The sequence below is a fragment of the Dermacentor albipictus genome, chromosome 2, assembly GCF_038994185.2.
Source record: "Dermacentor albipictus isolate Rhodes 1998 colony chromosome 2, USDA_Dalb.pri_finalv2, whole genome shotgun sequence".
In the NCBI taxonomy this organism is placed as follows: domain Eukaryota; kingdom Metazoa; phylum Arthropoda; class Arachnida; order Ixodida; family Ixodidae; genus Dermacentor; species Dermacentor albipictus.
Window position 1 is genome coordinate 133233902 of NC_091822.1, and position 138974 is coordinate 133372875.

Here is a 138974-nt window from a genome sequence, read left to right on the forward strand (position 1 = left end):
GGGAGCAAGAAATGAAATTTCGTATGCCTCACAAGTTCAAAAGAAGCCAAACGAGCATGGTGCACCGGATTCGCCTTGGTGTCGCATTCACCAACCGTTATAGACATCGTATAGGTGCCAGTGATACTAGTCCAAACTGTGAATGCGGTGAGGTGCCAGAAACACTTGAACATATATTTTGCGTGTGTCCCGCGTACGCGCAAGAACGACAGAAACTTGTCTCTTCCATTGCAACGATCCATAAGAGACCGCTATCAGACGAGTTTCCTTTAGGTCCTTGGCCTAATGCAAACAGCGCAGCCCTTGTAACAAGTGCCGCTTTCTCCGAGCCACCGGGCTGGACGCACGGCTTTAGAAATGCCACACCTCTGTGAATTTGTATATAAGCCATCTCTTCCTTATACCATCATCATTCATCAGCCCTATCCCTCCCCGTCCCTTTTCCCCAGTGTAGAGTAGCAGGCCAGAGCAAGTTATAGCTAAGGCCGACCCCTCTGCATTTCTGTAAATAAATTTCTCTCTCGCTCTCGCGGCCGGCAATTGAACTGGCCTCTGCTAGCTCAGCAACAGGACGCTAAGGAAAATGAGGCCACGACAATAAGTCGAAACACAAAAGAAAGACTTCCAGAGCCAACAACTTCAGCAATTAGATAACAGCGCAGTGTCTCGGATGTAGATACCGCAACCTACACGATACGTTGGCAATCTACTACAGTCGCGCCCACTCGCGTCCATATCCACGACTATATACTCCCGTTCACAGGTCCTCAGTCACGCTTACAACGGCTAAGTAGGCGAACCAAAGCCCTTCCTCACCCAGGCCTAGACAGGAGGCAAGCACGGGACTGGCGCCGCCTGCAAACAAACACTTTCCCACATTTATACAGGCTACACAAAATGTACCCAGACAAATACAGCAACACTTGCCCGTGGTGCGAAGGAACACCGACATTGGAACACATAACATTCCAGTGCGTGTCACGTCCGGCGGCTGCCACCTCGCCGCTGCTAGACAACACTCTACATAACTGGTCGTGGGAGGCGCGACTCGCGGAAGTGGAATTGGGAAGCCAACTGGCGACCCTTGACCAGGCCCGGCGAGCCGCTGTAACCAGTGGGGCCCTGGAGGAGGGGCTCCACCCACCATAACCAAACAGTCTCTGTTACAATAAACGTTTACTCTCTCTCTCTCTCTCTCTCTCAGTCACGCTTATAATCGCGCGTACTCGTGCTCACATATAAGTACTCACTGGCGTTCACATTCACGCCTTCTCGCACTCACGGGCACTCACTTAGGTTCCTTAAGCTATACGTCCACCCGCAACCTACGTAACTCGCTCACACTCAGGCTCACGGCTTTGAAATGAGTATTGGGTGAGTGTATACGCATGAGAGAATACGCAGACCTATGCAGCCTAAAGACAAGCAAACAGTAGAACAAACACAAAAACAAACAAACAAACATCTTTTCTCTTGCTCTCTCTCGTTCTCTCGGTCGTTTTGTCGGGGGCACATATGAATATGCAGATAACGTCAAAGGCGTGAGTTTGTCGTTCAGTGGACTCTTTACTTAAGGAGCGTCTATATAATTCTACATTGGAAAGGATAAATAGTTTTTGTTGGCTTACACATCACCGAATTTGAAGAGATCTGTTGCATTTAAAAGCTGCAGTAAAAATTTAAAGGCAAGGAGGACTTTTCTTATTTAGGTTCTCAATGTTCTATAAACACCCCTACAATAGCATACATTTACGAACACTGAAGCGCGAAGTTTATTATTGTGTAATTCAGCAATAATAAATCATATCAAAGTTATGAAAACTCGATCTACTGAGGCATCAACTGCGGACAAAATTGATGTACTATGCACTCCTCTTATGTAACCCATTAATTTATGAGTAAGACTTAGCAGCACTACAATTTCGTGTAAACTGTAGACTTATATGTGCTATATGCTCAAACAGACGCAGCTGACAGAACTGCGACATCTGTGTGTGTGTGTGTGTGTGTGTGTGTGTGTGTGTGTGTGTGTGTGTGTGTGCGTGTGTGTGTGTGTGTGTGTGTGTGTGTGTGTGTGTGTGTGTGTGTGTGTGTGTGTGTGTGTGTGTGTGTGTGTGTGTGTGTGTGTGTGTGTGTGTGCGCGCGCGCGCGCGCGCGCGCGCGTGTGTGTCTTCACATAGATTTGAACATTCGAGCTTCCTGTTCCATAGTTGGCGGCGGAGGCATTCACACTCCCCTTCAAAGGCACAGACACATGATTCGTGCTATATACGACTAGACGCACATCAGCTGAGTATGGCTTCCTCAGCAGGGCAGGTATGCTCATGACAAGGATATCAGCGCGTTTTGATGTCCGACAACGGCCCTGCGATTGGAAGTAAGTGCCAAGTTGTCGCTATGCGCTCGAAGAACAATAGCTGCATAGTGTGGCGCGATCTTCCGAAGACTTCGCAGAGAAGAGCAAATAAGCGTGGTCGACCAAGTCGAACTATTGTATGACGCAATGCATTGTTCGGAGCCGGCGAGGTGAATCGTGTTAGAAAAATTAGGAAGGAACGACAAACTACTTTCGCAGCAGCTCTGAACTATTCGAGGCAGCCAGAAATACCAGTGCTATGAAACTGCATAAGAAAGCTGCAATCTTTCTGCGGGTACACTTGCAAAAGTGCCGGAATAAGAATTAGCCAGGTTTTCGGCATTAAATTGGCACTTAGGCTATGGGACAGCTGAAGTATCGGTCAGTGAACAAAACATATCACTGTAAAAATTCACTTTACAAAAGCTTACCAGCACTTTTGCGATGACCGTATACACAAAAACAAAGGAAATGTGGAGGACTTATCACAATGCTTATCCTCTCCGTGCTTTCTAAGACACCGGGGAAAAAAATTACAATTTTCAACCAGGCAGGAAGCTTACCAGCTTCAACGCAGAAAGACAGTTTACCGAAGAAGTGTGCTTTTACGCAGAGTTTAACAAAAGGAGGCAGAACGCAGCAAGCCATTGCCTTGGTTCTTCGCATGCAGCCTCCAGTAATCCCAGCCACTGAGTAAACTTGCTAAAAATAGAGCATTCGAAAAAGCTCAATATTCGTCCTCTATGGCAGCGATGCCTCAAACAGCGAAATTCATTCGGTACCTACTTAACATATTTAGTACTGGCACCCCTCTACCTTTCATCAGATACGAAAGATTGTGCAATTTCTAATGAAAGAAGAGGTGTAAGTATTTAACTTGTAGTTATTTCAAAACCGATTGCCATTTTCTTTTTGTTTTAGTTTTATCTGTGCACCTAAATCAAAGTGCGCAGGCATTGATCTCCCATCGGGATGCCTTCGCCACGCGGCTGGGAATGGATCTGACAACCTTGTGCTGAGTTCGACGCTACGTCCACTGAGCCACGGCGACAGGTGATAAATACCATTGTTTCTGCTGACAATTATAAGCGAGGGTATCAGCAGTCTGGCCGCGCATTTCAGTTTGCCTGTCTGACAAGCGACGTCAAAGATGTCATTTTGACATTTCTGGCACCTTTACAACTTCGTCACTTGGGCAGGCATCCAACAGCTGCATAAATAACCTGCGATCTGTCCGAAACATTTTGCTACATCATCAATTGTGGCTTTGTCCGGGAAAGAGGGTTACAAGAGAGAGAGTACTCAGAGCTGACACGCTACCGACTAAGAAGACAAAGAGTTACACATGCGTTGGCTCATGATCATTATGGTCTGTAAGTCGCCATACAGGTCCTTTCTTACATGATGGGAGAGGGGGGTAGAGTCTGCACACTTTCGTTTAACTGCCCCATTATGCCTCAAGGCAAGGTCATTCAAATCAGAAAAAAAGAAAAAAAATATTCACGATGCAAATTTCCCGAGCTCAGTTGTGTTCTCTGTGTCATACTGTGTTTAGTGGCATCTAAGGCTTCAAGCGACAAGCCCTGTGTGGCCCCGCGACAGGCCAAAATTCTTAACGGTTGAATGAACACCATTACCTTGGAAATTTTACTCCAGGTTACTCCGGTTACTCCGCGTTATCCCGGTTTATCCGGGTAAAGATAAAGATCTCAGTACCTTACTTCTTTATGTGTATAATCCTGGACAGTGAAAAATAAAAGAAAGAAAAGGAAAAGAACACTCAACGCAGAAAGCAGTGAAGCGGCTAGTTTGAAAATTAGCCCTAGAGCATCTCGTAGAAAACACGGTTCGCAAGTTAACATGCTTTTCGCTCGGGACAAATAATGCGTCGAGACAGTCAGCGTGGCCTTATCTTCTGAACAGTTTGATATCGAAAAAAAAAAACATGTCCGAAGTCTTCATGTCGAAGTAATCCTTAGTGAAACATTGGCACAATGACACTTGGAGCCACAATTCGTTGCAGGCAAACGCCAGAGACTAGGTTTTCCGCATAGCCACTTCAGGCCTGCTTTCTCGTCTTTCTTTCTTTTTTTTTACATGACGAAAAAATTCCTGGACCATGGTCCCAGACGACGTCAGCTGGAGGTGCTCTACAAACACTAGTGTATGTGCATGTGCTCTTTGAAGTATGAGGACTGACCGAAAAACTGTTGTCAGTTGTTTTCCTCGTGCCTGTGCAAACGGACTGTCCTCATTTCTTGTTTTTTCATCATACTCTGTGACAATGGTCCGTCGCTCACACCCGTCTTACCCAACTCCCACCTCATTCTCTTCCCAATTCAACTCCAGGTGACTGACCGAGGGCAGCACATGGTAAAATCAAGGGTATATCTGGTGCAATTCATTCAGTTGGCTTTGGCGAAATTCGCCAGTGAGGCTGTGGACTAAGTTTCCATGAAAACCGTGCAACATTATTAAATACATTTTTCTCTCCTTCTCCTCAATATTTTCTACCCCTTCTCTTTCTCTTAGTTCAGAGTAGCCTACCGGATGGTTACCCTGGTTAACCGCACTGCCTTTAATCTCATATTTTCTGTCCTTCTCTCTGGCGTGCAACCCAGGCTGTCACAAAAGATATATGTCTGCTAATCAGACATGAAGTAACCATGGCGCGGCTTCATGTTCGCATTTGTAACTTGTTACTTCAAGTCGGCATATAAAAGCTGAGTTAGAGACTATTCTTAATTATCGACTTGGACATTGACAACAGCCGCGCAAGTTTAATGTCTGCATTTTCAGTTGAGCCACCTGAGCAGATCAAATTGAGTCATATACTTCATGTGATTTATAAAAAGAATCCGTGCGAACTATAGAAAAGAGCAAAAAACAAACACACGTTAGGTACTGTGTGCGGGGTGGCGGTGGGGGCGGAGGGGTTCTAAGCACATCACGCAGCTTCTGGTAGCCTCATCTAATGCAAAGCCGTGGAGTGTATAGTACCGATAGGTCAGACCTGCACACTAACGTATATGACATCAAAAGTATAAAAAAAGTAATGCCACTAGTTTAGGCTTATTTTGGTGTTTCTTCTAAGAAATCAATTCTTGGTCTCCTACATTCACGCCAGCAATGATGTTGCTTATCATTTTTTCTCCACAAATAACCGTACTAATTCGCCACTGAAAGAAGAGGTCTTTCTACGTCTTACGTATATAAGTTTATTTCCGCAGCCCGCCCCAAAGTATCGGCTTTGACAGGCCGCACCAAATCTTCATTCTGTTCAGTTTGTTTCACAACACAACTCCCCTACCATTTGCAAGGGCTGGAATCACCATCCTCCATTTCATCGCTACAATGACAAATGCTGCCATATTGACAAAAGCCATACGAGAAAAAACAACAACATTAAAATACAAGTCATAAGCACCGTTGTATATATGCAATGCCTTGAGGTACTAAAATATTCCAACACACGCAACACGCTATTGAAGATGTCTGTGAGCTCTACACGATGTGCGCCTAGTAGGTGCCACAAGTCAGAAAGGGACGGAGAAGCATTCTACACTTCTCACTTCGTAACACTACAACACATTAGTGCAAGTGGAAAAGTCTTGGCTCTGGATCGAAAGACCTCCCAGATCGCGGAGCGCCACTTTCGTTGTTTTTCCCTACATTGACCACGCGGAACGATTAAATGTTAGAAGTTGTGGCTTTGGCGTGTCCGGGTCGTCACAGCAGGTCACCAGCACCGCAAAATTTTGTAACGCCGCTTTGGTCGCGCGTGCTAGTAAGACTTGCTGCGTTCCAAGACATTGTGGCACTTTGGATATTTCGTAGGTCGTGTGCCACGCCAAACTCATGATGCCAACAATGCGTGGTAAATGGTCTTTCAAATAAAGTCATGCGCATTGCCAGTAGTACCTGTCAAGTGGGATTCGTTAATTTTCACCGGAAAACCACGCTTCCGAGAGAAATCACGTCATAGAGGTGTTTTGTTTCAAACATGAAGTAATTTCATGTTATTACACGTTATAGCTAGCTTCTAGAGAAAGAGAAAGGGGAACGAAAGGCACTGAAGTCAAGCAATCACGTTTGGTTTGCTGCCCTTTCAAGAATTAAGGAGTGTATTTAACCTTGATCGACGACTCAACGCAAACCTGGTCAATTTACTCCACCCTTCGTAGAAAAGGGAAGGGAATCGTTCGGAATTGTACGTCAAACTGCCTGGTCTAGAATGTCTGCTGAAAACAGCTATCCCTCATTTTATTGCACTTCCACCCTACTTGTTCAAGATGTAGTTCTCTTTCGCACAAGCCCGCAGTTCGCTTGTAGCAATAATGCGCTGCGCGCCAAGGCATTTTATTACGGCGGACGTTCTAAGTAATGCAGCTACAGCTTTTGGGAGCTTTGTGCATAGCGGAGGATGTAGAAGAAGAAAAATGGTGTGCGCAAGTTTGGCCGAGGGAGCCCGTAGCGGTGGAAATTTACTTTTGCTTTTTTTCGCCCTCGGATAACAGCAGCTTCACATAGGGGGCGAGGGCGCTCGTTGTCCTATACTCGAAACAGTTTAGTACTCCGCCTTTACGACTTGCTTCCGCTAATGGACGGGCGCTGCTGAAAAGCGACGATAAATAGAGAGAGGAGAGGCTAATCGGCTTGCGCTTCTGGCATTTTCCGCAAGATTAAAAGCGGCCGAGACCTCGTTACGACTTTTTCGCTCTTTACACGCGCGCACGCTAACGGCCGCGACGAACTCGGCGCGGCGACCTTTGTGAAGTCGAAAAAGAAGGACCCGGAGATGTAAGCCGGAAAACGGAAAAATAAAAGGCGGCCGACCCCCTCCAGAGGAGACGAACGGCCAGTTCATCACAAAGAAGCCGCGAAGCAGTGGTACAGCCGACGACACCGGGCTCCTGGCAGCCGACGACATCGATGCTTCAAGGCGCCCGACATTGCCTGGGGCACCAGCGGCGGCGAAACTGCGTGCTGCTCGCTTGACGACACTTCTCCCCAACTCCCTTCCCCCTCCCTCCCTACCCCATTCACCCTTGGTTCTGTCTAGGCTCCCCATGACTCGTTTACGAATGAAAGACCGGCACTGTCCTCCTAACCTAACCCCGGGAGCGACGATGATGGGCCGTTCCTTTTTTTTTTCGGTCCATAAACTGGGAAGGACCAAACGTGGGAAACAGACGGCGGCGGCCGTTTGGAAACAGAAGCCGCCGCCTTCGTTGTTAGTTGGCTCTGGTCCCATGACTATGGTTTCTTTTCCCATATGTATTTTATTCCTTTTCCTTCATTTAGAGGATTCGAGCACCTTCGCTCTTTGAAAAACGGGAATAACAGTGCCCCAGCGCTCGCGCCCGAAGCAACACCCAGGACTAATCAGAGGCGCCGTGCAAAGGAACGTCTTGTGCTGCCGCTCCGCACGATAGAGTGAGCGTTGCCTTCGGGCTTACTGGTGTTGTTAGGCGCTCCGTTCTTTCAGCCTTCCTCCTTACTCCTGTGTTTATGCTTTTTTAGGTTTCGCCGCGAAGCCGCTTGTTTGGGAGCATTTCGACTCGCTAATCTCTCCCCCTCGTTTCACTGCAGGCCCTCGTGAAAGGAGCCGTATGTGTGGACGCCGCGTACGCTGCGCGCACGTGTGCTCCCCGTGATTTTTCTCACCGTCGCCGCTCCGCCCACCCGCCTGCAGAAATTTACGGCGCATGCCGACTCCGCCGTCGGTCCCCTTCTGCTGCTGTAACATTAGCCATCACGCCTGCTGCTGCTGCTGCTGCTGCTGCTGCTGCTTTACCGTACACTGCTGCTGCCGCCGCCTTCGCGTAGCACACCCCCTTAAAGTCGCCGGCACGTTTTCACTAGTTTGCACCCGAGGCACGCGGTGAGGGGAGAAAAGGCTGGTTGCCGGCGCCACACCGGCAAGGTCTGGTGCGGCGCGTGCGAGCAGTGATGACGCGCTCGGAGGGCAAGGTCAAAGCATCACGGTGCGGAGGCTCCCACCATTAGTGCGCGAGGGCCAGACACCGTGGGCGGAGTCCCGACTAGCGGCGCGCTTTCTTTCGGGCAGCGCCTCGCGCGCGTGACGCGGCTTGGTTCGTGACGCGTGCTGGCATGGCGACAGGAGTGAGCGGCCGGCGTGTTTTCCTCTCGGAAAAGAAGCGAGCTCGGTAGCTCAGGGGCGTGGGGTTCCCTCGTGAGCGGTCCGTGAGGTCGAAGCATGCCTTGACGTTATCTCCTCCGTTCTCCTCCTCTCCGTCGCTTCTTTCTTTCGGTTCCGAGAAACCCGTACGGTCCTGCCGGCACCACGGTCGAGGAGATCCCGTTTTGCGGCACTCTGCCGAGGCGGAGGACAGTAATGAGTGCCGACGGACGCCCGCCCGCTGAACATCTGAAGGCCGCGCCGCCACCGTATCGATGTCCTTTTTCTCCCTTTTCAATGCGTTTATTTCTTCGGGTACCTTTAGGGTGGCCAAGCTCCCGACCATTGCGTCTGCGCCTCAGAAACGTGTTCTTCCACGCGGACATGTTTCGACACCACGCGTGTTACGAAACCCCTTTTGCATCATGCGCTTATTTGCATTTTCTTGTGTGGTCAGTTGCAATCGAAGACCCGCGAAGAGTCAGCAGCACTTCGTCAATGGTGCGGCAACAGCAGTAAAGCCTTGACCATTTTTCTTGATTATCTATCGGAATGACCGACAGCTACCTCTATGATTCCTGTTCGTAGGGTAGCTCGAAAACCTGCTCGGGACAAAATGAAAATACAGAACGACCCGACGAAGCGTGGCATATTTCTGTCCTCTTGTGCATGTTTGCGTGCTGCCTTTCACGCGTAAATGAGTACATATTTACTCAGTTTGCTACTCTATGGCATTTTAGGCACCAGTGAAACCATAGTATCCATGCTTAGGAGGTGCTCGCGTTAGTGTAAAAGCAACGCTCTGCACCCCACCGGACGAGCACGTCAACCCTTGATTCTCAGAAGTCCGAATTGGACACGGGTGTAGACCGACGACTGCGGGAACAACTTTACAGGTTCAGCTGGCTTCATACTCTAATACAACCTGAACAGATACGACACATTGATGGCCTTCACTCACCCTTCACCGCCATACTACGATAGTTACATCACTCCACTCTTTCTCTTTCCTGATCTATTCTTCTTTCCCTTGTACATTTCACACTTCGGTTTCACATTGTAGGCCTACACTGTAAGCCACGTACAAAGGAGTCCTGACTCGCAGATTTACCTCAAATCCACCTTGTGCATCGAAGCGCAATAGAGTGTCTTGCACTGCCGTCTATATGAAGTTAACGTAACGGTACAAAACACGCCGCAAGAAGGGATGCAAGATAGTTTTGAACTTGTTGCTAACTTGAAGAACTTAAAAAAAAATCGGGTTCAATGTTCTATTTGACCTTTATAAAAATCTTTGTGGCGTCATGCAATGATATGTGGAAGGTCCGGCTTGCCTTCAATATGGCCCGGCTTTGAACAAGTTTTGACTGTTGTGTTCTTTGGCCAATGAAATTCAGTTGGTAGTCAGCGCCTCCCTTATGAAAATGGATTTAGAGTTCCTTTAGAACTCCTAATGAGTTCCTATGGAGTCAAAAGGGACTCTATAGGAACTCGCGATCTATAGAGTCGTCTGCATAGAATCTCTATAAGAAGTCTATAGAAACCTTTCTATAGAAACAAGTCATTTCACACACAATAGATGTTCTATAGAGGGTGTATTGACGTCCTATGTACTGAATTCTATAAAGTAAGTTTTATAGAATGTCTTTAAAACTTCTAACGCGACCTGTCTATAGAATGGCTCTCCATTCGTTCTCTATAAATGTTCTATAGAGATTGTATTGATATCATATGTACTAAATTCTATAAAATAATGTCTATAGAAAGTTTTTAACACTTCTAATGCGGCTTGTCTATAGACTGACTCTCCATTCACGCTCTATAAGCAGTCTATAGAGGGTTTATTGTCATCATATGTACAATATTCTATAAAATAATGTCTATAGAAAGTTTTTAACACTTCTAATGCGACTTGTCTATAGACTGACTCTCCATTCACCCTCCATAAATGTTCTATAGAGGTCGTATTGACATTTTATGTACCAAATTCTATAGAAAAAATTTTATAGAACGTTTTCGGAAACGTTCTATAGAGGTCGTATTAACTAACATCTTATGTGCCAAATCCTACAGAAAAATGTTAATAGAACCTTTTCAGAACTTCTAATGCGGCCTGTCTATAGAATGGCTCTACATCCTCCATAAAAGTTCTATAGAGGTCGTGTTGACATCTTATGTACCAAATTCTATAGAAAAATTTATAGAACGTTTTCAGAACTTCTAATGCGGCCTGTCTCTGGACTGGCTCTCCATTCCCGTTCTAAAAGTGTGCCATCATATGGCATACGTACTGAGTTCTGTGAAGGAACGTTTATAGGAAATTAAACAAGCTAAAGTGCGGCCTGTCTAAGAACGGCTCTATATTTTCACTCTATAAACAGTACCCAGTATCCAGTGCATCGCCGGATTATGGGTCCAGTGCCGCGCGCTGGATGCATGGGGCGCTGGGCAAGCGCGGCGTACTGGGAGGCGCTGGTTACTGGTGCGAAAAACAGCTCTAGCGCGTTAAATACGCGGTGCCTGGACACCGTATGTATTTTTTTTTAATACAGAAAGCAACAGATAACATTTTAGTACAATATAAATCGAAAAAATGAACATGCAAAAACAGAAGTGCTCTGACCAGGATTCGATCGTCGTACTTGCAGATCCCCAGCGCGACTCATTACCGCTACGCCACGCCAGCATAGGAACATGGGCGGATAATTTAGCTTATCAAAATCGAGAAGCAGTTTTAGTTTCACAGAGAGAAGTCTTGCACAGACGTGGTAGATGCGCTATCGGCCAGCAACTACAACTCACGCCTGTACCACAAAGAAAAATTTGCTCTCCGTATTCAATAGTGTGCTCGGAAGTGCCATAACATCGACTGCGATTGGTATTTTAGTTTCGAAAAAAGTCCTAAATGAACCACCGACCCGGGACGCTGCATGAATGGGCTGTTACTGCCGATTTCGATAGCCGTTTCTTGTTCTTCACGCGAGGGGTATGCAATGTTTTCTTAGTTCAGTGATGCCTTTCAGTCTACACGTCTGTCTAGCCATGTATATTCGTCAGGGAAACGCGAGCTAGTGCTGGGAGCCTTCGGCGACAGCACATATACCGGCGTTTATGATGCGTCACATCGGCGCTCCTCACTTCTTGTGCTGGCACTGTAGACATGAAAAAATTGTTTATTTAAAAGCACCGATGCGAAATCTGAAATATAAAGTAATTTATCCTTTTTAGACTTCTTGATTCTTGAGGTTAGACGCGCCGATAGCGTGCAGACGGACTCGGCGGATACGCTATGCCTATGCTTCGATGGGGACTGATCTCGGCGCGGGTAGCTGGCGAAAGCTAAAATGTGTGTATTTGAGCCTCAGAACTCTTTTTAGTACAATAGGGAAAGTGGAAGCGCACGAATCGCCTCAGCCTTGTTATCGGTGCGATAATATCAAGCAGCGGTAGGCTTCGAACTCGGGGTCCGTTCGAGCGCGTCTGAACGACTTCTGGTTTTCATGTCCACTCCACAACACTGCGACAATGGCGATAACTCCCAGTCATACGTTACGTGCGAACTACTAAAAAAGCGGCGTCCTCTGCGTTTGCGTGGTTTCGTTAAAGAATTTAGCTGTCCGCCCTGTCAAAAGGCAAAATGCAAAAAACGAAAGTGATTTTCAGTGTCACATGTGCAGGAATAAACATAAGGCAGCTCACGCACCTTTATTCCATGCTGCGACACGATATAGTTCTATGACCCTAAGATATAGCGTTATTTAGGACAAGAGACTAGTATCAAGCCATGAAATTGTATAAAGCATTTAATATTCAGCAGCGCTCGTCCTTGCGTGCTGGAGCCAGCGCGGCACAAACACAACCAGCGCCGTTTCCAATGCGAGCGTCTCTTCCAGTGTGACTCAGCTCTTATCCAGCGTTCTCACTGGTCTCGAGTGAGTCCCAGCGAGCGCCAGCGTACCCAGTGCGATCCAGTGCTTAAAAAAAAAAAGAAAGAAAAAGAAGAAAGAAAAACGCGCTGGTTTCACACTGGAAGGCACTGGAAGACCCAGCAATCGGCATTTCAGAGGTTTTTTACTATCAAGAGCATCGTTAAAAAGACACTCATTGACCAAGGCAAACATCACACTAATCGAAATTAGGAAAACCAAATATAACGGAAGCGCGCATTGTGGTTTATATCGCATACGCAGGTAAATCACAAAGATGTATACCAAGAAACACTAAGCAAAACTGCGCCTTAGCAATCGCGTCATATCTATTTGCTGGCATGCAGTGACTGCAGCACTTGGGGCGGAAACAGATCGAACGCCGCCGCACATTTCTGGCACATACCACTCAAATGCGACAAATGCACGCTGCAGAAACGATTTTTTTTTCAAGAAATCTTTCAAGTCACAGACCACATGAGCGCTATCCGCGCATGATAAGCGCATCGCCACGAAAGCAAGATAGGGAACACATAAGCGTAACCTGTGCCTCACGGGTAAAATTAAACATCATCGTATATACGTTGTTGTGCGACGGACACAAGCGCACGGAAACATCACACACTGCACACGTGTACCTCCGAGGTTGTGTCGACAATTTCTGGTCTACATTTAAACGACAGCAGGAAGTTACTTCAATGAGAAACGAAGTGAGGGCGCAGGCACTGCAGGTAACGGCTGCGCATAAAGTCAGTTAGGGTTTTAAGGCCAGTGACCGAGGTTGAAATCGTTAAAATCACACCGCAGCGATAGCTTACACAGGGTAAATTGTCGAGATCTTGAAGGCCATGCTTTTTGCTGACTACATGTGGCATAAGCGATTCAAAAGCAAGAATACTGCATGTAATTTATTTCTGCCCTAAACTATAGCACACAATATGAGCATGTTAATGTTTCTTCTTGTCTAGCAACATATGTATGTAGTTCGGCTCAAAGGCCGGCTCAAAACGACACAAAACCTGCTGTAGTGGGTATTATTGTAGGAATCACGGAGGCCACGGCAGCCGCACTATTATACAGACGGCGCTGGCGGCGCCGGTATTTTCGTATTCAACGCGACAGGTAGAATACGAAGGTACGGCGTGTTGCTATTGCTCCGTCTTCAACGGTTGTAGTGCGGGCTGCGTCGATGTGATTGTTTGATCGTGTGTTATTAGGTTTGCTGTAATGAAATGAGACGTAGTTCGCGAGCACGAAAGTGCCAGAAGATGGCTTGAGTCTCGCTGTAAGCACGCCGTATGCGTGGCGCGCCAGCTAAATGTGGACCAACGATTTTCATGCCATGGAGTGCGTTCCCTTTGTCTCCGCTTGTGTTCGTGGAAAGTTTGGTGGACGGCGCAAAGAAGTAATGCGTATTATTAGCGCGCCTCAGCTCGTCCACTACCCAGCGGCTTGTATGCTGCAAGTAACATCGCAGACGCATCACTGGAAACTTGGAGAGTGCCTTTCGACCTCGTCGTACTGTTGAAACGGTAAGCAATCGTGCTCGCCAACTACACGTGCGTTCATCCGTGTTGTGTGTGCTTCCCGTGTGTGTATAGAGTGCCTTGCGAACGTAGTAAGTGGAACACCCACGACAACAGTGAACCCTGCGCTGATACTTGCTACGCGCTGGTTGTAAGAATTGTGTACGCAACGCTATTGCCACAGTGCGGAATTGATAATCCTGATAAGCGTTTGCTTCCCCTGAGAAAAGTTTCGGAAATCGTGTTCGCCTTGTGCAGTTGTGCGTGAGCTCCCGCTTGTCTGCTAAAGTTGCATAGTAACGACCCGTCTACCTCTTCATCGATTCTTTCTTCAATGACGTTTCCTCACTTATAAATGCTTCGACGTTGTGCACAATCTCTGCTTACGAGGTTTTTGGCTAACGAACAGGTCTAAGAAAAAAATGTAAGCCAATCACAGCTTGGTACTAGTACAGCTTTATTTCCAAGGCAAGATGTGTTGACATAACTGACTTAACTAAGCATGACAGGGGAACGTTGCCTATACTAAGTAATGGGAAAAAAAAACATTAAGTTTAGATTGTAATCTTTTGCTGCGGTGCGTCCAAAACTTTATTTGATGTAGAGGTCCGCATTGTCATGACATTCGATGATTTCAAGCATTTGCTCTCTTTTTACATTAGTGCAGACATTGTTTTCGTGACTCTTTTAGGTGCTGATTGCATGTTTTCACGATATCACAGCTTTATTGTGTCACTGCTATAAGCTAACATAGAATTGATTTTGTAGTGGCGAGGCCGTGACCCACAACTAAACTACAAGATCGAGGAGCCCCAAGAAATGCAGACCCTGTGGATATATGGCTGCAGCAGCATGGCGTGTGATCTGGATGGTCATGACAGGTGTGTATGAAATGTACGTGTTCCAAAAAGGGGGCTTGGTGTCATTCATGGTGAAGTTTGTCAACACATTACTTAATGCAGCATACTAAAGAGACTAAATATTTATGCAACCTTATTGAACTTGCTACCTATTAGTGTGCATAGCCATTATGCCCACATGATTGTGTTCTGTATAAAACTATACCCAACCATTCCTGATGTTTAGTATTTCTTTTGCGTAAGTTGCTTACCTGCAAGTTACATATATTTTTTGCTTTGTACATAGTGTATTTATGACTTTTTATTGGGGTTTTATTCTTTGAAAACAATTTCCTATGCTGTACCCCTATTTGCATAATTTTTTTCTGTTTGTGCTACAATCTCGTGCAGTTTTCTGTGCATGTAGGAATTCGAAGGGTAGTGGACTAGATATGTCACAGGTCTAAGCACGTAGTGTGCACATCTTTGTTTATCAATGATATCTTTACAGTTACTTCTCTGTTCCCATAGTAACAGCCACTGCAAAATACGCATTTGGTGAGCTTTAATTTCTTGAAAATTAATATGAAGGTCAGTATTTACTAAGCTGCATTTACTTCTGTAGTACATAGGCACAGACTGATATGGATACCTTGTGACCTACACAGGATGCCTTTTTTGTTTGTTGCATTAAATATGGGGGCTCACCCACATCTCTTACTATACATGTGGTATGCCTCATCGATTTCACTTGTCAGTTTTTACGGTGGATGAAAACAGATGAACGATTGTAATCCAACATGAAGCCCCGTTGTAGAAATGTACGGCCAAGTTGGATGACCATACTGGTCTTTTAAATGAAATATGGTGACCTCTTATACACATGAGAAGATACCAGCCAGTTTGCCCTATGTACGCTTGACCACATGTGAAAGGGATACAGTGCACTCACTGCCTGTGACACACAACAAATTTGGTGGTATCTTTCACCGAGCAAGCGTCCCTTGCCTGCTTGCCTTTCTCAATTTCTCAATTCTCTTGCACACTGCTGTGCATATGGCACCCTGACAAGAAAGGCTTGCTTAGATACCACTAAATTTGTCTTGTCTGTCAGGGGTAGTGTAGTCTATTCTTGTGATCATGTGTATATTTGGTCAAATGTACATGCAACAGATTGGCCGGTGCCTCAACACGTACCTAAGACAGTACCATAATTCACTCCCCGGATCAGTATGTTCGTCCCACTTGACCATGCACCGATGGGACTGGGGCTGCGCGCCAGATTTAGACTGTTCAGCTGCGGCAACCAATTGACCAACAACATCACTGAGGAATGCCACATAAAAAGACTGGGTCACAATCTGTTTACTGAATTGTCTGCACCCTTCGTAGTAACAAATTTGTTTGTTGCAACTAGTTTTAGGCACGTTATTTCTTGTTAAATTTTCTGCTTGACCTATAGAGCAGTTATGCAATCAGTTTTCAAAGTTACTTGATTAGTATAATTTTTGTTTTCTGTTTTTCACGTGCCAGGTTGCAAGAAGGACACTTTTTAATTAAAACTGAATTAACTTTTCAATTGCAATTGGGCAGTCTTATCATTGCGTTTAGGATACATATCAGTGTACATACCCGTACTAGATTAGAAACTAATTGTTACAATAACTCAAAAAGCACGAATATACTGTGTCCATTGTATCTGACAGTGACACCGCAACTGTGTTCCAAATACCACAAATTGGCAGTTATCCATCATAGTTTGCGAAAACAACTTAAAACATTATTGTTCCCCATACAATGCATACTTAGATGCATCGTCATGATTGCCCAAGCTCCATGCGAGAAATTTATTATTCGCATATTAAGCATAGTACATACCAGCTATGGCTAATAGCGGATGGAATATTAATTTTGTCTACCGCTCAGCAATAGAAGCCAGTAGGTCATTCCCTTCTTTTCAAAAAAAATTTTTTTCTATGCATAGTGTGACATCTGTATAGGACTCTTAGCTCATGGGTTTTCCTGCTTGCTTATGTTATAAATGGGAATGTGTTGTCATTGCAAGATGAGATTAATGTGTGACTAGGCTGTTGTCGTTCGGAGATGCTTTTTGTCATCAGCAATGGTATTCTACTGCCAGGCACATTGGCCCAGTGCTGATGTCACCGAATCTTGGGAAAGTAAAAATATTCTCAAAAGTGATTCTCAAAAGCACTGCCACTGTTTGGCAGAGTGGTGGGGAGGTGGGGCGTTCTGCCACCTTTCTGTTATAATTTTTTTCTGAAATACTGAAAGGAAACTTAGCATAATGCTACAACTATATAGATATTTGTGGCATGTTTGTGCCTGCTAATACATTATGACTGAATGTTCATTACACCTTTTGAAAATTAATTTCAATTTTATTTTCCAGGCTCCACCGTCGCCGTTACTAGACGGACCAAATGAGGCCAAAAACTAGCCTTTCCTCGCTCCATTCCTGGGAAGTGAAATAGCAGGTGATCATGTAAGAATGAACTTGCAACCGTGTGGGCAGTAGCCAAAGCTCCCTACAGTTCATGCTGGTGGTGGAATGATAAGACAAACCGCAATATTTATTTGTTTACTTATTCACTTAATATTTATTTATTCATATCTCATGAATACTGTGCAGTTTTTTTTAGCAAGGAGTCAGGTAAAATAAATATTGTTGCATCAAAGTAAACGTTATTTGAAAAAGCATAATTCACGTAGCACGAATTCATGTAAACTGTAAATTTTGAAGAAACAGAGCAGTAAGGTTAACAAATCTTATATAACAAAAAATGAGATCACATTTCTGTTGGACCCAGTACCATAATTTAATCTGTCAAATTAGAGATACCATATGCTGCTCTAATATACAATCACTAATTTATGAGTAGATGCGTGAAACTCTCAAACGTTGCAACAATTTCATGTAAGCTGTAAATTCATATATACAGTTTGTTGACTTTAGACATAGCAGATGGAGTCTGCAGAACTATGATATCTCTTTCTGGCACAGAGACGGGGATTAGCAAGCTTCGTGGTGTTATTTTTCTTAAACCTGCCAAATAGTTCTTCCTGCAACAGGTAGAATTCTCAAATGCCGCAAACTTAATTCAAATGAGTGCTGTGGTTGTCTTAAAAGTATTTCTGTATTTTGGATGTATTTGAGTAGGAAAATTTACAGAATTAACGAACTTGTGCTAGCTCTTTTTTTTATTTACAGTTGCAAACTAGGTCCTTTTCCTTCAAGTTTTGCTATTTTCAGCAAATTTTAATAAAAATTGATGGTGTTAATGTAAAAACTATAATTTAAACATTTTGAAATGTATCAAACCTCATCAAATTTGGTTGCACAGTTGCCGAGAAAAACGATTTTACTGTTCATGTGCATTACATAGGAGCTCCTGAGCTAAATCTCTTTAGTCATTGCGTGTGTCGGTCTGGTTTGTATTTCTCACCCTAATTAGAATATTGGCTCTGATCTCAAAATTGTTTCCCTTACAACGAAATACAAGCTTTTAAACTTTTTACGATATATGCTGTACTGCTCTATGATAACCCCTGTTTGCCACATTTTTGCAAGGCCTACCAGTGCTAATTTTACACATAAACATAGACTAAAATGCTGTGTGGTTTCGGTATATGGTGTACTTATCTGTGAAAGCCATTATTTGCCACATTTTTGCAGCGACTGCCAGTGTTATTTTTGCTCAGACTAAAATGCTGTGTCGTTTCGTCAGGCTGACACAACATTGCAGTGCACATTCATATCAGTCTATTTTCAGGCTTTAGTATCCAAACATTTAATGTGCACTGCTGGAACAGGCACTCCTTTTGCAGTTTTAATGGTATGGTTTCTTGTTCTAGTCAAGCCTGTTATTGTGAGGTGTCAACTGTAATCAAGTCTGCCACTGATTCTTTTACCTCATGTTTCGTGTGTTTGCACCACCAGCTTGACCTGAGAAGCATGTTGGCAGCTACAGTTTGTGTGTTGCAAGTTCTAGTCTGAAGTGTGTATGTCACATATATGAAGCATGTATCTAGTCTGAAGTGCAATAAACATTTCAAACTGAATACTTTGTGGTTGTAGCACCAATTATTTTGCCACTGCATTTACTGTAGTCCTTATTGCCTACAGTAGAACTTTGGTAAATTGCAAGTACTTTACACACATCGGCCTAGCTTTTATAGGCATTTGCTTGTAGGAACTCGAAAGCAACTGCATAGAAATATTCTGTAGAATTTTTGTCTTTAGCATCTCTAAAGCAACGCGATAGAAATATTCTATAGAAATTTGCCTTTAGCATATCTAAAGCAACTCGACAGAAATATTCTATAGAAATTTGCCTTTAGCATCTCTAAAGAAACTCGACAGAAATATTCTATAGAAATTTGTCTTTAGCATCTCTAAAGGAACTCGATAGAAATATTCTATAGAAATTTGTCTTTAGCATCTCTAAACCAACTCGATAGAAATATTCTATAGAAATTTGTCTTTAGCATCTCTAAAGCAACTCGATAGAAATGTTCTATAGAAATGTGTCTTTAGCATCTCTAAAGGAACTCGATAGAAATATTCTATAGAAATTTGTCTTTAGCATCTCTAAAGCAACTCGATAGAAATATTCTATAGAAATTTGTCTTTAGCATCTCTAAAGCAACTCGATAGAAATGTTCTATAGAAATGTGTCTTTAGAGTTCCTATAAGAATGCGGTGGCCAAATAACTTTTGAAACTCTATAGGAAAATTCTATAGGCAATCAAAATAAACACAATAGAGTTCTATAGAGAGAGTTCAAAAGACTTTCTAAAAAAACACATTAAAAATTTTTGTAAGGGCTGCTTCATGTAGTTACTTCCTTTACCTGCACTTCTATCTATTTTCCTTCTACTTCGGCGATTTGCTCTGGTTTGGCGTCATGAAACATGTCCGAGCCTGCGCAAATACAGATTTCTTCGAAGTAAGTTTTCATAACATGTGTAGGTTCATGTAGTCGTCTTGGCTGATTTATAACTAGCAAATTAAAAAAAAAAGACAAAGGAAACGTACAACTGAAACCGACGCACACTGACTTCATACCTCATCTCCTTTCCAACAATTCATATAGCGACCCACCGGTGATATGGACTCTTATAAGACTTTTGCGTGCAAAAAGACATGACGTCGAACGAAGAAGGGACACAAAACATGAGCAAACTTTTATGGACTTTTATTTTTTCTTTTATATATGGACTCTCTTATTCACTCACCCCCTACTATCTAGAAACGCGAAGAATGCTGGCCGGGTAGCAAATCGTCCTTTACCTTTGAATGGTTAATGTGACATGCTAACACAACATTGTGAGTTATATCTGCGAGATTTCCACACTCTCCACATGAATAGTCCTAATCAGCGAAATTTCGCATTTCGATGGGGACGAAATGCAAAAGTGCCCTTGTGCCGTTCGTTGGGGGCACGCTAAAGATCTCCTGGTAGAGAAAATTATTTCACAATTTCCCACTACGGCATGCCTCATAATCAAATCATGGCTTTGGCACCCGAAATCCCAGAATTTATTACTCATCAGTAAGAATTGAAGCTGGTGAGCTTTCCTTCAACTATGCCAGAAATGGTCAACTTTTCTCTGATGCACTTTTCTTAGGATTTTTGAACAAAAAGTCCAGCGTTTTTTTTTTTTACCTCGTCCGTTCCCCAGAAAGTGAGCTTCTTGCCGATGAGCAACCATCTGGACACAGCAGCACTTTTTCTTTTAGTCGTATATAAGCACCGTTTTCTATTACAAATCACTTGTCCCTTCGTGTGCATGTCTGGCTAGGTTTGGCGCATTACGTAACTCGTTTTTTTTCCAGCATTTGTGAGCCACTTGTGGCTGCGTGTGACGTTCATGCGCAGCCACAAGACTAGGCCTTTGTGACGTTCACAAAGGCCTACTAATCCCCCACTAATATAGGTGGAACATTGGGATTCGCAGCATAGTTGGCGAAGTTTCTGCCTTTCCACACTTTTTCTCCCGGCTCTGGGTATGCTAGCTCCGCTTGTTGATTCATGCTTGAAACTATTCTGGAGTAAATGCTGGCAGAAGAAATGCGAGGCTAATGCTGCCAGGAGCCTTAGCAACGCAGCGTCCAGCATTGTCAGTTGCTGGATCAAGAGCGTCACCGAGCTCTCCTCGAGATATGCCCCAAGGCGAAACACTTTCGTGGCTGTTTACAATTCGCAAGTACAAGAGTTCAATGCGAGCTCAATTTGCATAGCCAATCACGGCAAACAGGGATAAATACAGTGGTGCGCGGAGGTAGGAGCGCACGGTAAGCGACATGCATATCTGCAGGGCCAGCAGCAGGCCATTGCTCTGGGGCGCGCGGGCGACAGAAAAAGACAAAGGAAAAGTAAAACTGTGTTTCTAAGCCGCTTATCAGCAACGAAACGAACAGTGGAACAGCAGTGCGAAACACGCGTTTTCGCGTTATCGTGCGGTGCACGAGCTCTGCAGGATAGCTGCACACGGGCCCCAGCTGAGCAGGCACAGCGACTTCGTTATCGGGTGAACTGATAAATTTCTCCTCAGTTATTCGCGCGCCTGTCAGTAGACCGGGACCGCAGCCGACGGAATTTTTTAGATGACGCTTCCTTTGCCGAGCGTGCAATGGCGTCGAATTCTCGACACGTGCTCGTAAGTCGCACCACACCACGATAAGGCAGATAAACTATCCGACTATGCTGTTATTCCTCTTTAAATGTTAACACTCCTGAGTGTTGGCAAATGGCGCTAAATAAGTGAGCCCTGCAGCAGCTCTATATATGCAGAACTTGTAGGTATGCATCGACGGTAGCGTAAGCTGATAAAATGCGAAGTGATGAAGGCCAGCAGGGATTTTTGTATCTTTAGCTGCCGTCGTAGCATTCAGAAAAATACCTCGTCAGCGCAAATGCACATACTAACGAAGACGCAGATGGGAAGTTTGGTATAATTTGTAATGAATTATCGCTAAGTCACGCTGGGGTAGATTTTACAAAAGAAGTGTATACGACGCGGCACGCGAATAAACACGCATGGTTTAGCATAAATTTAAAACTTTTAAAACATTAAAGGAAGTTATAAACTGTGTGTTGTACAAGGTGTCCAAACTATCATGCACCAAGATTAAATAATATGCAAATGTCCCAAAGCTGTACAGAACCAAGGCAATCTTGTTTTTCGTCGCTTGGAGATACTCATTATTTTTTGCATTCCAGCTAGATAGATAATTAGTCCTAATTAGATAACAAATTTCTAGGACATTATAGTTAGACGAAAAGTGTCAATGAGAGAATCGTAGAGCAACATGAAAAACTCCCGATACAGCTTTCTGTTGTTTAATACATGCTACATAACAGTGTTTTTCCGAGCGTGAAAGGAGGCCAAGATACACACAAAATTGCCGCGCTACAGGCCGCTAGAGACACATTGCCTTTATTCGCGGGCTTCTCTCTTGCTCGGAAAAACGATTTTACGTAGCACGTATTGAGCCACAGAAAGCTCTATCAGGAATTTTTCGTGTTTGTCTACAATTTTTTCATTTACACTTTTCATCTAGTATAGAAGATTGATTGATTAAGACTAATTATGTAATTAGGCAAATGCAAAAAATGATCTGTGCATCTCCAAGCGACGCCAAACAACATTTGCCTTGGTTCTGTCCAACTGCGTGTCATTTGCATATTTTTAAATTTTGGTGCACGATACTTCGGACACCTTGCATATATCAACGCGAAAGTAATGCACTGGAATGGGGGTTCCTAGTGATTATATAACACATTCAGTTTTTTTTGGTAGGAGTGTTGCAGAAGCAAACTGCTGATTTCCGACAGGTTGACTGTGGAAACCGAACTTCTGGTTGCGGATGTTTAACTCATTTTCCAACTTCGTTTCCATACAGCGTCAGCTATTACGTGTCCGTTCAGTTTGGGCTCATTCCGTCTCGTTTTTGCGCAGATTACCTTAAGATGCACGTGGAACGTGCACGATTCCACCTACCTCCAGGACCGTTCGTTTAAATTATCTCCTTCGTGCCTGCTTTGTCACGTGTTTTAGAGAGAGGGGGGGGGACATTCCGCAAATGATCACCGCAGGTGTACGAGAAAAACGCGCCGATATCACACGTTGCCAGAACTCAAATATTTGGAGGAGACCTTATGTAACTACTGTGGTTACAGGCCCAGAGAGTGGTGTCCTAAAATCCTACAGCCAATAGGTAGTTATCTAACATGCAATGAGACTTTGCGGAGCGGGCGAGAACCATGGCACCTGGTGAAGACCCTTCCTTCTCAAATTTGTAAATCCATCTAAACATTTGCATTCTTCAGTATAGTAGCATAGAAAGACAGCTTATGACTGCATTAGCAAATTGTTGCTGTCGTCCCGGGCTTCTCTCAGCCGACGCTGTTATTGATGTGTGCCTAGCAAGAACTCGAATATTACTGATAATTTTCTTTATTTTGTTTGCAGGTGGGAAACGCCTGCGCATCCAAAAAACGATGAAGCGAAGGCGACAGAGGAGAGTCGCGCCGACAGAGCGAGCACGCAGGCGCCAGCGCGGACGCCATTCCACCCGCATCCCCGCGCTTGCACGCTCGTGGAAAAAGCATTAACGGCATCCTCCTCCACCAGGGGAGCGCGCGCTCTCACGACCACTTTGTGCGTCTCGCTCTCCCTCATTAGGATCCTCATCATGGAACCCGAAGATGGAGAGGCAAGATGAGACACCGTCCTGGTGGCGCTCTTCGCCCCAGTGCCACGGCACCGCGCCGCTCTGCTGAACGGCTTCGTTCGGTGCGCGGCTTCGACACGCGTTGCCCACACTGCTGCCGCTGCGCACGGGCTGTTACCGGCATCTGTGGGCACCCACGGTAGTGCGCGTAATAATCGCAAAAAGGATGTGTCGGTATTGTAGAGAAGAAGAGCCGGGATAGTTGCTTTGCGTATCTGGAAAGGAAATCTCTGGCGCCCGGGATAAGTGCAACGTATTGATGGCTGCCGATGTGCAAGTGTGCGGGGCGTAGGTATACCGCGTTTGCAGTTTTACTACACGCATTATTCCTAACGCGAACGGAAGCTTCTGGTGGAGTCGGTCAGCGTGTTGAGGGTTTCGCTTTCAGATATTCGCATGAAACCTGGTGCATCGTCACCCATGACAGAGTACACGCAAGTCCCAGGACATCTTGGGGCGCGTGGCGTCTTCAAATGGTCGTTTCCGGGTGCTCTGACGGGTGGCAACTATAGCCTCTATTTCGTTACGATGCTGCCATCAATAAGAACTATCACCATCACCATCATCATCATCATCATCATCATCATCATCGTCGTCATCGTCGTCGTCGTCGCTATCAGCCTATCATCAGCACTGCTAGCACCATCATAACTATAAACGGTAGTCGGGAAGGAGACTTCGAATTAATTCGGACCATCTGAGGTTCCTTAAAGTGCACCCAATGCACGGTACCACGAGCGTTCTTGCATTTCACCCCCGCCGAAATGCGCGCCGTGCCGGGAATCGAAACCGCGAACTCGTGTTTGGAAGCGCAACGCCATAGCCACTGAGCCACCACGGCGGGTTACAGACAAACTCCACGTCATTGGCGCTATACCGCGCCTCGACGATCTTATCGGGTTGCACAATATCCGGAAGTATAGCTTTCGCACGCGTGCAACAGCGTGCGGGCGTGTTCCTCCTAGAGTACTTCCGCAGCGCATACAAAAACAGCTAAATAAGGTACGTCGCCGGCTCTCATGACTTCTTGCTGCGCCAGCGCGGAAAGGACAAACACTCGTAGACGCAGCGGATTACATCTCGAAGCCTATTACGCAAGCACGTCCCGTGTCCAGGAAAACATTCAGCGTCCCGCCTGCGGCGTTTCTCGTTGGATTGACTCGCTTAAATAGCTTTACAAGGGGAAATGCCTTCGAGAAAATTGTGCAACGCGATCCTTATCGGACGGCACGCGAAAGCGCAATGCACGCGCAGGACAAAGACTAATGCTAAGGGGAGGTAAATAAGGTAAGAAAGGCAAAGCCGATAAGGCGATGTTTATCGGAGCGAGACATGTTTGCCGTAAGCGATTCACCGGCCCCGCGGGAACGGCGCTGAGAGCCTAAATATGGAACGGAGATGTAATCGGCGCCGCGCTGCACTTCTCGGCACTTTGCGTATTGTGGAGTGAGCGGTGCCGTGCAGAGGGACGGATCGTAGTAAACGAGTCCTTACGGACGTGAGGTAAGGCGCTATATCGCGTGGTGGCGATCGTTCTGAGCCTTTAAGTTTTCTCTTTTGGCGCAGATATCGCAGCAAAGGTGCACGCTTGATGAGTGCCGGGTAGGTAACTATTTTTGCACGACCGCCTACTCATACGCTGGCCTTTTACAACGACGTAGAGGAAAGGAGTTGGCGGACTTTCCCAATTGGACCACACGTGTGCGCTTGGTGTACCCGTATGTGGGACTTAAGAGGTGACTGATCTCTTTTATAGCAGCTTTACTGTTTTAGAAAAAATGGCAGGCAAGGACCAAAAAAAAACAAAGAAAACAAAACAATGAATTTTTAAATCTGCGTTTCTTTTCTTTTCTTGACTTTAGAGGCAGGAACTTCCTCACCGTAGTTGGCGAATGAAACAAATTATTACCCGTGTCACACGGGCAAATTTAGGTGTCACTACCGGTGTCACTTCGAGCAAGTGCACTTCAGCGCACTGTGTGTCGATCACTTCGGCGGCGCGCTGCAACACGGGAAAGAAAAGCGTGCCTTGGAATTGATGAGACTAGCAACGGGTGAAACAGTAGGCATAACGTACATTGTTGTATTTGTTACGTTAAGCATGCTTTTCAAAAGAACAGTGTGTTGTAGTTAACAAAGACCATTTAAAATAAAGTTTAGTGCGAATGAAGCTGTTCATTGTAACCGCAATAATATTATCGATCATCAGGATCCAGGACAAGAGAGCGTCGCATCCAATGCGAGCAGAGGAAAAAAGCCAGATTACGTTGCAGATGGCACAAAAACGGATCGCGAGCATTAGGAGCATGTTATTACAATGCTTAGTTGCCGCTTACAGATCACTCCGAAACTCCGATCACTTTTCGCGCGCTCGGACAATGCCGAGACTTGCGTCAATTTTGCTCATTCACCGCGTCTGCTAAAGCCGCAAGTGACGCACAGTCATCTTGGCTGTAAAACGACTAAGAAATTATGTGGACACAATGTCATGCTCCGCTCCATTTATTATTCCGATAGAAATATGGACGCTCCAAGCGAATTGTTGCCGTCGGCGTCACCCTAAGGTTATGTATATAGGTAGGTACATGTAGAACATCTGGGGCGGGACAACGACGACGAAGTGTCTTCTTGGTAGAACGCTTCTATCTGTGTTCTCTGGTTGCTGGTGAAATCTTCGGAATTTCCTGGTGCCTTGGCTCCCGGTCTTGTGGCCATGGACGCGGTGCCCTCCAGAGGCCCTCCTGGCCAGAGCTAATCAAGGCCGTCCTTTACGAGGAAGAGAGGAAGCCTGCTCAGTGACACCGATGACACTGAGCTGTAACCTGTGCCGGGTGAAGACTTATCGGATGATAGCTTCATCTCTGTTAGCAGAAAGAGGGCCAAAAGGAGGACGCGAATACATCAACGCAAGCGAGCACGGCGACGCTGAAGTCAAGGCCTCAACGCTGGCCTCACGCCATCGTGTTCGTACCCGAGGAACACTCAAGCAACCTCCGATTGCTGAACAGGCAATCGTACAAGAGGCCTTTGTACGGCCCTTCGTACGTACAAAAGCATCTTCAATGTCATCAGTGCTTTAGGCTTGGACATGTCAAGGGGGTCTGTCCAAACTCGTTACTGTTTCCCCGGTATGCTGAACCTCACGCGGAGGACACTTGCCGGGCTACTGGCCTCAAGTGTGGCAACTGTAATGGTTGCCATGCTGTCTGGTCTAGGGACTGCCCTCGCATCAAGAAAGAGGTCGCTGTTCTCAATCAAAAGGTTCGGGACAATTCGACACAAAGGGAGGCTGCTGAAACGATCCGGCGTCGGCGTCGGCGTCACCGAACCTCCTCAAAAAAGGCAGATACACTAAATAAGAGGGGCCCTTCCACTGTAGCGCCCACATTCTCCAATCAGGCCAAAAATGGGCTGAACAGCACAAGAAAATTGGCTGAAAGGAATCTTTCTCAGGAAGAATGGCCTGCGCTTCCAAGCTAGCAACTTCCCACATAGGGGGACGCTAGATGGCGGCGTGACGTGCGGACGTGTCTGCATCAGCTCCGCCAACCGAAGTTGTCCTACTTGTTCCAATGTACTTTTTCCTCACGATTTCTGCTGCAACGACTCCGGGAAGTTGCAAGGAGCAATTGGATGGCGCATCTAACACGGTAGGTCCACTGAAACCTTTTTTGTGTGTCCTTTCTCCGACACCAAGGGTTAAGCCTATTTTGGCTTGGCACGACATCGGCTCCGCCGTAGCGCGGGAAGGTGCGGCCGCTCGCTGAGCCGACGCCCAAGAGCGTTCTAAAACATTCCGCCATGCCTTACGAGGCAATGGTACAGGGAGAGCAAATCTCCAAAGAAGACGCCGAGTCCAACGGCTGGATTACCACTCACAGAAAGCGGAACGCGGACAAAACCTGCGTCGAGAACGAGACGCGCAAGGCAACGCAAAAAGGCACCCGCGTTGGCGCCAAACAAGCCAGCCAGCTAAGAAAGGTTGCCGCAGCCTCCAGGCTACCGCGCCTGCCTAAATCCCACTTTCGAGTTGTCGTCCGCCCGGGGGGAGGGCTGGACGTGCGAAAATGCAGTCAGATCAAAGTCACGAACGCCATTTTAATGGCGGCCAAACTGCCCCCGGTGGCAGCCGAGGAGGATATCGTGTGTGCGAATGCAATGCAGAATATCTTTGTTATAAGCACACCCTCCGAACTGAACGCCACTGCATACTCCCAGGTCCGAGAGATTATCTTGGCGGACAAACGGCACCCTATCGCGGCATACATTACGCCTCCGGGTAATACCTGCAGAGGCGTGGTCAGAGGCGTCGATGCCGATCTGCCCGAAGCTGCACTGCAAAGCCTTTTTGTCACACCCAGAAACCCGATGGTGCTCGGAGTCAGGCGCATAAAAGAGTCGACCACCGTGATCATACTGTTCAATGGCATGAAAGTGCCCAACTATGTGCGCTGCGGCCCCAACATGGTGCGCTGCACGCTGTACAAGAGGCAAATAGACACTTGCCGCAACTGCGGACGGGTCGGTCACAGGCACGACGTTTGCCCCAGACCGACCGAAAAAGTGTGTGAAAAGTGCGGAACTTTGCAAACCACAAACGGACATGAATGTGTGCAACCCAAGTGCGCGCTTTGTGGAGACGCTCACCTCACCGGCGACCGAACTTGCAAAAACAGGTATCAAGTTCCTTATGTCGTGAGGAGACGACGCAGAAGAGGAAGGAAACGCGGCAACAAGAACAACGCAACGAGCAACGCTGGGGGTCGAGGAACCCCAGTTCCAGCCACAACGCCAACTACGAACGCTCCCAGGAACGCCACCGCGGAACGTTCTAGATCGAGATCCAGGAGCAGATCCCGGGTCCGGATCAACTCACAACCCACCTGGGCGGAAAAGGCAGCTAAAACAGGTGAGACCCGTGCTCCCGCACAACAAGGGCAACTCCAAGAGCAAACGCTAGGCAAAATTCAATCACTCGAGCGCGAAAACGCGTCTCTTAAAAAGGAACTTTCTGAAATTAAGTCATTATTGCAGGAAATGCAGCAGAGAGAACGCGCGATCGGCGGCCAAGCTGTCGCAGCAGCCGCCTCTCTTAACAGAGGCGCTAAACGCAGGGCGAGCCCCGAGCCCATGGACGACGAGGAGACGCTTAACGTCTCGGGGATTAAGCAACTGCTTGACCAGCTAAGATCGGACATAGTTTCCGAAATTAGCCCCATCAAGCTCCAACTGAACGAGCACACAGCGAGGCTCCAAATTTTAGAATCCGACAGACAGCTTGCGCTGCTCGGTACGCCCCCACTACGTAAGTAAAATGGCTAACTCAAGCAATCTAGTTATCTGGCAATGGAATTGCGCCAGCTTCCGCAAAAGGAAGGCAGTCTTGCAACAACTACTTAGCTCTGCTAACGAAAGGCCGTCAGTAATCCTCCTCCAGGAAACACTCACCGATGTGATCGCTCTTCGCGACTACCATGCAGAAGCGCACTTTTCGGAGGGCAAAAGAGGAATAGCGACACTCGTCTCAAAGAGCCTCGCCTATTTACGTCACGACGTTAGGCCGAACTTAAAAGTCGAACACATCATGATCGAGCTCATCCAAAACGCTAAACTCAACCAATCCGTTTTCATTCTGAACGTGTACAGCTCGTCAGCCGACAGAAGGGAGACGTTTAACGCTCTCTTCCAGAAGGCATGTCAAATTGCAGGCGATCATCCGCTTATCATAGCAGGGGACTTTAACGCACAACACCAAGATTGGGGTTACATCAAAGATACGGCCAAGGGCAAGGCCCTCGCGGCACAGATAGCAGCCTGCGGTCTCACCTTGGTCACCGATCCAAAATACCCCACCAGAATTGGCAACTCAGTCAGCAGGGATACCACGCCAGACCTGACCATGGTTAGGAATGCGGAGGAACCGGTATGGACCAATTTACAAGAGAACCTCAGCAGTGATCACTACATCAGCAGCCTCGCGATAAGAGTGTCATCACCACCTCTCAGAAAATTCAGAGTAACGGATTGGGATCTCTTTAGAGCTATCAGAAAGAAGGACGAGACTAAATACAGCTCGTTAGAGGAATTATTCGGCCGCCTCCGAGAAGACGTTGCTGCTTCCACAAAGGAAATAGAGACGGACAAAGAGGTAGAGTGCATGGACAGTAGATTAGCACACCTGCTAGAAGCCAAAAACGCGCTACAGGCACAATGGAAAACACAAAAGTTAAATAGACGCCTACGCAAAAAGATTGCAGAACCTAATAAGCAAATAGATGAACATAGCCAAACCCTCGCTCGGCAGCAATGGGACGAAGTATGCAACGCCGTCGACGGGCAAATGAGGAGCGGAGCAAAATGGAACATCCTCAAGCATCTGCTTGGGGACAAACAATCCAAAGCCAATCAGAGGCTCACTATTGATAGGCTCATCCACAACTTAAAAAACTCTGGTATGACCGAGAAACAAATTACGGACGACTTGGCCTCGAGGTACCTCTGTATCGAACCCGGCTCAAACAATGACTACCTCTCTGTGACGCACGAGAACGAAACGGACCCTCTGGGCTCCCCCTTCACGTACGCGGAGGTGAGAGAGGTATTATACGAACTCAATTGCAGATCAGCACCGGGTCCCGATGGGATCACAAATAAACTCTTAAAGAATTTGGATGATGGGGCGATCGAGCTCCTCACAAATAAAATCAACGAGGTTTGGGAGACAGGCGAGGTACCACTGGAGTGGCGTAACGCGACCGTAATCCTCATCCCGAAGCCAGGGAAACCCTTAGAGCTTGGCTCGCTACGGCCGATTTCACTCACTTCCTGTGTGGGAAAGGTCGCCGAGCACGTCATTCTCAATAGGGCCGCTAAATTCACAGAGGAAAGAAATCTATTTCCGTTTAACCAAATTGGATTCAGACCATCCATGTCCACACAGGACGTAATGCTGCTTCTAAAACATCAGATTATTGACAAGGCCTCCAGAGACACCAGGGCCGTCCTGGCACTCGACCTAGAAAAGGCCTTCGACAAGGTAACACACTCTCACATCCTCGAATCGATTACAGAAGCAGGTCTAGGAAAAAAATTCTACAAGTACGTCAGCTCCTTCCTAAAGGATAGAAAAGCCACTATTTGCCTAGGAGCTCTGGGCTCGAGAACATTCGATCTCGGACCCAGAGGCACCCCGCAAGGGGCAGTCCTCTCCCCTTTTTTATTCAACTTATCCATGAGAGCTCTTTCCCAAAAGCTGGCCGAGATTGAGGGTATCGGTCACGCCTTCTACGCCGACGACATCACAGTCTGGTGCGAGGGAGGTAGCGACGGGTACATCGAAGAGAAATTACAAACAGCGATCACAGTCGTTCAGGAGTTTCTCGCGAAGGCAGGACCATGCCTGTCGGCTAAGAAATTGGAACTGCTACTATACCGACCCACAATCGGTGCAAAGAAAGGGACACCTCCCGATATCTCTATCACCACCGCGACCGGATCCGTCATTCCGGTAGTACACAGAATCAGAATCCTGGGCATGTTCCTGGATGAGGACGGCAGTAATGACTACACATTAGAGCGCATCGCAACCAAAGCCGATTCCATGACAAAGTTAATCACGAGGGTGGCCAACAAAAAAGGGGGGCTATCGGAGGGTAATCTAAGGCGACTCTTCCACGCCTTCCTAATCAGCCACATTAACTATATAGCCCTGGCCCACAAATGGAGCAGAAGGGACGCAGCTAGAGTAGAAACAATCATTCGCAAGAGCATAAAAAAGGCACTGGGTCTCCCACAGAGCACCAGTACTGAAAGGCTGTTGGAGCTAGGTGTCCACAACACCTTTGAAGAGATAGTCGAGGCGCAGCAGATGTCACAAGTTACAAGACTGGCTTCCACGGAAGCCGGCAGGCAGCTACTAGCGCATATCGGTCAAGGTTCGTGCATCACCAAACAGAGGGAGTGCGCGCTCCCCGTCAAAGTCAGAGAAATGTATTCGGTATCCCAGATACCTAGAAATATGCACCCTCAGCACAATTACGGCAGACGTAAAGCGAGGGCCAGGGCCCTCCTTAGCCTGGCGGCTAAGATTGAGGACACCGTCGCCTTCGTCGACGCTGCGCAATACGCTGCTTCCAATCATTTTGTTTCAGTGGCTACATCGCTGCGGGGGGAGCTGCTGACGTCGCTTACGCATCAAAATGTGAACGCCGACAAAGCCGAACAGGTGGCTGTAGCCATAGCCATGGCCACCACGAACCGTTCCACTATTTTCACAGACTCGCGGGCTGCCGTTAGAGCATTCATGAAAGGCTCGGTATGCAAGGAAGCCGCTCGCGTTCTCTCTGCAGCATCTTGGACAGGCAAAAAACACTTAATCTGGTTCCCCGGTCACATGGGCAGCGATGCTCATGAAGCCGTCCCCAACGCCAACGAACTTGCTCACTCCCAGGCGCGAGATCTCACCCGCCGCGCCGGAAGTGGGCAATCGGAGGCTGGGGGATGGCAATGGCACAGGGACCCTCTCCTTACTTTTAACGAGGTCTGCAGGCACTATCAACTAGGGCGTCGGAAGTTTCCACTTCCACACCCACACCTAAACAGACCACAGGCAATCACCCTGCGGATGCTGCAGACGGAGACGTATCCGTCTCCATTTATTTGCTCAAAGTTCCTAGGTGGCATCAACCCGGGCTGTCCGCGCTGTGGACATCCCAGATGCACTCTTAAGCACATGCTCTGGCAGTGCCCCGACTTGTGCGGGGGCTCAGGGTCTCCCTCTTCGGAGGAAGACTGGCTTCGGCTCGTCACCAGCTCCGCCAAGGAAGAGCAACTCAGGGCTGTCCAGAGAGCCCGCGATATCGCCGAGAGTCTCAACCTCCCGGCTCCGTCGTGGGTGCGGCCCGCAGACGCTGCCCCCTAACGGGGACACTCATCGTCTTCTCAGGACCAAAATAAAAGTTCTTTGTCTGTCTGTCTGTCTGTCTGTCCCACATAACCACAAATTGTCAAGCCTGCTAGGGAGCCTACTCCTGCCGCTGATGACACGCCCGAAGCAGATCGTCAAGTCATTTCAATGCTGCGTCCCCTCATAGATGCCATTCGAGTGATTCCTGTCGAACCTTGGAACCACGTCTGCTCGAAGTGCACTGAAAGTACTGGACGCCTTAGGGCCAGTGCCTGGGTCTATAGAATAAAGACATTGCCAACCATCGTCCATCCTTTCGAGAAGAAGTCAAGGCAACGTCAATCATCCAGTGGAACGCAAGAGGACTAAAGTCAGGCCTTTTAGACATTCGTCAGTATATATATACTAATTTGTTTCCAATCATTCTCATATGTGAGCCTAACGTGTCAAAACCAGCCAGATTATCGGGATTCGAAGCTGTTATATCCGTAACAACTGATGTATGCAGCAAAGTCATCGTTTTTATTCGTCGAGAGCTGACCTATGTTCGCCAGCCGATTCCGTGTCGTGATGGCAACCAATATGTTTGCCTCACAAATAAAAAGGGCAAACTCATGTTTACATTTGTAGGCGTTATTATATCGCCTTCAAGTAATTTTGATCCCAAAATATTAACGAACATCTTGTCGGTCTGCCCTGCTCCATATGTCTCATCGGAGATTTTAATGCGCACCATATGGCATGGGGAAGCACAAGGACAAATGCAAGAGGGCAAAGACTTGCAAACTTCGCCTGCAACCAAGGCCTTTCACTCCTGTATGACGGCAGCCCAACGTTCATACGAGGCGTGAATTATGGCAGCTGTCTTGACCTAGCTTTCGTCTCCAGCTCTTTCACAAGATGTGTTCGATGGCTTTCGGATATCGAGACACACGGGAGTGATCACATTCCCACGAACCGTGTCATGAAGCGGATGTCCAGGTCCTTCCCACCATACCACAATCGATTAATTCACTGAACTAACTTTACTTCCGTCATTGAAGATGCTTGTCGAGAGGGCTTGTTCTCTGGATTAGAGGACACAAGTACGCAATGCGAGACGCCACGCGCAGGGTCATGGTTTCGTCGAAGCACAGGGATTTGGATACAGATTTGGAGCGACTTCCGGCACTCCGTCGTCGTGCGGAGCGGCGTTACCGGCGTACAAAATCCATTGAAGACATTAGGACAGCCAGACGACTACAGCAGAAAATTCAACGTCGCATGGATAGATTGGCATCTCGACGTTGGACAAAGTTTTGCCAGTAACTAGACCCCGAAAACCACTTTCCCACATCTGAAGAACCATACGTGGTCTGCGTTCCCTCCCTGAACAACGCTTGCCATTCAAAGCGCTGGCGCTCTTCCAAAGGCGACTGGATGCTGAAGTTGCAGAAGACTTTTGTGCAAGGGTCACTGGCCTAGCAACCGGTCCAGGTTCTCGATCCCCCTGTGACATCCCTGTTTCAGGTGACTACTGCATGGATCTTCCTTTCACAATGGAGGAACTAGAAGCGGCTCTTGCTCTATGCAGGCGTTCTTCATCCCCGGGACCAGATGGAATATCCTACCACGCCTTGAACAACCTGAGTGAAGGCGCACGGAGAGAACTGTTACGTCTATAGAACGTATCTTGGCAAGATGGCATGGTTCCCGAAGAATGGAAGACAAGCCGCTTGATCCCTCTCCTGAAGCAAGGCAAGTCCCCACTTGAACTCACGTCATATCGCCCAACAGCGTTGGCCAGCTGTGTGGGAAAGATAACGGAAAAGATGATCCTTGCCCGCTTGGAGTGGTACCTGGAACACTACATGTTACCAAATTGCATGGCTGATTTTCGTCGAGATCGCCCATCAGTAGATCGACAGTGTTATTGATCTCGCTACGTATATTCAGCATCAAAAGTTATGCAAAAGATTATCTGCAGCTTTGTTCTTGGATGTCAAGGGAGCATACGATAACGTATCTCACGAGGCTATCCTCGATGCTCTTGAGATGGTTGGCCTAGGTGGTCGAGTTTTCCAATTGATTTCTTATTACATTTTTATGAGATCGTTTTTTGGGTGTACCGGCGATGGTCAAACCACACGACACTACACCTACCGAGGTGTTCCTCAAGGTGGTGTACTAAGCCCTACCCTATACAACCTCGCACTCATTGGTCTCGTTGATCATCTGCCAGCAGCGATCAAGATATCAATGTACGCCGACGACATATGTATAAAGACCTCAGTTGTGACACATCCTCAGATACGTGCAAGACTTCAAAAAGCTGCTACTCTGACAGCTATATACCTCTGGTGCCAAGGTCGTGAAATCTCGTCAGACAAATGTGCACTGATGGCATTCACTCGCCAACCAATGACACCCTACGCCATCTCGATCAATGGCCAGGTAATTGCTAATGAGAGGACTCACAGATTTCTTGGCATAATCATTGATATAGATATCTCATGGAGCCCGCACGTGACCTACTTAAAACAGAGTCTGACAGCAATCTCCCAGCTTTTTGAGTTTCTGGACGGAAAAACTTGGGGAATGTCAGTGCACGCAACATTGGAATTGCACAAGGCTCTTTTTCTGGGCTTCTTGAGATAAAGTTTGCAGTACTGACCAACACTTGCTAGACAAATCTTCGTGCTCTACAGGCTACTCAAGTTCGGGCTCTCAGGGTTTGTCTTGGTTCGACAGAATCCACAACGACAATAGCGACTACTGCGATCGCCCGGGACCAACATTTACAAAAAAAACATTGCGGTGGAAGTGTTGAGAGTGCACATTAGGCACGTTGCCCGTGCCCGTTTCCACCATCTGGCAACACTACCGTCAGCAAGACCTCAGGCATCATTTTGTACTACGATTTCGGATTATTACTCCTGCCTTCCATCAGGCTTCACCCCCGCAACTAAGCCATCGATTCCTCCATGGTGTTTGGCTCGACCTGCAGTGCACTTCACCGTGCCAGGAATTAGGAAAAAATCTAAGCTTCCATCACCTGCTCTTAAACTAACTCTGCTCCTCTTGCGCGAGAGGTACGCCGACCACGTATATATTTATACTGATGGATCGGCAACTCTCCAGTGTTCCTCTGGAGCCATGGTTTTCCCAGCGACAGCCACCATCATCCGTTTCAAGACATCTACCCCAACGAGACCGATGGCTGCGGAACTTGCCGCGCTCGTTTCGTCAGCCAAGAACAACCTCGAAGATGGTCAAAATTCAGTGACTCGAAGGCAGCACTGCAGTCTTTGCTATCAGCCCTGCGGCGTGGACCACACCAACAACTGGCATTCGAGATTAGAGATTAGATAGAGAATCCATACTTTGAGAAAGGACACCATGTGACATTTCAGTGGCTTCCAAGTCACTGCGGCGTCATAGGGAACGAACACACCGATAACGCTGCTCGGTCGGCTCTTCAAGGCGACGATGAGGAGCCGATACCATTATCAAGGACAGATGCCGCTAGAAAACTTCGAAGGCTCAGCCGTGATACCACGTTCTCCTTGTGCAACGCCGGAAGTTTTCAAAACAGCCGGGTGCACAACCTAGCCTGCTCCCTATATATATGCCTTTGCATTACAGCTGGACTCTGCCGTCGCGAAGCTTTGTCGAGCATGTCTGGGGGTGGCCTTCACCAAGTCTTCTGCTTTCCGGATCGGATGGGCCGACGACGCCTCATGTGATGACTGTGGTAACGAGGAGACTCTTCAACACCTTCTCTGTAACTACCCTTGCTACAATTTGCAGAGACGATCGCTCGCAATCGCGATAGCGCGCTTGGACCGAAAACCTCTATCAGAGGAACTTATTTTAACATGACCCCATTACAACCTATCGCAGCGGAGGGCGACGAGGGCACAGTTGCACTTCTTAAAGGCAACAGAACTGAACAAGCGGCTGTAACCTGAACAGATGATTATAGTGCTGCAAGTGCTACTGTGCTGTGCCGTGATAGTATGAGGCGACAGTGACCGACTGTGATTGTATGTCTATGCTCCTTTCTTTCTTTATCTCTACTTTGTTATCACTTTCCCTCACCTTTCCCTCTCTCCTCAGCGCAGGGTAGCAAACCAGATCTTCCCCTCTATTTAACCTCCCTGCTTTTCCCCCTGCCTTTGACTCTCTCTTTAGGTACATGTATACTATATGACATACCATATGCGAGTTACACTGCCACACCGTTCAATCACTAAAGTTGCTCCCAGCAGGTCTTACATTTCTGACCAAATTATTCCGCAGAATTTCGAGAATGGCAGACCACAAGCAAATGTCATGAAACAAAACATCGACAGCGCATGCCTTTTATCGTAAATTTTCTCAGATTTAAGTGTTAAAAGTGCGAAAAAATCACAGAGCTCAAACCTGAAAATGATGCAATTTTATTGGTGCGGCTCTGCACTACCTCCGGGATAGGCCCAGGAAAGAGGTTTAAAACATATCGGATACGGAAAAGTGAGGGTAAAGTCGCTAAGAAAGACGTTGGCTTTCATTAATCGACCGTAACGAAATTGTCCACCGGCAAGATTCAAACACAGGACCCGTAGCACAACAGCCCGTTTTTACTTAGCTTACACTTACATCAGTTCATACTGCCGCAACTGCTACGACTCTTTCACTTGGTGTAATAATCTAACGTGTTGCTATCGCATTCATTGCTTCGCCCTTATGGCGAGATTGTGATATTTTTCGTTAGCTGAGCAAAGGCAGCGTTTCGCCGTTAGCCGCATTCGACGCAAAATTGCGCCGTTTGAGCGTCTATGCGACGTTTGTACAAACGCGACGATCGTGTCGCCATCTTTAACCGTGAGAAGCGGTGCTATCAATGCGTGCCACGTAATAGCGCCTCGGTCTCCGCGTCCGACCCCGTCATCATTGATGCACTACTTGCGGCCGATAAACTCGGAATGAGCAACGGCCCCGCCTGCGCAGTTAGTGTGGCTAGCACAGGCATACACACATGGAGTAACGAAAAATTAAGGAGAGAGCATTACGTCACGCAGCCAGCCTTGGCAAGCGAACGCTCCGTGAAGGTAGCCAGCCCTTTGGACAGTGGTGGCCCAACACGTGACCTTTTGCGTCGAGATCAGGGAGCAAGAATCGAGATTTTCTGGGACGTTTGGTTCCCAGTAGCTACACCAGTAGTTTTTATTCGGTGTTCGCTTGTTCGGCTGCCCCGCCATGGTTGAGCCTGCAGGTGCGGAAACACTAAAACCGACAACGGATTTTGATGTGCGATCACGTGTCAGGCCACCACACTCGGCTTCAATCGCATTTCGCGATGCTCCCTCCTAACTTTTTCCTTCCTCCATGCATACATAGGCATAAACAATTGCACTGCCATTACTAGCACATAAACAGCCTGAGATCGAGAATAGTACAGTAGCTTTCTTTTATGCGTTGCATATTGCAATCACTCAGTTCAGCCCTTGGGCGCGGCCGGGCAGCCACCATTGACCTTGAGTGCAACCACGTGACGTGACGTCACGACAGCCGGAGGAAAAGCTGGGCCCCAACTCGCGCGGTCGCGCGCGGCCGCAGCCACCACCTGACTCCCGCTCCTCCCGCTAGGGCCGCTGCGCCGGCGCGTGATGTCACCGAGGAAAAGCTGGGCCCCAACTGGCGCGGTCGCGCGCGGCCGCATATTGCGCGGCCGCGCAATATGCAACGCATTCTTGGCTTAACCAAGCTAAGCCTGGCCATTTATTTAAGGTATAGCACATCTAATTAGCGTATAACATTAGCAACCACTAAAAATGTGGTTTAAAGTTACTACCGAATCTGGTTTCGATATCACTTTATGTATGTTATAAGCTAGCGTGGCTACGCACTTCGACGCCACGAAGTGAGTTCGCCGAACACACTCGTTGCCGAGTGCGTTCTGCAGCGAGAGTCACTATAAGCTTCCCCACGTGACAGCCTGGGAATAACACCTATAGGGACGAAGTGCACTCGCTCAAAATGACGCAAAATTTGCCCGCGGCACAAGTGTATAAGTGTGGAAAGAGCGGCAGAAATGGTAATTCAATAGTCTTTCCTTTTATTAGGCGTTTTATTAGGCTGGCAGCTTCTGGCAAGCTGATTACGAAAAACATGCTATTCAGCGCGGCGCGGGCACACAGATCTTTTACTGCGGTTTCTAGGCGGAACTGTGGCTCTAAAAACACCTCGCATAGGAGTAATGTATATCGCGTGGGTTTGTCTAGTATTCGTGTTTGTAGCTCCAAGTTTACATACATCGGGCACAATTTTTATTCTTTATCTGCCTTCATTGTGCTAAATTTCCAAGCAATCACATTTTACTAAATGCACGAAGGAAATGAGTCTACAAACATGCATTGTCATCGGGCATTCTTGTACTTCTAAGGAAATATTTGTTGTGGGATGAAATGCAAAGTCGGTGAGGCTGTTTGAAGCCAGGATGACGAAGTTTAAGCAAATCCATGTATATTACGGTTCATCATTGGGCAGCACATAGATTTGAATGATGGGGCCTGAACCACCCTGCTTACGGCTTCCGTAGACGGTGCCAGAGTTCCCTCTAGTCATTTTCGTAGAAAACTCTTAGGCTGTGGGTGCGGCTGGTGACGTCGGAGGTCATGCCTAGGTGCCGCGCTGATTCTCCCCGTTGGGGGTAGGCGTAATTTTCCGCGGACGTCGATGGCGGCGTTTTTTCATTCATTGATTTTCGGCATAAAAAAATAAATTTCTTGTTTTTTTTTTTCGAACTTTTTGCGACGCATCCACTCGTATTGCGAACATAAAATTTTGAAGGGAGACTGTCCTAAATCTGCACTCTTCTGAGGCTATAGTCGTTTTGCGCGGTCCTCGTACGCGTGCTCAGTGCTCACTCTCTTTGCCGCTTTCTGTTCCCCCTTTCCCTTATCTGCAGCGTAGGGAAGCGAAGCGGACGCTCGTCTAGATCACCCACCTGCCTTTCCTATTCTTGCTTTCTCTCTCGCCAGAATTTCGTTACAAATTTCCTTTAAAAGAGTATTACACAGATATTTTGTACTTAAGGTTGGTGTGCTTATGGGAAACCGTGCCGTCAATTATCACGGAATGAAAACGTCGAAACTAAGCTGCGAAGAATGATTGATTGTAGCATCGATAATTGCGACCCGTCCTCGAATCCCTTCAAAACAAGCGCCGTAAGGCTCAGCTATAGCTAAGTGCCGCATAGAGAGCAACATCAGTTGATAATATTCCTTGACTTCATAGATGATCACTGGGTTCCAGAAAAACCAGTGATGTGAAGGAAAACTCCAGTGCCGCTTTCAGCTGCATATTTATTCGTTCGCTGGCTACGTGCATGCTACAGGATGGCATGGTCATCTGAATGGAGGTAAATTTTCATCGCCATCGTCATGTGGATGCCGGTGGTGCAAGCCGGAGTCCATGCTACACTGTCAATACAACAAGTGATGTCTCATTCGATACACCGCAGAGAAGCCAGCCTGATAGTGGCAGCGATAAAGGCAGCCATGACAGCCTTTGCGTAGGCCCCGCTAAATTGTAAGCTATCTATAAGCGTACCCCTGCAGAGCTAAATTCTCCTGGCCGTCATGACGCATTCATACACTATAAATCTTGTTTCACAATAGGTTCCAGATAAAACAGTGTTGCTTATATCATATCTCGAACAAAGAAGATATTTATGTTATCAGGCCACTTTGGCAAATTCTATGCACGCCTGCGAAACAGCAGTTTTCTGACATATCCGTGCGATTGAAACTGCTCAGCATTAGGCGGATCGCGCGCTTTTTCCAACTGCCATATTTCTTCGTCTTGTTTCCTCTCTCAGTTTCCTCTCTCTTCCTGTGTTTCCTCTCTGATCCCTGAGACATTTTACATGTGTAGCATTTACTTTCCTTGGCTTCCGGACGTCTTTCAGACAGGTGTACACTGGATTCCGCTTCTTACAAGCCGCTAGAAAAGGGAGTCAACCCATGCGGTTGCATCTACTCATCGTCCAGTCTTCTTGCGCACCGTTCGAACGAACCTAGGTCCCGTGTTCTTTGTTTCAGGAACATTTCCTGGCGCCCTGCGCTTTCAAGCTTCAGAATTATGCGGTACTTCAAGATCCGCTGCACCAATGGTGCACATGGCACCACGCGAGTCGGTGGTTTCAGGTGAGAATTCACTTGAACAGTGCACATAGGTGCCACTTGAACGAAACGTGGAAATGTATCGTAGACGTAAAAGTATAGGGCTTCATGCTAGAGTAAACGGTTCGCAAAAACGTCACGTCGTGTGATCAGAGCGCGCGCGTCACATGTGGCGCTTGTGCACATAGAATACAGTAGTAATCGGGGAATTAAAAAAAAAGGGGTCAAGAGAGGTGACACATTTTTCTCTCCTTTAATCTGCGAATCAACGATTATCGCCTGGCGATGACCGCTCCATCACTGTGACACCAATTAAGTGCGTACTATCCACCTCCCGACGACCTATGTATTCTATTGCTTGTATTTTGAAATCCATGACAGGCTCATGAACCGCTCATCATTGCTTCTGTGGCTTGCGGTCAGACGCCGTTATCAATTGTATTTGGCCAGTCGCGCGATACAAGGTATAAACGCCCTTTGCCACTGCAATCGGCCTACTTTGCAGGTTGATGGAAAGCCCTTCATAAACTTCAGCAGTTATTTAAACGTGTTATTCCCGCTTCGCGTAGTTAGCACCCAAGAATTAAAACTCGAACCAACTAGCCCCTCATGATCAATTTGTTTGTTTGTTTGTTCGCTTGTTTGCCTAGCGTATACGTGCAGGTTGCAGATGTTCTTTTGCTTTGTTGGTCAGTGAAGAAGGGGAACCGAGGGGATAGATTTTGTTAATCATGACCACATAAACTCAACACACAATGAAGCCAAAGAAAGCGTTGGGGAAATTAGCGGCAGTTGAAATTGAAACGTAGCGAATAATGAAGAAAACGAAAATGAAAGTGGACGAAAAGATAACTTGTCGCCGGTAGGAACCTAACCCACAACCTCCACAACCCACAACATCCGTCGCACAACTAGTAGTGCAGGCACACGTAATGTAGAGTTTGTGTGTTCCGTTCCCACCCGCGACAAGTTACCGTTTTGTCCGCTTTCATTTCCCTTTTCTTCATTATTTCCTACGTTTCAATTTCAACTATACAGCTAATTTCCCCGATGCCTTCCTTGACTACATTGTCTGTCGGCTTTACGTGGTCTTCGCTGGCCAGTGTCCCTCGTTGAAACGTGCATCTTCAAACACCGCACGTGCGGTCGCCTAATTGATCAATCGTTCGCTCAGGCTGGTTGTCGGTTGATCGGAAGTCGAGTCGTGGCTTTCCCCAATGCAGCCAGGCGTGAAAGGCGCGCTGGCTATGCGGTGGAGCGGCGCGCCAGAGCGCACACGCCTCGCCAGCTCCTCTCTCTCTCTCTCTCTCTCGCGAGCCCTGTGTGTACATAACGGACTCCCGCCGTATAGCGTGGGAAAGCAAAAAGCACGAACGGAATCTCGTCCACGTGCGCCGTCTTGCTTGAAGGAGTTCGCTTCCTGCAGCTACAGAGGGCGTTGCTGCAGCCAACGCAGCTTCCGGCAACGAAATAACGGTTTGCATTCCAGGGAAAGTTTCACTTCGCCCATTGCATGAGCGCGCTCGTCTTAGTAGTATTTTGGCTTTGTTCCTTCTTTGGTGTGCTAGCAAAACCGGCGTGCTTGGTTCTATTCCTGTTTGTGACAACTTTTACGGAATCTTGATTCGATTTCTTCTCCGGACTGGCGTCCGTGCGTAGCCGCTGTCGCAGCTTTCACCAGCGGCATGTAACATGGAAGTTCGTACCAAAATTACTTGAAGGCAATCCGGCGCTGAAGTCATTGCAAATTGGAATGATGTGTATATACGTATACAGTACGCTTTCTTTTTCTTGGTTTTCCTCCTTTCTTTATTTTTCTTTTTTTTACTATTTGGAGTGACTTCATTGCCAAGGCGTGCCGTGACTTGTTAAATTGCTTTTGGTGCATCGCTTTTGGGGCGTGCTGGACACCCAACTTTTGTTTATAACTGTTACCTGCTTTAAATTAACAACTTATTGCCCTCATTCACATAATTTCCACCCCCAAACATCTCTCAATTCTTCCAAGTATACACGTCGCCATGTCAAAATGAGGTTTGCTACCCAACATCCACCATTGCAGATAGTTTGCTTATATTTTGTGCAATTGTTTCCTTTGTGAGATTTTGGAAATTATTTTAAAGCAAATTATTTGAGGCAGAATGAGTCTACCCATTGCCACACAAGAAATTTGGCCCGAACAATTATAGAGAGAGGCATACCTTTGTTCTGATGGAAAACCTCAGAACGCGGCCTGAATCAAACAACTCTGCATTGCAGAAAGGTGAACTCGCCGTGGTGGCATATAGTGCACGGCTATGCCCTATGGGGCAGAATCAAATTTCGACAACGGCGTATTCATTTCATGGGGGGAGCAAAATGCACAAGCGCCCGTATACTGAGCATTGGGTAGGCGTCAAAGAACTACAGATGGTCAAAATTATTACCCACTACGGCGTGCCTCATAATCGTATCGTGGTTTCTGGCACGCAAAACACCAGAATTTAGTTTTTTTGGGAGGTAGGGTAGGGGGGGGGGCGAGGGGGCGTAGGGTGTTCGGAGTAAAAAGAGAAAGGGAGATAAGCGTTGATGCTGACGACAAAAGTTGTGGTTTGAATGAACATGAACAGCGCAGTCTATTGAAAGCCTGAAATCAAGACCTCTGTCATGCGTAACTTATTGACAGCCTTTTAGTACACCTCGACGTCGACAAAGGTCGGGCCCTTGCACCTATAGAGAACATTTTTGGACAAAAGCTGATTGTTGAACTTAGGCAAATGCTCCCCCACTTATTGTTTTTCAACGGCATACCGCAGGCAAATCAGAAAACGTGTTCAATAGCCTCCGGCACATTGCACTATTCGCAATGCGGACTGCCTGTGCTAAGAAAAGAAGTAGCTAGCGTCGAGCAATCGCCACTCCTAGTCGTTTAATTTGGGCAGCAAGCTTACGTGACTTCTCTCGACAGTCGTTCGGAGACCGCAGGGCGAAGGTTAGTCAAATACGCGTGTTGCCAACTACTTCCATTCTTGCTTAATCACCACACTTGCCGCTTGTGTACACGATACATCGTCAGATTGCCCTCTGCATGAAACATTGTCTGAGGCAGTGCGTTGCCTGCAAGAACTCCCAAGATTAGGAGGAGTTAGAATATTTACAATGTCTTTGGTTGGAATATTTGCAGGGTTGTCATTATTATGTAGACTTAATTTTTGTTTTGATTATGTCTGTTCATGGTGCGCTGCCATCACTTCTCCGAAGGCAGCATTCCACAGCCCCCCCCCCACACACACACCACACACACACACACACACACACACACCACACACACACACACACAATTTAACTGCGTGCATCACTAAAAAGCTCGCCCCATACTCGAATACCCTGGCAATATGGAGCAGTAATTTTCGATGATCCTTAACGCATAAGCCCCATGCCTGAAATCTGCCATAACGCTGCGGCTTGTTGACGTCTTCGTCATACCAAGTGAAACCTCTAAATAGAATTAAGAGAAGGCAGATTTGTTGATGCTGAAGATACGTGCAGGAAAATAAATAGGAAGATTTACAAGCGAGACGTCGTCGGAGTTGTCGGAGTGAATTGACGTTACTTCAGAGGAAGAAGTGAAAGCAGTGCAAAATTGAAAGAATGTACTCGAGGTACGTGAGACTTAAGTATTGCTGACTGTTGTTTTGACGTGGAATGTATTGTTATAGTTATCCCACTATGAAATAAATAAATGGACAAGAAATTCTTACTTATTTGTGCTTGTTCATGTTTGAATTGTCATTCTGGTGCTTAATTTGTCCGCTACACTCTGAATTGGATGTCAGCAGGTGTAACTAATTAACGTAACGCAATCTAAACCAGATGCACTGTAAAGGTACATGAATTCACATTTTATCTGAAAAAGTGTCCTGCTTTTGGGCCCTCTTCTTCTGTGTTATGGAACAATGGAGGTGCTCCGTTTGCACTTAGCTTCTTCGTTGATATATCCGTCCATCTTATGTAGATTGCGTTGTGAACGTGGCGAAGGTTCGTCGCCAGCCATTTCACGAGAAATGACTGCTTAGACGATGAAATAAAAATGACATACCAGGAAATGAAGTCATCGCAGCGCTTGTAGTTTGAGGACGCATGTACGAAAAAACGATGTTTTATTTCCTACGTTTCGGCCGGGTTCGTAACCGGGGAATCACTTCGTCATTCCCTGGCAAATGAAGAACCCCGGCCGAAACGCAGGAAAAAAGATCGTTTTGTGTACGCTATATCTCAACCCACAAGTGTCCACACACACACACACACACACACACACACACACACACACACACACACACACACACACACACACACACACACACACACACACACACACACACACACACACGCACACACACGCACACGCGCGCGCACGCACAAGCAAACACACACGCACACGCACACACACACACGCACACACACACAGGTGTATATATATATATATATATATATATATATATATATATATATATATATATATATATATATATATACCTGTGTGTGTGTGTGTGTGTGTGTGTGTGTGTGTGTGTGTGTGTGTGTGTGCGTGCATAATGTGACGTTTTCATCCGTTAGTTTTCTCGTCTTACACTCGTGAGGGTAACCAAGCGGTCTCAGCCTGGTTAATTATACCTGACTTTCGCTTATCCCTCATCTCTTTCTATTCAGTATTTTGCTTACTTATATTAGCCTGACGGAAAGCAATTACACGAGGATGAGCATATACCCGCAGCGGTTACTTGGTGGCTATGGTGCTGGGCTGCTAAGCACGACGTAGTGGGATCGAATCCCGGCCACAGTGCCTGCATTTTGATGGAGGAGAAATGTGAAAACCCCCGTGTATGTTTAGATTGAGGTGCACTGCACGTTAAAGTACCCGAAGTGGTCCAAGCTTCCGGAGTCCCCCACTGCGGTTGGCCTCGTAATGAGATCGTGGTTTTGGCACGTAAAAACCCATAATTTAATTTTAATGAGGATGAGCACCTGATATCAACATTTACTGAAACCTAACGGATACCGGTATTATTAAAGGGCTCAGTTTGAATGTACTTATATTAGGGTAATTGCGAAATTCCGCAGATGCGCCTCTACACTCATCTCCTTTGATATCCACAAAATGGCGGACGTGCCCTGGAAGTTGTAATAAAGCATGAAGCGCCCGAACTGGCGGCGCTATCCTTGCGACCATCTCTTCCTTACTACACCATCGCTGTTTCCTAGCCTACCCTCGGCTCAATGGTGCCGTGAGCAGGAGGTCGGCCATCTAGTGTAGAGCAACCAAACAGTGTGGAAAAACAAGCTTCCGGGGATTTGAATATCTGGTAAGACAGAGAGAATTTATTTGAAAGAAGGCAGAGAGGTCGGGATGAGCTAGCGCGCTCTAGCCTGCTGCTCTGCATAGGGGGAGGCGGAACGGGGATATAAAGATGTGATGAGGGATGATGATGGTATAGAAAGAAGGATGAACAACGGTGAAAGCAAGTTCAACGTTCTGATGATAAACATTCAGAAATCTCATCCATGAAGCCGCTATCGGGTTCCGTATCTTGTCTGTAGTCGCTAGTGTAAGTGAACCTAGAGATGAAGGCGCTATGACGAAACTGTTGTGTGGGCCTCCCCTACGTGAGCAGCACAGGCGCCAAGCGAAAGCTTTACAGCATGTGAAGAGCTGCAATAAGCGGGTCCAGTACGGCGAGCACCTGCAGGGCACTTTTAGTGGCCGGATTCTGGAGACCACATAGAATCACGCGCATCGACTGTACCAGGTGCTTCAGCATCTTCTGAACGATTTCCTGCGCATTATGTACACTTCCCTGCTTACCCGTTGTGTGACCCGTTTCGTTGGCCCTATCATTCTTGGCTTCATGGCGCAGAGGACCACTAGGACCCGCTGTCGTGGCTGTGCGTCCAGAGGGCAGCAAAGGCCAATCAGTGTCTGTGTCAGCCGGTGGAGCACGCGGCGAATATACGCCGCATTCTCTCGCCGACCTTGCATTAGCAGTAGGCGCGGTTACCGTCATCGATGCACGTGCAGGCACGTATGTGGTAAGATTGTCCAAATGTCCAGCGCCTTTCTGCGGCTGAACGATCCCATTTCTGACAAGCGTGTCAACATCTATGCTGCCGCGTGCCGCATATACGGTGGAAGGAGGCGAAGAAACGTAAATATGCAGATAAGAGGAGCACCTGCACACAAAAAAACATCGAGCCCTGCGTAAGCAGTGCACGTTCCAATTTCTTACGTCCTTATTGAGAAGGGCAGAAGACGTCGATGGCATTTTGCATGCTGCTAGCTGGCAGTCCCTCGAACTGCCCATCGATAATCTGCATCGGAGGCCACGGCGGTCTCAGTGTTACGAAGATGCTAATAAAGAATATAGAAAACGTGACAATAATATTCCATTGGCACCATAGCGCAGCAGGTCGAGTGGCCACGTGTGTGGAATGAAATATTTGGGGGAACTCACACCTACGGCATGTGCTACAGAGAGACCAGTATAGCACCGAAAGATGAAGCGAAGAAGGAAAAAAGAATTGTTTAACAGGCGCCAAAAGCACAAAAGAGAGGTAAGAAAGCTATACGCATACGCAATAGCGACGTCCGAATACATCCATATTCGAGTGCCAACTGTCTGTCCATCTCGAGACGAATCAGAAAAGTCAACGAAAGAAAGAAAAAATAAGAAGCAAGAACGCCTGCGCGTCGACCACCGCCGCGGCCGTGGGCATTGTTACGCTGGCAAAGAAATAAATACGTAACGGAACTCAAGTAGCGCGTCGTCCACGGCACCGGCGGTGAGTGTGCGGGAGAACACACGTGATGAAGAGCGAGAGTGCGCGGCGCCCCGAGGCTAAGACGGTGGAGGAGAATGGGCGCAAGGCGAGGCCGTTTAGGGAGCCCATTGTGCCTTGCGTCAGGAATCCACGTGCTGACCAGCCGGTGCGCGGTCGCGCTGTCTGGACGACACCTGGACCCTCCTCTCGTCGCGGGGCCGCGGGCGAACCGTGGCCGGCCTTAGCGTTCCCCCGCTATTTCGGTTTTCCCCCAGTTGCCCTTTCTTTTTCGTTCTTTCCCGGGACCTCGTGTAGACGTAAGGGGGGAATCGCGTGCATAAGCGGCCTGGCCCCCACGGGTCGTTTGACCGATAAAGCCTCGATCAAAGTGGCTCCGTCACTGCGGCAGGGTTTTCGTATACGGAGTGGCAGTCGGTACGATGCAGCTGTGGTGTGTACTATAGTGCATGCTACGTATAGCTATAGGGTATGCGACGATCTACACCCGTGAGCATATTTACGTGGACCACAGGATCGCATGAAGAAAAGAAAAAAAAAAGCTGTGTTTATTCGTAATTGAGACGCACGAACAGAAACTGACGAGTGCACTGGAAAGTTCGAAATGCCAAAGTTGGACTGCAGTCTTCAATTTGAAGTTACATTTGTAGGAGAAGAAAACCAGCTACACCGCGGTATACCTGGTACATGTTGTTCTTCCGCAGGGTTGTGCCTCTCTAGCGCACTGGAGGTTTGGTCCAGGTTAAAGTCGATGTGAAATTAAGTTTTAAATCTTTTACGAGGCGTGAGTGAACCGAGCTGAATCAAGGTCAACCTTGCCGAGAAATGATTTTTGGTGGCGTTAGATATGAGTAAATTTTGGCCGTTACTGACTGAAGCGCACTCGAAAACTGCCAGTGTGAGCGACGGGGCTGTGTTATGTGGTCTGTAGTGTGCGCCGACCTTTCACTTACGGTCGACCGCGCCCGTCTGGTGGGTGGCAGGGGACGAAGATTTAGCTTGGGTTCCAGTGACGTACATTTGTAATATGTGATTTGTACAACGTGTGTAGCGCAGGCGCTGCATGGAGAGAGCTGATTTGAACCTATATATTGGCATCACACCGAGTCTTTATTTTGTTGATTTGTATCTGCGGTTGCGTTCTGTAATCACCAGGTAGAAAGAAGAATGGCTGTCATTACTTCTTGAAGAAAGCATCGCTGAAGTTTGGTTACGGGAATTTCTGTGGGTAAAATAATATAAAAAAGAGCGTTATCGTGCGCTCACCTGCTGAGCTAAAAGAAGACATTCGTTAAGTGAACGTCTATTTCATTATGTTTATTATGTTTATAGACATACCTTTTTTCACTCCTTGGCTGCATACGTTTTGCAAACGAGTCTCAGGTACTTCAGCGGAGCTGTTCTAGCAGTAATATTTTGGAGACACTGACCAACTTCATCCATAATTTACTGCAAGACCTTACAGCAGCAGATTCCTAGAAGCAGTTCACGTTTGGGTTTTCACACCAGCGTTTCAGACAGCACTTTACAGAGCACGTCTCATCCAACACAACTGTACCCTCCCAAGCAGCGGATTAACTGGACGTCGCTGGCGGGGACTGCCGGGCTTTTTTTTATGACTATTATTATTCTTACGGGAAGAAATGTCCGCAGACCGCGAGGGAGAAAGGCTTCAAACGGCGTCCCTTTATATCCCCACAGCGCCACCGCTTTGTGCCGGCCTAGACAACGCGAGGTGGCCACAAAGAGAGAGCGGTTAAAGCGGTGGGCCAGAAAATATTCGGAAGGAAGCGCACGCTCGCGCCGGAGCTGTCGGCCCCGCCTCCACTGAGACGGCGCATGTGATGCGAGTGCTTCCTGACGCATGCCACCGCGGGCAAGCTTCGCGCTTTGCGGAGCGTGGAATCGCACTCTTTATTTATCGTTGCCGTCGCGCAGCGTCTGGTCTGTACTCGTGTCCAGTTCTGAATTTCCTTGGTCGCCTGACCGCTGTCAATCGCTCGGGATGTTTGGCATGAATGTCCGTCGCCAGGACGGAATGCCAGCGTGTCCCCGGTGGGACAGTGCCCTGAGGCGGTTGTCTTCTGGGCATAACTGCGCTTTGCGTCGAATAGGAAAGGTCGAAATTCTTTGCTCGGGGGAACACAAAGGGTTTTAAAAGGTCCACGAAATACTTGCGCGAAAGAAAAGAAGAAACGCTTTCCGAACTACAATTCGGACCACCATCGGAGAGTTACCTTATCCTCTTGGGTACATAACAGGCGATTTCATCGCATGGAGGCTTTAGAAAAAAAAAAAAGAAGCAATGCGTCTATGCGCGTGACCTTACATCGGCTCTAGGGTTCAATGTCCTCAGCATTAAGAGATATATGCTTGAGAAAAGAGTTCCCCGCCACGGTGGCTTAGCGGCTGTGGTGTCGCGCTGCTAAGTACGAGGTCGTGGGATCAAAACCCGGCCACGGCGGCCGCTTCTCGATGGGGGCGAAACGCATGCCCGTGTCCGGTGTATTCGAGACACGTTAAAGATTTCATGGTGGTCAAAATTATTCCGGAGCACCCGCTACATCGTGCCACAAAAGGAAGTCGTGGTTTCGGCACGTAAAACCTCAGAAAAGGAAAGTACTTAACCGATTTGACTGAGACGAATTCATCTTAAAGCTAGTAAGTTTCCCGCTTCCCTATTTATTTCCCACGTTGACCAGACGCTGTTTCGTTCCGTACTTTGGTTCCTTTATTGACCAGAAGCTACCACGCTAAATATAAATAAAAAAAAAAACGTGCGCAGCTTGCACTATAGTGTTGCAAGGCTGGAGTCCACAGCGGAGCTTGTGGTCACCTAACTTTTACGTGGCTCCCCTAGGTTGTTTGTAGGTTTTGCTAAGTTGTAGTTAGGCTTGGCTATGTCGTATCTAGGTCTTGCGAGGTTATGGTAGGCTTGGCTAAGTTGTTTCTAGGTGTTGCCAGGTTATGCAAGGTTTTGCTAAGTTGTCTCGACGGGCTTGACACTGGAAGTTTTCGAGCAGTCGCGGGCCAGGATCGTTTTCTCGGCGAGGTCGAGCGTTGAGGCGCCGACTTTCGCGTGCCCTGGACTGAAACGCGGGATCCTCTACTCGGCGTCGGCTCTTCTCAGCCGCAGCTTCGGCGCGGCGTTCCGGATGAGCTCGGCGGTGACGCATCGCTTCTCGCTTGGCAGTACGGCGCTCTTTCTGGTAAGCCGCTTCTTCGCGCGTCCGGACTTTCTCCAGTCTTCCCATGGTAGCAGCACGTACGCGCGGAGTAGAGGAGGCGCGAGGTGTAACGTCACGACTCCGCTCTACGTGCGTGGGTTGCGAGGAGGTTACGTGGCTCAGTGCTCTCGTAGGTAGTTGCTATAGGCAACGCGAGGTGGCGCACAGCTGGGCTCAGTTTTGTGGTAACGCTCCGCGGCGGAACTAAAAGCTTAAACAGCTCCGTTGTTCAAAAAAGTGACGCTCGGCAGGAAGAATTCCCGGCATATGTTTAAACGCTATGACCGCTCTCACTGCCTTGAAAAAAAGTGGAGGACGCTTAAGCTTCGCCTTCAAGAGTGGAACGCGACAGCGTTCCCGTCGGCCCGCCAAGGTGTGCAAGACAGTGGGCTACGGCGCAGCGATCACTTACGAGGCGCCCCGCATCGGACGCGGTGAGCGTCGAGCAACGCAGCGTTCGGCGCGGCAACGATACGTGCGCCTGAGCAAGCGGAGCGAACCGAAGAACTCGGTGTCTCGGAGGGGGAAACAATGCACGCCAGCCAAACGTCGTGATCGGCCCGGGCAGAGAGATAGAAAGATAGTGATCTAAAGAAAGGAGGACACTTGATTCTGCAACCCGTGAGGGAGAGAGAGAAGGAGATTCTTGATGATGGGTAGGAAAGGTTGGGGTAAAGTGCAGCGCAGTAACTGTCTCTCAGCAGAGGACACCTCAACCGCGCTGCACAGGGGGTAGGGAATGAAAGTAGAGGGAGAGAAAGAGCACCAGGAACAGCAGCACGCCGTGGAAATGTGATGGAGTGCAACCCGTGAGGGAGCAAGGCAAAGCGTCGTCAGGGGAGAGGGCGTCCGGGTGGCGACGGCCTCGCACCGGTCCCCACACAGCCCCAATGCGCGCGTGGCGAGCCACCTTTCGGGGCAGCGCCGTAGATTGAGGGGAGGCGGTCTTCTGTGTTTGCCGCAAGATGGCTCTGCGTGTGCGGAAAGCGCAGATGAAATGTAGCGGAAATGCACTTCGCTACTCGTGTAATTGCGACTTCTGTAAGTTACAGGTTCATAATTACCGATATACACCGCAGTATAACTTTCTACGGTTCGTTTCTAAGGTAACACCGCATTCACTAGAGGCGCTTTTGTACCGCTTTGAAGCATCGAACTGGTGGCTGAGTAGTAACGTCTCCGTCTCACAGTCCGGGGACCCTGGTTCGATTCCCAGCCAGCCCATCTTGCAAGTTGTTTTTTATTGATAAAGTGCCTGCCGGGATTTATCGCTCACGGCCGATGCCGCCGACACCGACGACACCGGCTTTTCTTCGACACGAGCTCCTTAACGCTGTCGCGTTAAAATATGAAATACGAAAAGAATGCACAGGTCATGGGCTCTCAATCAAATATTAAGCACCCTCTATAGGTGGCGCGCGGAAACTGCCCTGTTGTTCAGAACTGCGACACTCTGAAAGGATAATGTAGCGATCATACAATTTATTCACATTTTACGCTCATACTACCCTGTCCCCCTCCTCATTATCTATTATGTACCTTGCAGAACTAAGACCTCACCGATCGACCAACTAACCTGTGCTACCACATTAAAACTGCGATCATCTGGATCAACTTTCCAGAAATTCTTTTAACCAATGGCAGAGTGTGCAAGACAATGGATTAAAACGACGTTTAGTAATTTAACGTTGGCATGTAGGCAGATACATGCGTTGTCCTCGGGCAGGCATGTGTAGGAGACAGCCAAGTTGAACGTTATAGAGTAATGCGTAGTTTTAAGCTGTCTGAATGCGCAAAAATAAATATAGCGAATCCGTCAATGTACACCGTAATGAAATTAACTTGCTGAATACTACCGCTCATTACTTATAGTCATTTATGTGCGTACAAGACACTGATGCGTCCTTGAGCTTCCCAGTGTAGCGGTTATGCTCGGCCTTGGCGCTTGACGGAGCGGAACCAAGAAAGCGAGTTGCTAAACGTAAGAGAGTGTGTTGAAACGCGGATACATAAAACCACATTGGAACGCCAAGTTTAGAAAGTATCTATCTGTTCTGTGTACATCAATCTGAATGCTTCAATTTTTCTCGGGCGACCCCTGGAGGGAGTCCAGCATGGGTCTCAGTAAATATATCAGGAATTACAGTACTACCTGTGGCTGTACCAGCGCGGTCGCTGGGGCAAAGTTCCGGGTATACTTACGGGAAGTCTATTCGAGCACTATCAAAAACAGCGTTCTAGTTATTACTATACAGGATTTTATTACATCTAAAGCACGGAAAAATTGTCTGAAACGTTGGTCCGCATATTTTTTTCTTGTAATATTAGAAACAGAGCTTATTTAATTTGAGTGCAACTAATACGCAGAAGGCAAATGTCGAACTAAAGACTTAGAGGGTAGGAGCGTGAGAATATTTGTAATTCCAATTACGAACTGAAAATTCCTGTTTAAATAAAGTAATTCGCTTTGTGAATTTATTGTTCGAGTTGTTCCAATAGATCACTATGACCGAGCATAAATGGGGCAACTACGCTACGCGGAATAGTGCCCAGCCACATGTTCGAAGGGTTGGCTGAAGTGCGTGTTGAAACCCTGCCCGTAACTGTGGTAACGATGGTGACGTTTAACTTAAATTTTGCTTAGTCCCAAGCTGTCCAAGCTAGCAGACTGCAATAGTAAAGGCGCTCTGAAAAAAAATATATATGTATATAAAGCTACCGCTTTCACGTATGTTTATTTTTCTACGTTTCGAAGCCAATCAGTAATCGCTATTTGATTAGATTCTGACATCTTACTTCTTGAAACACCACCAACTTATGAGCACAGGTTGGCATACTAGCATTCGTTTCATTACAAGAAAGTGAATTTAAGACATTAGGCAACGTAGATCCATGCCCACTTGTAATTAAGAGTCCACAGATCTAAATCAAGTTCAATTCAGTGGCGCGATAGAAAGTTGATGCATGCTTACAGAATAACCTTGGGCGAGCGCTTTTTCGAGTTTTCGTATTGCTTTGTGAGTATTTTCGTTGCCCTCTACAAGCCTTATACAATGCGGTAACACCTATACTCATGCGTATGAATTATGCGTAAATATACATAACTGATATTATGTGTTTGTTGTGATTGCCTGTCATAAACGTGAACTACATGGCTCCTCGAATTATTCCATGTTTTCCCTTCTCTTTTGGGCGTCACATGTTCGTCTTTGTTCACGCATATTCACATGTGCAAGATGGAAGAATAGCCAACGGTGCCCACGCAGACGCTACGGTCTTGTTTCAAACAATCATGAATGAAGTGGACTGTGTGTGACCTGGACACATTCCTCTTGAACGTATACAGTATGTTCGCCTTTCTGAAATATGCGGTGGCCGACGTTTTGGATTGCCAGCTATAGTTTCCTTCCTAACGTCTCGTCATCCAATATACCGCCCCATATATATTTATCGGATACACATGCTGTAGCCATAGTTTCTTCAACCACTGACTTCTGTATGCGCGACATTGTGCGCGTTTTAGATCAGTATGTTACCGTCGCGGCACTTTTTACCTTGGGACATATTATAACAGCAATCAAATTTTGGCGTCTTGCGTGCCAAAACTAAAAAGTGATTATGAGGCACACCGTTGAGTGGGGTGGGAGGGGGCGGGGGGCAGATTTATCTAGATAGTTTTCGACCACCTAGTATTCTTTAACGTGCACCCATTGAATGGCACATAGCCGTGTTTGCGGTTCGCCCCCATCAAATTGTGGCCGCCATTGCTGGGATTTGATCCAGGGACATCGTGCCTACATCCTATAGGACCCATAATCTTGTATTTGTTAAAGCTGCTATTTGGAGATAATAAACTTCAGTTATGCCTAAAGTTATCGCGATGTCAAAAGTCGCTTCGGGCTAGAACTCGCCGCACGTGCCTTGTCCGTCACTTCCCACCTTAGGTAACGGCGGTTACGATAAGTGGTTATCGGATGCCTACTAATATAAGCCATTGCTTAATGAGAGAGAGAAAACAAGGGTAGGAAAGGCAGGGAGGTCAACCAGAACAGCATCCGGTTTGCTATCCTACACTGGGGGTGGGGGAAAGGGGAATAGAAAGTGGTAGAAAGGGAGAGAGTAATTGCTCATTGCTTAATGAGTTTTTTGATAGATTAACGGGACAGATAGTGTAAGGATTCCCAGGGATAAGCGCACGCCCACGCGAAAACCGATCACGTGCGCGCAGCATTCTGCTTGTACTGTGCCGAACATTCTTTCTCCTCCTCGCTTTACCCGACAATCTCTATTGTTTTGAAGGCGAATGTACAAGAAATAGCAGATACAGCAAATCACCACTAGTGTTGGTGACTTTGTTGTTTCCTTTACTTTGTTCCATGTATGTATACAATATCCTTTTGTTCTCACCTGTTATCGTGTTATATAGTGCGGAAATGATAAAAACGCCCTTATGAGTGTTTTGTTTTGTTTGAGAGAGGAGGAAATTGACAATTTCGTGCTTTTCCACACAGCGAAGTGCCGATCTTGTGACTTTGCATATTGTTTTGCAAACGAGTGTGCCCACTCGTTTCAGCAGATATCACTCTTTCCGCTATGGCACTTACATTCTGTTTTTGTTTTTCAGTAGTGAGATGCCAGCCGGAGTACGTGGTTTTAGGGCCTCCTTAAACTGTTTCCGAATGCGTTTAATTTTGAGTGGTATGCAGTCAACTGGCAACTCTGTTACTGCGCGCTTCAGAAACGCAACCGTTTTGAAGGCGCGACGCGTTACTGTGAAATGTGAAGTTTAACTAAAGATCGACATTTTGCCCTGAAGACGCAATTTTAAAAGTACTCCTGTTTAAGAGGTCGATATACTCATTGTTCTGAACAGCAACGAAATTATATAGAGTGGAAAACGATCTAAGTAACTCTCTCCGTTTTCCTTTTCACATGTAAGGGGAAATTTATTCTAAATATAGCGTCTGCGAATTTTACGAGTATCTTACAAGTCGCGTTGCTTGAAACACAGCAAACTATAAGCAGGCACGTAGTACTTACTCGGGTGCGTTGTTTGGTTGCGTCATTCTGAGTCTTAAGCAATGTACTGCACAGATATCTGACTTCATTCATGGAGCGCTGTAGGGGTGTCTTCGATATTTTCGATATCTTTTTTTGTATTAATGCTCAATTTGTGAGACAAGCCACGAGACATCGAGCTCAGTACTTGGAAACATCGCAGCTGCTGTGGCATCACACATTAGTTGACCTGCAGCCAAGCGCCGCAGTGTTCTAGCCAGAAGTGTGATGTTCCGTATACCACCGCGCTTGAAACGGGCACTGGTAAATGGCCCAAGCTCGAGAACGTGCACTGTTCCACGTTCACTATAATGTGCGAACTCGCCCCCGTGACTCAGCGGTATGGTGCTCTGCTGCTCAGCGTGCGCCCACGTGTTTTATCCCTGGCATAGTGGCTGCAGTCTGAGGGCGACAGAATGCGAAAACTTCTGGTACCGTGGTTTGTGTACAGCCTATAACCTATAACCACCTATAACCTTAGGTGGTCGACATCAGTAGGAAGCGGTCCCGTAACTTTCACAGCCCGTGCATTGCTTAAGGACGTTAAAATCAATCAATCAATCAATCAATCAATCAATCAATCAATCAATCAATCAATCAATCAATCAATCAATCAATCAATCAATCAATCAATCAATCAGTTGTTGATATGTGCATGGAAAACGATTGCCCTTTAGGAACGTAAATGATGCAGGCTGAAGAACAGATACACATGGTTGTTACGCCATGAGCTCGACTAAGAGAGAAAAGAATCTTAGCAAAGTGATAAATTGGGAAGTTATGATACGAATAAGTAATGAGGAGCCTTCCGGGGAATGCGTTTCAGCCTATAGTGGACCACTGAAGTGACAATTCGACTACTATCACTGCTCATGTCACGACAAGAACAGCCCACTATGTCTTAACGAATCATTTTCTTATTGCAGTATATGTCTCAGCTTTCCAAATGCGGTGTTGCTATGAGGCGGTCAGCGCGCACGCACATACTTAAATGCTCTACAGCATTAATTACAGAGTCAAAAGGCAAGGTTGCGTAGCATCGCAGAATACACACGTCTCTGTGGAATCTTGCAGTAAATTCTATGTTAAGTACAGCTAAAATTGCCGCGCCAGAAGTCTCCTCCTATGCATACTCCACATACCTGTAAATATGACAGCTGGAGTATGCATACATATAAATTAATATATACACTGCGCATTTGCTATTTCGTATATGCTTTATCATATCAATTTGAACTACTTGCAGCTCTACTTGCCTTACTACAGCCCTACAACCCTACTTGCGGCACCTGCGGCTGCGAGGAGACGATTGAGCACCTCCTTTGTGACTGTCCGAGCTACAAAGTGAGAAGAACAGTGCTCGTAACCACGCTCGAAAAACTGGACAATCGCCTCTTTACAGAGGAGAAAGCTCTAGGACACTGGTCCAGACGGGCTTCGGCAGTCAAGGCCTTAAGGGCTTTGCTGAAGTTTTTAAGGACATGCGAACTGTGCGATCGCCTTTGAGTGTTGTAGCGCGTAGTATCGCGTTACTGCGTGAATTTCCTTTTATGCGAAGCATATTACGAGAGCTCAACCCAGCTCCTCAGGCGCGGCGGTGTCGCCTTGAACACCACGTGACACCGTGACGTCACGACAGAGGAGAAACAGGGCTCCAACTCGCGCCGTCGCTCGCGGCGTCGCGGCGGTATATAAGCAGCTGCGCTTGCCTCTGCTAGACACTCACGAGGTGAGATGCCTCCTGGAGACAGAGCTGCTCGTTGGAATGAGAAGCGAAGGTTGCGGCGTGCTACAGAGACTGTTTCTAGGTGGCTTTGCTACGGCGCAGCGACTACGCGCCCCGCATCGGACGCGGTGAGCGTCGAGCAACGCAGCGTTCGGCGCGACAACGAAATGTGCGCCTGAGCAAGCGCCGCACGCCTGAGCCGACGCCGACGACACCGGCTTTTCTGCGACAAGAGCTCCTGAACGCTGTCGCGTTAAAATAAAGGCTAGTATGCTTCGAATCCTGGGCATAACCTTAGCTAAGCCACAGCCAGTTTTTTTTTTCTCCTCTTCTTCTTCTTTCTCCTTTTATTCCCTTTACCCCTTTCCCCAGCACAGGGTAGCCAGCCGGTACTTACACTAGCTAACCTCCCTGTCTTTCCTCCTCTTTGTCTCTCTCTCTCTTGAACTACTTGTTTTAACAAAATGAATCAAGTAATAAAACGGAAGGCAAGAAAAAAAAGGGGGAGGGCATACAAACAGCACGCGAAGCAAAATGTTCCCACTCTCGCCTCAACCCTGCCACTCTATTACTCGTGCTTTTTTGTCGTGTGTGCTTTTTCGAGACACAAAGGACGAATTCAGTCGGCAGTGAAAAATTCTCGAGCCAGGCCGGTTGGCTTGTCGGTCGGCCTCGCTTTGTGCGTGTTTTTCACGGTCGTGGTCGCCCGCTGCCGATCCCCCTCGGCGATTACAGCGCGCGGGTCTCGCACGTACACACACGCGAGCGCTGGAATGTCGCGCTCAGATTTCCGCCGATACGGGAGGCCCGCTTAAATCGAGGCGATCCTATCGCAGGGAACGACTGACCGGACAAAAAGCCAAAGAGTGGGTGGCGAGGAAACCAAACAGCCACAGAAAGAGCAACATTTCGAATCTAATCTGATTTGCGAAGCGTCAGCGGACATCAGCAGGTGCGGGTTGGCCAAAGGCTTGAATGCCGTACTTTTTGTGTCCGAGCGCCGGTATCTATGCGTGCGTGTTTGCTGAGGGTCGTCCGTTTGCCCGAACTCTTTCGTCCTGAACGAAAAAAATAGGAAGGGGGGGGGGGGCGAGACGTCTTCTTTTCAGGATGACTGCGCAGCTAACTGCTTAATCCTTTGGGACGGCTGGCTAATTTACTGGCTGACCCAAAATAGTGGCTTGTAGAATGCTGCTTGACAGCGGGCGAAAGTCCACAATCGTCGCTCGTTTCCCCGACTTCCGTTTGACGGTACACTTCCGTCCGTATACCCGACCACCAGGGGACCACAACGCGTCCTTCGCTTGCGCACACGGGAATCCATGCTTCCGTGTGCGGCCGACTGGGCAGGATTGGCTTCGTTCGGTTTCTCTTTCGACTTCCCGAAAGGTCGTACAGTTGACTGTGTGGTCCGACTGTTCATCGTTCGCCCACTGCTCACCAAGGAAAGGAAGGGACGTCCCAACGGCATAATAATGTAGACGAGTGAGGGGGTCCGAGGGTTGCTGCGGACACCGGTCGACTTGCACACGCAATGTCGCGATGTCTATCGCCGCGTGTCTCTAACCTTGTCCCCCTCGCGTTTTCCATCCCGCAGGAGAGAGTTGCGTCTATACGTCTTTCTTTCCGCGTTTCGGCCCGCGAGTTGCGGCGGTCGCTTGGGCCGCGGTTGAAATGGATGCGAAGTGTCACGGCGTTCCTTGTTATCCCTGTGGCGACTTACTCGGGCCGGGCGGCGGATGTCCCCGTTCATTTGTGTTTATTTATTTCTTGCACGTTATTCTCATTCGGGCGGATTGTGTGGTCTTGCGCGAACGTTCGCGGGAGGTTGATTCAGTGCGCGTGTCACGCGGAACTTCGGCCCGCGTGCGATACACGTCCGATAGAGTTAAATTGGGCACCGTTTGTTCGCGGTGGCCCCGGCGCGGTAAATGTCGTTGCGCGCCCGCGGAGCAGATAAATGCGGACGTTTATCACGCAGCAGGCGCGCTCGTTGCGAAAGTCGCACAAGAACACATACAGCAGTTGTGGGTGGCGTTTTGGTAATGCGATTATTCAGGCAGTTTTTCGTTACGAGACACGCAAGCAAAAGAAATGTATCTGAGAAGTGAGTTGATTTACAACTCCTATGTATAGCTCAAGCAGCCTAAGTGTCCTCTGCATAGCGTCTCGACATCCTGTCTGTAATCAGCTGCTAATTTCTCTTGTGTTCGGCAGACAGCCTAGTGCTAATAACAGGGCAACGTCGTCACACAGGTGTTGATGGGAGTTTGATTTCAGTTAAATCTTTAGTGGATGATATTGGAAGCGTTGGCAACCTTCATAACCTACGTTTCATCAACATTTGATTTTACAACATGCGCCAGCGGCAGATGGTATACGCCCATTCCTCGCACCTCTATTGGCGTAGTGCGTACATGTTTGAAGGATAGCTCGCAAACCTATACAGGACGAAATAATGACACAGAACGATAGGATCAAGCGCAGACATTGAAGAAAATTTTTGATACTAGAACTCTAATGCTTACTGTTAAATATTCCCTTTAATTGGGGACAACTGTCGTGGTGGCCCATTGGATATGGCGTTGCGCTGCTGAGGTCGAGGGGGCAGGCTCGATCCCCGCTGCTGCGGCCAGATTTCCATGGGCGCGGAGTGCACAAACGCTCCTTTACTTCAATTTAAGTGACCGTTAAAGAGCTCAAAGTTAATCTGTTGTCCCCCACTACGACTTGCTTCACGATCAGATCGTAATTTTGGCCCACAAAACACCAGAATCTGATTTTGAGAAAATCGTCTACGGCTCTTAAACACTCTGCCTGAAGTTACAGCATATTCGTTGTCAACTGCTCGTGCTTGTCCGCCAAAAGTGCCATATAAGTATTTCGATTGCTTCGCTGTGTTTGCTTTGGCGCCGTAACAAAAGAGCAAGATGAATGATTCATAGAAAACATTTTAATGAGCAGAAAGGAGGAGAATGCCGCAAAAAGAAACAAAAGTAGGATAGAAATGCTGGCTGAAGGACATTTGTGCATGCGCCGTTGTCTTACCTCTACTTTTGTTGATAAAATCCATTTTTTGACAACTAAAAAGAATATGGAGCAAGAACATGTAGCCATCTCAAAGCTTCCCGTTTCCAACGTGCAGCTGCTTACTTAGCAGGTGAGTTACACAGAAGCAGATGACACAAACTTTATTTGTTTTCAAAGTTATCCACTGCTTGCTGCCATGTTCATGAATTCCGAAAAAGCCCCTAGGCCGTCCTAAAATGATGAAAGGGGCCAAAGGAGAGAGGTATCCTTCATCCAGTTAAACAGCCTCCGCTATCTTTTTCTTTCCTTTTACAGCAAAGCTCTTAAGGCCTAGTTCCCCCAGGATCGTGTCCGTATGTAGACACAAAATCCTAAAGATAGTGCAACTCAGCAATCATTTTTTCTGCGCACAACACGATACTGGAATAGCCTGCCCGCCAAAGTTGCCACTATTATCGACCCACTTGCATTCAAGCGACTCATCGGAAATATCTCTTTGTAATTTGTAGTATCTATCTTTACTCCACACTCCCTCATGCAATGTCTCAACAGAGACCTTTGAGGAAATGAATAAATAAATAAAAAATACCGGGCTGACCCGCGGCGGAGATGAAGCAGGCATTAAGCACTCCCCATATGTGAGCCGATCCCGAAGTTAGTGCAATGCGGGGCTGACACACGGCGGAGCTGCAGTTCGTAATTAAGGGGTCCTCATACACAGCTTCGCTGGTCATCCTTCTTCACAGAGTGGAAGGGCACTGAGTTTTCTTTCTTTCATTCTTTTTTTTGCCTTCCTAGGTGGAAAAACCAACGCGAGAATTAGGATACGGACACAAGAAAACCGAACGACACAAGCACCGACTACCACCTGATTTATTGAAGAAAAGCAAGAGGGGAGCGGAGGGTACTTAGAAAACATGCAAGGAGTAAGGACATTTCGTCCTTTTTTTAGTGGCGCCAGCATCAAGTGACACTCTTGTTTCTTGCGTAGTACTTCCGGTTCACCTCCTGAGGCGAACCGGGGAGCAAATTCAATATAAGTCAGAAAAATATAGAAAGAAGTATTGCTGCATAAAATGTATGGGTTTCCTTACTTATATGCTATGAGAGCTTAAGTTTAGTTACAGGTTGAGTTACTAAAGTGTCTAGAATAATTCGAAATAATTAGAAAGGACTGATTACCGCACACCAAAGCCCAGAATCGTTGTCATTACAGACTAGCCACGTGAGCGCGACTTTAACCAGCTGATTAACGAAAAACAATAGCCTCCGAGTTCGGTTGGTGCGTTGCGTTCACCTAAAATTAACCTAAAGAACAGCAACGCCGAGGTGCGAGTGCCACTGAGAGACACCTATATAAGTGAAAGATTAGGGTCGCCTACCATATTTTTTCGTACCAACTCGCCCAACTGTCCATATTAGTAAATATGTTTCTTTCCTTTTCTTTAAGAATAAGAACTGGTTCTGATGTCCTCAACAATTACTTTGATAAGGGTTTCTTGAAATATATAGGTGTTTGTAAGTGTCACGGGCTACTACTTTTTGCATAAGTGCCGCGGATAGAACTTGTGCCCATCTGAACAACTATCACGTTCAATACGCATTTTTAGACATACAGTGAGCGAGAGGCAGAGAATGATATATATTTTCTTCCACTGGACTGGAAAACTTTCTTATGGTCCTGCAGGACGCGCTTAGCGCGTAGCGGGCGTCTCCCACGTGAGGACCGACAGAGGGTATACCTGGCGGCTGCTTCGCGGGCCTGCTTGACGGCTCATTGCTGGTCGGCGAGTAGTGAGCTTCTGAGGAGCTTCTCCCACTTGTCCGAAGTGGAGTCGGGGAGAGCATTTCTGCACTCGCAGAGCATGTGTGCGAGTGTCACCGTGTCTCCGCACGAGGGGTACGTGTCACTGGGGTGTAATTTGGGGGGCTTTGGGTGTACGTGCGTCTGTAGTAAGCGTAGTGTTAGCGCATGCGGCCTGTTAGGTTTGGGGTGTGGTGGCGGAAAGATGCGGCGCCCCAGATAGAAGTGTTTTGTGAGTTCGCTGTACGGTATGAACGCGTCCCGGTTGCCGTCTCGCTCGACGAGGTGGAGTTTCCCGGAGACAGCAAAAAGTGCGAGATATGAAATAGATTGTTACAGATTGTGACCGCGGCCTCTCACAGCATCTGGCGTTTGCTACTGAGAGATGGCATCGAATTTATCGATGGTTAATTGCAGGTTAAAGCAAACGTAGGACAAATGAACCAGCGGAACAATTTGTTTATATCATGGTTCTTGCGAAAGTTTTGATACTTGCTTTTGTTTACCTAAACGCTTTCACAGATCTGCAAGAGTTCGCCTTTCTTTCATCGTGCTATTTTTCCATCTACGATTCGTTGCCATTGTATGAGCAACAGTAGTCAAACGAGGGATGTGTCTGAACGGAGCCGACATTTCGACAAAGTGACTCGCGAAGAAAAGCGTCCTTGCCGAAACGTTGGATCTAGCATTATACATCCCATGTTCTAGAGTTTTGATCACTTCAAGCCTCCATGTTACTGTGGACTTCTATCTCATTTGGATAGCAAGAGTATTCTCGTCTTAACAAGAGTGTTAATTTCGGATCGTTGCCGTTGAACGTCGACATTCTGAAGAAACGACGCAAACAGCAGGGCTATGGGAAGACGATCGTATTGTCGTCTTCCCCGTAGTCCTCTTGTCTGCGTTCTTCTTTCAGAATTTAGATGGCTTTAACAATTTCATTGCCTTTCTTCTTTTTTTTTCGAGCGCTTCACCAAATATTTGTTTATTGTGCAATTACAATATACATTCGCCGGTAGTTTCTCCTTCCAACTTGAGGTGCGTATACCGCAGCTTCTCTATTGTACTCGTCACCAGAAATCGCACTCTTAGAATATTGCTGCTGTAGCCGTATATAAACAGCTCCATTGACCATGCCTATCCAGACTTGCTTTACCGGCATTTTGGTATCAGGCCCCTAACTATGACTGTCAGCAACGTACCTCTACAGCGCTTACAAGAAACTCGATTACGTCCTACAAACTTCCCAGGTACTATCTCCGGACAAGAACGAATTTCAATTCTGCGAAGTTCTCTTTCTCAGAAGCCAGGTTCCCTTTGTAGCTTCGTATTACAGCCGCGTAGATAATAATTTCTTTCGTAAATCTTTCCTCAAACTTACGGGCTTCCGCAGGAGTGATTTGCTATGCGACAGGCCTCTAAGTGAATTAAAACCGAAATTGAGACTCGGAGTAGTGCCGCGACAGCCGCGAAAACACTGATGCATTGAACCGGCACTCTCGATGATCGTCCCATGAGTGAGCGTGCCCGCAGCTTCCCGCGCTCCCTCATCCTTATCCAGATGCGCTTGTCAACAGGCCGCCGAACGACGCGCGCGCCTGCGACACGGCCGCCTCCCATGCCGGGCCACTTCACCAAAACGCCGTCGCGACTGTCCCCGCGGTGACCAACGATGCGTGCGAAGGCGCCGCTCCCGATTCTTATTCGACGAGCACACGGCAAGGGCACAGGTCCCTGAAAACGCTGTCCAAGAGTTCCTTAGTAAAAAAAAAGAAAAAAGGAAGAGACAAGAAGCAGGGACGTGTCCCAAGACGAGACTCTTCTTCACCTCTTTGTGGACCCGCGGCGCGTCGTCGGCCGTCACGCCGCCAGCCCGCTCTCCCGTGCGGACACCGGTGAGGCACGCCGTTCCGGTAGAACAAGAAGAAGAAGAAGCACACAAGAGGCTCGAGTGCACGCACGGCATCGACAGCACCAGGTGCATTTCGCCGATAAGCATCTCTGCGGGCGCGCGCGGGCACCGTAGTCCCGAAAAGATCCCGGCGGGCCCCTTCGTAGATCGGGCGACCTGATAAAAAACCTCCTTACTTCGCTGGGTCGCTTTGGCGGTTTCTTCTTCCGCTTTTCTGTTTCGCCGTTCTTTCTCGTGTTTCGTTTCACGGCCGGGCCTGCCGACCTTCACGGGGCGCACGAGGAAGAGAGAAGCGAGAGCGAAGCACATAGTGGTCACGCAGAGCCAGATTTCAGCCGAGGCGGCCCCCGTCAGCGCGGTAGATGCCGTGCTTTGCCGGTGACGCGGTGGCTGTGGCGGCAAGACAAGGCAAGGCGTATGGCGTCCCATAGCTGTAACGCGGGCTACGGGCGCCAGTGGTGCTCCCCAATAGGTTCACCCTCTCCCTTCGCTCCTGTAGAAAGGGCAAAGGTCTGCCACGGCTCAGAACGGCGCGGAATTTCATCTTTTTATTGGGGTGATGCGATGTTTTTCTTTAATAAATATTTACGCTCCTAGCCAAGGCTTGTGATGCCGTGACCCCTCCCTGTCCAAACGGAGGTTCGGATGCAGAAAGACTGCCCAGCACTTCAAAGTGTGCGCGAATGCGGAATTTGAAAGAAAAGTAAGGAAGAGCCACTCCTTGCAATACTCCAGCGAAATTTCTGCGCGTTCGCATTCGGGCATCTGTCGTCATAAACATAGGGGCTCGAGGGGAGAGAGAGAGAGAGAAATAGCAGCCAGCACGCACCCTCTGCCGTCGTTTCGTTTTGATGAGTAAAGAAAACGTTGGGGATGTCTTTATCAAGGTAGTTGTAGATTTAAACGTCCCTTCATATCGCTGCATGCGCGCCGTGTAATCGTGTGGACGGCGGCTCCCAAATCTTGATCCTCACAGAAGCTGCGTGATTGCATTGCCTAGGGGGAGGTTGGTGTCGCACGTTTTATTCGCACATCGCAAAAAAAGAAATCCTTCTTTTTTTCCAACTTCTTTACTTTCCCAGAATTCTCCCTGCACTTTCCTGTGAAGAATGAAGCGTGGAGAAAGTATGAACATGAGCGAAAAGCTGCAGGTTTTGAAGACGAGTGATGTCTGTCGTGCTCTTGGGACTATGACGGCACGCAGGGAGCATCACTTTGAAAGACCTTTGAGTGGAGCTCTATTGATTCGTCAACTTTCTCCCGTGTACAGGCGGTGCGATGTGATTGTGCTCTGCGGTTATTGACATTGTGGGGGATACAAGTACAGAAGCCGCACATGGAGGAGCGAGTACTTATTCGTACCTTTCGTCGCTCTTGATCAAGTTCAAGGTCATACTTTGGTACAGGGCGCAGAGCCCGGTTCCACATCGAGAAAGCTATGACCGTTTCAAATTTGTTTTTTCAATCGATTGCACAAGTTGGACGCTTCTGCTTCTTTGAATATTCGTCATCGCTTGAACCAGCAGGAATGCTTTCTCAACCCCAGATGTCGGACTTAGTTGACATTTCGGCTAAACTGCTCTTAGAACCCCGTTCTTCCTTCTTTTTTTTCTTCTTCTTTCTTTCCTAGTGATAGCTTGGAATACAAGCCGAAATGCAAAGAACACATGGACTAGACAATAATGTGGGCTTCTGGTTCATATCCTAGACCTAATTATCAACAGCCTGTCGTATAAGATGTATGCTTTCCCATCGAAGCTAACGAAACACGGCGTTATTATCTACGGTCTGCGCAACCCTTTTGAAAGCTTGGAAAATGGTAGGAAGATGTTGTGATGCTCCACTTGCCAAATATTTTGCGAGCGTTATGTGTCTGATAACCTTACAAATAATACCCAAGCTCGATGCTATGTAACTAAGTACAACACAGCAAGAGCGCGTAGTCCGAATATAGGTCATGGCTTCGCGGTTCACGATGTGCGCAAAGCTGGAGTTGTGTGCAAATGCAAATAAAAATTAAAAAAAATGAAGTCTGCGAAGATTGTGCTCCTTCCGGCCTTCATTTTACTAATGGTCTATTGTGAATTGTGAATAGAAGTACAAAACTAACAGCAATAGAAAAAATATATACATTTAAGCTTGAAGTAACGAAACGAAAACACATGGGGAGACAACTGTCTTTCAGACACCCACGGAGCTCGTTCGGATGCTACCGCAGTCTCATCTTTCCGTGACCGTCGCTTTCGAACCTCGGGTCGCGTAGTATGGTCACCCTCCCCAGCCCGTCCCCTCTCCCCTTCCGCCCTCCTATCCTGCCCCGAGTCGAGGAATTCGTTTAGCCTACTTTAGGTCCTCGCGTAATGAATGGTTTTGCTCCGGCGGGCAAGCAACGACGGTTGCTCCTCGCGCTGCTAAGCCTAAGACGCGCGGCGCTGTCAGCCCGCCGCAGCAGACAGGTGGTCTCACCGGGCGCACGAGAGGGCTGGCTCCTCGGAAACACCAGACACGCGATGCAGCTAGCGCCTGACCATCGCGTAAGTGCGTTTAAGAACGCCCCCGAAACAAGAGCATGCACATCTCAGTGTCGGGGCGCGTTGTTTTGTTTCTCTCGCAGTCCTGACAAAGTGGCGGGGTCGAAACGAGCCGGGCTCGTGTTCCCTCCGGGTAACTCACGCTTCCGTTCCTAATCCTCTCCGGCGATCTCTATCGCCCGGACGCCCCGCGACGGCGCGCCACGCGATATTGCTCGTTCGGTCTTCCGAGTAACGACCGGACGCGCATTAACCGGACGAGCCTCATTCCCCCGCAAAGGCCACCACCGTGTGACCACCCCGTAATCGTAGGGCGCTTTGGGAGGCGAGGTACAGCAATAAGAGGTGGCCTCGTTAGCTTTCGTCAAAGTGTGTCGCTCTCCCTGTCACTCTTTTGGAAATTGACACTGAAAATCATGGCAGGAAGAGTGGCTTACAAAGGACTCGCTGGGGGCCTAGGTAGGGTATACTTTCCGTAATTAATGAGTGCTAAAAAACAAGCACAATACTAGTGCAGTGATTGTCCCGTGTCCGCTATCCTTTCGTTGTGCTGCGTTCTTTTTTATAGCGCTCTTTAATTGCGCCGAATGTCAAGAAGAAAGTATGAGGTACCTAATAGGTTCAAGACCAAGGTCCGAATTCACAAGGCCTCCTTGCGCTGAAATATTTCGTTGGATAAAATTTCAGCCAATCTGGATGCAGGGCATATTATTAGAGAAGGTGGCCCGCCAATGGCAAGGGGCCCTTCCGAAAGAAATGCTTTGTGAATTGCGTCTTCATTTTATTAATGAAAATGAGCCTCTAAATTAGTAAACATATATTAGAAGGCGCAGTGACCTCTAAACGTCCTTTTTGCTGACATGAGCCCACAGATATTGTGCGTATGTGGAAGTGAGATGAAAATTACAGTTTAAATAAACTAGTGGTATGGAATATAGGCAAAAAAACTAGCATTAGCTTTTTTTTTTGTACGCAACAGAGAGCCGGTAACGCAGGTTAAAATTAAAAAAAACTAAATTATGGGGTTTTACGTGCCAAAACCACTTTCTGATTATGAGGCACGCCGTAGTGGAGGACTCCGGAAATTTTGACTACCTGGGGTTCTTTAACGTGCACCCAAATCTAAGTACACGGGTGTTTTCGCATATCGCCCCCATTTAAATGCGGCCACCGTGGCCGGGATTCGATCCCGCGACCTCGTGCTCAGCAGCCCAACACCATAGCCACTTAACGCAGGTTAATGACGCTATTTGCATAAAACGCATTGCGCAGGTCGCCAAAACAAATTTTAGCGTTTTCTAGTATAGGCACGAGACACCGATGTAGTAATTGGTTTAGGCTTCTGTAAGAAAAATCAAAAGAAGGAAGATGTTTGGCAGCATGAAATTAGACATCTACTAAGCACCGTATAATGAAATGAAGTATTTTCGTCTTTGTTTTTGTGGTAGGGTGGAACAAAATGTGTTAACTTAGCACAGACGGACGTTCTAAGCATCAGTTAAAATATCTAGATATATCTAGCATTCAACAATAAATATCCTACGCACTCTTAGTAAACCACATACAAATGCTTAGGCCTTAAAAGTCAAGGTGACCTTAGAACGTAGTTAATTACTGGTCTTCTTCATAACTTGTTTTGTTTAAACCTGGTGTTTCCTTCAAGAGACTCGAAAATACAGCAGTGATTTTGTTCCCCACTGCGTATCTTTCTGGGTTTTGCAGGTGGTGTAGCTTGTATACGAGAAAGTCGACGCGGTTTTGAATGTGTCTGCACATAAATGGCCAATGCCTTTAACGCTGGCTTCCCCGCAATACTGATCTTTATGCACAGGGGATCAATTTTCTTATTATTGTCGGTTTCTATCTGTGTATGGGCTGGTAAACAAAAATTACATTAATATTTTTATAGTCGCGGTAAATACTGTCGTACATAAATAACAAGTATGCATCATCTGTCATCGAACCTGGGGCCTCTCACGTTTCAGGACAGCGTCCAATTTATTGCTCCAGCATGTCGTTGGTGAGGTTGTTGCAAGCAGTAAAACTATTTATTGACTGGTAATGCATCGGGCACTGTGCGCATAATTTGTTGGAAGTTGAAGGTGGCTGGATCGTTAAAGGGGATGTGTCGCGCTGAGAATGGTACAGCGCTAATGACCAATTGTTAACCATCTTATTTCAAACTTGGGGGCTTTCTCATTCAATCACACACACGTGATTGTAATTGGTACGATGCGTAAGGAACTGTTATTCTTTGAAAAATAAGTGTATATCTTCATCGAGTGCAATGCCAAAGGCCCATAACACTGACGGCAAGTGGCAAAACAGAGCATTTATTTTGGTAACTATACTGGAAGGCATCTGGGGCCGAATTACTTGACAAAGCATGTCCGCTTCATTTATACTTAGTTTGATCATATGGTACTTAGTATATGTCTAATTTTATGCTTCCACGCACCTTCGTTCTTTTGATTTCTCTGACAGAAGCCTAAACCAATAACTGTATCGGGGTTTCGTGCCTGCTAGTAAACACGAACATTTGTTTTGGCGACGTGTGCAACGCGTTTTATGCAAATAGCGCCATTAACACACACACACACACACACGCACACGCGCACGCACGCACACACACACACACACGCACACACACACACTCACACACACACACACACACACACACACACTCACACACACACACACACACACACACACACACACACACACACACACACACACACACACACACACACAACTTTGTTGAGTCAAAAGGCAGCCTTCTATAATGCACTCACTCTTTCCTTGCCTTAACAGCGGCCCTGATCTTGCGAAGACTGCCTGATGGTGTTTATACAGTGAATATCATGTGACTCGCGCCTCCTCCGCGCTGCTGGGCGGAGGGGTGTTGTAGTTCAAGGGCAGAAGGGAGCACCCGTGAGGGACGCCGTTCGAAGTCAGGCACATTCCGGCGCGGGTCCTACCTTCGGTGAAAAGCGCACGCGTTTACATTTCACTGCGGAAGACAGAAGACGCACGGCTCCTCGTCAGCGGCGGCATGTTCGGGCGCGTCTGCCAGATGCCCTCGATCTGATAAGGCGCTCCCCTTCTTTGCCCCGTTAGGGCAACGAGACGATCGCGTGCTACCGGCTCGTTACCACGCTTCGCCATAGAGAACGCCAGGCGTGTTCGAGGAGTGTGTGCGCCTCTCGGGGAGAAGAAACGAGAATTAGGTCGCCAGACTCTCTGATGTTATATAGGTGGCTTCCCCGCCCGCGCGTCGCTCTTACCGAGAAGCGAACCTGGAGGGGAGTTCGGGGTCGCCGGCACTTGAAACGTATATCGCAGAGGGTGTAATAGCGCAATAAAATAAAAAAAGAAAAATCTATTCTGCACATGGCGCTTCGAGTCGTTTACGTGAGTCGTTTTACGCATGTGCGCTTCGAATTTTAAACCGGTGTCATAAAGCCGCGATCGTAAATTGTGTAGGCTTAACGGTAGCAAGAAGGCAAGTCCGGTCCACGGGCGAAGGATTGCGTCCAGTCTTTCTTGCTTTCATAAATAAAGGAACAAGTCTGAGTTACACTCCTTTGCCGTGTTTCGGGGACATTCGTAATCGTGATCGTATTCGTGAAATGTCTCAAACTTCATGGCGTCTTTGGCTGCGCTCGGAAATCATCGATGAGCTGCATGGCAGGATGTGATTTGCAATGTTATCCTAAAATCAACCGCAGATTTCAGAATCCAAGAATAGCGCTTCTTAAAGCCAATGAGATCAGTAATAGTAACAAAATCAGCGCGTTTCAGTGACGTTTGGCTGCCATCGTTTAGAGTAGGTAGAATGGACTACAAAAGTGGGCAAGCGTTCGTTCCTCCGCGCCGGTTGTTTACCTGTAGCGAGACTGGATTCACTTGTCACTCGAAGCGAATACGCCTTCTCGTGAGGTTTAAGGACGCATACTCCAATCTTTGTCGCTAACAGATGAGTTGTCGACAGTGGTTCAGAGAAAGAGAGAGAGAGAGAGAGAGAGAGAGAGAGAGAGAGAGAGAGAGAGAGAGGGGGGGGGGGGGGGTAAATGAAAACCAGGAAGGTAAACCAGGTCTGAGCCCACTTGACTACCCAGCACTGGGTGAATGGTAGGAAAAAATTAAGAGAAGCAAAGAAAGTGCAGCGTTCATGTCACCGATATTGGGGAAATTTTCAGTGCTGTGTCACAGACGGCTACTCAGTTAGGTTACCTTCAGTAATCGCAGAAGTGCTTTTGTAGCCTTCCACAGCTGTACTAGGTGAGGCAATAGTCTCACAATCTTGTTGAACGAGAAAGGTTTTTTATCGAGCAGGTTGAGAGCGGCGCAGAGGGCAAGCCTTTCATTTTCGAAGGACGCACGGTAGCACAGACGGTGTTGTATAGTTTCTGAGTTTCTAGTTTCTGAGTATAAATCATCAGGAATCTCTTTTGATTTATAGTCAGCTATTGGAGCTGGTGCTTATATCTGTGGTGCAGAGACAGCATTGCTTAATTCCCTTGAGGGTAAGAAAGGGCGCCCAAGAATTAAGCCACCTTTTCCTGCGTTTAAGGGTCTTTATGACAAGCCGACAAATATAAATAATGCACAAACTTATGCTTCGGTGCTAGCAATATTGCAGCATGGTGGTGAATGGTTTAAAAAGCTAGGTACTGAGAAAAGTGGTGGCGCTAAGTTAGTCTGTGTCTCTGCATGTGCAGAAGCAGAGAGTTGTTGAAATAGGTTTGGGTATGCTGTTTAAAGAGCTTTTAGACATGTTTGGAGGAATGACAGGTGTTGCATTCGGCGTTATCACTCCTTTCAGTCAGAATTGAGTATACATTGGTGAAGGCAAGGACCAGGCATAAGCGGCAAAGTACATTTTCTTCGCTTCGGGGACGACCTGGTAACCAGTGCAGTTACATAGAAGGGTGGAGGAGTGAAGGCGACCGGCGGTGAATAAAGACACGTGTGTGCCACTTTTGTAATGTCAAATCAGCAACAAGCACCTGCTAAACAGATTTGGCATTGCAAGGCATAGTATAGAACAGAATAGCAAAGGCGAACGTGAGATATAGGCGTTCTACCTACCATCCGCTTTCTAGCTGCTTGCCTCGTGTATACACTGCCTGAAAATGGCAATCTCGTACCAACTAGCTCAGCTTCTTTTGCCTAGACAGAGGTAAGTTGCGTGGGGAACACAATTATCCGCATAGCGAACAAGCCATGGATGTGGTTGATAATTGTGGAGGCTGTTCGACGCGGCGTCACTTTAATTCCGGCTGCAGAGTTCTACTTTAGTCTTTAGATCTGTCCTGTTGCAGCGTCCTGTTGCTCTCCTTTCCTCTTTCCTTTTTCCTCCTCTCCTTCCTACCTTCTATTTCTGTGTTGCTGTCATCTCCCTTCAGAAGAGTAGGCAGGCGTTGTGCCCCTTCCGGTGGCAGTTGCCAGCCTGCTCCTCGCTTTCCCTTTCCTAATTCCTGTGTATATGTGTTCAAAACAAATAATAATAATAATAATAATAATAATAATAATAATAATAATAATAATAATAATAATAATAATAATAATAATAAGTTGAGTAGCGATAATGCTTTAGGGTTTTTTTCTCCTACAGATGTACGAGAACTATAGGTGACACTTGGAATTTTCGTAGAATAAATTTGCCGCAGTTATTTTTATTATGATTATTTTTGAGAAATCCACACAATAGGATGCTTCACATTTGGCGTCAAGTGTCCTGAGCCGAAGCGAGTGAAGCCTGCCTTTTATGACAGCGAACACAAAACGTCGCCTTCAGAAATATCGCAGATGAGCGCGTGACCAAATTTACACATTGGGCAATTCATATTCAGAAGCAAAAATAATAAACAAATATTGGAAAAAGAGACAGTGCGCCAGATGAACGTAGCACGTTTTGCTACAGACATAATGAAACGAGCAGGCTCTTCTTAGTTCATCCGATGCGCGGCTCGTTTAGCTCTAGACTCCTTGAGGCGGATTCCTTGAAACTCAGAAAGCACGGGTGCGAGTGCTTGACAGACCTCACGCTTCTGATTTTTTAAATATTATTTCATTCTTATTCCACTGAGCCCGCGACACGAGTATGCATTATTTAGTCAATTGGGTGGTAGCAAAAGGCGTTTCATTTGAAAAACAACTCATGAGGAATAGTCGTAACCCGCGGGAATATATTTCGGCTAGTTGTATCTGCGCGCCCTTTCACGTTCCAGCGTGGATGCTTCCCCCCTACACATCGGACCAAAACACAAATAGTAGGCGCAGTGTCTCGAAAACAGATCTGATTTTAAATTTTTTATATGCGCACGCATTTGAGTTTTGGTATCGCTAGTCAAATAAAGAATCCCTTCGTTTTTCGTGGAGGAGAGGGTGAGAAAAATTGACATTATCTGAAGAGTGCTGCGTGGATATGTTTGCCTGGGCGTACGCATTGTCTCCTTCTCCAAATGAGATTGGTGATGCATACCCCCCCCCCCCCCTCCCAACACACACACGCACAATTTTTCGGGGAAGTTCATTGTTTAATTCAAATGTAATTGTCGGTTAGCAGCTTGTAACCGATGGACGTAGGTGATAATATTCCTTTGTGGGGCGAAACACCCCGAAATTACTGAAAAGATTGGGAGGAATGGCACGTAGTGGATGGCTCCAGATTATTTGCAACCATCCCGGGTTCCATAACGTGCACCCAAAGCACGCTACACTGGTTTTCTTGTCTTTCGCTTTTATCGAAATTCGGTGCTATGGCCTGGAATCGGCCCGCGACCTCGTACTCTGATAGCATTGTAGATTCAGGAAGAAATGAGTTCGTTGTCATTTATAGACTTCTGCATTTCAGAAGGTGTATATAGCGATCTTTCTTTCCTTTCATCGTAGCCGCCTTTGCGTGGTTGCTAAGTGGAACTTTATTATACGTTTAACATTGTAGCAGCTTATACTAAATTTAAGCTCGTGAGAAATCGTAAGCAAGCTTCCGAAAGGTCGAATACGGAAAGCTTGTTGGACTTAGGTTACTTTTATTCGCGCGTTCGACCTTTGTGGTCCACTTACGCAATTTCTAGTTATCAAGGAATAACGGGAGATAGTATTCATGTAGTGGGAGACCACGCGCTTGTTGCTGTCGGCAACTCCCATGCCACGTGGACGAGGGAAGACCTTTCACCGTGTTCTTTATTACGTGTATCTATGGCATAAGTGCTCTGCTCCCGGCCCTTCAGGGGCAACAGATCGATGATATGGACCCGGCCCGTGCGCGTCGATGACGGTACTGGTGGCCAAAATAAACTTTGGGGTCACGTAATCTCACGATGTGAATGGCTGTGCGAATTGCGACACTCGCGGCTTCCGAGATATCAGCCGCAGAAGCCTGTCGCGCGAGTTGATCGCCGAAAGAAAAACAGAAGCGATAGTGCAGCCTCCAGCTAGATTCACATCGAGTAGTCAAACTGCCTGCTTTTCCGCGTGGACTCAGACCTATGTGACTTTTCGTGATTCGGGACTCAGACCTATGTGACTATGTGACTCTTATTACCCGCGTGTCTATCGACCAGGTGGATTCAATTACCAAGGGGACAGGATGGGGAGGGGGGGGGGAGGGGGTGTGACACTGCGACGGTCTGCTCACATGCACTTCTCCCCTAGCCTAATGTGTTCCCTAACACAATTATTTGCTAGAAACTTCCCCCAGCTAGCCGATTTCTGCGGCATTCGCTTGCTTATACGTTGAAGGTCCTAAACGTTGAAGAAAATAGTGGTTAAGAATTACTTTCCATTGTTTCACACCGGGAAACAGCTAAAGATTTGATACAGCAGATATCCCACAATCAGCGTCAAAGCCATCAGAACTCAATCATTGTGGTAAGAATGAAGGTTTATTGCCACAAGACCGCGGAAGTTTGCAGCTAAAAACAAAGGTTTTCTTGGATCCAAAGACTTGCAAAACGACAGCCATCGTTGCGATGCGAGTTTGTCCATGCAACGCCGAATTTTCTTTTGAGTTCGTCTGGCCAACCTCAAGTCATGTACCGACTTCGTGCGCCTATATCTTCGCTCTGCACGGCGACGTATTGCACGACGCTTCTCTAATTCACTGTTGTATTCGGGGCGTGCAGATGTTCTGGAAAGCGAATGCATGTCAGCCTCTAGTGCAACCTTTATAGTGTGCTCTAGGCTAGAGGAAAAGCCCTCGCGACAGCCGTCTTCCACGATTGATTTGAACGTCGGCTGGCCCAATCTGTACGTGTAACGATGACCTCCTACGTGTCAACTGTTGTAGACACGCAAAATGATGATTTTATAATGTGTGATATAAGAAGCAACAATAATATTTGAGTGTCTGCGAACACTTTCCGAACAGAAAGATAGACTGCCGGAAATATGTTGCTCCAGATAAATTTTTGAAATATTGAATTTGGCGACCATCCCGCATCAATGCACTATCTTCAAATCCCGCAAATGAGACAGCATTTCTCGTCAGCTACTGGGGTGTCTGGTTATTTCCCGTCCAAGCTCAGGTTCCGGTTTTATTTGGTTCCCTCGAAACAATTAATGACAGCCTCGCAATCAGAAAACCACAAGGAAAAGCAATAAAACACCCGATACGGAGCGGGAGGACGCGTACATGACTATTAACTTGCAGCACTTTCAAGTATAACTCCTCTCGAAAACCGTCATTCTGTGATAAACGCCATGCGCAACGAAATAGTTCACTGTCACCGACGCGTTCGGCTTGGGAGGCCAGAGTGCAGGCTCGCATAACTCACAGCGCGCATCGCCGTTCGAGACTCTTTTCATTGGTGCCAGCGGCCTTTTCGTAAAAGCACGCGCCGTGGCTCCTGTCAGCTCCGTCCGAAACACACGCCGCGCTCGGTCGACTTGGCTATTCAATGCCGATCACGTACCAAGAAAAAGAAAAAGAAAGGAGTAATGCTTTGAGTCTGTTTTACTTCTTTCACGGAGGCGTGACAGCTGACACCGCGCGCACGCGCGTCCAGACACGTATGGGCAGGCAGGCAGGTATCTATAGGCACGCGCGGAGGGCGTGCCCATCGAAAAGCTCTCAACAAAGACAATCCATTCAACTGCACATAGTAGTCTCTCGAAACCGGTTATCGCCGCAGCGATGCTTGCAGATTTTTACCCCACGCTCAGTGCAGTCAAAAAACGAATAAACTTACAAGCACGCGTGAGAAGCCTTTGACAACTTGCTCGAAACGTGCGCACTTTTTCTTTCACCTGCCTGTCAGTACAGAGTTCTTAAGGGCCGAGTCTTGGCCACGGAGAGCGCGTGGCTGAACGTTGAGTGCGCTGTGCTTGCTGACGGCGGAAAACAGGAGGGCACTTTCGCCTTCCCTCTGAAAGGGTTGTGATCGCTTTTAGCGATGTGGTTATGGCGGCGCCAGGTGTTTCCCCAAGCAAACATGATCGACGCGTTCGCAGCCTCGTGAAGAGGAGGCATGCGGGCAAACGGCACGCGGCGCGAAAACGCACGTTGTTCGTTTGCGCGGTTCGTGTATCGTGCTTTTGCGGCTTCCGTTCTTGTGTAGAGAAAATTGGGCGCCGTCGTCTGCAGACGTGTATACATGTGAATGGAGTATTCCATAATCCTTTAAGGTCCACATTTCAATCGACATGCTATTGAATGCCGTACCGTGGGGGAAGGTGTTGAGTTCTGACGGCGAAACATACCGCAAACTGTCTTTGCAATCGAACGAATGTTATATGCGGGCAGCATGATACTCTATGTATTTGGCGGTGAATAGAGTGGAGATCGCCCGCTGTAATGGCATGCCACTCTATAATCGATTCATAAGTATTTCCTTCTCTTTCTTTTCCCCCTGCGTTCGTGGGCCTGACATCACCTCCTACTAATTTCAAAGAGTAACGAGGAAGCCATCATGGGTGTTTTTTGCCAATAGGTGACAGCTTTCTGCTAGCGAGCGTCCTTAAGAGAGATATAGGCAATGCGGCCATTCGAAGAGGCGAAGTTTTGAGAAGCCTTCTTTACTAAACGGGCATTGTGCTAACTGCAAAAGAAAAAATAAGACTTTGTGCTATCTTAAGGAGTGGGCGGACAGACGTAGAAAACAGACAAAACAAGAACTGTCAAAGAAAGGAAGGAAAATAAAGGAGAGAGATGTCGATTAGAGGGATGTTGAGAGATGAGAGAGATGTCGAAACTTGATGCCCTCGTTTCTGGGCTCATTTAGTGCGGCAGGAGGAGCATCTTACAGCGGATAATGCGGCATCCGCTCAATAACAACTTATTTCTATGCGTTCAAAGTCGAGCGGCTGTGTCCTCCAAGAAACATGTAAGGAAGCCACCATCCTCAAAGCCTGTGTGGCGTACGGGACGTCGCACACATTTGTCCTTGCTTTTTTTACTTTTGATATATGATCAGAATGAAGCTGAGAATGACGATGTGGCCAGACGACAGCGTCATAACCGAAAGTACGCACAGATGGACAGAAGGACGAAGAGGGAAAATTAAATTTGAAGCTCTCAAAGAAGTACCGATGGACATCTCCGAAGTTGTAGAAACTGTACCACGCACTTCTACCGCGTATAGTAAGTATCAAGGTTGTGGAACACTAATTAGGAGGTATTTTAATTCGATGCTCAAGTTCGTATCGGGATTTCATACCACGCGCTATCGACCTTATCGTGACATCATAACACAGAGCAAGACTTGCTGTTGTTGTGGAGCAGTAAGACTTGGTATGATGATGTTGCTCACGAAGAGAGAGAGAGAGAGAGAAAAGGCAGAGAGTTAAACCACATGAGAGTATGCGGTTTGCTACCCTGTACTGGGGTGGAGGAAATAAGGAGTGGAAAGAGAGCAACAGCGCTGCGCGCGTTTCTTTAAATTGTCTGGCTCTACGTGCTAAAATCACGATATGGTTATGAGGCACACTATTAATAATTTTGACCGCTTGAGGTTCTTTAGCGCGCTCCTAGTGGGTCGGTACACAAGCGTTTTCCATATCGCCTCCCATCGGAATGAATGAATCGGAGTGCGGCCACCGCGGCCGAGAGAAAACCTGCGAACTCGAGCTCAGCAGCCCAAAGTAACCATGGGAGATAGAGAATCGGAGAGATAGCGGGTGAGCGAATGACGTCACGGCGCATCCAAATGACGTCCGGTGCGTGACGTCACATCGCATCTACCTCTTGAGTACCGAAATCGAAGCTCGCCAATTTCACAAAGCTTTTTGTTCGTATGCGCTGTTTGCCGTTGTTGTCGCCTTCGTTATTGATATGTTAAGCGTCACAATTCCTTGCTACCTTACCTAATTTTAGCGTAAGAACTTTTTTTTCGGTGCAGGCTCCAGTTCGTAGACAGATGTAATTATGTTAATTTACTTAGAGCGGCCCCAACGCTTGCCAGCATGTTTTCTTGGGTTTGATGATTTGAACCTTCATCTAACGCAAGGAAATAAGTAAAAAGTGGTATGCTCTTGATAAGTAAGAAATGTCATGTCGATACACCTTGCTGTCGTGGGAAAATGCAGGGATGCTAATCAGAGATGACGACGCAGTGTACGCATGCGCAGTGTCATGTTGCTAGAGTGACTTATTGAGACAGTCTATAAAGGAGGTCGCTTTTTTTTTCCCCAGGGCTTAAATTTCTTTCATTCAGCAGTCACTTCTCAACGTTCGTTGAACATTTCAATGCTTGAGTGTGTCGATGTCTGTGAAATGTTCTCCTTCAATGCATGCCTTTTATGTGCAACGCAGAAGAAGATGACGAATTTGTGTTAGCTCTTGAAAGTGTCTGTGTGTAATTTTATCACATAAACCAGCCAACCGAGAAAACAAGCGTTGGCCTGCTGTGGTTGCTTAGTAGCTACGATGTTGGGCTGCTAAGCACGGGGTCGCGGGAACGAATCCCGGCCATGGCGGCCGCATCTCGATGGGTGCGAAAACACCCGTATACTTAGATTTAGGTGCACGTTAAAAAACTCCAGGTGGTCAAAATTTCCGGAGTACCTCACCATGGCGTGCCGCACAATCAGATCGTGGTTTTGGCACGTAAAACCCCACAATTGTTTTTTAACAAGCGGCGGAATTCACAAAGCTTTTTGTTCGTAAGTGCTCTTTTCCATGGGGCTACTGGTTTGCCTAATATTAGGCCCAAAGTTGCAGTTGGCTGGCATCTTCTGCTACGAACAGTTCTAGTGCACAAGCTTTTTTTTTTGTATATACGCGGCAAAGATTTGCGTAGCGCCTTTACATTCTCAAAGATATTTTCAAGGAACGGCTGTAGTAACATCGCCACTATTCGAATATCGGCAATACGTTAAGGTATAAAATTTTGTAAACAGGGATGAAGTACCTCAGAAAGGCTTCATCCCTGTTTACAAAATTTTATACCACAGTGTGCTATTCCATCTGTCAGCCCCTTTCTTGTTTTTGGCAATACGTTAAGGTGTTTGAGATCGCCATAAACAGCAACTTGACAGTTTACAATAGAATTCAAAGTGTAATCAATTAGACATCTGAATTATTTTATGTATTATACCACTTCAATTGCATAGACGAGATCCAGGTATTTTTTTTTTTGTAAAGGTTGCTTTAGACAGCTTCTAGCGGCACAGAAGAATAAAGTTAAAAAATGAACGTTTTGCAGGCAGTTATACAAAGAAAGTTCTGAGTTTGATACCCGTGCGGACCAAATGCGATAGTCCACTCACGACCATTTCTCCGCCCCTGCGTTTCACACTAACAGTAGAAAATTATAGCTTACAGAGAGAAGCAAGAATGACTAACTTTCAGGTCTTCTTGTTGAGGTGGTGCAGACATCACCATCATCATAAACACCACCACTACCACCACCACCACCACCACCACCACCATCACCACCACCACCACCACCACCACCACCACCACCACCACCACCACCACCACCAACAACAACAACAACAACAACAACAACAACAACAACAACAACAACAACAACAACAACAACAACAACAACAACAACAACAACAACAACAACAACAACAACAAAGGAGTTCTAGTAGAATGGTATAAGAGAAAACCTAAACATTTCTTCGTAGTTAAACATCAGTCCCACAATCAATAGGGGCAGCGATACCTTGAGGTGCAACTGTCACATTCCTCACGTAGCATCAAGGTTCAGCCAAGAAATCCAAGAAAATTCTACTTTTCTCGACGTTTGGCAGTCGGCTGCACGCTGCGGATAATTTGTTTCTGGTTCCATTGTAGGCACGCAGACGCAAAATCTCAACCTCATGGTCTTAGTTATGTTCTAGACAGTGAAGAAAGACATCCGGTGAAAACAAGAAGCCACTATTTAATCGCACATCTCCAGACATATTGACGTCGCGAGAGAATGACTATGATTTAAGAAATGCGTAAATTATTTAAACGGAAGCGGAACAATGTTTGCATGTCCTGTTTACATAGACATGGAAATGGTTTTATGCACAGGTGCTCGCTCCCTAACACAGCACGTGCAGGGTCTGTAGTAAGCAGACAGAGCTGATTGAAAGCATAAGCTTGTTTCCGGGTTGGCGCACCCTACAAAATAAAGAAAACAGGCAACGCCTCCGACTAAAGCGACTAAAAAAATGAACGGCCACTTCTCACGGCACCAACGTCCAATCAACATATCCTCTATATTTTACTCCGTGCACGTTTTTGTGAACTAGCAGAAATTTTGTATGGGCAGCATTCAATACTGCGTGCAAGGATCTACTCTTGTGTTGTTTTTCACGCAGTAACTCCACAGACAGATGCTGTTCTGGTAACGCGTGCCTTAATGGCACCTATACAGTGAGCCCGGACTAGGCCTACTGTACAGCAGGCTATGCCTGAGTTCAATAACGATATATCACTCTGCTATTTTTTTTCTTTCTGCCTCCCCTCTTCTTTTCTTTTTTTCTTTTGCTTTTCCAACGTTTCTTAGTCGCTGGCGTTTATTCCTGATGTTTGGGATAGCCAGCTCTCCGGTGAGCTATTCTCTCATATGTCTAATCAACTACAACGATTCCCTAGGCAACGAACACGTACGGCGATGTAAAGGCAAAACTGATAGTAGACGAAATGACCCTTAAATCACCGCGATATAACGAATCCTTTGTTCAGCGCCCATCTATTTCTTATTGATGCAGGTGCGCATGTGGCCATATTAACTACATAGTCAGTAATGCTGTCAGAGAATAACCAGTCGAGAGGTGCACCTGTCCTTTGTCATCGTTTTCTTTTTTTCCCCGTTTTTCATGTGGTGTTCGCGCTTTGAGATAATGTCAAGTACACCCCATCTATATGCCAATGGAAGAATCGTCGAAAAAAAAAAGTATTTAAGTTAAGCAAAGAGGAAGAACCAAGAGATATCGAAGAGGTGACGCGGATAACGCAGAAAGAGGAAGTCGACAGAGTCAAATCGACCGCAGTCGAGCACAAAGCCCCCAAAACCCCGGGGGCACCAATCACGTGGGCAGATCTCCCTGAAGGCTCTTCCGCGAAGTCCCAGCCGAAAGTGCGTCGTCAGCGCCCAGCCGACCGCGAAGGTCAGTGAACGCGAAACCGAGGAAGTGCAAGGGAAGTCTTACATCATTGCCTGGCCCCACGCGAGACTTGACTACTTCTTTCAATCACCTGTAACGGCAGCCTCCTTCCACTTGCGCCTGTCGGCTGGGTTGGCTCGACGCGCGCTGTGCCTTCCCGCTTATGCCATCCAATCTGCATTAAAGCAAAAAAGAAACAGCACGCGCCTCGCTTGCTGTCTGCGCTAAATACGATACCAGAAGACCGCGGTCCCGTTAACGAAAACGGCGCAAGAAAAATTCTCTATGCGAATGCACCAATGCTGTCGTAGTGGAGCCCACTAAAAAAAATAGAAATGAACGAAACACAACGAAGAATGCAGACCTATGGGCCCCGGGGCGAGTGTGTTTCCTGCGGAGCGTTATCTGCGGCCTCCCCTCGGTCTCCCGAGAGGCATGCGCATATTGTTTGTCGTGGACCGGCCTAAATGCCCCTGGCCTCCCCGACACCTCGAGGGCGTCCGGCGCATGCATGGTGTAGGGCGTGGGGCGGTGGCGAGATTTGTGCTGGGCCGCTGGCGAAGGTGGGAGCAAGAGGCCCCGTTTTACGGCGTCTCATCTGCGCGCGCCCGAGTCCGCACCAACCACCTGCTGCTTTTTTTCGGGGACCGCCGTACTCTCGCGCGGGCGCCGCCGGACGCTGCGTTTTCTAGACGCCTATAGGTGCTGCTACACAGACGGGAGTCCTACGACGGGGGGTCGCGCCTGTGTACGTGGAAGCATGGGAAAGCCGGCTGCTTCGCTGGTTGAGTACAACGGTGGATTGAGCGAAAGACGGGCAAGATGGGCGGAAGAAAAGTGACTGCGGAGAGAAAGCCGGGGTAACCGGCGAGAGAAAGTTAGAACTTTGGATGCTTTCTTGCGCAACCTATAGCTCCAAGTGAAAGTACATGGCATATGGACAGGCGTTGAGCACGCCCGAAGCGTGATAAAGGCAGTGCTTTTGTTTTCAGAAGGGCTCGGACAAATGACTTTGACTCGCGTCTGACGAAATCGGGTGTTCATACATGGGCATATCGCCTTGCTTATAGCCTTACTGCGTGCATTTGTACGTGGTAGCACCTGTTGCTTGTTGTCCGCGTTTTCAAACAACATGAGCGACAACCTAAAGCGTACCCTCAGAAGTGACGTCGTAAGAATCCCTGTTCTTTTGAACCACCACGCCTGGAGAGTCAACCGCGGTTTGGAAACAAGTCCCCCACCGCAAACACTCTTCAGAAAAGGACATCACATGCAAGTGAAATGTGCACTTTGAGTACTTGCGTCGACCGCACTACTCCGACGTACTCCACGCTGAAGGAACGGGGGCTTTCTCTCTCTCTCTCTTTGTGTGACTAAAAGTCTTCTAGCTAACAATACTTTGACAGTTGGAAGTAAATGCACAATTTCAGCAGATTTAAGCAAAATATTTTCAGGCATGGCCAACCTTTTGGGACATGTACATGTCACGCCATCTTTCGTCAGGGGGCGCCCGCCCCGCCATATTTGAATGAGGAACAGAAAAAAAAAACACATATCTCAGGCAAAAAATCTGTTATCGAAAATGACTTGCGGGTATACATACTTGATATCCCCTGGCACATTATGGGGAAATTCCTGTAGCGTGTGACAAAGCCCGTATAGGTGCCCAGGAGGTACAACACCGCCTATATGTCTCAGTTGGCGTTTCTAATTTCGGAAGCGCCAGCTGACAGCGGTCTCCTAATCACCTACGAGGACTTCTGATTGGAATATTTAGGTCGAGTGTCCAGGAAGACCACTTTAGCCCGAATAAGTTTACCTGCCTAAACAGCGGGAAGTAAGTAATATGAAGACCGTCAATAACGTTCAAAAGGCGCTCCACTTGCCGCGCGGTCGACAAGACGGGCGGGACCGAGCTCTACAAATTTTCACTTCGTGTAGCAGCTGGCATTGGAAGCAAAAGCGGCCGTGCAAAAAAAAAAAAAAAGAGAAGAAAGACATAGTTCGGGGGCATTCTCGCATAACTTTTGTGAACAGCATAAAGCAAACTCAAGCGTGCGTGAACGCAGGAAATTATCTCGTTGAATGGCTGGTGCTATCTCTGTTGCGTGACTCCATCAAAGGTTTATTGACTGATGGGACAGCACTTCCCACAGCAGCGACACTGAGGACATGAGACTATAACTATACTGCAAAGGTTGATAGACTGATGGGACAGCACGTCCGAAGGCACCGACTCCGAGGCTATGAGAAAAGCCGTTATGGGGGCCTACGGATTGATTTTGACCTTCGAGAGTAATATCCTCGTCTGCTTATCCTAATAAGCACAGGATAATTTTGTTGTTCTACCCAAATCAAAATTTGATTGATGTGGATGGTAAGCGAGCCTGTGACTTCATGCTTGGCAGCATAACGCCATAGCCGCCGATCTAGTGCAGCGGTTACAGCAAAGGTTCACTCTAAGGAGATTCCCACAATGTATACTTTCACTATTCGTTCAGAAATAAACTCGTGCTGAAAAAAAAAATAGAGAGAGAGAGGGTTTTACTTTGTCCACCTCATGCTAGGGGCCCGAAAGAAATGGTAGCGTTAAGGCGCATAGCTGACACCAAAGCAACCTAGTGATGCTTGCCGCCGGTGGTGAAACGAAAAATGAATAAACAAAAGCAGCAAGAACAACAACAAAAAGCTAGATGTAGCTGTGCTTCACTTTCTTTTTCGACGGAGATGATGAATAGCGGGGCGTGAGTAATAGCAAAATGTACGTAAAGATAAAACGGAGCAGAAGTGACCTCAAGAGAAGGGGCCTCCACCGCCACCATTATCGCCCATTCCTGGGAGGTCTCGGCGCCTTCCCTTACGTTGCTACGGTGTACGCCGGGATTAATTTACGGCAAGGCGTGCTCGTCGTGCGCCTCACGCGCCAGAAGCCGTGGCGGCAGCTACAGCTGAACCACTGGATACCGAAAGAAGACTCTGAGGCTCCCACGTCTGTTTCCAGGTTCGCTTTCCCTGTTTTCTTTTTTTCCCGCCTTTCTCATTTTTTACTCTGGCGCCTCGCGGTCGCGTGTTGCGATGTCGAAACCGTAATCTCAATTTTCTCCGTTATTGCTTCTCTCGCTCTCATACCCCCCTTCTCCCCCCGCCCCATTCTTCTTCCGGTCCCGCTTTGCTTCGTTAGTTTTTCTTTTTTTTTTCTTCTGTATTCTGGTGGAGCTGGCGAAAACTGCTGCAGCTCGCGGATGTCTGACTAAGTTTATTTTTTTCATCGAGGCACCCAACTGTCTTTGTGTGCTCGATCTTTTTCTTGCGTTCTTTCTCGTCTCGTCTAAAGTGTAGAATAACCTTACTGTTCTTCTGAGGCGGTTTATTTCCTCGCTCAACGCAGGGACCGCAAGGAAGCTAACTTACTACCTTTTATTTTTGCTGCTGGTTTATTGTTGAACCAGCTTGGTAGTTTTTGCTCGCACGCTTTTTACAATATATTCTCTGCCACCCCCTTATTGTGTTTCATGGATCTTTCTATATTTTTTTTTTTCCAGGACCCTCTGCTCTCTCAAAGTGCTCTTTGGTTTGAATTGCTGCGCCCATTCGGCGTGTGACAAAAAAATAAGCCCAGGGCTGCGAGGAGAATCACGTGCTTATTTTAATTTGGCACTGCCTCCCTCGTTTGTCAGCCCTCTTGACTTGCCTGCGAACACCTTTGTATATAAAGTGAACGAGCCTTTAGGGTTTGTTGACCTCAACACCCGCATCTTGCCTTAACTATTCGGTTGTTGTTTTGTTGTTGTTATCGAAGAAGAAACAAGAAAAAGAAGAAGAAGAAGAAGAAGAAGAAGCAGCAGCAGTAGAATAATAATAATAATAATAATAATAATAATAATAATAATAAGAAGAAGAAGAAGAAGAAGAAGAAGAAAATAGGCATGGCATCGAGGTCTACGAGAAGTGGTAGAAAGTAAGTAGGCTATGTGAAGGTGAATGGAGCGACGCTGACAGAAAACTAACTACGCGCTCATCGTTAATATTCGTTCGCGGCACTGTCTGACACGGCAGTGAGGTGAAAAGAAACCGTGCCAAGGCAGGTAATGAGTTCCCGATGATTTCGAGAAAGAAACCACACGTGCAACTCACAGTAGCGCGTCCTTGTCTAAAAGACTTACGGCAGGGCATGTGTGTGCGAATCAATAGGTGGGGTCTTCGAAGTGAAGAAATGAATGCGTTCTGTATAATACAGAGCTTCGAACACGTCATACATCAAAACCGTGCTGTTGGCAGTGCTGTTCTCTAACCACCAGCTGGACTTAACTTGCACTCGGTTTAAAAGTTTTTAAGCAGCCAAGGTGTGTTCACTTGCGATGCTTAAGATCTGCTCTTTGGGCAAGTTCATGTTTTATGTGTTAAATGCGATTCTTGGATTTTGGCTGTGACACGTCTTCGTGTCGTTTATTCCTCCGTCTTTTTACTTTTTAATGCGTTAGTTTCTTTCCTCGCTATAATTTCCACATTTCTTCCTTGGCAGTACCCCAGTGTAGGGTAGAAAACCAGAAGCCTCTTTCCACAGGTTAATCTCACTGCCTCTCGCATCTCAACTCACTCTCTGGCTTATTCCTTCTGCTATTTTCCTTTGCGCTCTTGTTCATTTATTTTCTTTCCTTACATCGTGGTTACATCGTGGATTTACTATTGACACTGTTTCGACAGACTGCTTCTTGGTAACCCATATTCCAATATTTCTGCAATTTAATAAACAAAAATCAGTTTCATGGTCAGTGGTTCTCAGTCCATGTATGCGGTAAAAGTTTTTTTCTCAACTTTTTCTCCATCCCATCTTTCTCTCCTAAAACAATATACTGAGGTGCCGTTGTGCTTAGTCGTCGTAGGAATTCATTTCACTTGACGTAATCCTTTCACTTATCCCACAATTTAAAATTGTGGAAGTGCTGGTGAGAAGCTTGCAGGCAGGGTTTCAGAAATAGTAAAGCAATAATAAATCGGGAGGCCATCGTCAGACAGCAAGTGAGAAAGTCTTTGTGACGTCGTGCACCTTCACTGGGAGCGTGACTAGGCAGGGAGAAAACGCGAGCTATTAAGGAGTTCCAGAAATGGCCCCGCATAGAATATTTGAGCACCCAAAGCGCCATGCCCTGCTTGCGTTCTCTAGTATACCTTTTTACCTTCTTTTGTACGGCCGGCGTTTCGCTTTCCCTAATTTTAAGTGCGCAAAGCCTAGAACTCCCAAGTCACACCTCGTGTAAAGAGCTTCAATGGCGTCAGGGTGGCTCGCTTTCATTTGGTGATCAACGTGATACGACGAATGGTAGACGATGTGTAGAAATAGAAACAACGTCGCCGCGCTATGTCTCGGCTCAGCAATCACGGCTGCGGCAAGGCGTGACTCGCACTCCACAAAGAAAGCACGCAGCTTTCTTTGTGGAGTGTGAGTTGCGTGGCGTACGGCGTTTATATGGAGACAGAGCGCGTACGGTAAAGCTGTTGCATAATGCAGACGAAGAAAGGTAAGCGGCGGCGCAATAGAAATGCCTCTGAAGATTTCTGCACTTGGATAGCCCTTTCTACGGGACGCAACTCCCTGCTTCTATACTGTCGAGATATTGATGTCTTTTGGCGCTTTCTTCGCGCGGGCGCTTTTAAAGCGAAGTTCGCTCGCTCTTTCTTGTTGTATCGCGCACGACCTCTCGCCGTATACGTTCCCACGGAGCAGCCGAACGTGACCGTGAATGCAATTTGTTGGTCGCCGTCGCTGTCAGCGCAGCAGCAAGAAATCGAAACCGCGCTCTCGTGCACAGCAGGAGCTGAGTTGCACGCGAATCGAAAGATGACAGCCTCCGCCGAGCTCTTGTCTCTCTCTCTTCCTCGGCGACATTCGCGGCGTGACGTATGGTGGCGTCAGGTGTTCGCATCGCACGCAGGCTTAGAGCGCGCCGGAGCCGAGAGTACGACTTGTCATTCGTGCTGAACAGGTCTCGGGTGCGAACGTTACTAAAAAGGTTTCTGCTCTTCTTTTGGGGGGGGGGGGGGCGTATGTCACAGAGTGCGCGCATCGAAACCTTTCTAAAGAAGGGCTTCTTTTCGGGCGAATGTAATGAGCAATGGCTTTTATACTTTCGTACGCAGAAGCTGCTCCTACAAAGTAGCTACGCCGGCTGCAGGGTGAGTAAAGAATATCGAAAGGCACGTGTTGCCGAAAGAGCGAATGTTAGTGGGCCTCACATGCGGGTGCTGCCAGCATCGATGACGTTAATTATCAATACAGAAAGGTGCTGCTAAGATTTCCTAATTTGCTCTTTCAATAAAATACCTTGGAAACAGCTCCTTTTTTTCAGAAATACCATCCTGTTAATATGTGTTTCGTTGTTTTGTCAACCACGTCAGCAGTTGTTCAGCGCTAGATCGAAATTTTCCAACCAGTGTCACAGCGAGATAAGAAAAGACTTTGTGTTTGCTTTCTGACACTGACCTCTTCTATGATGTAGTCACAGACGCATACATGTGCATTAAATGGTTGTATGAAATGACGCATCGAGTTCCACAATTTTCATGATATTTCTGCAGTAACGACGGCACATACCTGAAGTCAGAATAACATATGTATCAAACACGTATAAACTGCACACTACATTGAAAACTAAAACATGATCAGACCAGCGAAGTTCACATGTCGTGATAATCACTATCTAGTAATTCCCATCATTGTGCATTACGTGAAAAAAAAAAACTACGCGAATATGTTATGTGATAGGCTCAATTTATGCACGCCCTTGAAGAAATAAAAGAAAGAAATAAGAAAGGAAACCGATTGATATAAAAGTTGAATGAAAAATGATAAAGTGAATCCCAGGTGGCGGCAATCAATATACCCTGATACGAAAGCGGAGGAGTGAGAAGGATGCAGCGACACATCAACACGGGGACAACGAGTGCTCACGTGTTTTGCACGAGACAATAAATGCAGAGGGCAGTGTTCTTTTGTACTACCTTACGCTCAACGTCAACTACCTTGCAGATGCGCCGCGTCTTAACGTGCAACGATCTTCAGAGAACACAAGTGTACTCGATGACAAGTTACAACGGCTCAGCACTACGGCACTAAAAACTCATTTTATTAGGGCAGCCATTCATATCGTTACAATGGAACAGAGCGCGATTGATAAAGAGTAGTTCGAAAGTAAAAAAAAAGGAAAACGAAATTCGCAAGTTAGTTCAATGAGCACAAGATGTAATAAAGCTGCGATGAGAGCCCAGCTGTTCGTAACAAATGAGGCTGCACGTTTTACTACACGTGTGCACTCGTATAATTTACATAAAAACCTGGTCATGTAGCCCCGCAGTGAGAAAACAAAATAAACAAGCTTAGTTCAGAATTCTTGCAGCACGAGTTTGGTTGCACGAGCTGCTCACCGCCTACCCACGCAAGGCGCACAACACGAAACACCTAGGACGCCACCTGGTGCCGTAAAAATTAATCCTGCTATCAACGAATTCTGAACTCGTGTTTAGCCGCCGCCGGCAACAAAGACACACAAGAAGACGTGTAAACCAGAAGCTATAAGTCCAACAAATTTTGTGTACGAAACATCCCTGCATGAATGCGCGCCAACTAAGCCTTGGGTTACGATTGCGGTTTTACGCGGATAAAAGAGCGGTGGCTTACGCGTTCGACCAAAGTCCAACGTCCCGGACTTTCTTCTTGTGCGGGGTCCTGCCCGTAATCGCGGCCATAACTGACCGACAGCGGTTTGTTGTCCCATTTAACGCGAGCCTCCTTGCCAGTCGAAGATGCATAAAAGAAGGGAGCAAGGGGATTAGGGAGTGCGGACGACCTGACCCGAGTCGGGATTTTTTTGGACGGTGCCCACACGAAGTCGTAAAACGCGCTCGGTTTTTCCGTGACCTCCAAAGTCGCCATGCGCGAGTGACCTACCGGTGGATAAATCTTGTGCCTGAAAGCCACCGAGGTCGCATCCCGCAGTTGCACCGAGGTGCACGCGAAGATGCAAAAAGAAAGCTGAAATAACAGCCCGTTCGGCTTCGGCGTAAAAATGCAATTGCGAAAGCGGATCTTATTCGTGCCCCCGGGACGTACGCTTGAAAGAATCCTGTGCTGTCGTGCATGTTCGAGCCTTACTGCCGATGGAAAGTCACAGTGGCACGAGTTTTAGTTCCAGGAAAAACCGTCAGCCTTAACTGAATCGGACTGAACAGAATTTAAATTGCGTCGAATGAAACACCAGGAGGTGAGAAGTATATCGTAGCACGTACAAGTCACAGGTTAATAGCAAATCCAGTTTCAGATGTTGACTTTAAGCAGGGCAATAGCATGAACATAAAAGCGCTTCCTGTTGGGCTAGTTGGTAGCTGTTCATTACAAAATATAAAGACTCTTCTCTAGTGTGTGTACGTTTGTTTGGTGCCTTTATATTTTATAATGAGCATAAACATAAAATGCCACAAATTTATAAAGACACAGTCCATGTTTCGCATGAAATACGAGGGTCGTATCGAAAGTAAGTTTCGTCATTTTTTTTAAAGAGAAGATAGTATGCCAGGTGAAACAAACAATCGCCGTAAGAATGCACGCGCGTTGCTGGTTCAACGACGGAAGGAGCGTCAGCGGAGGAGGAATGACGCGTGCGCAGAGCGACGAAGTAGAGAGAGTAGCAGCAGACCGGCGTGGCCGAGGTTGTTCGAGCGCAAATCACGATGGCTGACAGACGTGTGCTGGCAACGAGGTCACAGTGGAAGTGCGTCCTGCTATCCGGCATGAATGGGCACCTCTGTTTCCTGCGTTGGAAGCCACACTCTCGTGATGTCACTTCCAAAACAATGCTGAGGTGGAGCAGGCTGTGCGACAAGTCCTTGCATCGCAGGGCACCGAGTTTTACCAGAGTGGTTTTTTCAAAATGTTTCAATGTCGGTGGCGACTATGTGAAAAAATAGTGCAAGGTGTATGTAGTTCATGATGCCATGGTGTATTTTTTTTGGGGGGGGGGATAATGTTTCCTTGTGAGACTTACTTTCGGGCCATCCTTCGTATATACGCAGAACGAAAAAGTAAAATAAACATGCAAATAGAACACGAGGGGTATGAAAAAAGTTAATGTTTCGATAGCAAAAACAAAAGCAAATATTAGACAAAGTCTTGTTTACAAGAATGATTAATCGCATTGAGTAGTCCGTGTAAAAGTTTTTTCGTCGTTTTCTTCTGGTCCACACGAGATGGTTTCTCATTCATTTGGTCATCTTTATTCGCCCGCATACCATACCCCTATATGCCCTCAGGCATTAACCTTCGTATAAAAAAAAAATTCTTCGAAAGTTACAAACACACGGGAGAAAAAAGCAAAAAACGCATATGAATGCGAGAACAAGATAGGAAGTATCGGTTTTTCGCGCAGCTATATCATGAAGATATCTCAACTCAGTGAAATATCGGCTTTCATAAGAATTTAACACCGTTCAATCTTATTTGAGCTATCATATATATATATATATATATATATATATATATATATATATATATATATATATATATTTCGACGTTGACGTAGAAATTTATCTTTGTTTGATCTTGTACATTCCAAATTAAAAAAAAATTCGCGGTACTTTAATAAATTATTTGGCAATTGTATTTGAATAGCCTATGATAGTTATTTTGCCTGCTTTCTGCCAGCACTTAATATACCAGGTAATAACACAGTTAGAAAAGAATCGAACGTTGCAGGCAGCGCAGTTGTGTCACATCAACTATTGTGATGTGACAGAATTGAATTGCAAACTGTTGTTCTCACTGGCGGTTGCTACTCGCGCGTCAAATCGCAGTCAGTAGTCAGCAAATGAGTGTTACTAGTTAACTTTCTGATCGTCCACTTTAGGGCACATATCTCGGAATTGCTGCGAAATGGTATTGAAACAATCTTAACTTAGCATAAATGCTGTGCTAGCACCAGCTTCTGGAAATACGTCCTCAAAATTTGTTGCGACATGCAATAATACTCCAGTTATCACCCCTCAATACAAAATTATTAAACTGAGTTTTTTTTTCATCCACAGGTTCCGAAGTTCTGGATTTGCATTAGAGTTTCATGCAGGTGAAGTTACATAACTTGCCGAAATAGTTGAAAACAGGCTATGTTTTATCTCTTAAAAAGACTAAGGTGCTATTATTTTACACCAGATATAAGTGATAATTTCTAAGAGGCAATTTCGTCTTCAATTTTACCAAAAGTGAACTTGTTAAATGATTAAATCGCTTAGGAGCCAAAAGTGAACATCAAATGACTGATAATATGCGCATTCTATCACGGGAAAACCTTCGCAGCTCGTGGATCTATTCTTTTTCTTTTATTACGTTCCTCGTGCAGGGAAACATTAGTATAAAATTATCTTTCTCTTAGTCACATCAACTGTCTTTGCTTTGTTTTGGCTACGAACATCCACAAAAAAACATTCCAATGCTCTTCCTTTTACAGAAAAAGAAAATATTCCTCACGTATGCAGCAAGCCCTTCGTTGAACACCACTGTCAAGGTAAATTCCTACCCTTAAGATGCATGTCTCGCTTAGGTGTGGTTAAGCAATTACTCACAAATAATAATTAGTACGACATTCTTACTCGCTAGTGGATTCATACTTGAAGGAAGGTTAAGACTGCGAAAGAACGAGGACAGGGGCACGGCACACACACAATACTTGCGGTGTATTGTGTGTTTCTTCCGGTTCTCCTAGTTTTTACGCGGAGTTTTAACATTGCTTCAAATAATGATTAATAGATCATCTACAACGACTTTGCTCTGTTGTTACTGTAAAAAACAAACAAACAATGCGCACTGTTCGTTACAAATGTAGGCATTAGCGGACCTGTCTAGGCGCAAGTTAGTTATAAGCTATGCGAATGAAAAATATACACTAGAGCTTATAAACCCTGCTCAAGGATCCTATATTAAGCGAAACTAACGTATCGATGGACTCGCCAATAAATAGCTATAAATTGTTTTCCCTCCAGTGACAATGTGTTCGGTGTTTTACGGTTCCTTTTCTCGGGCTAAATTGGCTCCTGTTTGCGCAACTTGATAGCATTGTAAGCAGCTTGTACAAATGTGCTAGTGCCGTATTTTTGTCGGGGGATTGTTTTTACGCCCTGCTGTAGACATTTTCTGGAACTTTTGAGCCAATCAGACTCCCACGCAAAAGCTTTTTGTCTTAGTTTTTCTCGGGTTGGTATAAACTTGACATAAACAATTATTATTATTACTATTATTATTATATTCTGGACAATATTATTACTCGAAGAATAAATAATCATGCAGTTTTCATACCCACTTTCCAAAGGCAAAAGGGCTCGCCACTGCCTTAATGCACTCCGTCGAGCGATATAAAGAGAAACGTATAAATAGGCGTTTTCTTTTTGAAGGTGATGTAGTCGGCAAGCACACATATTCCACATAAATTGCTCAATAAGGCGAAATGTTCGACGCTATAGCTATGGTTACAAATGAACTAGTCAAATTCAATTTCGCACATCAGAAATAATAGATTGCTTAAAAACGGATTGAGTGTTTCCTCTCTTATTACCATGATGACTGCACAAATGATGCACGCCGAACAAGTAAGGCAATGTTGTAGTTATGTTACATTAGCATAATTTTTATATGAATATGCTGAGAATGTTGATTTTGCTCACGCGAAGAAAACGTACCTGCGCATACAAGTTCGTTCGAAAACAATAACTTCCCCTTTATGGTGTTGCTGTAAGACTTGCTTCCTTCCTTTTTTTTAAAAAAATAATTGTTTCTGTCTGTTTGCCTTTCGTGGAATGAATCCTTCATTGATCGTTGACGGGAGCCTTATCAGAACAGGCTCAACCGCGCTTCCTCGACAATTCCATCAAATTTGATGCCCAGTTTGATTGCCACTTTTACAAGAAATTTCAGTTTGTGAATTAGCGTCTGAAACCATTTGACAATAAGTTTTTCTTGCACTCTTTCTCATCACTTTTATTTACATTCTAGGTCCAGCTAGGCCTACGTTATTGAAAAAGAACTTCTCGCAATGAAACTGTTCGCCAGAACAGGTCCGAGCCAACCATGATTATTGGACGTATTAGTGAAGACAGTAGCTGACTCTCAAACAGCTTTTAAGAACGAGAAGGGGTTGGGAATTCAGTCTCCAATTCGCAGTCATGATGTCTGCGTTTTGTTCCTCCTTTGGGTGACGTTGATCTGTTATTACTCTTCACTTCGGTGTGACTAGCAGCAGCCCACGCGAGTTTCCATCCTGTTGTGTGTTCTCCCATTCCTATTTTTCCAAAGTGCGCTCGCATAAGATAATTTACCAGCAAACACGCCTCCGGAAAGCAAACGTTTTGGTTGTTTTTGACAGCTCGCAAATAAATACAACATATCATTTCTGACTGTTACCTGCCCTGGTTGACAAAAACTCATCATAAAAAGCCTGCAAGAACTTCACTGCTGTATATATTGAATAACAAAACAAACAAAAGCACTGAAGTGGATAATGGTGCTTTGTCATCAAGGGCTGCGCCGGTAAAAGCGCAAACGCGTCGGCAGTGACTCTCACCCCAAATTCATATTTTCTCGCATTTTGCGGGCACATGTAAGAAGAAAAAAAAATGTTTTCTTCACAATCATGCCATGTTAAAGGAACGTCGGTGCGGGGAAAAAAAAGCACAATAGGGTCGTTGTACCTCGCCTGTACGTCGCACAACTCGTCCATTTCTCAGCGGGGCACCTTGTAATATTTGCTTTGTACTCCTTTTTGGCGTGTGCATACAAAACGCATCTGAAGGCATTCTGGCGAGTCGTGAATCATAACTCCGAAAAAAAAAAGGATATATGAGTTCAGAAAGACGGAGTTAGACTCCAGAGAAAGCTTCGGGCGTGGGAGTGCGGGGGGTTGACCCTATAGAAATAAATCATACCGGGCACTTTTCTGAGGTGGTCCAGTAGCAACGACTTTATATTCACAATGGCGAAGGCACAGAGGCCCAGGTTAGATTGGACGCACCGAAGTCGTCGTGGACAACACAACGCGAACGTGCGGACGGACAGACCTCAACCCGTTTCTTCTACTTTGCTTTTTTTCCGTTGCGTGCGCCAAATATAACGTACCGTGAACTCGCTCGGAAAATGTTTGCCGTGAGTCGAGCGGAAGAAGTAAACGGCATTCGTTGTCGGGGCTAAACGAAGTTACTACAGCAAAAAGAAAAAAAAGAAAAGAAAACGAAATGCAGACATATGCGCACATCTAACCCTACAGCACGGGCCGCTAGACCGCCACGGAAGAATGCTTATTGGCAGTACCGAAGAGCAAAGCGCTGGTCCAGGCGACCAGACTTCTCGTATTTCCATTCAAGGCTCCTTTCTCCGCTAGGGGGAGCCTCTTCAAGCGTAAAAACTCTCGCTTGTTCCCGAACAGGGTTGTTCGGGCCCCGGCACTGGCTATATACCGTGCTGGCGACTGCCACCCCTTTCTTTATTCCCTTTACTGACCTGTCGCGTCGCAGACTGCCCTCGCGGATTGACCGTGTGTGTGTTATTTATTCTTGTCAGGGATCGCTCCCTTTTCTTATTCTCGGCGAGACTTCGACCGCCGGCCTCTCTAAGGTTTTCGGACACGAACTCTTTCTCGGTCGGTGCATTGACGAACGCCCCCCTTCCCGATCGACCCTTTCAGGCAGCTCCGCAGAAGCTTCGCGCAAAACGCCTCTAAAAGAGTTCTGAAAAGAGTGAAAGGCCCTTTTCTGTTTCTCCCTCCTTAAAAAGCTGCCATGCGCGCTTTAAGCGTTTTCTGTAGCTTGGCCGCGTCGTCTGCTACGTGTGGGAGCAGAGGACGCCGAAGGCGCATGCCGTAAACGCCCTGTCATTGTCGTTCTCTGCGAAGAAAGGGTGCACGCGCTGCCGACGTGGCCTCCCTCTGCCGTCGCAACGTGCAACTACGGCACACGTCTACACAAAACGTGCGCCACCAGTTGTCGCCCCCTTCGCTTTGGTCTCCGTTGCGGCCTCGTCGTGGAAACCAACAAGCTCCGCGCGGCTGACCGAACAGCATTGTGGCTACGAGGGTCCTTGCGTCACTTGCGAAATGACTGCGTTTAGAAATCTTTATAGGGTTTGGTAAAAGGGTGTGCGCAGGCGCACTTCGCCGGGGGCCGCCGTGATGCGGGAAACGCACGTTTGCGGTGAGGTTTCTTTCCACAGTGGACTGTTGTGCGGTTCGCGAGGATGCCAGTTTGAAGACGTAATTTCGCCAAGTGGCCCGGGCTTTCAGTGGTAGCAAAGTTATTGCCGAACATTAGAGAATTGGTCACGTCTTTGGCTACCCGAAAGGGGTTCACGGAGCGTCAAAAGAGGCCCTCGAAAGGATGTTGTAAAACTTTATTAAGCGCGTAAAACGTGCATTGTGGGGAAAGCTGAAACGTGCCGATGCTTCAGAAATGCGCACTTGCAAGCTTTTGAGATTTGAGAGAGGACTTTCAAGTGGTGCGCGTTTTTCCTTCCAAGCTGTCAAGATTTTGCCGCTGGGCACCTTGGGATGTTCTGTGATTCTGAAAACAACTGCAGTATACTGCTGCTTCCAGCGCTCTCTTCGAAGTGAGCGCTAGGTGCTTGCTGAAATAATATGTCGCAGTTCCATTTGACTTGTCGTGTTCCTCTGCTGGGTTTTTTTTTTGGTAGCAGCAAACAAGTTCCCTTACTATTATTACCTGCTGGTGCCAGTATGATTCACCCGCATCCCTCCTACAGTCCACCGCTCTACCAACTGAGCTATGGACGGAAGCGACTGCCAGTATGATTGATCAGAATCCATTCACTGTGACACGATATAGATCGCAAGCAGGTGTTCTGAATATCTGAAGTCTGAAAGAAGAGATTCGTTAAAGGTACAGAACATCGTCATGCTATCTTGGCACTCAGCAGTTTTGCAGTCAGTTGCCACGATGGTCAGTGAGGTGGTATACAGGTGGGCTATCCCCATTTTAAATTGCCACACATAGAGTGATTCCACGAGTTTGAGCTCTTATATCTTGGAGGAAGCATTACTACCTTAATGTGCAAGCAGCCTATACCCTAATTACCACGTAAGGCATGGTGTTGCGCCGCTCCGTAGTGGGTGGAATTGTTATTTAAATGCATTCAGTGTCCAACTCGTGCACCTCAATGCAAGTTTGCGTGTTTAACTGCGCCGTGAGTTTTATAGCAGTGACCATTGACATAAAATTAGATGCCTTAAAAGACGAATCTTTATGCAGTGCAATACGTTATCTTGTGCATATTAGCTGCACATTAGCTGTCGGACTCGAGACCCTTCGCTATGCAATGAACCAGAAGAAAGTAAGCTTAGAGGCTGTTTTTTTAATTAGTCATATCGGAAGAAGCCAACAAACAATGACAGAAAACAATGACACGATAGGCGAAATTACTTGTAGTTCTTCATTAAATTGAAGAAGTGATAGATATGCGGAAATTACAGTGGATGAAAAAGCAACTAGCCGCAGATGGGATACAAACACAGGTCTTCGCATTACACGTGCGATGCTCTTACCAATTGAGCTGCCCACTCCCAGGGCTAGTTCTGTAAGATAAACATAAATACCCCGGAAAGTGGATAGGAAAACGGCGCAGCATTTATTACTTCAATAGTGTAATAATTTGAAATGCTTCGTTCCGCTTTTATTTTTTCACATTCCACCTTACATTACATTGGTCCATGTAATAACAACAATTGCTGTTGCTGTTATTAAAGCTTTATGTAGAAATGCCTGATACGTATTGCCAGTGAAGAATATAAATTTAAGTTTCCTTAAAGTACAATAATTGTATTTATTGCGCTTAAGTGTCCTAATCATGTCTGTGCATTTATCGACGCTTTCTTGAACTCGCCTGCGCGTTTACAAAACGCGATTAGAACAGAAAAGTGATAATGTATAATGATTTCTTGTTTGTTTGTTGTTTATTTGCGTAACGTTTCTTATGCAAATAAAACATAAATGTTTGATTCCCCCCCCCCCCCCCCCCTCGAGATTACGTATATCCCTCGCACAAGCTCATGAGGCGGGTATCATGTAAATATTCCTTTCCCTCGATTATATGCTCTTCCTGTCATCAAGCGCTCGCAGTTGGCCGAACTCTGTGATGACGCGGGCGAAGCGCTGGCTGGAGCAAGCTCTGAGGAAGCGTGACAAGCAATGACAGTTTAATTAGATTGTTACATTATACCAACCCGTGTTAATTAGGTGTACGTGCACATGTAAAAAAAATTACGAGCCATTTCACTCTGCGAAGGAGGTTGACCAGGGAAACTGTTTAGCACACGACGCGTAGGTGAAATCATTTTGGACAAAGGTACGAACTCATTCATTGTTTTGATCGGTGATCATTATTTCACTCGCAACTGCAATCACATTCTTTGATAATGTCAAATCGATGCACGTACACTACTGGGTGGTGGTCCGTTGGGCCGGTTCGGTGTGGCATCGCAAGGGACATGTCTGCATGACGGAAAGCCTAAACCACTCCCTTTTCGGTACCGACACATCCGCATTGAAATCACCGACAATGACAACAGGGGTAGTGTCATCGCAGCTAATTCCCGCAAAGTGAGTAGCAATGAACCTTACGGGAGTATGAGACATTGCCTTTTTTTTGCTTGCTGATGGGGTATGAGCCATTGCTGGCGGGGGCTATAAGCCATTGACGATGACAGCTTTCGACATGCTGTTGTTCTGTATGTTGTATACGTGATTACAAAGAATTTAAGCACTGCTCGCTTCACTTTGCTGAGCGCTTGTGGCGTCTGCCTTACGGGGCTATGAGCCAGTGCATTTTTTGCCTGCTTACGGGAGTATGAATGCTTACGGGGCTATGGGCCACTAATGATGATAGTTTTTGTGCACGTCAAGCAAACATGCGGGGAACATTAGCCATCTACAGCTTCGCTGTAAAATTACTCCCTTGTATTCACTTGCATGCAATCCCAAACACATTAACGCAGAATTTAAAAATACAACGGAGGAATCGGAGCTATCACTTCTATATTTGCCAAGGCCATCGGGCTGCGAACTGACGTGCTCTTTGAGCCGACCAAGAGAAATTGTAAATAGAGTTCAATGCCAAGGTCGACCAAGCATTTCTCCTCTTGCTTCTTCTTTGCTTCAAATGGTGTGAGGGGAAGGGAGAACTCGTGCGCTCTCGTTATTTGTTATGCTGAGGATATGCACCATTTAGCCTGGCTGTACCTTCTCCAAGGAACGTCCATCTTTCTTTCACTGAGGATTTCTCCGTTTCGATTTAAAAGAAAAATGACATCTGGACGCACCTTTGGTGAAAGCGAAAGCGGGTGAAAAATGGATCTAAGCCTCTTGAGCTTTCAGCTGAAGTGCTTGAGCTTTAAACTGTTCCATCTGCCGACGAGAGACGCGGCCGAATGGAAATGGGCCTCCGTTGCAGTCCGTACCCGCTGACCCAGACTGGCAGAGCCCTTGACAGGCGATGAGTGGCGCTCACCGCACCTCGCACACTGTGCATACATGCACTCTAAAAGTGGAGATCTCAAAAGACGTGCGACGCGTGAACTTCACCGCCGTTCTTGATTTTCTTTTCTTATTTTTTTTTCAAATATGGTTCTTATAGTTCTAGCGTGACTGTCTGTCTTTTTTCTTCATTGGGCTTAGGTGTTCGAGCACGTGCGCTGTTATTCCACATTAGGCAAGCCTTTTGCAACCTTGCCCCTCCCGCGAACGTCGCTTGCTCATAGGTTTGCTGTACGAGGGAGGAAGTATCGAGATGCATGGAATAAAAAGGTTTGGGCAGAACACATCTCACGAAGATTGTCTAAGTTAATGCGAGAGCAAATTGACACACGCACACACACTGTTGAACATACAAACACATGCGCGCATATATATATATATATATATATATATATATATATATATATATATATATATATATATATATATATATATATATATATATATATATATATATATATATATATATATATATATATATATAACATAGCAACTGGGTCAAGTAAGTCGTGTATTACACCCTAACCACGCTGCTAAATTTAGTGCACAGGTTTATACAGCTTTAACGCCAGCGTAGGCGATGAGCTTGAATACTAAAGTCAGCGGTGTCGGGAATTTGAACACGTGGAGAAAAAATGGAAATATCCCAGAGCAGCTATCTTCATGGAAATATAATTAATCAATTACTTCAATTATTAACCGAAGTTAATTCAGCATTGCTCCACGGGATTAACAGCATCGATGTCATTGAAGATATTGCTCATCAGTAATTGCCTATATCTATACGGATGGTTAGGTCTCGATCATCTACAAGTTTTTCAGGTTCCGTTGTCATTCCGGCTACCAAAACTACAATGCAATTCAAACGGTCACACATTTCAACATCAACGGAGGCAGAGCCTGTTGCTCTGCGTGCTGCCGTCAGATACCTCCTGCAAGAGAGACAACAGAAATTGGTCAACTTTTGCGACTCTAAAGCACCACTTCAGAGTCTGCATTTTGCTCTATATCACGGGACTCATGAGCAGCTGACATGTGAATTAAGAGAAGACCCCCATAAAACTATCGCTAAAGGGCTTGGAATTATATTACAGTGGCTACCTGGACATGCCGGCATTGCTGGTAATGACCTCGCCGACGACGCCACCCAGTCTGCCCATCTGGAAGCCCGACCACTTCCAATCCCCTTATGCAGAACCGCCGTTGCAAGACAGCTTCTTGTCGTGGCTAAAGCTATAACACACAAATACTGGTCTTCTACTAACCTCCCGAAGTATCATCTTCATAGACTTGATAAATCCTTAAAGCTACATGTGCCATTAAAGAGTTTCCTGCTCTTTAATGACACATGTCATTCTTTAATGACAGAAGAATCCATCAGAAGATGGAAGAGGCCGTCTGAAGCCGCGAAGATCTCTTTTCTAGAGCCCAATAAATGTTTTCCGATCCGATCCCGCTCTGAGGTATTAGTGCGGGAAACTCTATTATATTAGATTTTCTTTTTTTTTAAATAAAGAAAAGCGATCACAGGAAGGTCGTTAAGATAAAAAAAGAGGGGGGAAGAGGGTGGGCAGCGCCGGCCCTGCCCTGAAACGCTTAATAAGGCATTACAGACAAAACAGCGTGACCTGGGTGGTGTCCAAATGGAGAAACCAATGACCCGCATTCCACCATTTTGCGCGCGCCGTTCCTTCGCATATTGCCTCTCAATCACCTGAATGCCTCCAATGCTGAATGATTGTGCATGCAGGAGGAACTAATTGCAGCTGCACAATTCCCCAAACGCAGTACAAGAAAAAGGATAGCCATCGTTTTCAGACGTGCGCACTTGTTACATTTTTTCGGACTTTTCGGAAAGAACGCCCATCCAGTTGTGCTCTAAACCTTTTGGTTTTGGGGTCATGCCCATAGCACCAGCTTTCGTCGCCCATAATGATCGTAAATAGAAGGTATGAGTCACTTTCTATGTGATTTTCAGATCCCGGCACAAAATAAAAACGATTCTTTCTTTTTGTCCTCTGTGAGCAGTCGGGGAATAAACGTTCGTGGCAATGCGTCGCAAGCACAAGTTCACACTCAAAATCCGCTCACGAGAACTCCACCTCACACTAGCAGCTTCTGAAATCAGGTAAATTGTGTACCGATGACTCTCGCAGGTTTTTTTATTTAACCTTTCCGACAATCTTGTGGATGAAGGTCGGCCAAAGTGGGTATGAATTTTAAATCTAATTTCTCCTGTTGGAAAGTCCAAAAAAATTAAAAAAGCCCGTGTACAGCGGAGTGTCGGAGTGCGCTCTCACTAAACTTGGGTTGAAGCATGGAGAGTGTCTCTGTGGGCATTTTTCAAGGAGGAATCTGCATTTCAAGGATATTCGCTTTCCGTTACGAACGGACATCACGGTATTGCAAGCGTAGCGAGACAACAGTTATGAGATCTGTCACCACAAGCACGTAAGACATTAAATGGCGGTATGGGCTTGGCTACCGCCCTGTGACATGTACACCTTTACCCAGCTACTGGTAGAACACGAGGATACAATTACGAAGAGCACCTAAAGCGAGTCTAGTTCTGTGGGAAAATTTACGTCGTACACAGATAAAGTTAGCTTTTCGATGTGGTGCGGGGTGCCGGATGTCTTGCTTCTCATACGCGCTATCAGAGTTCTGGTTCTATGTAGTGTGTTTGTACATAGTAGTAGTTTATGTCACAGCCTCAACGCGAACTTTTGACGCTTTCGTACTCCCTCAAAACTGCAGTCAGCAGGAGAGTAAAAGTTACTCCCATAAGACAGTGAAATATGTATGAATTCTTTTTTTTTTCGGTGTAAGTGCCAGATAAGCAGCAAACTGAAATTTGCAGTGAAACTGCGAAAAACTGAGGAACGTGAAACATACAACAGAAATCATAAGACGCACAAACTGTCCTACATTTTTTTTACAGAAAACGTTCTCGCTGTACAGTTCGCGAGTGGGTGGTCTTCAGTTATTCGCAAATGGTTTCGCAATAGCCGAGGTTGCCATGTCTGCATGATCACGCAGCAGTCAGCGACTTTAAGCGCTTAAACGCACTGACAGGAAAGTTAAGCGACTGTTGTGCTGCAGTATGTGCCGGTCCACAGTGGCCTAGCCAGCAACGTCACGGTTGACTGTTCGGTCGCCACTGTACACAGTGAGTCATCCAAGCTAACCTTCATGCCATTTTCAAGATATTTTGTCGCTTGTGGAGTATCCTTTAGTTTGGCGGAGAGTGGCAATAAAGGCCACATAAGTGGATCCGAAGTACCTTCTTCACATTCGCTTGAATGTCACTTGCCCGAGACACAGTTTATTTAAAGTTGACTTGTCCAGCACGACATTGTGTGCTACCTGCGGCGTTGGCTAGGACATAAACCCCTTAAGGAATGAGACGAGGTTTTGAAAAATACGTTTTGGAGAAAAGTAAGAATGCATATTATTAGTTGACATTAAGAACACATTCTTCTAGGAAAATCAGTCTTGCATAACGTGTAGAATGTTTTGTAATTTTTCAGTTAAAAATTGATAGAAAATTGTGGGCCTGACGCCAGCATTTGTAACTTTAATTTAGTTCACCCTAACGTAACGATTTCTGGCAATTCCAAGGTAGAGGAGTTCATCTGCGCAATGAACCAAAACTAACGAGATCGGAAGAATCCAGGGAAAGTGACGACAAAAAAATACACACTCTTCGAATGGGTATATCTTGCTTTAAATCAAGCCATATCGAAAGTTTTTACACAATTTTATTTTTGGCGGTGCATTGCACGGCTGGTTTTATGTTAGAAATAAGTGTAAACAAGTTTCATTCAAAACTCATTATTGATGATGAATGTGGTGTTTTGTGGCAAAAGGTCCAAATGTGGCCAAGGAGCGTCAGGCCGGTGTTAATGAGTTCGCAGTGGAGCTATGAATGTCGAAGGGTAGTTGTTACGTGGCTGTAAAGGGGCCTAAAATACAGTCGCTGTAAAGTGCATAAAACCTACATGAGATAAAATTATGCCGATCGTTAATGAGCTGTACAATGGACACGAAAGATACATTGTGAAATAATGATGATATAGAGAAATATTTCATAGATAAACATTTGCAATAAGTACTACTGCCTTAACGGAGCCCTTGAGATTCAAGCGCCTGGAGGAATGCGTTATACAAAACTACCATCACAGCGGGATCCTCTGGAAAGAGGATGTACTATGAATTATTGGGGCTAAAAATTTGCAAATCGACGTCGTTCAAGCAACCTAGAACTGCTTTGGTGTCAAAGAACGGTTCTGCACCAAGAAACATTGCAGGATATACAAGAAGAAAATGTTTCTTTCGCTCAGCTTCGGCTTCCCGACACTCCAGGAGGACGTAGAGAACGGTCAGCCTCTCACTGCATCTACCACATGTTGAAGGCTCACTTACAGTCACTAAAAATTTTTGGGTGCCATAGGTGTGTCCTATCCTGAGTCGACAAAATAGGACGTCAGACCGTCGTGTTTTTGTTTACGGGGGCCAGAAACCTAACTGTGGCTTAATCAAGTGAAACATATTCTTTGTTTTCATGTCCCACAGGCATTGCCAGTGGCTTCGCAGTTTCTTTCATAAGAAAGGCTTCAGATCTGTGACAGGGACAGCAGTCGTAGCAAACGCTAATACATTTCTCGGCAAAGTTTGGTAATTTATATATCGAAACTGGTGTCATCTTGAACATTCGTTCCAAGTGGATCCGCCTTGCGAACTCCCCGGCTAGAATTTGTAAATTGTAATATGGGCCACAATGTAATTAGTTAAACCCTTAATTGATGGACTGTTATTAATTAGCCGATATTGCATCGCAATTTTTTGTGCAAGTATTGACCACCGCTTTGAGTAGACCAGCTCATGAACTAGCATTGTAATGTCTGTCACGGGCAACTTTTAAAGATTTTTGAAAGTGTTCGCTGAAACACCCTGTATATCCATTTGATCCCTTGAGGAAAAGAACCTACTAACAATCTGTTTCAAAAAAAAGGGCTAGCCCTAATCACTCATTCTTTACCGAATAGAAGTTACACCAGCTAAATTTTAAATTATGGGGTTTCACGTGCCAAGACCACTTTCTGATTATCACTGCACTGACGTTAACATGTTCTAAAAGCAAGAATATTAAATCATGCAGGATTCTATCAAAAGCCTTTTAAAGATAAATTTATATTATGGCGACTCGGTCTTCCTCTTCATCACAGCATTCCAGTATGAGCCTTGCAATATGTATATTCAAAAGGATTGACCTGCGTTGATACCGCATGTCTGATGGGGGTCCACAAGTTCTTTTATAAAAGTCTGAACTCGTCACACTGGTACTTTAGCGTAAACATTATAGTCAGTATTCTTCAAGCTTATTGGTCTATAGGCTTCAAGCCTCCCACGGTCTTTCAGTTTAGGAATTAAAATAACGTGGGATGTCCCAAAAGAAGGAGGCGCTTCCTTGTTCTTGTACGTCTCCCTTATCACGTGGTGTAATGCTACAGCTATTACAGTTTTAAAGCTCTTGTAGAAAGCCCCTCCAAGACTATCAGGACCAGGCGACTTGCCGGGACTAAGTTCATCAATCGCATCCTGAACGTCCGGTAGGCGTACTGGTCTGTCGAGCGCTTCACAGACCTCGTTTGATATTGTTGGCATTAATGGCAAGTCCGCTCTAAAACGTCCAGTATCATATGTATTTGTTTTTATCAAACTTTCAAAATAAGAGTCGAATGCGTGCTCTATTGTTCCAACATCATTAGTGACTTCCCCTTGATACCTTATTTTTGTTATTTCTTTGGAAACCGCGTGTTTCTTCTCGTCGCTTATTGCTTTTTCTTCATCCATGACTTCAAACTCAGACTTAACTTCTTCGATTTCTTTCGAAATTAATTGTTCTTTAAAATAATGACAGCTAGGTTTTAAATTCACATTATCATTCCTAATGCTTCGAAGCACGTCGGTATACCAAGAAGTTTTACACAACTTCGGGTTTGAATTGTATATAAAAAAAATTTGGGTTGATCCCTCTTTCATAGGAATGATCCGAATACTCTAAATGAGTAACATAAATGTTATTCGTGGTTCATAACTGGTTTGTGTGACGATCTCAACTTTTACGCAATATGTATAATTCTGTTCTGTACTAGCAGTGTATTTCACGTGTTGTGTGTTTTGGCTGTTCAAAATATCTGACTTTAGCTGGGCGTACGAGTACTGAACTCGTGCACAAAACTTAGCGATTCACGTACTGTTGGACTGCATATTTTTTATTCATCCAGTGTTCCACTGAGAGTCATCTTTTGTGTCACTATTCTGCCTTTTTACGCAAAACTGTTTCCTTTTCCAAGTGACAAGGAGTAGCCGGTGCCACCATAAAGGCGCCAACCTCTCCTAATATTCATTTCAATAAAAAAAAAATATCGGTAGAACACGAAAGTCAAAGGTGTCTTCACAGAAGCTGTTGCATGTTTGCTTGGTGAAGTCACGGTCTGCTGCAGCGAAAGGCGCACTATTTGCGGGTCGGAGACCGTGTCGCAGGTTTGTTTGGCGTGTCGAGTCTTGTTGGCGAGCGGCGTCCAGCTGCCGAGTCGCTTCAGTGACGGTACGAGCATTTTCATCCGACTTCGTAGTGTCTTTGGAAGCTATGATCCGTGTCATACATCAGGTGCAACGCTGTGGAGGCTAGAGATATTTTTGCAGTGGCTCCGTTCGCGCTTAGAAATAGTACGGTGTCTCCTGACCGCTTTTTGTGAAAATGTTCTCTATATAAGGTCAGTTACGAATGAAAATAAGAATTTACCTTTAGAAGCAGACAAACCATGCGCGTATTTGGCTGCTAACACGTTGTTTTACTCAATTTGCTTTTCCTAGTATTTTTTATTTTCATCCCGTCGCGGCCGTCTCACATGCATGCTCATGCGAGCAAATGGCGCTGGCACCCAGCGAAGCATACGCGGAACGCGTGGAGTGATAAAATTCGGAGACCGCACTACTTGCGTAGCTTCCACAGTGTTGCGCCTGATGTATGAAACGGAGTATAGTTCGGGTGCGACGCACCCAACTTCAGGAGTGCGAGTGGCAGAGTTCGAATCGAGAACGCGTCATGCTTCACGCTGGCGTTCTGCTTTACGCGTGCGTGTCTAGGATCAAAGCGAGATTCGCCCGTCGACGCTGTTGCATTTCTGCACCGCTTAGCGCAGCACTTTTCTTAGTTGGTGCCATCTCAAGCGAACATGTAAGCGGCGTGTATGCGCTGCTGGTGCATGTTGATACTGCACTCCGTTGGCAACGAGGCGCCACAGGCTAAACCGACGCAAAAGAGAAATCATGCGCGCAAAGTATAGAGACAGATACGTAAAGAGCGGACACTCCCGTAAGCCCTGCGGCCGACTTACTCACTGCTGTCAGCTTGCCGGCAGGCGAGACCGCTAATTTGGCTTCCGAGAATTTTGATGCGTGGTTTAGCTGTCTTTTGGTTTCGATTTCCACAAGAACGCTTTCGATTCTGGTTAACCTTTGGCTGCAAAAATGTTGAATACGTCACCTCTAGTGGAGCGCTAGAGCTTTAATATTTCATTTTTAAGCCTACCGAACAAATGGACGTAATAAACTCGCGGATAGCAAACATTTTAGTGGAAGAGCCGCCAAGTTTCTCCAAGAACCAGTAACGCTGTATCAGCTCATGCAGATTGGAAAAATAATGCGGTCACGGCTCCATTTATTGCAATTCTTTTACCGTTTCTGAGCCGCTTTTCTCAATTGCACACAATAGGAAGCAGTGGTTTATTTTTCTTGTTTACATAGGGAAATAGGCCCGCATCAGTCCCAGACTGATCCCTCAGGACCTCAATAAAGTTCTTCATACCATACCATAGGGAAATAGAAAAATTCTGGATCACACACTTGATAAATACACAAACAAGAAGAACAATATTTTAGCAATGACTAACAACGCAAATAAAAAATGACACTTGCAAACCAGGCCAGGTGCATGCAGCATGCAGTGCGCTAAAAATCCTTGACAAAATGACCCCAAATGCCCATTACACTACTCGAGCTGCGTCAAATGAAATGTTTGTGTGATGGTACGGGTAAGCCACATACAACACGTTCTGTGCTTTAAACCGAAGGTTCTTGCGAGTGACTTTTTGAAAATTACGCGTTGGAAGGAATGCAAATGTTCTTCCGAAAAGGATGTGTGCAAAACCAACGGGTGGCTGTGCGGTAAATGGGCGCCATATCTCAGCTTCTATGCTACACGTTCGAAATACGCTCACCCAGCATACCAAGCGGCTTGCTAACAATTTTCTTAACGCAAGAAACAGCAAAATCATCTCTGCAGAGAAAAGAAACACCTTACCACACGAGTGAGACGGCGCGTGGAAAAGCGCAGTGAGGTGGGCGTAACCAGCGGCACATCACCGGCACAGCATCAATGTCTATGAAAGCGAGATGCGTGGACGTAACTCCGTAGACGTATCAAAGGTAGATAGCTATCTCAAAGGTAGCCATCTACCTTCGAGGTAAACTGGAAGCGCAAATCGCTACGCTGCCTGGCGGGTGATCCGACCCTTACTTGCTCGGCCGCGAAACGGCTTGAGTGTCCGCTATTTACTAATATGTTTCTCTATGGGCGAAGTGCCAACACCAGGCTACTTACCGCGTTGGAGCCTCCACTGCACCGTGATTACCGAGGCGCTCCCTGTCGGTGCTCGTTAGTATCACGATCTAGTACTTCTCTTGCACCACTCTTATCTCCATCTAACAAGCTGGTTGCAGCATTGCTGAAAGTACAAGGCGTATACAGGTAACATCGTTGCACGGCGGTATGTAGTTCCGGGCGTAACTGGCTGATTATTGAGTATACACTAGTTTTACTTTTCATCGCTACATGATACGGTACAGCGGTACGTGACATGTTAGGACGTTTGCGCATGCACGTCGTTACCCAGAGTTACTGTGGCAGTTATCGCCGGTAGCCGTAATACCGTAATCGCTACTCTAACCGTGACCAACTATAGCAACATGGCAGCACCCATACAGCGGCGACTACCCGCTTCGATCCGAATTCGCACTTGTTACTGGCTCTCCGCCTTGTCAAGGAGAAACAAGCGGCAAAATACATCATCGCTTGCTCATCTCAAGCTGATGACAAATAATTAGGTATGTTATGTCGTAATTATTGAGATCGGCTGTTTGTTTTTCACGCTGCGAGTACTGCAGACACGGCACGGAGCCGTCAAATTGGTTTGATTTCTAGTGATTTCACACATCGGCAGCGGTGGCGGTGGCACGTTGCTGCACAAGAGTGCTCAAACAACTGTTTTGAATTTTGCAGTTCCTTCGCTGTTGTCCGTCTGCAAGAATTTCCGTATCAAGCGCGATCTGCATTCTGCTGGCTTCGTTGACGCACCGTGTGTGGCTGCCTACGTGCTGTCATCACGTGAAGATACGCCCCCTTCCTTCTGGCTATAAAGCTGCGCAAGTCGTCGAGAGCCTTCACACATCGGCAGCGGTGGCGGTGGCACGTTGCTGCACAAGAGTGCTCAAACAACTGTTTTGAATTTTGCAGGTTAGTTGTCTTTTCTTACTGTTGTTAAGCTGCCAGTGCATGCTGCCGCCACTGCTGCCACTGCTGCCCATGGTCTAGTGTCTTGCTTGCAATGTCATCTGAAAATTTTGATCCTTGTTCTGCATGCTACGAAGACATTATAGATGGTGAAGAATTTATGACTTGTGCAGATTGCTGTCAAAGGTTTCATATAGGGAAGTGTGCAGGGGTTGGGGAGCGGAGTTTTAAAGCAAAAAAATGCCGAATTAAGAAAAGTCTTGAAATGCTTGACATGTCGGTCTTCGGCGTATCGCAGCCAGGATAGCAGCAGTGATGCATCTTCTGCTGTTCTATGCAAACGGCTTGCTGAGATTAGTCAGTCATTGGCAAATCTCACGGCCAAAGTGGATGATCTGACATCTTTGAAGGAAACCGTTTCAAGCATTGAAAAGTCTGTACAACATATGTCTGACACGTATGACAAATTGCTCGAAGTGTCTATAATAGGCATGACAAGGAAATCGAGCTCCTGCGTAAGAGAGTTGACGACATTGAGGCAAACCAGAACGGTCAGCAATTTCAAAAACTGCGTCAGGAATTGAACGACCTGAGCCAGTACAGTAGGCGGCAAAACATGGAAATACATGGAATGCCTGTGACAGATGGTGAAGATTTACTGAGCAAAGTAAACAGCCTTGCTGTAAAGCTTGACTTGCCCACACTTGTAGCAAATGACATTGAAGGGCTACACCGCCTTCCATCTCAACCAGACAAGGTGCCTGTGGTTTTGATCCGTTTTGCCAACCGATCCACAAAATCAGACTGGATTTCAAAGCGCAAAAAATGCGAAGATGACATTCGATTCTTTGATAACCTGACGGCTTCTAGCAGGCATTTACTGTGGCTCGCTAAAATGAAGGCTAAGGAAATGAAGTACGCTTTCGTCTGGTCAAAGGAAGGAAAGATCTACGCTCGAAAGCAACCTGGTGCACGAGCCATCAGGATCGCTTGTGAGGAGGACATTGATACGATGGTTTAATCACTGTTGCTGCGAGACTGCGCAGTACACCTGCTCAAAAATGGCTTATTTTACTGCCGAGTCATTCACCGACTTTCTAAAGGATGGTGCTTACAATCCTCGCAACACACTATCTCTTTACCACTTGAACTGTCAAAGCCTAAAAAATAAATCGGAAGAAGTAGAAGCTGAATTAACTAAACTGAACTTTAATTTTGACCTTATTGCCTTCACTGAAACATGGTTTACCTCAAATGCAGATGTCAGCGAGTTTCCTGGTTACAAACCCATTTCAGTATTTCGAGATGGAAAGCGTGGTGGTGGTGTATCTTTATATGTGCAAAATTATTTGTGCTTTGAGGTCTTGTCGGATTATTCAATTGTTTGTACTGATTTTGAAACTGTTTGCATTGCTTTTCGTAGAGTTACTATTATGGTTGTGTATCGCCCCCCTCAAGGAAATTCTGACAATTTTTTTCGCTTCATTGATTGTTTTCTGAAGTTTGCTAACCAAAACAACTGGCGTATCATTGTGCTAGGTGACTTCAATATTAACTTTTTGGAGGATAACGCTCTGAAGATTAACTTAAATGAAATAATGCTGTCTAATGGTTGTGACAATACTATTAAATTGCCTACTCGCATATCCTTGCACTCTGAAACATTAATTGATTTGTGCTTCACTAATTTCCCACCTCAGAGTTGCATATCCGGTGTTTTTTCTTCTGGAATTAGTGATCACTTGCCTTTCTTTTCACTTTTTCCTGATACGACCAAATTGAATAAACGCGTTCACGCTCGTAGAGTTAATGATGAAAAGAGCATCTCCAGATTTTGTCACTTGTTGTCGACAATTAATTGGGTAGATGTATATGGTGAAAATGACTCGTCCCGTGCTTATGATATATTTATTCAGAAGCTGCTTGAATGCTATTACGCTGCGTTCCCAACTCAAACTATAAAAAAACATAGAAAGGCTAGAAAAGAATGGATGACAGGAGCACTTTTGAAACAAATTAAAGAAAAGAACAAAATGTTCTCTCGTTTTTTGGAAACGCGATGCCCGGATGATTTAGCTAAGTTTAAGAAGTTTCGAAATAAATTAAACTCAGATCTAAAGAAAGCTAAATCTTTTTTCTATATAAATAAGTTTTCGTCAATCTTACACAATCCTAAATTACTTTGGCAAGGTATTAACGTTATTATAGGGAACAGGCAGAATTGTCTTCCCTCTGAGCTGAAAGTCAATGGGGTGAATTATGCTGGAGTTTCACTTGCCAATATGCTGAATGAACACTTTTTAGTTGCTGGAGCATGCCGACCCTCTGCTAGCTGTCATTCAACTCGGTCTGTTGACTCATACTTACCCTCTTGCAGTACTGAATCTATATTTTTGTCCCCTACTTCAGTTGATGAAGTTATTTCTATCATTAATTCATTCAGGAACACCTGCTCACCTGGAGATGACGAAGTTGCTGCTTTTCCTATCAAATGTGCTGTAAATATTATTGCTGGCCCTCTTACGCATATTTGTAACAGAATGCTTCTTTCTGGTGTATTCCCTAGCAAATTAAAAGTCGCGCGCGTTACCGTTTTATTCAAAGGAGGAAACAAAAATGACCCAAATAATTACCGTCCTATTTCGGTATTGCCTCTGTTTTCGAAGTTAGCTGAGCGTATACTATATAGGCGACTAAACAATTTCTTACAAGCTAAACATCTTATTTGCCCCCAACAGTATGGCTTTCAGGCCGGTAAATCAACAGAATCTGCTCTGTTAGATATTAAAAACTCTATAATTAACAATTTTGAAACTAAGCTTTTTTCTGTTGGAATTTTTCTCGACCTGCGCAAAGCTTTTGATTCTGTGCAACATACAATACTGCTCCACAAATTAAAAACTTACGGGATCCGTGGAGTGGCAAATTCACTATTGGAAAGTTATCTAACTGCACGGATACAGTACACTCAGATTCATGATGTAAAATTCAGTTTTGGTATGATAAAATTCGGTGTCCCTCAGGGTTCAATTCTGGGACCACTTTTATTTATTCTCTATATTAATGACATTGTAAACATTCCATTAACTCCTAATATCATGATGTATGCCGACGATACTAATGTCTTTTTTTCCGGCTCCAGTCTCCAAGTACTTGAACACCAATGTAATACCTTGCTTGAGGAGTTAGCGGTTTGGCTCTATGTTAATCAACTTCAATTAAACGTAAACAAAACAAAGTTTATGCTCTTCCATCCAAAAAACAAACCATTAGATCATCACATCAAACTATTTTTTAATGACGTAAACATCGAGCAAGTTCATAGTTGCCGTTTCCTTGGTGTGTTTTTTCGTAGCGATTTGGGTTGGAGTGATCATATAAACTACATTAGACTAAAAATGGCCAGATCTATTTATGTTATTTATCGTGTTAGACATCTCCTCCCACTACAAATTAAAAAACAGTTATATTTTGCCCTTGTTCAGTCTCACCTGGTGTATTGCAACCTAGTGTGGGGTACATGCAACAAAACTGATTCACACAAACTGCTTTCTCTCCAGAAAAGAGATCTACGTTTATTAAGTTCAAGTTCATCTGTTGAAGCTAATCTTTTCGAAACATTTCATGTTCGCAATTTCTTTCACTTATACAATTTTAGTTTGGCTCTTCACATTTTTTATAAAGTCAAACATGACTTTAACTCTTTTTCTAATACTTATAATTCAAGAAACGTTGCGTATGGTCTACGTTCCGTTGCCCTATCTACTGCAAGACCCAGAACAAATTATGGTAAACAAACAACCGATTATCAAATTATAACATTGTGTAATGCCTACCAGTCTCTTACTCAGATTGCTTTAGAAAGTTATAGTGTGTCTGTATTTAAGAAAAAACTGACGATTCTTTCCCCCCCCCCCGGTTAAATTTCAGCTAATTCTGTATACTTAGTTTTTTTTTGAATGTGCATATTATGAAATGTTTTGTTTATTGTTAATGGATATTTATTATTGTCTATCATTACCTATTTTCTATTGTGATCATGTTTGCTCATTGTTTTGTTTTCTCTTTGTCCATTCGGCCCCCGTTTCCATGATGTGTGATCGGGGTTTAGGCCTTGTCAGGAGGTATGCTTGGTCTACCTCCTTTAGCCTCACCTCGAGGGCATATTGTATTGTATATAATATGGCCAAATAAACATACTACATACTAAAAAAAAAAGTTAGCAGACGCCGCCACAGCATTAGCATTGGTGATGCATTGATGATCCAGAACGCTACAAAAGCATAATTGTTCGCTGCATGATTAATTTACTACCCCGCTCTAGCATGGTACGTGGTTGCGTTAGCGAGCAAACGCCAAGTAGATGCCGAGCTCATGCTGTGGCGCAGGTGAACATTTATAATAGCATTCGCCCGTACTACTTGCTAAGCAGGCTGCAAGGTATATGCAGGGAAAACGTACAGTTAAAGCGAAGCCCTACTGTCCCATGCATGTACACGCAGCTTTGGTTACGGCGTCAAAACAGACGAGGCGGTCCGGATTGAACACCTCTCGAGGGGCATTAGGCCTATCTATTCGCAAATAATTTGTGTAGCTTCCACAGTGCTGCAACCAGCAAGCTATTTTACCCCTTAGCGCCGACGTCAGATCCGTTATAAGAAGTCAAGCGTGGACCCCTGCATAAAACACCTTCGTGTTAAAAGAAAAATAATCATGAGCCATTCCACTCTGTGATCAGCTGGATGACCATCGAAGCTGTGCAGAGCACGAAAAGAGGTGGCATAGAGTTGTGATCAAAGGTACGAACACATTTATTGTCTTGATCGGTGTTCATCCCGACGAAAGGTAGGCACGCACATTTATTTTTATACTTCCGCGTTCATTCTTATTATAGATTCGTTATATACATTCGTCTCTTTGTTTTGTGATATACTGAGGCAAAGAATTTTAGACCGAAATCATCGCACCGACTTGCAGTGGTCCAGTGCCATCAGCGCCTTTTGAGAGGGAGGGGCAGTATGGGAACACTGGCATGATGAGCGGCAACGGAGTCACTGCAGAAGACGACGACGATGATGAACGCGCGAGCAGTGGCACGAACGCGTTTGCGTCGTTACGACCAGGGGTGCCAACGAGCCAGCTTTGGTAGGAGACGGCGACTAACGTGGGAGCAGTGGTACGAGCAATGGATGGTCATCATAGCTTTTCATCAAACAGACGGACCCGACGGACCCGAACAGACGGACCCGAAAATTCTATGGAACCCCAGCCATAAACAGCTTCGCTGCAAAAGTCTCCAGGGTGCAAACAAACCATCTCGCTAAACGAGGATGATGCTGCAGTTGCACTGCCTACCGGAGTGGCGTGGTCCCCGCTAATATGCTATGCGGTACTCAAGAATCCATCTATTGCATTCGCCGGACCCAAGGTCAATTCAAGTGAGTGGCGAAGCTGGGACGAAAAGCGGTCCAGAATCAATTGTCACTGACATCCGCAAGGGTGGTTACAATTGATGGAGGCAACATGCAAAAACACCCGTGTACTTAGATTTAGGTGCACGTTAAGGAACCCCAGTTAGTAAAAATTAATCTGGAGTCTCCCACTGCGGCATGCCTCAGAATCAGATGGTGGTTCTGGCTCGTAAAACCTCAAAAATAAATAAAAAAAGTTGGTTATTGGTGCAGTGATTGAAGTGGGACTAGACGAGCAGGAAACGAGTTTTCTTGATGATAAAAAGTTTTCAGTTATAAACAAGACGCAACTTGATTTCATATAACGAAAATAGAATTCCAAATCAAAGGAAATAAAATACAGATATATCTATCACTTTATCATTAACAATAAATACCACTTTCTTAGCGCCCGCTAAAATAAAGGGGCGTTCCTTCCGCTATCAATTGAAATGCAAGGAAGCTCTTGTAGTGTGTCGAAAGGCACGCCCCCCTCCGAAGTTTGGTTGTTTGCTTGTCAACATCTGTCTGAATTATGCTAGTGTTCTGTTTGAGACGTGTGTTTCTTCGTCGGTCAATACTTTCAATCAAAAGTACTGAGTTTCGATCATCATAGAATTGTTCTCTTGGCTGTCTTCGCCCGGCTGCGCTGGTCGACAGACTTGCCGTCAAACGATGCTGCCAGCACTCAGCTCCCTAAGATTTCTTCGGTCCGCAAAGAAACCATGTTCTGCGCGTGGGTGCAATTGCGACAGTGCTAAGACTAGCACTTCGCTGCATCGCTTTTCGCGATAAAAAGCTTGAAACTGCCATCGAGTCAAATTGCGGGGCATGTGAACGTACTCCTCAAAAGGCAGGCCATTTAGATTAATTTCCCGCCTTTGACAGCAGAAATGACGTGACATCTTTTTTTAACAAACATAACGCCACTTTATTCTTGTCCCGCCGTAAGTGTTCCCTTCTCACAGAGATGGCGCTAAGTCGTATGAACTGCCGAAGAACAGCCACGTTTTGAACGTACAGGTTTCCATGGAAGCTTCACTACCAGGTACATTTACCTTGCCGGACCTGCGCGTGTGTACCGCGAGCATGGCAGAAAAATATAAATAAATGCGTGCATTGTAATGTTTTACCGAAATTTAGGTTTGTGTTTGGGCGTCGTACTTATTTGCGCGATCAGCGGTAGGCGGAAATTGAAATATCGCTGGAGTTAACAGTCCCGCGCGTTTCTGTATACAATTACCGAGCTTGTTTCTCCATTTAATTGTCTGTCGCCGCGGCAAGAGGCAAAATACAGTTGAAGTTATCCATCCGTTTGAAATATGGAGATAATTGCAGACACTATGCCACAAATTGAATGTTTAATAATTCACTTAATTCACTTAAAATTTTAATTCATTCCATAAGTCTATTCAATCGATAAACAGACCTGATTTTATACGGAAGGACAACCGACGCCCGGAAGTGCTAGTTGTAAGACGCACTTTCCTCGGACATCAGGTGCAAAGAATACATTCCTACCTACTTAAAACATCCAATAAATCACGAGGGATCACTTGGGCCACTCCTGAGATATTGTACTATAATTTCCTCAGAAAAGAAGCTCATCATCAAGCCCTTCACTTCTTTAAAGTTGAGCAAATTACTATACTTCTACGAGAACAACCAAGAAGAGCAGGATACAACAAAACTCTTCATGTTTAACCCCTCGGAGCAAGTTCCTTCCAAGTTCAAGTAGAAAACCAAGGCAAGCAAGCCTAAAGACTTCAAGGAGATCAAAAATAACGTACAGCGCGAAGGACAAGGACTGCGCGAGACGATATACACAGCGCTGACTTCCAACAATATTTTATTGCGTTGCCACATCATGTGTATATATACAAGAGGGGGCATCCGCAGAAAATGAAAGGCAGTCACAAGAGGTGTTCTAACAGCAAGTCACTGTACTAAGAGCATGCTCACTTGAAAAAAAAAAAAGCGAACATTACGATTTCTATCTGTTTAGACACGTCGCTTCACTAGGGGGTCAGCGCGATAGAGGGGGCACTAACACACATACTAAAAAGTTTTCTGATGAAATCAGCTTCCACAATTTCCCGGGTGAGCTGTGAGCTGTGTCTCGCCTAAACTTCAGTATCTTCAAAGAGGGGCACGCAGCCGCAGTCCCGGCAATGGAGGCCCAAGTGGTTTTGACCAGTGCTGTGAACGTTGTTACAGTGCTCTCTTAGACGATCGTTTAAGCACCTGCCTGTCTGTCCAACATATTTACTGCCGCAAGAAAGGCGAATTTGGTAGACTACATTCGTTGTGCACGTCACAAAACGTTTTCTGTGCCCGACAGAGCAACAACTCGGATGTTATTTAGGCGCGTTTACGCGCTTACAGAGCCTTGAAAACTTTTCCGGGGCTGAGGAAACGACTGTGATTCTTGCACGGTGTCCAATTTTCTTTACCCTGTGGGAGGCACCATGCACAAAGGGTAGCACTGCAAACCTGCGTCTTTCAGCCAGCTGGTTCCTTGACTGAGCGGGTTCATCCCGTTTTGTGCGCCTCAGAAGCTGTTCCGCTATGGCTGAAATTAACGCCAAAGGGTAGCCACCCCAAGAAAGGCGATCAACCTGTGCAGCAAGACTATGTTGCATATCGTGTGGGCAAGATATATTGAGGCTGTTAACGAGACCTAACTTTATGATACCTAGTTTAATGAGGTTTGAGTGTGCGTTGCTAAAGGGCCAGAGTGGCTTCTTACTTCCCGGTTCGAAGTACCAGCACACATGTTTGTTAGCAAGGCACAGCCTGAGATCTAGAAAGCGCAAGGAATCATCAATGGGGACCTCATGCGTAAGTTCTAAAGGCTCCAGCTCTTTCTTTAAGATCTCCAAGACTTCAGAAACAGCAGGCCCAAAAGTGTGATCAGTGCAGTCAATAAATATAAGTTAGTCGTCCACAAACCTGCACACTTTGTACTATTCACTTCCGCATGGCAAGTTGCATCTGGTTGTAGAATGCATTGATGAGAATGCTGTAGGTATTTCTGTTAGCGGCTTTCTTGAATTGCTGACCTTCTACATGAAATCAACTTACACCTCATGGAATGAACAAAATTACATACAAAGGAACGGTGTTTGTATAGGATCATGCCTGGCGCCGGTACTAAGTGATATAGCTCATCGTGATCACAATATTCATGGTCACCTAGCCACGCCCCCTGTTGTCAAAGTGTGCAGGTTTGTGGATGACTACCTTATATTTATTGATTGCACCGATAACGCACTATCGCGCTGACCCTTAGTGAAGTCACGTATCTAAACAAATAGAAATCGTAATGTTCGTTTTTTGCTGTTAGAACACCCCTTGTTCGTTACTTGGTGTTAGAACACCCCTTGTGACTGCCTTTAATTTTCTGCGCATGTCCCCTCTTGTATATGTACACACGATGTGGCAACGCAATAAAATATTATTGGAAGTCAGCACTGTGTATGTCGTCTCTCGCAGTCCTTGTCCTTCGCGCTGTACGTTATTCTTGATCATGAATTACCAACTAACCCAAGCATCCACCCTAGTTCACTTAAAGGAGAAGTAAATTGTATTCAAGATGAAGAAATATCTATGTAAATCAATTTTCAATAAACCCGGCACCAACCCACTCCTTGGCTGTGATTTCGTCGATGGTGATTATTACTTTTTTCCCCTTTTCTACTTGTCTTCCTTTTCTCTTTCTATTCCTTTTCATTTTTTTAAAAGAAACAATTTGGGTACCTCCCCTCATTTTTGATATTATATTAGACTTTCGCTTCACACCTGCAATACATTAGTGGTCGAGGTCGAGGCATCTCTCCTTTATGCCTCTCTCACTTTCTGTCTGTCTCCACGACAAGAGGCACAATACAGTTGAAGTTATCCATCAGTTCGAAATATGAAAGCTGGAATTATGAGACTCCAGTGTGTCTGATGAAAACAGAAAAGCTCTACTGAGCAGTTTTCTGCACCTTCTGCAGTCAATCTATGGGAAATGTAAGGTCTCTTTTAAAGCACTGGTGGTGTCAATTCAAAAAGAAACGGTTGGTGTAAAAATTGTGATAACTTACTTCATTGGTGCACTCCAGATTTGCAGTGTTTTCTGAATAGGCTGCTGCAAATTTCAAGTTTTCAGCTCCTAAAATGTTATTTTCTGCCCCGTTAAGCTGCTCCGTATTTGAACTAGTCTCCTCCAAAATAAAGATTTTTTCTTTGTCCAACGTTGCTCCAAACGCTGTTTCAGCTGCTCCACAGCTGTCTACATCAAAAAAGCGTTCTAAACGGCATTTTTTTTCGTTTCACATACTTTCCACATGTTTTCGTGTTTTCCTGCTTGCTTTCCGGACGCTAAATCGACTGCTGTGGTGGGGACATAATCGAGTATCTGTCGCCCATGCATCTCGCACCTTATTTTGTACGCACAAGCTAAGTGTGGAAGAACGACAGGCACGATTAGGCATTCGTGATTAACGTACGCTTTCTTCTGTTTAAATATTGGACGTGGTAGTAATTTATATATCATGCAAGCGAGCGAGTTCTACTCAACCTCCTATGTAGCACTGTACCACCAGGACGCACGTGCTTAATTGTTCCTAACCATAAATGAAACGCATGAAAAGTGTGCAGCGCGAGTCGCTTACGCTGACCATTGCAACACGTTTGAAAGCGGAAACGTGCCGTGTCAAACGTCTTTAGGAACCCTGAATGTTTCGTTTGTTGGAATTTCTTCTCACTGGTGCTCCTACACAATAGCAAACGCTACCTTAAGGTAATCGGCCAGAATGTGCTTAAAGGGATGTGCTTAAATGTATGTGCGAAAAAAAATCTTTAAGTTTATTTCCACCATCAGATATACTGTATAAGTTATCACAAACAGTCACAACACAATCATTGTAAATAATTGTGACGTGTTCTTACTAATCAGAATAGTAGAACTTTGATCAAGGATAAAAAGTTGCTATGGCAATGCCACAAGAATGTTTTGGCTAGAGCGACTCAGTGTTCATGTTTATGGAAAGAAGTGTTTTTTTATGCGATGCATTCTTCGCCAAGTGCAGGTAGTAAGTGAGCACATAAAACAACTCTTGGATTGCAAGATGCAATACAATCATGAACGTCCACCAATCTTGTCGCAATCAAGTGGCAACCTCGTAGTCGCTTTTTACAGGTAGTAAGTGGGCACAGAAAACAACTCTTGGATTGCAAGATGCAACACAATCATGAACGTTCACCAACTAGCCCGGTTAATTGCGTTACTAAGCGTTATATTGAGTACATTGGGCTTTTGCAACACATACGTCCACGTGTTGTTCCTTTATGTTCGTCCATTACTTCCGTCAGCGTAACAATAAGCGCAACACAATCATGAGCGTCCACCAACTAGCCGCTTGTATTGCTTTACTGAACATTATTTTGAGTACATAGAGATGTTGCGCCACATACGTCCATGTTTTGTTCCCTTATTTTCGTCCATTAGTTCAGATGGTGCAACACTAAGCGCAATACAATCATGAACGTCCACTTACTAGCCCCGTTTATTGTTTTACTAAATTCTTGGATGCTCGTTCTCACACTTTTGAGATTAGTTGCTCTGGGAAGCACCTTTACACGTTTCAAACTGAAGGCATTGCGTTTGACGGTAGTTGGAAGATATTTTTTGTCTCTTTTATAAACAGTGTAGCAGCAGAAGTTATCTTTCGGGCTATATGAAAAGCGTTAAGCGCCTTTCAATGCTTCGGAGTTATGCAGTTTGCGTGCTGTTAATCACGAGGCAGCTGCTGGCACAGATTCGCATTGTGCCAGTCGTGCATGGTATGAAACCCTTCTCGTGCGTAATAAGTCTTCCGTTTTTCATTACTGTTTTATTTAGTTCCGTCGAATTGGACAGACTATGTACTACATGCGCTGTACAAAAGAAAAAAAAAACGAGCCAGATTATTCATTTGGTGGCCTTTTCCTAGTAGATAGCGCACATATTATTCAAATAATTTAGTGGACATTGCACTTGTTCTACCCTTGTCAACACACCTAAGGGATCGTAATATGTTTAAGTTGATAAGTAACGTTATCAATGCGCCCCCATTCATGTGCATTCTACTGAAAGTGTGGAAAATTTATTCATCTCGAAGTGTGAGAAAAGAGACATTGCACACTGTTCTAAGCGGAAATAAATTGCAATTCTTAAAGTGATTGTTCAAAACGGCAGTCACTATGCTGAGCATGGTCGTTCGGCACGGGCATATTGCAATAACACCTGAAAAATGTGCACAGTCCAGCCGGGTATCTATGTTTCAGCAATTATTATTATAGAAATCGTTTGGGATTCTCGCATTTCCTTTATTTTTATAAGTACACTGTGTGTCACATGAACCTTCCTTGAAACGAAACGTGCCGTTGCTGGCACCGGCGACTATTACGGTTGTCTAATTGCTTATCGTGCTGTAATATAGGGAAACATCATAGTGGTACTGATTCATATTGCCATGTAGTCTTTAGTCAGAGGTAAACAAAGTTGACTATAGAGGCATAAGTGATGAGAGCAAATTATATAGAAAACTGCTATTGAACCGTAAAAATAACTCATCGAATAGTTTTTCCTCACATTGTTACATTTGCTTTACGTGTGTGCCTCTGTGTCCTTGTCTTCCATGCTGTACTCGCGTGGCTATCAATTACGAAATTGCCCAAGCCCTTGTCAGCTTTATTAAACAAGAGATTCAAGTCAATTGAATCTAATACTGCATGTCAAGTGACTGACGTGTTATTCGTTTTATTTAAATATTATGGACTGGCAGTACTTGAAAATCATTAAACCACAATATTTTTTTATTGCACTTAAGCTGCGGGCGTCATAGACTGCCAGAAAATTTTCATGAGAACAGCCAGGGAAGGCTTGGAAATAGATCGGGAAATTTTAAAATGACCGCATCGGTATGCTGTCTTGTTATATGTCATACAAAGTTTCCAGAGGTTCTCTCAGTTAAGTATATTTTTAAAACGTTTCACCTCATAAGAAGTTGAGGGAAATTCGTCCCATTTATTGAAAAAAGTGAAAGTCAAGCATACTGACATGGCACTTCTTACTCAATTTGTTTTTTTTTTGTGTTTTCACTAAAAGTCCTGAACCTCGAAACCCTAGAAAAAATTTTCATCTTCGAAATCACCTTAAATAATTTACTGTGATAGAATTCATTCGAGCTATAGTATCAGTTCTGTTTTCTAGAAGGTGCATATCGGTCGTGCCATAACACAAAGTGCTCGCGTGGTATTTCGGGTGCTATGGGGTATACCTAAACTGGAAGCCTGTTAGCATGCCCAAGAGGTCTCATTACCTGTAAGAAACTAAGTGACCATGTCAATACAATCAATCCATCTGCCTTCTGTTGAAGTTATGGCCAATGACCCATCCACTTAAAGGTATGAGAAAGACATTTAAATGTGTATTAAGCAATATAAATTACAGTCTTTGGTATGACACTGTGAATACTCCAGTCACGTCTTCTGAGAATATGCCTCTGCACGGGCATAATTAACTACCAGCCTAAAAAATGTACAGACAGTCCAACTGGGTAACGTTTCAGCAATAAATATAGAGATCAATTGGGGTAAGTACATTAATGCATCATATATTAACTTGTCATAAAAGAGAACATACTGTTGCTGGCGTGAGCAGCAGTTGCGACTGTTTAATTGTTCACCATTCCATGAAATAAAGCATAGTTTAATGGTACCGATTTGTATTGACAAGCAGCCATTAGTCATAGTTAAACCGCGTTAAGTATTGACTTAGATGATTTAAGCAAGTATATTAAGCTGCTTAATGAACATACAAAGAATACAGACTTGTTATTTTTGCCTCATATTGCTGTATCTACTTATTTGCAGCTTACAACTGCAGCAGCACCTTTGGGACTAATGACACAAAGGTCAAGGCCAGCCTGGCGACCATGCTTCCCAAGGGGAAGTAGCGTAAATATTTAGTCTCTTTCCATAATAGCATAAAAAATGTATTTAAGAAATTTATCTGCTATATTGTCAATTAAAACAGTTAATTCACTGCCTGTGCATTTGTTTTATTTTTTGCACTGCATGATTCAGCACTTCAATTCTTTCTGTTTGTTCAACATATGTGAGAGTACAGCTGGTTTAGGAGCATTATTAATCTACTAACGTTAACCCATAAGTGCAGATGAAAAGCAACAGGTGCACATGCATAAATATATTCCAACTTTTTTGCTACCACATGTAAACAAAAATGTAAACTAACATGTACATAGCAGATAGCTATGGGCTTATGGCCTCATACACTCTTTGTAGACTTGTCTATAAAATATCTGTGTCTATAGACTGTCTGTAGTCTAATGAAAATTCATGTTTCTTGACAAATGTCTGCAGAATGTCATAGAAGAAAGTGCATAGGATTATATAGTTTGTTTTTGTAGACTGAAGCTTATAGAATGTCTATAGACATTCTATAGACTTCAGTTTACAAAAATTTAGCTATACAACCCTATACAGTTCTGTCTATAACAATTCTGCGGACATTTGTCTACAAACATGAATTTTCATTAATCTATAGACAGTCTATAGACTCAGACTTTTATAGACTAGTCCATAAAATGTGTATGGCCATAAGTCTATAGACTGTCTACAGACTGGTCTATAGGGATAGTCTATAGATAGTCTATAAATTTCTTATAGACCTCAGTCTACAAAAGTAGAACTATAAGCCTATACACTCGCCTATAGACATTCTGCAGACAATTGTCTATGAACATGAATTTTTATTAATTTATAGACAGTCTATAGACAATATATAGACAGTCTATGCACTCAGACTTTTCATAGACTAGTCATTGTATGGCCAAAAGTCTACAGACTGTCTATAGACTGTTCTGTAGGAGTAGTCTATAGATAGTATATAGACACTTGTCTATAGATTTTCGATAGACTTCAGTCTACAAAAGTAGAACTATAAGCCTATACACTTGTCTATAGACATTCTGCAGAGAATCGTCTACAAACATGAATTCTAATTAATCTATAGACAGTGTATGACAGTATATGGACAGTCTGTAGACTCAGACTTCTTATAGACTAGTCTATAAAAGGTCTAACCATAAGTCTATAGACTAGTCTAAATAAATGTCTATAGACAGTCTGTATACTTCATAGACAAATGTCTCTAAACTGTCTATAAACTTTCTATGAAAATGTTTGTAAGGATTCACTGACCATCAGGCGCTTGCTCATTTTCTGAATGGTAGTCAACCGAAAGGGTGGACTGCTCGCTGGATCAGTGAAATTCAACAGTTTGATTTTGAGGTGGCACATAGGAGCTGACAAGGTTTGTGAGATGCTGATGCACTTTCTCGACTTCCCATGTTAATAACTGCGGGAACGAGGAAAGCGTGAACTGACTTAAAATGTGGGAAGGCACAGAACAGCTGATATACTTCAACGAAAAGTTTCCCGTACCGGATACACTGAAAAAAAATGTTGTCGATCTCTATTGCGACAGTACAGAGTCAGGAGGGCATGACGGCTTCTCGCGAACATACTACAGTATGAGGAGAGGATTTACATGGCCCAGTATGAAGAAATATATTAGCGATTGCATTAGCTCTTGTCAACAATGTCAACCGAACAAAGCAAAATATCAGCAGAAGACAAACAGCATGATTTTTCCACCTCATTCAAATGCGCCATTTGAAACCGTACAAGTTGATTCTGCTGAAGTGAAGAAAAAAAAGCGAAGGAATGAAGAAAACGCAGTGCTTCTGTGGACATCGATCAATGCTCAAGGATGCTAGCTGCCATGCCAGGAAAAGACAATGCTGATGCTGTCATATGTCTCTTGAATAGAGACATGTTTAATGGATTGACATGTGTCATATCCGATTATGACCCTGCATTCAATAAAACTAAATGAACAGGTGAACTGAATGAACAAGTAATGTTCATTCAAGAGTCAGGCATTTGCAAGGTACTCAAAACACATAAACGTTACCTTGGAGTTCACATCACCATACCATCCATCAGCTAATGGACTAGCAGAGCGAGTTATCCGAGATATAAAACACTATGTAAGTATGTACTCAGGATTCCCAGGAGGGTAGAAGCGCTGTCTACAACAAGCTGTGTTGCACCACAATAGATCTCATACGAGCACTCTCGGATGCAGTTCTCAATGCGCCGCCTTTAAGGAGCCTGCCTATTTGCCTGCGGGCGATATACTTGGCATAACAGAGAAGCTTAACTTGAAGGAAGCGAAGAAGAGTTCCGAACAGCAAAGGAAGCACAGGGAAGCGATGAAGAGAGCATTTGACAAACGGCATAACACAAATATTCGCCCAATTGCATTAGGCGATATGGTTCTGGTGCGGAAAGGATATGGTGGTCCTAACACAAAACTTGTGGGTCGGTTTAAAGTCGTAAAATTGGCTAAGAAAGAAGGAGTACTCAAGGTTATCGGCTAAACGACAGAAAACGGTGCAATGGAAATAGCAGCCATTGCCAACGTCATCCCTTATTTACAGCAGATGGATAGAACAAAGCCCGGGAGAGTGTAGTGGGCCGTGATGAGAAAGGACAGATCTGGTGGGAACGGGGGGAAGAAGAAGAATAGTAAAGAGATCGCGCTTTGGTTTTGTGCACACTTGTCGTAGAACGTTACAATTAATATGCAGAAGGCAACAGTAATGTCCAGTAGCCTGTCAATGGAACAACAATTCATGATAGCCAGTCAGCCTCTACAGTCTCTACAGGAGTACACTTATCTAGGTCGAGTATTCACAGGAGACCTTGATGTGGAAAGGAAATTTACAGAAAACTAAAAATGGGTTGAAATTCATACGATAGGCATTAACATATCGTGACTGGAAGTTTACCCCTGTCATTGAAAAGAAAAGTGTACAATCGTTGCATTCTTCCGGCGTTAACATATGGGACATAAACTTGTAATTTAACAAAGAAGTTCAAGAACAAGTTAAGGACCACGCAAAGAGCGATGGAACGAAAAAAGTTAGGCGTAACCTTATTAGACCGGAAGAGCGCTGTTGATCAGAGAACAAAAGGCATAGCTGATATTATAGTACACATCAAGCTAAAGAAATGGAACTGGGTAGGCCATGTAATGCGTAGGGCGGATAACCGATGGACTGTTAGTGCTCAAGAATGGGTGCTGACGTAAGTGAAGCGTAGTCGAGGACGGCAGCAAATTAGGTGGGGTGACGAAATTAGGAAATTTGCAGGCGGAAGTTAGAATTAGCTAGCGCAAGACAGAGGTTGAATTGGAGATCACTGGGAGAGGCCTTCGTCCTGCAGTGGACATACACATAGACTGATGATGATCGCAGCAGAGCGGAGACACGCGATTTTTTTTTTACGTGGTACGTAGCCCTCACACAAAGCGGCATGTCAGCTCGCGCGACCCGACTAATCTGTTAGGGCAGGGAGTATGGGCCATCGCACCCTGAAAAGGGCGGATGGCTCCCGCTTGGTCGCGGGACAATTGGTCGTAAATAAATGTTACGAAGCCTTTGAAAATAATATAGACTTTATTAATGACAAATTTGAGAGCCATATTTTAATGAAGGAACTTTTGTTGGATTAGAATTGAATAGTGATTCAAAGTTTTTTTCGTACCAAATTTTTTAAGACTTTATTAGCGCCGATAATTTGGAGTGGCGCCCTCTCGCGAATGACGTCACCGACAGGACGGCGTTCGCTCCTGCTCGCTTGGCTACCGCGCGAGCTCGTTCCTTTCGTGTATGCTTGTGGCATGGGTGACTCGAGCCGTACTTATTTAAGGATACGTCGGCTTCTTTCAGCTGCCATGTCTGAACCATAGTTTCTTTTTAAAAGCCCATGAGTCGAGAAAATTTGCAGCTTGGATATCGCAAGCTATGTAGCATTGAAGGTTTTGCAATGCATACATGTGCCGTGTCTATCTGTAAATTTTGCGTAAAAGCAATGTCTGCAAATTCAACACGTGAAGTATGTATGATACTTCGCTAAACAGTTAGCATTCGCTTAGTACTTAGCTATGAGAGACATTGCATTTTATATGAAAGAAAAATCTTGGTAATTCCTGTCAACATGTTTCACGTGTTAGAAAGTCACTGCCCACCAAAGCTGTCATCATGATTCTTATTAGTCTGGTGAGTTGTTCTAGTGAAATGCGGTTACTTTATTAATGCGTGAAGGAAAGAGTTGGGCGCGCATTTAGTATGAAACTTTTTGCTGCTACTTTCACCGCTCTCTGAAACAGACTTCTATAAAAGGAATAGCTGATGGCTGCTAACACGACGCCACGTCATGTAGACGAAATCCAATCAATTGCAAGCGGTGAAATGTATCATGGTGGCCCTCAGTACCCTTTATCGACTATATGGCCCACCCCTCACGCAAAGGTAGCAAACGAATGTCGTTATGGCGAGGCATGCATTGTTCGCTTAACCCATTCGTTAAACACAACTTTGAATTGTAACCGTGAAGCAGTTATTTACAGCCCCAATTGCAACGCCTAAAGTATACTCGAGGTTCTACAGCGCAGCTTAGGCTGCCTAGAAAAGGAAAATTCAAGCACCTTCTGCCTCACCATTTTTCTATCCAGTGTTGTTTAATTACAAAAACGGAGAACTATTCGCTACGGAGATACATAAAAGAGAACCTTGAAAACCTTCATAATGAAGACACCCCAAGCATTACATATTTCACTTGATTTTTTGCCCTCCATCGGGGGATTATGATATCTTCAATATGTCCCATACTATTAATAACTGAAGCTTCGGCTTCCTTTTGGCTGTAGCCATACGCTCCAAAAATCATATTTCACTAAGAAATTTGGGCCGAGCAGCCTGTGTCAGTTCGCCAAACAGATTCACCATGTATATTCCTCAAGCAACAAGCACCAGTAAATTGCTGAAGTGAGTTGAACATGTAGCACGGAAAAGGGCACATTCCTTTTCGTATTCTGCAAACAGCTGTAAGCCTCGATTAGCTTTATTTCAAGTTGCCGCCGCTTAAAATAAACACGTAAAGAACCGCCTAATCTTGGGAAGCAGTTAAAGAAGCAAGTGGCGCTGGTGGAACCTAAAGTGCTTAAGTTCTCGTGACGAGAATTTCTTTTCTGCGAAGAAATAGAAAAATTCGATGTCATACCATGAACTATACTCATCGTGAGCAAACCTGTTCTGGCGGATTAAAATCAAGGTAACTGTTGTAGAAGTCATATATAGCCAGCGTTTGACGTACTTGTTGTACCGCGGCCGGTATGGTATCAATACTGAATTCTTATATGCTATGTTCATGCAGTTGTGAATCCGCGCATAAAAACCCGCAATGAACTGGTCAGCGCTCCTTCGTTTGGCACTGAAGCGTTGCCTTTGAGAATTGTATTGTCATCTAAAATAAGCTCTTTGAATAAATTTTCGCGAACGAAGACATCGTAAAAATATATTTGAGACGACCGCCATGAGTATACAAGCAAAGGGAACGAGAGCGAACAAGTGGAAACATCGCAGAAGGCGCCCGGACACTGCTCCAACTGCAGCAGACGACAGGCGCGAGTCTGTGCCCTGACGTCACGCGAGCTGCGCTAGCAGCACCCCTGTAGTTCGTTCTCGGGGCTAATAGCTGAGGCTTGTATTGACTGAAATGGGAGAATCGGAAATATTCAAAAGTTCCTCAATTTTATTATCGTAGCAAGGATCACGACGCTGCCCTTGTCGAAGTGATTCATTTTTTTACATGTTCATGTATGCGTTTCTCTCCAATTCACTCTTATTATCCTGTTACTGTGGTCCTCATGCGTTTATTAGCGTTTCTTAGCGTGTTTTCTACCCACGAGGGTCACCGTGTGTTTGTTAACATGAAGATGCGAACGCTTGTGAGCTGCTTAGAAACAATTGCCTTTGTTTTGTGTACGAAGTTTAGAACTGTTGTCACTATAAATTTTCTCCATTCTTTGTTTAACGCTTTTATTAGCTCATCTATAAATTAAGAGAAAAGTAGCCGGCGCATCTAGCAAACTCTAACATCTCCTTGCGTACAGTTAATAAAAGAGAGGAGAATTGAACGTTTTCATGGTCCGAGTCTAAGAATCCCTAACATACCAGTCGTAGCCGTACGACGCGGGAGCATCGTGGGCGAGAGTAAGAGATATTAACGTGCTATCCATCCGTCTGTGAGCAAGGTTGAATTGCAACTTAGGTTAGAATCGAGGGTTATTGAGTATTACAACATCACTGGCTGTCGCGAATTGGGATCACTCTACGGCGCCCGTATCTCCGTTAACCGGGCCCCAAAGTTAGCGTGACGTATTGAAGTCGCCGACAATGATCACAAATGATCGGATGGTGTGAGTGATGCGTAAATGAAATTCGTCTAGCACTAGTTCGAGGGCAGCACGAAGTGGTGTATAAACTGCGATGATGGCAAATGTAAAACCAGGAGTCAGGCAGCTCGCTGCAATTACTAATTCTGAGGTCTGAAACATAAATATATTATACTCACTAAAGGAAGCTAACAAGTCTAGACAATACGCGCCGATAATGCGTGAAGTTGAGTCAGCCAATGAGGTCACTGTGGCGAGCCACATGACTGTTATACAGGTAACACTCCACGTGCCGCGACAAATTGACGCAAGAGACATCGTGTAATCTTCTCATTACAGCGGCATGCAAGGTTGCACGATTGCAGCGAAAATTACGACACTGGACTGAACCAGTGGTCGGACTAATTCGAACCGGTTCCCCCAAAATGTTCTGCTTTGGGATTGGTTCCGAAATGGCGAAAAGCACATAGGTTCGGTTCGGTTCCGGTTTGGCTCAAAATAACAGTTCAAATTTGGTTTACGGTTAAGTTCCGGTTTTCTTCGACACCGTGCATTGATGAGGCTGTTTGATGAGAATGAGCTCTTGACGGAGGAAGGTATGACATTGGTGGGGCTAAACAATGTGGATAGGACCAAATTTTAGAGTCACTTGCGACGGTCAAGCCAAACCACCAAGGCGCTCAAGTCGCAGTGACGACTTTCAAACATTTCAGAATTGGTATTGTCACAGTACAACGCGGACAGAAGACAGGGAGACGTTCTTCTAGAACAACAGGAGAGCCTGTTTAAAAAACAAGCGGAACAGAGGCACGTGGTCTTTGTCCTCGCTCAATCTCAGCCACCCACTAGACGGAGTCCGTTAATGCCCCCATCGTCGTTGTCTTCTGCATAGAATACATGCCTCATTTCTCGCTCCCTAAAAGAGCAGCGCCCCGACGCTAAACCAGAAATGTCACTCACGGAACTAAGGGTCTCTGGCATAATTATTCGTGCACATACGGCTTCATGCGGACAACGTGCACAAGTTCAGGAGAGTATGTGTGGCACCGCGTACAATTGGGACTATCGGGAACGACCTCGTACGTGACATAACTGAGTCGCCGCAATACTCGATAAGGTCCGAAGTATAGCCTTAACAGTTTCTCGGAGAGGCCTCGTTTCCGTATGGTTGTTCAAACCCACACTCTGTCGCCGACTTCATAGCTTACTATTCTACGGTGAAGATCATAGCGGCCCGCGTCGTAGTCTTGTTGCTGGCAGATCCGCAAGTGTGCGAGTTTCCGAGCCTCTTCTGCACATTGCGTAAACACATCAGCGTCCATGTCAGTGTCGTCAAAGTTGTGTGGAAGCATCGCATCCAACATCATTCGTACATCCCGTCCGTGAACAAGGGTGAACGGAGTTATGCGCGTCGTCTCTTGTTTCGCCGTGTTATACGCAAAGGTGATATAAGGTAGGATGTCATCCCAATTTTTATGTTCAACATCCACGTACATTGAGAGCATGTCTTCAATTGTTTTGTTTAGGCACTTGGTTAATCCATTGGTTTGTGGATGGTATAGGCGGTTGACTTCCGATGAGCCGTTCCACTTAGCAGCAAGACGTGATCGAAAAGTGCAGCCGTGAATGTGGTTCCTCGGTATGTTATGGCGATGGTTGGTGCGCCGTGTCGCAACACAACATGCCCAATGAAAAAGCGCACATCCTCGGCTGCTGTGCTTCTCTGGATCGCCTTTGTCTCGGCGTAACGTGTGAGATAGTCGGTTGCGACGATAACAAAGGGATTGCCTGCAGTAGAAGTAGGAAGTGGGCCCAAAATATCCATTCCGATTTGATCAAATGGTTTTCGAGGAACCTGGACGGGCTGTAGCAGGCCGGCTGGTTTCGACGGAGGCGACATGTGCCTTAGGCAGTCGAGGCAAGTGCGATGGTGATATTTAACGGTGGTGGTAAGTCTCGGCCAGTAGTACCTTTGCTGCCCTCTGGCCAACGTTCTCATGTAGCCTAAGTGACCAGCAGTCACCTCATTGTGACAGGCTTGAAGTACTTCCATGCGAAGAGCTGCAGGAATGACGAGCGGATCGGGAGACCCTCAAAATTTATTATGTAAAGGACTCTGGCTCGCGAACAAAATGACAACAGTCCTCTTGCGAATACTCTATTGGGTTTCGCAGATCTGCCCTCTAATTGATGAGTACAAGCAACTCACTGTCATCCCGTTGTTGTTGCGCGATGGCGATGTGTCCAGAACACAAAGAAATGATGTCTTCTTCTTCTTCGGGTGGAGCAGGTGACTCTATCGGCGATCGAGACAGGCAGTCAGCATCCACATGCCGCTTCCCCGACTTGTACATGACAGTCATGCAAAACTCTTGCAGCCTGTGGCTCCAACGCGCCAGTCGTCGAGAAGGATCTTTAAGGTTTGTCAACCAACTGAGTGAATGGTGGTCGCTGGTAACTGTGAAGTGGCGGCCATACAAATATAGGCGAAATTTCATAACCGTCCATATCACGGCGAGGCATTCTTTCGCAGTTGTGGAGTAATTAGCCTCTGTGCGTGAGAGTGTTCTACTTGCATAGGCAAGCACTCTTTCTTTGTCCTCCTGCCGCTGCACATGACCAGCTCCCAAGCCAACATTGCTGGCATCAGTGTGGAGCAATGTAGGAGTGGTATGATCAAAGTGAGCAAGCACTGGAGGTTCCTGGAGACGTTGCCGCAAGTCGTTGAATGCACCTTGCTCTTCGTCGCCCCATACAAAAGCAACGTCATCTCTGGTGAGGCGAGTTAACGGTGACGCAATGCGAGCAAAGTCTGCAATAAACCGCCGGTAATAGACACAGAGGCCGAGGAAGCGCCTGACAGTCTTTTTATCGGATGATACGGGAAACTGTGCGGGCGGACACCTCCGGGCGGACACCTGCGTGGCTGACGACGTGACCAAGAAACTGTAGTTCCGCAAAGCCAAAGTGACACTTCTCCGGTTTCAGGGAAGGCCGGCGGGCCGGATGGACTGCAGAACCACTTCAAGCCGTTCGAGGTGTTCTTCAAGTGTTGCGGAGAACACGATGACGTCGTCGAGGTACACTATAAGCAGGTGTTTCACTTCAGGCCTGAAAGCACAGTGTCCGTGAGGTGTTGGAACGTAGCAGGGGCAGAGGACAAGCCAAGAGGCAAGACCTTGAATTTGTATAAGCCATCTGGTGTCACAAAAGCAGTTTTTTTTCACGGTCTCTCGGGTCTACCTCGATTTGCCATTATCCGCTTTTTAAATCAATTGAAGAGAAGCAACGTGCGTGTCGAAGCCTGCCGAGTGAATCGTCTATACGGGGAAGCGGGTACACGTCTTTCTTTGTCACCTGATTTAGTTTTTGTAGTCCACGCAGAAACGTGAGCTGCCGTCCTTTTCCTTGACTAGAACTACAGGAGATGCCCAGGGACTCATTGGTGGTTGGATCACGTCGTCTACAAGCATTTTTGTCACTTGTTGTATGGCTTCACGTGCTCTGGGAGCAACACGATAAGGATTTTGGTGAATTGATCTTGCCGTATCCTCTGTAATTATTCACTGCTTTGTTAGAGGTGTCCGACCGACGCTGGACGTCGACGAAAAGCAGTCGCTGAATTTGGCCACTAGCGTAAGAAGCCGCTCTCGTTCGTGCGGTGACAAAGCAGTGCTGACGTCAAGTACAGGAGCTGGGTCTTGCGTAGGCGCTTCTTCGAGTAGTGAACAGCAGCCGCTATTGGAGTGCGCTATTGGAGGTCCCCGAAAAGCAGCGTCGTCGCGGCATAGCACGGAATCATACTAACACGGACGATGAGGTCGAAATGATGTGTCGCGATGCCAGCAATTACGCGAAATATGGCCGGCGCCTCCGCAGTGAAAGCCGGCAACTGTGCGGAAGTGGTCGCCTATCGACGGTGCGCCATACGTCGGTTCTGCGAAATTGAAGCCGACCTATAGCGGTGTTTTGCAGCGTTGACCAAGGCGCGGCGAACGACGGCTGGTGGTGTGACTGCAGCGGCATAACGGATGCGCGCCTCGAAGTTTCCTCTTGCGGTGGCGACCAAGGAGCGGCTGTCGGAGGCTGGTGGTACGGCGGTGTTGTTGTGATGGGTGGTGGACATCGCGCGCCGGCGGCGTAATAGAGTCATGGGACGCTGGTGATCTTGAAGATCGGCTACCGGGAACGCCTGCCTCATTTCGTCGCGCACCACTTCGGCGATTGATGCTACGGATCTATTCAATGTCGGTGTCAGAATGTTTTGAACTTCCTCTCTGACAAGCTCTCTGATCAATTCACGCAAGGAATTCTGATACTCGGCAGTCCCTGCGGCGGCATTGATTGTAGTGCCGGTGAACAGTGGATCATACTGACTACACTGTTGGTGAAGGGCCCGCTCAATAGCGGTAGCCTGTTTGATAAAGTCAACGACGGTGACTGGTGGATTCCGCACAAGCCCCGCGAACAACTGCTCTTTTACAGCACGCATGAAGTAGCGCAACTTCCTATCTTCGGTCATGTTCGGGTCGGCTCTACGAAAGAGATGGGCCATGTCCTCGGCGAACGTTGTGACCGACTCATTAGGTTGTTGCACCCGTAGCTCCATCATCTGCTGGGCGTGGTCGCGTCGGTCGGCACTTGCGAAAGTATCCGTGATCTTCTGCCGAAAGTCATTCCATGTCGTTAGGCTAGCTTCACGGTTCTCGTACCAAGTACAGCCACTGTCGTCAAGGGCGAAATAGACGTGGGAGAGCTTTTGCTGCTCAGTCCACTGCTTAATCTGTGCGCCGCGTTCATACTGATCAGGCCAGTCTTCAATGTCTTCGAAGACTGTACCGCGATAGCGATCGGGAACCAGCGCATGCGGAACGGTTACCTGTTGTGGACTGGGAAACCGGCTGCTTTGGGGTGCTTGCCGTGGGCTGGTTTCGGCCATTGCGAGATGTCTGCAGCTCCCGGAGAGAGGTGGTTGACGAGGGGAGAACTCCAGGGCAAGGTCTAGCAGTCGACGACTAAAGCGATGCACGGGTGTCGTAACTGGTGACAATACGTCCGGGCTAGATGAACGACTCCCAGAAGGACTCCGGAGCATCAGGCGAGTTCACTACGCAGTACCTCCACCAGTGTCGCAGTACAACGCGGACAGATGACAGGGAGACGCTCTTCTAGAACAACAGTGAAACCTTGTCTTGTCTTGTCTTGTGTCCCAGACAGTGGCGCATAACCACTATAGGGGACTGCCCAAGAAGCAGGCTGTTTTTCATATACTTAGAAGCAAAGCCAAACTAGATTTAAGTAGTGGAACGTGGGACTAGAACTCTAATTTAAATGTGTGATGAAAATATTGTTAAGAATTTTTGATAAAAATAGGTTAACGTGAATAAAAGAAATAATTGAAAATATTGATAATTTTAGAAATTCAGCAAGGTACTCTTTTCGTCACTAATAAAAATTTTCTCTCTAATAAAAATAAAAAAATGAAATAGACTTCATACTATGCGCTAACCCTGGCATCATACAAGATGTCGACATGCTCAGCAAGGAACGCTGCAGTGACCATAGGGTGGTAAGAACTCGAATTAGCCCAGACCTGAGGAGGGAACGGAAGAAACTGGTACATAAGAAGCCGATCAATGAGTTAGCGGTAAGAGGGCAAATAGAGGAATTCCAGATCAAGCTACAGAACAGGTATTCGGCTTTAACTCAGGAAGAGGACCTTAGTGTTGAAGCAATGAACGACAATCTTGTGGGCATCATTAAGGATTGTGCAATAGAAGTCGATGGTAACTCCGTTAGACAGGATACCAGTAAGCTATCGCAGGACACGAAAGATCTGATCAAGAAACGCTAATGTATAAAAGCCTCTAACACTAACTAGAATAGAACTGGAAGAACTTTCGAAGTTAATCAACAAGCGTAGGACAGCTGACATAAGGAAGTATAATATGGATAGAATTGAACATGCTCTCAGGAACGGAGGAAGCCTAAAAGCAGTGAAGAAGAAACTCGGAATTGGCAAGGATCAGATGTATGCGTTAAGAGACAAAGCCGACAATATCATTACTAATATGGATGAGATAGTTGAAGTGGCTGAGGGGTTCTACAGAGATTTATACAGTACCAGTGGCACCTACGACGATAATGGAAGAGAAAATATTCTAGAGGAATTCTAAATCCCAGAGGTAACGCTGGAAGAAGTAAAGAAAGCCTTGTGAGCTATGCAAAGGGGGAAGGCAGCTGGGGAGGATCAGGTAACAACAAATTTGTTGAAGGATGGTGGGCAGATTGTTCTTGAGAAACTGGCCACTCTGTATACGCAATGCCTCATGACCTCGAGCGTACCGGAATCTTGGAAGAACGCTAACATATTCTTAATCCATAAGAAAGGGGACGTCAAAGACTTGAAAAATTTATAGACCGATCAGCTTACTGTCAGTTGCCTACAAACAATCTACTAAGGTAATCGCAAATAGAATCAGGAACACCTTAGACTTTTCTCAAGCAAAGGACCAGGCAGGATTCCGTAAATGCTACTCAACAATAGACCATATTCACACTATCCATCAGGTGATAGAGAAATGTGCGGAATATGAGAAACCCTTATATATAGCTTTCATTGATTACGAGAAAGCATTTGATTCTGTTGAAACCTCAGCAGTCCTGGAGGCATTACGGAATCAGGGTTTAGACGAGCCGTATGTAAAAATACTGCAAGATATCTATAGCAGCTCCACAGCCACCGTAGCCCTCCATAAAAAAAAAAACAAAATCCCAATAAAGAAAGGCGTCAGGCAGGGAAATAAGATCTCTCCAATGCTATTCACAGCGTGTTTACAGAAAGTATTCAGAGACCTGGATTGGGGAGAATTGGGGATAAAAGTTAATGGAGAATACCTCAGTAAGTTGCGATTCGCTGATGATATTGCCTTGCTTAGTAACTCAGGGGACCATTTACAATGCATGCTCACCGACCTGGAGAGGCAAAGCAGAAGGGTGGGTCTAAAAATTAATCTGCAGAAAACTAAAGTAATGTTTAACAGTCTCGGAAGAGAACAGCAATTTACAATAGGTAGCGAGGTACTGGAAGTGGTAAGGGAATACATCTACTTAGGGCAGGTAGTGACGGCGGATCCGGACCATGATACGGAAATAATCAGAAGAATAAGAATGGGCTGGGGTGCGTTTGGCAGGCATTCTCAGATCATGAACAGCAGGTTGCCATTACCCCTCAAGAGAAATGTGTATAATAGCTGTGTCTTACCAGTACTCATCTACGGGGCAGAAACCTGGAGACTTACGAAAAGGGTTCTACTCAAATTGAGGACGACGCAACGAGCTATGTAAAGAAGAATGATGAGTGTAACGTTAAGGGATAAGAAAAGAGTAGATTTGGTGAGGGAACAAACGCGAGTTAATGACATCTTAGTTGAAATCAAGAAAAGGAAATGGGCATGGGCCGGACATGTAATGAGGAGGGAAGATAACCGATGGTCATCAAGGGTTACGGACTGGATTCCAAGGGAAGGGAAGCGTAGCAGGGGGTGGCAAAAAGTTAAGTGGGAGGATGAGATTCTTAAGTTTGCAGGGACGACATGGCCACAATTAGTACATGACCGGGTTTGTTGGAGAAGTATGGGAGAGGTCTTTGCCCTGCAGTGGGCGTAACCAGGCTGATGATGATGATTATGATGAATAAAATTGTAAATTGCAAAAAAAAGCATCCCTGTGGCTGGATCCCAGTGAGGTCGCACGAAAAGAAAGAATGGTTGGCGAGGTTAGCGATAGCCCATGTTTGGTGAATGAGTATACTATTAGTTTTCTTTGTCTGAGAAAGCGGTGGCAGTAGAGAAAATAATGTTGGATAGCTTCAGGTCCACTGAAAAAAAGAACATAGAGGGGACATAGCGAGACCAGACCTGTGTAAGTAAAAATTTAGAGGAGGTATACGACATCTCAATTTTGTAAAAGAAACTTGAAGTTGTCTTGAAGGGCACCAATTATTGTTCCATGGGAAGCCAAGATGGTGAAAATCAGAAGATGGTGTTAGCATGGATGTTGCAGGGTTTTGAGATATAGCGAAATTTCCGTACCTAGCCGCGGCGACATAAGCTGATGTCGGCAAAACAGATATGATGGGGCCGTTGAGGGATGCTCGTGCAAGTGAATCGGCCATTTCATTCAAGTGTAACCCATGATGTCCCGCTACCCAAAGCAAACATATTTTCCGTAAGTACGGCGGTACCATCGAACGAAATGTTTTTTTAATTATGGTATCTTAAGATGTAGTTAGTGCTGCACATACAGAACCAAGTCGGTCACAATAACAGCCAATGGGTCGTTTTGGGGGAGTTTTCGTAATGCTAATATAATCGCTAATAATTCTGCTTGAAATACAGGTGTGATATCCGAAAGGCGAAGGGAGTAAGACCATTGTAGAGATTCAGAGAAGATTCCCACTCCTGCCTTCTCATTGCACACAGAAGCGTCAGTAGCTATTACATTTTCAGTGGTTAGTTGGTGTAGGTGGTCGTGTAAGATATTAATTAAATCTCGCCTTGGTAACAGTTTAGAATGATTTGGAAATATGTCCTCGGACTCAATTGTGAGGTCTGTTGAGGCATCATTTGAATGACAAACTTGGCGTATGGACACATCCAATTGTTGTAACTGTGCTTGCGCAAATAATATCTGAGGACTGTGGAATCTTGACCACGATACCTGAAAAAACTCAGATGGTTCAACGATAAATGCAGATTGCGTACGTCTTTTTAAAAAGTCATAAATCTTTAATAATGTCTGAACCGTAAGCATGCGGAATCTGCAATCTAGGGAGGGTATATGAGCTTGCTGGTATAAAACAGCGTTGGCAATAAATATAGGTAGCCCGAGGCATGACTGTAGAGCTTCTCTTTCTAAAAGTATGTGAGGTTTAATTTTGTAGGCGCGGCCACCGGAAAATATTACGCAGCCAAATTCTAATATGGGCCGAACATACATTTTATAAATAATCAGTAAGGTATCCCTGCGTAGTCCAGAGTGGCGGTGGCTGAGCCGGCGAAGCGTAGCTACGGCTCGTTCTGCCTTTGTTTTAATATGTTCAATGTGACTACGCCAGGTGAGTTTGCCATCGTAAATAACACCAAGGTACCTGTCTTCGTCAACTTGATGAATGATTTCCTGTCCGTATTGCAAAGACATATGTACCTCTGCAGGTAATGGGAATACTAAGAACGCGCTTTTGCTAATATTCACTGACATACTTAATCTCTCTAGCCATGTCTCGAGCATTTCTAAGTAATTTTGCAATGACTGCTGTAGAGAATGTTTATTGCTTGCGGAGGAAAAAAATGCGATATCGTCCACATAAACATAAACATGTACTTCCGGAGACAAAGGAATGGTGCTTAGCAAAATGTTAAACAATATAGGGGAAAGAACGGAACGCTGTGGTACACCTCTTGTCTGCTTGTGTTTGGACGTCGAAATACCAAGTTGGTAACAATAAAACTCTCTATCCCTTATGAATTCATAGATTCAAGCGGTGATATATTTTGGGAAATTCGTAGAGTGAAGCCTATAGAATAGAATACGATGTTCTTCAGAGTCCTATGCTTTCGATACATCTAGCGTCACCAAGGCTGCGTACTCTCGTTTGCGGCGAGCAAGTTTAATGCGGCTTGATTTTTTCTTTAATAGTAGGATAATTTTAGCTACTCTCCATTCTCTTGGAGCCCATGAATTCTTTAGAGAGAAATTTATTATGTTTAGTAGGTCCTGAGGCGCATAATCAAAGAAAACTTTTAGCGTTCCTGTTGTAATTTCATCTGGACCGGGGGCTGACGCCGGCAACGAATTAATAATGCCTTCAAGCTCTGTCGCTGTTACTGCTACAAAGTCATCTACCAAGGGAGGTTTCTTTAGTCCTATCGGCAATTTATGTATGAAACGTCGCGCAAATGCTTGAGCAATTTTCTCATGTGATTCTGATAATTCTTTTGTTGATAAAGCGACAGATTCGACGTTCACGGGCCCCGGTATAGCTTTGCGAGATCGAAGAAACTTAAACGGGGCTTTTTTATTGCTAAACTTCGAAAGGTATGTGTAGTGCCTGGAATCGTAATCCCCCTTGGCTTTTGAGACTGTTCGTTTAAATGTGGTAGCTATATATGTATCATCAGCTCAATTGACAGGACATTGCTTGTATAAAAGCTTTTTCGATGCAGCTTTTCTACGTCTAAAATCTCGCTCGCACTCAGAATTCCACCAGGGACAATGTGATCCACTCTTATAAGATTGCACAGAAAATTGAGCTTTTTTTGATGACTGTTTTAGTGTTGAACGTAGGCTCATTGCTTTAATATCCCTCTCCATGCCTTCCTGGGCTTGTAAACCTGATTGTAAAGCATTTGAAAAATTTTCGTAGTTAACAAAAGTGTGCATATTATTATCTAAACTAGTTAACTGAGTAAGCAGTTCAAAAATTATAGGAAGGTGATCACTGTTCGTTCCGGAATGTACAGTCTTCCAGGAGGTGACAGTCATGCTCGGGGTAGCAAACGTAAGATCTAGGGCAGATCGCGACTGACCACGAACGAAAGTATGTGCTCTCGAATTTAAGCAAGAGAAATTATTCATTAAGACCCAATCCCACAAGCGTTTGCCACAAGTGTCCGTTCGGTAACCCCACGATACATGATGAAAATTAAAATCTCCCACTAGTTTAATGTTCTTCTGATTGCGAGCAATAGAGGTATCTAG

At 45.8% G+C, this 138974-nt stretch overlaps 1 protein-coding gene and 1 long non-coding RNA gene across 2 annotated transcripts; both read left to right on the forward strand.

Moving 5' to 3' along the window:
• Positions 1-13608: 13608 nt before the first annotated feature.
• Positions 13609-17589, forward strand: LOC135917473 (uncharacterized). Its single transcript, XR_010569290.2, has 3 exons — positions 13609-13956; positions 14719-14831; positions 17203-17589. It is a non-coding gene; the product is annotated as an uncharacterized lncRNA (long non-coding RNA).
• A 9462-nt stretch (positions 17590-27051) lies between these two features.
• Positions 27052-108593, forward strand: LOC139055548 (uncharacterized). The gene is made up of 3 exons (XM_070533057.1): positions 27052-28459; positions 91750-91806; positions 108177-108593. Exons 1-3 carry the CDS (start codon positions 27352-27354, stop codon positions 108311-108313), a joined length of 1302 nt encoding a protein of 433 aa, XP_070389158.1. The 5' UTR covers positions 27052-27351; the 3' UTR covers positions 108314-108593.
• The last annotated feature ends 30381 nt before the right edge of the window (positions 108594-138974 follow it).

Bases quoted from the DNA above. Each gene is read 5' to 3' on its own strand.
- LOC139055548 (XM_070533057.1), top strand. From the start codon at position 27,352: ATGCCTTACGAGGCAATGGTACAGGGAGAGCAAATCTCCAAAGAAGAC. The intron at 28,460-91,749 runs GTGAGACCCGTG...TTCCTTTTACAG, and splicing joins GGAAAAGGCAGCTAAAACAG to AAAAAGAAAATATTCCTCAC. The intron at 91,807-108,176 runs GTAAATTCCTAC...TGAATTTTGCAG, and splicing joins CGTTGAACACCACTGTCAAG to TTCCTTCGCTGTTGTCCGTC.